The sequence below is a fragment of the Adiantum capillus-veneris genome, chromosome 3 (assembly GCF_014529385.1).
Source record: "Adiantum capillus-veneris isolate H3 chromosome 3, ASM1452938v2, whole genome shotgun sequence".
Lineage (NCBI taxonomy): Eukaryota > Viridiplantae > Streptophyta > Polypodiopsida > Polypodiales > Pteridaceae > Adiantum > Adiantum capillus-veneris.
This window is the reverse complement of record NC_140933.1, coordinates 177,623,294-177,767,472: the sequence shown is the minus strand read 5'-3', so window position 1 is coordinate 177,767,472 and position 144,179 is coordinate 177,623,294.

Here is a 144,179-nt window from a genome sequence, read left to right as displayed (position 1 = left end):
GAACAAACTAGAGGGGAGCCCTAGTCTATTCTGACTATCGAGGATGCAAGTGCATTTGTATTGAAGAGAGGCCAGCACAGAGATTGGAGATAATCCGAGTCTATGATGATGGAGATAGATTCTGAGACGAAAAGGGGAGCCACTATCTAATAGTTAGTAACCCTGAAGATTACAACAGATATGGAGATAATGTGGTGAAAGGGAAATTGGTTTCAAAAGCTCAAGAACCTCCACCAAACATTGATCGGCCCGGAGCTTTTTTTATGCATGATAAGAAAACAACTAGGGTTCCAACTTATAACGAGAACTTGGGAATCTACAAGCATGAGAGTGAGGGTATAGTCGCTTACTTTCGCAGCAAAGAACCATACGTAAACGAATTAAGCATAGACAAGGTTCTTTACTTATTCTCTTCTGAAACTGCTATGGGAAAGGGTATAGTTTTTGTTGATAGATACGGGCGAGAATACCAACGTATTCTCCCAGAGGAGGTGGAAAGGGCAACAGGTCTAGGAGCATCAGCATATGCCCCTGAAGAAGTGCCAAGAGCCACCTACACTTCAAGTAAGTCGACAAATCCCTTTTTTGATGAGTATGATGCTACCTCACATTCCACCCGACTGCAAGCATTCAACAACCAAAACCAACCAGCAAACCATCCATCATTGCAGACATGGCTTCGACAGAGTGCTACAATGGAACACGACCAAAATGGAGATGGTTATTAGGATGCACGAGGGCTAAGGGATTTTCAAGAACCACCACTCTATTCAAGGTATCAAGGAGAGAGTAAGCCAAAGACTCAAGGGTCAACAAAGCCTAGAGGGCCAACCATAGAACGAGTTTGAAGAGATGAACCATCTCTGGCGAGAACTGTTAGAAATTATGGCTTAGGAGCACCACTGGGAGAGGAACCAGCCTATTACAAAAGACCTGAGAAGGTATATCGATTAGGACATGGAGATCCAATGATGAGGTTTATAGACCATCGGAGAATTAGACCTTCTCAATTGCAAAAATGGATAAACAAGAAATACACAGGAAGCAGAGACCTAAGAGATCATGTAGCAGCCTTTGTGCGTGTAATTAGAGTCGAAGAGGTGTTAGACTTTCCTACCCAATTTGCAGGGTTTGGAATGACCCTAGAGGATGACGCTACTACTTGGTTTGACTCTGTAGAGCGTAGAGACTTTGAGTCTATGGAGGAAGTGTTTGAGGAGTTTATCGAGGAATTCTCACAAAGGGGGATAGCTCATAATACCGTCTCACAAATCTATAAATTCAAACAGAAAGATGGAGAATCTATACGGAAGGCAGCCCTAAGACTAAAAAGATATGTTAAGTTTTTTCTTGTTGAAGAACTGCCAACTCAGTCTAGACTTATGTTTATATTCATCCAAGGACTAAAGAATGCGGATCTCCAAAAAGACTTACATATGAAGAGGAGCACGACGTTGAATGAGTTGACCAAGGAGGCTCTTTATCTTGTGGACAATTGTGCGGTCTTCAAAGAGGGGGAGTTCAAGGACCTTGACGACGATTCATCTTCACAACAAAGTGGAAGCAAGTCTTCTAAGACAGCACCGAAAGGAGAAGTAGCTGTAAACCAAGAGCAGATTGTAGATGAAGTGCTAAAAAATATTGACTTGTACACCAAACCCCAGGTTAAACAGCCCAAGTGGTGTGCTATTGAACAAAAATGGACAAACCATGGGACCGAGGAATGTTATTATAACAAGGAATATGTGAGAGAGATACCTTACGCTCCCCAAGCTCTGGTAGCTTCTCCTCAAGTTCTACCGATGCCTAGGTATCAAGCAGGCAACCTACCAGGACCTGTAGGTGTAGAAAGACCACAACCGCTGTTGGGGCAACAACCACCCTTACCAGGATTACGACCAGTCAATATAAGGTACACACCAACCGTAACCGAATCAGAGGATAATGCTTTGGTACCTATGCATGCATATTATGAAGATCCCAATGGATATGCGGCAAACCCTGTCTATTATCCACCTGAAGAACCCTCAACAACAGAACCATGGCGCATGATAGGAAGTACAAGACCACCAACACCTGCACAGGCAGCGGGAGAAGGGAGATATAGCTTAGATGAACGAAAATTCTTGTTCATAGCCAACGGACGCATGGGCGGACAGAGACATGCATACCAACAAAGAGGAGCTCAAGGAGCACCTCAACAACCCAAGGGACCCTGCTACAAGTGTGGTGGAGACCATTGGCTAAGAGATTGTCCTCATGATGAAATCATTAGAGTCAACGCATATTGCACCGAGTGTGGAGTTACTCATTTGATTTCCGATTGCCCTAAAACCCCGAGCAAAGGAGCAAAAACCACCTTGAACATGCTGGAAATAGTACCTTCTAGTAGAGGGTCGGAAAATGAAACAATCATACCTATTCAGGCGGTAACACGAGCGCAAGCTCAAGGAATGACGAACCAACCCATAGTTGAAGAGCCAAAAATCGATGCCCAAAGTTCAGAAACGAAAAATCAGAGAACCACTTGGAAAGCTAGAAAGGTGCATATGAAAGCCAGGAAAGAACGATAACAAATAGCTCTATCCGAGGAGTTGAAACATACAAAGAATAGATTAGAGCGGTTAGAGGATCTAGTAGGCTTAAGTTCACACACCACAGCAACCATAGCACCCAAGGAAATAACAGAGCCCAAAAGTGCAGGATCAGGAGGATCTGTACTGGCAGACAAGGTAAACGAGCAGTTGGATGCTCTTCTAAAAGCTTATGAAGCTAGACTCAAAAAGAACCAAACCCAGGAGAAAAGGTGGATGACTTATCCATATGCGGAAATAGAAAAACAAAGGTTGGAAATGTGTAAAAGGATGATTGAAACAACTCAATCATTGATGGAAGACCCGTTGGGTAAACCTGCAAATTGGCATGAGGCACCAGCTCCAACCCCTATCCAACCAACTTTAGAGAAACATGTAGAAACAAAGGAAAGACTCACAAATGCCTATGAGTCCAGAGGAGAGCCTATCATAGTGCCAAACACAACAGATGAGGCAAGTGATAGGTTCCAACCTAAAATATTGGCAGAAATGGGTAAGGACTGTAATGGTCTAGACGATCTATGGAAGCAAATCCGTGAGGCCAACGAGGCTAATAGGATGAGTAATCACATGAATAGCACGAGAAAAGAAAAGAATGTAACCTTACCTCCTATTGAAGAATTTGAGGCAAGGTCACAAATGAACTTTGAGATACATTCACAAGGGGGAGACCAAGGATCAATTAGTTCGGGGCACAGCCAACCAGACTCGCTGAGAACTTTACCCTCTTACATAGGAGAGTATGAAGCCAAGTCGGAAGTGAGAGCAATCCCATCTCAAAGACTTTCTTCTAACAAAGTGATGGATTCACAAGGATTGATTGAGTTATTGTCCACCCCGGTGGCATGCACAATCATATTAGCATAACTCCTAAGGTTACGACCAAACATGTGGACCACAATAGGTAAATGCTTAGAAAAATTTGGAGTAAGAGACCCCACCATGAGGCTACAAGAAGGGATCAGAGAGTTAGGCAGGCCTCAACTAAACGCTAGGCTAGTACCATTAAACAAGGTTGGAGAGTATTGCGAGGGAGAAGATGGAAACACAACGCTACTAGTAGAATTCCAAGGAGTAGTTTCAAAAGATATTCTTGACAGTGGAGCAGGAGTTGCTATCACCACCAAGGAAATCTGGAAAAAATGGGGAAAACCAACTTTGAGAGCTACCAGAATGACATTGCAATTGGCAGATGGGTTCATGGAGAAGCCTCCAAGACTCTTAGAAAAAGTGATTGTCACTTCGTGCGGGATCGAGTATGAGCATACATTTGCAATAGTTGATTTTGACAAAAAGAACAATTATGAGATCATATTGGGAAGACCATTCATGCGACAATTGAAGATGGTCCAAGATTGGGGTTATGACCACATATACCTAAGACATGGCGAGACAACAACTAAAATACAACCGAAAGACCATAGTTACAAAGATGTAAACCAAACACCTGTGGAAGAGTTTGATTCAAGTACAGTAGCAGGATTGGAGCTCCCAGCATGGTTAGGGCAACAAAAAGAGCTATGGATGTGTGGAGCTTCACATTGTGGAAGCTTAAGAAGAGAGGAATGCGTCTTAGAGAGAGCAATTGAGGACAAGGAGTATATTCTGGAACCTTTCCTTGAAGATGCCTTGGAACCTCTAGAATGGGAACACATACTAGCAACATTGGATGTCTGTACCATTACACATAGTCCAACAACAAAATTTTGTGATAAGGATGGCTATGATGTGCTACCCTACTACATGGTAAACATTATACCAGGAGAAGATGAGAAGATAGAACCACCAGGACAAGAAGAGTTTTATAACTCCTCTGAACATCTGGAAGTAAATGATGATTCACATAATGAGTGTTCAGACACCTCAAGTGAGTGTGGAAGAGAACCCGAGAATATTAAGATTTATATTTTTTCTAATCAACACCTAGACGCCAGGAACGCTATAGGAGGAAACGAGCCGGAAACAAAGTGAGAGAGAACCTGATGCCCAGAATAAAAGGTTAAACTCACTATTTGATGCTTGTAAAAGCAGAGGATTGTGTAAAAGATCAAATATCAAGAATATTCTCAAAAGATCAAAGGGAAAGAGCGCGGGAGGAAATAAAACAGGAACGAAAAGCTAAAACAGAAAGAAAATCACAAAAATCTCAAAAATCAAAAAAAGAAACAACAAAAGACTAAGAGTGGACCAAATTGAGTGTAAACAGAAATACCAAGAACTGAAACGGTCTTTACGTGAGATATGGACTACTGAAGAAGGTAGTGATGGTAAAGGGGAGTCCGAAAAGGGAAACATGAATGTACCATCACACTATCGAAAATTTACCATCGAGGACAGAAAAATCATCATGACACCACCAGTCAGGGAAAGAACCAACCAAGAATCTTATGATGGGCCAGAACTAGGTGAAAAGCCTCAGCTGGTCTATATAGCAAACGATTTAGAGTCTGAAGAAGAAGAACGGCTAACATAACTTCTCAAGAAGTATAAAGATGTGTTTGCATGGTCCTATAAAGACCTCAAAGGAGTTGATCCATCGATATGCCAACATACAATTCCTTTGAAATCAGAGGCAACCAAACTAATTACGGACATATGAAGTCACCGGCCACAATGCACAGATCTAGGTTACCAAAAGCAAGGAAACAAGTATGGATACAGAAGGATAGAAATGACATGGTAGACAATAAAAAATGCAACAAAATAATTTCAACGAAGCAGATAGTTCAACCAAAAACCAAGGGCATATATAAAACATATATGGATCCCAAAGAAAATGCTCAGCAATAACCTAAATGTTACTCGCATTTGGATACCAAAACAAAAGCAAAAGGAACTCCCTTCAGTACAAGCAACAATGGAAAGCCAACAGATGCATTTGAAAAAGGACAACCGACTTATGTGTATGCCAATCAGCAACAAAACAGTGGCAACAAAGGAAGTAGAAAAACATCTACAAAAACCGGCAAAAACAAAATACCAGTGGAAAGCAAAGGAGATACGGTCCACGGCCATTCCGGCCAAGCCAATCCTCTCCATAGAAACAGCTACGGCTATATCAACAGAAGTGGCAAAGCGATTGCCTTTTGCAAAAACGACAATTAAACAAAGAGTAGTAGAGTTACAACTGTTACTTGCAAAGAAAACAGAAAACCTCGACGGCGAATGCGAATAAGCATCTTGCTTATTCCCTTCTCTTGCACAACATTAATTTTTTCATGCATTGGCCGAGTATGCATAAAAGAGGGCCACATTAATCGGCCAAGCATTAGCACATTTTGTTTTACCTATGCACGACACATACTCCGAGGTGAGACATTGTCGTCCGGGAGGACTCCGGCTAGGAGGGGGGGAGGCATTCTCAAATGCGGAACCAATAGCAGAAAGAGCAAAAAAGGGCATGCTTTTCGACTATTTTAAGGGTTGTTGTTTGATTGCAAATTTTTTTGGACTAACCCAAGTACATATGCCCTTATACAGCATGTATCTATAGGTATATGGGGCCAAAAGCCAAATCAAGCCCCTAGGTGTGTGTGTATATAAGTAGAAATAGCCATTTTTCGGGCAAAATATTGGTAAAACGGAGAAATCCGGCCATAAAAATTGCATGTGAGTGTATATAATGTTTTACGGTGATGATTGTGATTTATTATGGTTTTTCGGGATTTTTTGGGTTTGATTTGCTATTTTCCTTTTAATTTTGCTAATTTTTGGCAGAAAAACTTCAAAAATACAAAAAGCAGGTGAAAAACGATCGTAATGAAAAAAAAAAATATGGGGATGATCAATGATCAAAGGACAATCTATGGTACAGGGGGGGTGCAATTATGAGACTGGAGAAGAAAGCGTGTTTTGGCCAGGTTTTGACCGAAATGCCAATTTTCTGGGAAACAAAGCAAATGGAGTCCAAATAAAAAAAGAATTGAGCCTAAACCGCATCTTGCAAGAAGATAGGAGCACATGTCAAATTTCATGAGAAGTGGTTCGGGGATCTCCATTATAAGAAATTTTCACCTCATTTTTAGCTCATTTTCACTATTGACTTTGTGGAGAGAGTTTCTGCCACCTAGAGCGGACGGACCTTCCAGCAGCTTTTACGACGCACACGACTACCCGACGAGCTTCAGACATGAGAGGTAGGCTCACCACCTTGAGCTTTTCGCACATGTTTGTCATTATGTTGCGAAAACTAGAGTAGGGTTTACACACAAAGCGGGCGGTTGAGACCTACAAGTAGAGACGGCGACCTAATGGCTAACCCAAAAGCAACAAGACTTCATCAGCAACTTACCCTAGCATAGGAGACCAGTCCTGGATGTCCAAAGGCAGTAGAAAACCATGGGAAAAAACCCTAATTCCTAGAATCCCGCAAGAGGCCACCAAATGGTAAATCGGCGAAAAGGCGACCAAATGCTACCAAAATTCATGGCTAGGAGCATCTCGACATGCTCGACAAGTCTATGTGACCCACATGACCAAAAAGTGACCCGAAGCGGCACTAAACTTCAGAAACGGCATCAGACACACAAAGCGTCAAATTGCTCTTGCGGCCAAACCGCATGCCCGTTTGCCACCAAACTTCACGAGCGGCTTTACTAGACCATCAACAACCAAATCCTATGGTGTTAGACCACCACAAATCATCGAAGGTATGTAAACACAATCGTGCATGCTTCTAGAGTGACAAATTGCCAAATGAAGCTCCGATGAAACCAAAGTCGACAAAAACCATACGGCAAGGATCCCTAGGGGATCGGGAAGCTATGGAGACCAACATCAAGAAATTTCATCACCAAAAAGCACTCCAAAAGTCAGAAGACAGCTCAGGGGCTCTGAAGTCCACACAGGGAGTTATTCTCTATTCATTTGACTTTTTTGTTGAAATTAGGCTTCAAAGGGACTCAGGGGGGTCAAGGGTAGGCACTAGGGGCACAATCCATCAAAAAGTCATCAGGAGACATCCTACGCGTAGGATGTCTCAAGGGCATTTATGGGCACAGACTACAACATTTTTCATCATACACATGTTCTGAATGACCTTTACATGCTATCCACCAAGTCTCATCACAATTGGACCAAAATTGACCTCATATGCATGAAAAAACGCAAAGTTAGGGCATAGAGGCAATAATGGGCCATAGACCTACCAAATCTTGTCCAAATCACATGAAACTTGCAAAACACATTCACCAACACATCACCAACCAATCTGTGTGGTCAGAAGCAAAAATTGGTGAAGTAGACATCCTACGCGTAGGATGTCTATTTGACTTTTTTTTGGCCTGCAGAGGATGTTTGTTCATTCCAGATTCAATCACCTCATCATCAAGAGCTCATATATCAATTTTGAAGCCATTCTAATCATTTTTGACCCCCAACACCTTCAAGATACACTTTTGGAGCCCAAAAACACCACAAAGGCTCTTACAAGCATCAATCCTTGTCCAAATCCAAATCCAAGAGCATAGCTATGTTCCATAGGGCAAGGACTACCCACACAACAAATCTCATCTCATTTTGATGAAAAAGACATCCTATGCGTAGGATGTTTCCAACATAATTTAGGCCTTCTGTGCAAAGAGTGACATCATGGGAGCCAATACCATGGTGCAATGAGCCCATATACCAATTTTCAGCCCAGTTGGACATCAATTGCTACCTATGATGGACTTTCTACCCAATTTGTGACCTAAAGCCTGAGTCAGCCCAAAAATCCACTTTTTGATATCCAAATCCAAATCCAAGTATATAGCCATGCTCCATAAGCCATACACTACCAACATGTCAAGTATCAACCAATTCTGATGAAAATGACATCCTATGCGTAGGATGTCTAAATAGAAAATTTTGACCAGATTTGCACTGTGAGCACAAGCATAGTTTCACAAGTTTATTTTAAGCTTTATTTTCAATTTTCAAGTCATTTGGATAGTTAAAACTCAGTTTCTTAGCTAATATGGAAAAAACGCTAACTTCGGACTACTGAGTGCAACAGGATCTATGGTAGCCGCAAAGTCACCGGCAAAGAAGAAAAGAATGACCATTAAGGACTGCCTAGAAGAAGTGGAGCCCTTCGTCATACCAGAAGGAACACTAAAGCCCACCAGTACATGGATCCAAGAAGATCTGTTAGAGTCCAACGACCTTAAGATCTACCAAGGAGTGTTCAAAGACACTGAAGGCAATGTGATCGAGCTACCAATGCTGCCGCGAGAACTCAATGAGTTTGTAAGAAGCAAGATGGCCGGGTACTTGGAGAATATTGATCTCCATAACTACTTTGAAGCAGTACCGGTAGGGGTGGACATAAAGAGAGTCTGGGAGTTTGTGACAACCATCAAAGAAGATGGAGTGGCCAAAGTAATAGATTAACAAGGCAGGACAGAAACAAAAATAATCATCACTGAGCAGGTTGTAGCAGATGCACTAGACCTCTCCAACAAGGGGGATAGTGTAACTAAAAGAAGGGATGAGGTCAAGGTGTACAATGAGAAGAAAGGAAACTACACCTTTGAAGATATTGCCAACCCAAGAGTGGCAATCATGAGCCAATTGTACAACCAATACTTCCATATGTGCACGAAGCGGCCACAAAAGTACAGAATGCCGCCAGGTGCAATTGCCACGATATTCACTTGGGCAATGACGAAAGGCACCCCAAAGATAATCAATTTTGCTGCGTATATACATGACAACCTAGTAAAGATGTGTAACAAGAAGCCAACATATATTGTGCCAGGAGAACTAATCACTAAGGTGATTTATGGGGCATTGCATGCAAAAGGAAGATGGCCTGACCCCCCGTCTCAAAACGACTGGCTGAGGCTAAAATAAGACAAAGAAGACAAGCGCCAAATAGCACCAAGGGTTGCCACAAGACTGAAAAGACGGCTAGAGCCGGTCCTAGAAGAGCAGCCCAAGCAAAAGAAGGGGAAGAAGGAGTTTGCCCAAGTGCTGGTGAAAGAAAAAAGGTCACAAAAAGCGGCTAGACTACAGCGGCTGATGGAGAGCTTCTAAGCAGAAAGAGCTCTTAAAGGAGATTTAAGTGAACTCTGGAAGCCGTCTCTAGATGCAATGTCAGGATCATCCCGAAGAGTGCAAAGGGACAGATTCAAGGATTATATCAAGAATTTTGAGATTCTTGATGCTGCATCAAAGAATATACCGCATGTACCTTTCACAGAGGAGGAAGTGAAGCAAATACGACAGAAACTGATAGTTGAGCAAGAGAGCCAAGAGAGAAAAAGAAAAACTAAAGCAGACAGAGATTTAAAGGGAAAGCCTACATCTCTACCGGCCAGCCCTAAACCTAGCCCACCGCCCTCACCATCTCCTCACAGCCCTCCACAAGAAGATAAAGAGGCTGAAGACAAACCAGAAGAACGGGAAGAGGCTAGGCAAGAGCAGAGCCAGGAGCCAAAGCCAAAGGAAGAGGCTAAGCCTCGAACTGAGAAACAAGAGTCGGATGATTTGTATCACACATTTCTGGATCTGCCAGCTGTAGGGTACACAAAAGAAGAGGCTGCCACAGTCGCATTCGACTTAGCAAGCACGGGGTCTAAAGAACACATGCAAGGCATCCGGTAAAAAGAACTAAAAGAAATGGCCACAGATACAGTGGACCTGCACCCACCCTCCAACGACTGGGATGTGGTGATGACGAAGGCAAGGAAAAATCCAAAGGCAGAAAGAGAGAAAAGTTGAGCTACAGGCCAGCCTAGCAAGGGCGTTGCAAAGATGCCAAGCAACGGAGGAAGAAAATCAGGCAGCAACACAAAGAATGCAAGGAGTTGAAGAGGAATGTCAGCAACTCAGCAAATCACTGATAGATGCCAAGAGGGAAAGGGATAACCTAACCCTACAGCTGGCTGAGGAGTCTAAAGGAGTTGAAGCCATGAGAAACGCCAAAGAAAAGGTGGAGATAGATCAAGAAGCCAACCAGGATGAGGTCCTTGAGCTCAAGGACCAGCTCAAAGTGAAAGATCAGACCATCCAAAGGCTGCGAGCATCCCCTGCCAGAGTCAAAGCTACTAGCTCGACTCACATCACTACGGAGAGTCAATTTTATGAAGAACAGATGCAAGAATTCAGAAGGAACTGACTCTAGAGAAAAAGCAAAGATGATGATGGCAGAAGGGTCTATTGTCATGCAAACAAGAGTGGAAGAAGACCAAAAAGCCCTGCAAGAGGAAGTAGGAAGTATAAAAAGAAATCTCGAGGAGGCAGAGAGGATAAACGCCAAATTGAATGACCTCCTCGTGAATATGGGTGAAGAAGCTGAATCAGAAAAACAGAAACTCCTAAAGCAGATTGAGGAGCTGAGAGGATAGCAAGCAGGAGAGCAAGAGGGCACAGGGCCAGCAACCAATGAGGGCATCGATTTAGAAAATGTGGCAGATCCGGTGGACACGCCTATGCAAGAGGAAATCCTAGAAGGATCCTCTCAAGAGTCACAAGATCTAGCACAAGAAGAGGAGAAAAGTCGCGTAAAGCAATAGAGGTGGAGATCAGAGAGACAACAAAGGAAGCCTTGGAGTGGGAGCAGAGGGTTTTCAAGTCCATGACCATCCAGAAGATCGACGCCAACAACCTCAGGCGCGAATGGCTTCAACCCTCTCTCCCATATCCATTGCTGAAATATGAAGCAGCCACCATCAACAAGCGGATAAGAGAAGAGCCGACCGTATCACTCTACAACGCAGATACCTCCCAACCAGAAGGGGTCAGGCTAATTGTTGACTCTCAGCCAAAATGGAGGAAGGCCTGGCTCACAAAGTACCCACAATACCTAATCCACTTGGTAGAGGCACCGAAAAACATCAGAGACAATCTCATCTTTTGTCCTCTACCAAGGATCAAGACGTGGAAAGCCCAGGAGATCTTGCAAAGGAGCCAACCCACTTGGCTGAATTATCCTAAGCTTCCGGGGTTGAAGGCAGGTGAGAGAATAAGTGTCCAATACATGGTGAAAACCCTAACGGGCGCCATCAAATTGTTCACTGGCTCACCTGACCTTACGTGCATCATGATGAAGAAAATCAGCAAAACACTTTTAGCACTATTTGAAACTTTCAAGCCAGGCCAGGTGACAGACAATATCTTTTTCTTCCAAGATACTTACAGATGCGCTTATGATCTGTCTAGTCAGCCTTCCAAGGAGGTTACATGCCATGTATTAGAGGATAATGTTTCTACCATCCTATCACCTCCAGGCCTTTGAAGAAGCGTTCTACACCGGCTTCTTCACAATAAACACAGATATTTTTGGCCCAACAATGATGAACTTGCATGCAAGATACAAATCACTAATCAAGATGCGTGAAACTATACAATGAAGAAGCGGATCAGAGGCCATGTCGGGGACGACATGAGCAAGGAGGGGGGAAGTGTAAGAAGCTGGACACACCCCACAGAGACTAACTACTCGGAGGATTATCATTTTTTGTAATTATTCATTTATTGAGGAAACCTGATTTTTCACCTTGTAAATATTGGGACTTGCAGAAGTTTCCAGATTGTATCCCAGTTTTGATAGATAGATGGAGTAGTTGGTTGGTTTTGGAACTTTAGGTTTTGAGAATTGTAAGGTGTATATACCACTTTTTGACCTTAATGAAAAACCTTTTGTCATTTTGAAAATAAGTTTTAAAGTCTGTGAGCGAGCGTACTGTGTACGAGAGAGAGTGTGAGCTTCATCTTGACGCTACGTGTGCACCGGTGGTTGGAATCGAGTGTAGAGAAGTGCAGCGTGTTTTCCCCAATGAGAGCTACGTGCCGATACCTACATTGCGCGTGTACGATCCGGTTTTGCGAGCTCCTTCTATGAGCTTCATCTGGTGATTGGGTGAGCATACGTTGTCCGATTTTGCATTGCAGCATATCCACGCGTTCACGTTGAGTTGAACTACACATTAGGAACTTTAGATTTCATAAATGAAGACCTACAAATTTCGGCCAGACATCCTACGTGATTTTGCACCGGGTGTTTTGGGTTGGGGTTTTGGTTCATAGACCTTAGGGAGAGCGACCTATTGATATTATTAGGGTCTCCTTCAAGCTCTATGGTGGTTCGAGATTGTTTGATGGGTGTTTGGCTCTAGACAACGTTGTAGGAAGTTTCCTCTTATGCACTCTTGAAGGCTGTGACTTACACAATTGGTAGCGACCTCTGTAGGAATTAGTTAGGAGTCGGTCGAGTGTAGGCTGACATCTTATGCTTGCTTCCACGCGCCTGCGGGTAGAGATTCATCCTTAGCTGACATTATATGTTAGGTGAGTTCTCGTTGTGCTGACGTCCGTGGCGGCGTATCCGTCCAACAAAGACTCCATTATTAAGACCAAAGCTCCCGAGGTGTGCAGCATAACCCACATAGTGGGCTCAACAAAATTGATAATAGATCCCACTCGCACTTACCGTAATATAATTAAAAAAATCAACCATTAATAGGCTACTTTAGGACATCTCTTCTTGAGCAAGAAAAGAGAAACCAAATGCTCTGATACCAATGTAATGCAAATGGCCTATGAACTTTGAGAATAGCGGAATTAAGAGAATTAGAGTGAGCATTTTTGTGAGATTACCATGAGAACTTGGAGGTTTAACTTAATTGATGGTAGAAACATAAACATAGTACATAATTAACTTGGAATGAATAATATTTTGGCAAGAGAGAGATTATTAGAGAACATGACAATAGATGAGGACTGGATTTACTTGGAGCCAGTCCACCCTCCAGAAGACGTTTTTATTATAAATTCTCCCATCAAGAGAGACTTTTTAACAATACAATCTTCGTTTTCCTTGTGACCTTGGTGATGCTATGAAGATGGAAAGCTTCATGCATCATGATATTAACATAAACTTTGCAAAAAGCATTAACTATCCCAAGCCTCAGCCCCAAGGCCTCAAACACCTTCGAAGGTGGAGAGAGCTAGTGGGGAATGAGGGTAGGAAAGAGGAAGAAGAAACATTCCATACGAGAAAGAAATAGTCCCTAAATTATTATCACTCTTCTTGCTTAGCATAGTATAATAGCATAGTAATGAAGATGAAGAATATGGCAAGCTTAAGCATTGAAGCATGGCTCTTGGTTGGATCTGCATTCCATAGCCAAGAGTGTTGGTGTAGGCTCTCCACTTCTCAATGAACTTGGAGAAGGAGATGGAGCTCTTGCATTTTTCACTCCACACAATGAGAGAATGTGTGTGTGTGTGTGTGGGAGAGTATACCCCCCCTCTCATGCTTGGTCCACACCTCTCTCTCTCTCTCGTATTATTTTATTATTTCATTTGTATATGTGTCCTCTTTTTTCTCTTTAAGAAAAAGAACTTATTATTTATTTTTATGTATCTAAATTCTCATTGAACCCCTTTAAAACCTAGCCAATAGCATTCAAACACATCATGAGGGCCACATGTGGAGGATCATTTGAACTTGTGTCTTTTGTGCTTATTAATTCGTTTGGTTGAATGAAGTACTTCAAGGACTTAATCAATGAAGCAAGCATGTGTCTTTTATGCTTCTTAAGTCATTTGTTTTGAATGGAATACTTCAAGCCTTAGTCAATCAAGCATGGACGTTCATGCCTCTTGAGAATTTATCTTTGAATTTAACATTTCAAAAACCTTAGTCATATCACCTCAAGCTTTGGGCAAGTTTTCCATAACCACTTTAAGCATCTTATCACCTCATGCTTGGGTACGATTCCCACCTCGAGGTCAGCCCTAGCCTGCATAAGGTCAAAGGACTTTTTAACACTAACTTTTGAAGGTCTTTAATGAAGCTAACCCTAAGGTCTTTTAATCTCCATTAGATGCATGTTGCTCTTTAATAAACTACCTCCGTTTGGACCCCCTTTTGAGATGTAACTATCTCTCCTCTTGGTCCCTTGCTGAGGTAAATCTAGAACCACTTATTGCACATTGCTCTTTGGTAGGCCTTCTCCTTTTGGACCCCTATTGAGATGCAACCATTTCTCCTTTCGGTCCCCTGTTGAGATAGTTCTAGAAGCACATATACATATAATAACTCTTGTTCCCTTTTTATCTTCCCATATTAAGTGATCGGGTTAATATGAGAAAATTATTTGGTAAAGTTAGATATTATACTTTATGAAATTTATTGCTCCATATATAAATGGTGTGCGCTTCAATGTTTCTCATAAACATGATATTCCGTTGCTTTTTGTAGTGGTTTCCAATTCCGTTCTCCACTCGTGATTGTCACAAAAAAAGTAGGCGGTCCAAGTTGACGAATCATTGTGAATTTATTCTTTCTTGGCTGCTCATAATAAGCAAGAGAAATTTGTAATCATTGAAGATCTCTGTAGCCAATGTTTGACTGTAGTATATTTTCAAGGCTTCCTTTGCTTTTAATGTCTTTAACACGAAGTGTTTGATCATTCAATGTTGTTTTTTGAAGTCTTACCAATGCTAATGAATGAATTTGATGTATCATTATTTTTTTTTGCTTAAAAATATATCAGCTATATGGTTAGCAAATCGTCGATCTTTACTTCTAATTTTCCATTCACAAATACCTTGGTATATATATTGGTAGGGTCCAAGTCGTTTACAACGTATTTCTCCATGGAAAACGTGAAGTTTAATTCTTCACAGTCTTTATGAACAAATATACCTAATGGTTTTTTGTTTTGGTAAGGTGCAATAGTTAGAATATTTGAAGAAGCATCAAAGACTCATTTGAATCTAAAAAATTATGTACTAAGGTATATGTGTGTGGTTTAGCTACTTCGTCATATAGCTCAGTATCTTTGACGTTAAGGTCTTTGATATTTTTATTATTTAATGAATGAAATTCATGTATACTACGATCAGGTTCTAAAGCTTGTGCCTTAAAAATTTGCCAAATAAATTGTTTTTGAATTTATATTGCATACTCTGTATAATGGAGTGTGGACCAAGTCGAACAAAGCCTCAATTACATGCCGTGGTTGAATTTGATCGCTCTTTTAAATGGATTTTTATTCTAATTTTTGCTTTATAGCTACAAGTTGTCGTGCTGTGACACGTACATAGTGGGAACGCATGCTACAAGATCTATCTTGTATTTTTTTAGATACATAATTATATTTCCTATAGTGTACATATGCATATTTAAGTATAATAATAAGCCTTCTATCTCATCCTATTATTTTTCTCAAGGGTAACATATCCTTACTTTACCATCAGAAAATACTATGGGAAAAGCATCAATAGCTCCGCCTCTTTAACTTGGGGCAAAAAGCATTGATTCTTTATTTCTACTATTTCATTATCATCTCCCACCCTAGCTAGATCTTATATCTAGGGTAAACTCCAATATATATATATTCTATGTATTTTTTATACTTTTCTTATATTTCTTTTTAAATAGCTACTAGGAGAGAATCAAATCCTAGTGGGACACTAGGTGGCATGATTTCAAAGATACACTTATTTTAATGCATTATTGCAAGCATGATTACAAAACTTTGTCAAGGAGAAATGTCATGCTTTCATATGGCATGAGGTGTCCTTTGGAATTAAATGAAAGTCTAAGCTAAGGAGACCACATGAAGACTTTTGCTGCCATAAATGGACCCTATTTTGATGAGTTGTTTACACAAGGTTCCAATCCGAATTGAAAAATGATTTTAAAATACAAATCATAGCTAATGAACTGAAGTTTCTGCCCATATTTTTATTTTTTTATTTGGAGCCACAGTTGAGGAGATATGATCAAAATACTAGACCCTAGTCTGCCCACATCATGGAGGGACATCTCATTTCCAACTTTTCCAATTCCTGTTCACACTGGCTCCTCTCTTCTTGTGTAAACCCTTGTGGGTTCCCTTCACCTATAAAAGGAGACCTCTTCTTCCTTGGAAGGAACTCAAACATTCAAGCCATTGATGAGAGGAATTCTTGAGGGAGTGAGTAGTAATGCCTAATTGTACTTAGCCATTAACATAAGCCCAAGCCTACACTTTCTCCTAAAGAGAGACTAGCCATTCTTGCAACAAGCTAACCTTGGAAGATCAACTCTAATCAAAGAAGGTCTTGCACTTGGTGTATCAATCAAAGTGGAATTATCCACTCTTCTTCTCTCTCCATCAATAATGGTGCCAAAGGGTTTGTCAAGTAAGATGTGTTCTACATTGATGTTTTCTTGATTTGTTGTTGTTTTATTTTTCATCTCTAATCCAACATATATATATGTATCTAATCTCATCTCCTAAAGCAAACCTATCTCTCTCATTCTTAGTAATTCATCCTCTCTGCAAATTCTAGGTTCTCTTTTCTACAGGTACATCTCTCCCCACAGTATCCTTATTGCCTACGGGCAAGAATAGGGCTTGGGAGGGAAACTTCTCATCTCTTCACTTCTCTCATATCTACATTTCTCACATACTATCCTAGATAATAACCCACATGATGATCATTTCTATCGCTTTCACTCTGTACAATCTATTAGAAATAAGGTATGGATTAGCCGTAAAATACACTTTCAACAACGTATAGTGTTTCTCTTTGGCCCTGAAAGGCTCAATGAAATAATTCTATCACCGGATCCATCATACTACCTCTCATAGACTATAATTTTTCTTTTGATGTAAGCGTAGTTATCTTGCTATGAACCAAGAGGATTTGTACACACAATTAATCCCAATCACTAGACAAAATATCTATATTATGGTAAGCACAAAACTAAAATTCCAAAGAACAATTCGTAGCCTATTTGGTCAGCCAAGATTGAATGCCATTAACTCATCCATTAACCCTTTCATATTACCCATGATACGATATGACCATAGCCTTGATGTTTTCATCTTCGTATTGTTTTGACATTCTCTTTTGTGTTCTTTCTTTGTGTGTGTGTGAGTGCAAGAGAGAAAGAGCGAGTCTTCTTTGATTGCACTTCTTTCCAAACCCTAGGCTTCATGGCATCTATGGTTTAACTCCTTCATATAGTTTTTGTTGAGTTCTCTCACAAACTCTCACAGCCATAAGCCCGGTGCTTTCCTGGCATATTTATCAACATATTTTTGGTGAATCCGATGCGAATCTGCTAGGGTGAAAGTTTGTGGGTAACCATGGGTGATCATGTTGAGCAACAGGGTATGCATTTTGACCCAACAACAATGCAAATGTTTCAAGCATTTGCAATGTTCATGCAACAACAACATGCTACTGAAAGAAGGGAGATTTCAGCATTGAAGGCCATACAAGCGGTCGTCAACAGAATGGATCAGTTCAATGGCAAAGATGTAACCATGTAATTACGCGAGTATGTGAAGGAGATGGAGCTGCATCGCGTGTCAGAAGGTGAGATGATTCAAAGCTTTGAGCTAGTTGTTGCTCCATAAATTATGGAGCATGTAGGGCAATTAAAGATGGGCATGGGAGAAATTGGAAAGAACTCAAAGTAGCTTTAAAGGGGGAATATTTCATGGAGGACTCGGAGAGAGTGACCAAAAGGACATTCTTAGAATGGGTAGTCAAGCCAAACCAAGGACTATCAATAACAGAGCTACTTAGGGAATTTGAGCGGCGCTATGCACAACTCACTAGGACAGAAAGGGCCACACTAGATACAGAGAAGATAGATCTTTCTTACAAGCTGCAGGTAAAGAGTTTCAAGAAAATTTGGAGCTTCTTCTTGAAGATAAAGATGCTGAGCAAGGACTAAAGACCGACTGGAATCACTACAAGAGGTTGTGTGCTCTTGTGACGCTATTAGCGACGGAAATACACTGGGTTTTTATAACCCCCGGCGTCGCTAAAACCGTCGCTACGAGCGTCGCTATATGTGTCGCTATAGGCGTCGCTATATGCGTCGCTATATAGCGACGCATATAGCGACGTTTACACAGAAGACTATAGTGACGCTCATAGCGACGCTACAGAGCCATAAATAGCGACGCTTATAGCGACGCCCGAGAGAATTTTTTTTTGGTGGCAGGGCATTCACCCATCAACCATATTGTACTTGATTCACTTTTTTAAAAAAGTGCAAGGGTAGATAATAGACCCAAAATAGTCACCCACAAGACGCATTGTTTGCAAAATTGACAATTGTACACATCATAGGCAAAATGAATTGATTGGCAAATGTAATAATGACAATTGTACAACATCATAGGCATAAAGAATTGATTGGCAAAAGGAATTGCGGTGAAAAATGTAATAATATACATGGTTCAAAAAGACGTATAAAATCCGTCTCATGATACATAAGCTATGAGAAACCCTAAATTAATGCTATCTAGCTACGGCTAAACTGACATCGTCTAGTCAGACGTCTCATCGCGTCCAAGCGGCGTATCTGTCGGATTCTGCAGAAAAAGACAATAAGACAGCTTTCAGTAAGTATAAACATATAACGACATTTATAAAACAATACAAAAAATAAAAAAGAGTAAACCCTAATACTAACCATGCCGCCGCGAGAACTGAGAATGTCCATCAGGGCGTTTAAGCCCTTCCTGCCTGCGTACTCGCGCTCGTACGGTGTGGGATCACGTCCTGTCATCGACCACTGTCAAAACATACAAAGATTTCATTATGTTAGAACTAAAAAACTCATAAACCCTAAACTATCGAACATAAAGAGCAATGTGAAAACACTTACAAAATCGGCCTCAAATGATGCCCATCCACCGCTCCCCAAGTGGTGCGAGCTCCCTACCTCTACTCGCGCTCTGGCTGCATCCTTTTGTTGCTTCCACTTGTCGGGATTCTCGCGCGCTGCTTTCTTCGCATTCTTCCAATCTTCTTTGGCCAGCCAATCTGGCATGTTCCACCCATTCTTGATTGCTTTTTGCACTTCGAAACGCTTGTGTTTGCAGTATTTGCGCATTCGAATCTTCATCAGGTCTTCATTGAAGCGCTGATCCCGTGTTGGATTGGGAAACTCATCATGAAGTATGCTGATGACTCTGTTTTTTAAATCACTTGGTACTTCACTCCATTTGTTTAGTATGTAGTGTCTAAATAGCTGAGAGCAAAGACGCGTCGACGGAGTGAGGCAAGCCCTCTGGCCAGTGACGTGTGAACCAGGGTGTCCCGGCAGGGGTCTCTAGCGGCGTGTCGATGGGGGTACGGACGTCAAGTGTCTCCACCGGCGTCTGGGCCCCGAAGCGAGGAGTGTCGAGTGGGGTGGCTCCTGGCGGAGTAGGTAGAGGTGTGTAGCTTCTAGGAACAGTCAGCCGTGCAAAACCTGGCGTAGATGGCGATGCTGTGGCTGGTGTGGGGGCGGGCAAAGAAGGGGAGGGTAAAGAGCCTCGTCGAACACGAGGCGGTGTGGAGGCATCGGTGGCGGAATCCCCACAACAACCGCCACCGCCACCACTAGAGCGCCGGTGTCTAGACGAGTGTGAAGCTCGTCTCGTCGACGCCGAAGCTTCGAAGCGCGCCGAATGCTCCGAAAGAGAGGGAGATGCGGATGGAGTAGGAACGCGCGATGATGCGCTAGAGCGATGACGCTCCACGTACCACTGTCTCTGCTGCGGTGACAAAGAAGAAAGAAACTCCTCATCATCCATACCTGCATTAAACACACGAATATTTAAACTTAATATTGAATGAATAGAGTAGACAATGACGCAAAGACCATTAAATACAATGACGTAATGACGCATATAAATACAATGACGCAATGAATTGAGTGATAGAAGAGGCAAGTCGAAAACTCAGAATTTTCAATCAAAAGATGTGAGCGCGAGGAGAAAAGAGCGTTATACACCATGGAAGGTACTTAGAGAGCCAGAGCTTTTACAACACGGAGTAAAATTGTTCAAATACAATATTTGTGGCTTTAAGAGATCTCTCTCTCATCCTCGCATAACTCAGCATAAATTCCTATATCTATATAGAGCTCTCCGTTTAAACACATATCCTCGGTTTCATTTTGTAGCTCCTCTGCATGCACCCCATATAGAGTAGTAGTATCTTGATGCTCATCTAGCACCACCGCAGCGGCTTCTGATTGAGCATCTTCTCTGATCTCCTCCATTGATGTCGTTGTGATTGGCACATGGTAGCCTTCATACGTCCTTGCACTACGAGGGGCTACCTCTATGACGTACCACCAGTTTGATGTAGACTTTGTAGGATGAAATATTACCTGCCAGAGCCACATAACTTACATGAGAGCTTTCAAGCACATAACTTGTAAAAGGGGGATGTTAACTATTTACATACTTACTTGTTCACAATGCTCGGGTAGTACGAAAGTGTCTCTTAGGTCAGTCCATTTCTTAGTAGAATCCACCTCAAGAAAACCAGACTCTCCTCTACGCACAGTAGCGTTGCGACCCTCCATGATTATCTTGAACCATTGCACGTCGAACAAGTCGACAAAAAATCCTCTATAATCGATCCTCAAAATCTCTTGCAGTGTGCCGAAGTAAGTGAGTTCCGCCACCACAGGATCTGCATCAGAGGAACGTCGTCGACTAGACTGTTCAAATTTTGCCATGATTCCACAATCTTGAGTAAAACGCTTTTTGTCGATTCGTTCCACCCTAAAATGTCGACCTTTACACCATGCTGCTATGTATGACTTATACTACAACGAACAAAGATTATGAGTGGCCGTTCAAACGTTTATAAATAAAGTCACTTGGTAGTCATACATTGCAAACTTACCTTGCTCGCGCAACCCCGAGAGTACTCCCACTCTTCTTCAGTCACTTCGTCACCGCATTGTTGTGCGCTTTTCAATTGGTTGTGCAACCATCTTAAGCTCATGAAGGTTGGTAGGCTCTCCAGAACCGCTGGATAGTGCATCGGTGGTCGTCTTCCCCGTCTCCACTCGATTCGTGCCCTTTGTCGCTCTTGCTTTGCATCCTCATATTGTGAAATCCACTTTTGCATCACTGGATTGTGAAGCATGCAAAATCGGTTGATTTTAGCCTCTAGATCTTCCGTCATCTTCTTCTCAACACCGAGATCTAGAGTCGGCTCATATCCACCACCTCTATGCCAATTCACAATTTTTGTAGCTCTTCCAATAGTGGACGAAGATACACATCCATATTCCCCACTTTATATCTCCCTGGCACAATCAAGCTTAGCCATAGGTGCCCCTTCTTCGTAGTCAACCACGGGGGAATGTTGTAGTTGACGATGACAACGGGCCATACACTGTAAGATGTTGATCTTTGACCAAATGGATTTACGCCATCCATAGCCAGGCCTAAGCGCAAATTTCGAGCTTCCCTGGCAAAATCCGACCATGTTCCATCTATATGTTTCCACGCTACGCAATCTGCAGGAATTTGTAGCACACCATCCGAAGATTTATTCTCCTCATGCCATGATGCTAGGGCGGCCATGGCCTTACATTCAAAGAAATGCTTGATGCGAGGAAGCAGAGGGAAATGTCGCAAAACCTTTTGTGGAATTTTTGTCCCGTGGAGATCTACGCGATATCTTTCGGAATCACATTTCGGACTCTTCTCCATGTCTATGTATTCCCCTCTGAAAAGAATGCAGTCATTAGGACAAGCGTGGATAGAATTGTAATCCATCCCCAAGTTTCGCAAAATCTTTCTTGCTTCATCTCGGGAATCTGGCATCACATTGTCAGCTGGTAGTATGTGCTCTTTCAGCAATCTACACAACATAAAAATATGATACAGTCGTGTAAAAATCTATCAGATCATTATACATTTAGAGTTCTATTAAAGTAAACTAATTGTAATGGATCACCTGAAAAGCGCTGTGACGCTAGTGTCACTCCATCCAAACTTTTCCTGCATGTTGAGAAGAACCAGGAGTGCTTTCAATCTAGACATACGTGCTCCATTATACAATGGCGTATCGGCTTCACTTTTCATATCATCATAGATAAGCCTTTCTGAATCCATGATCGTCTCGATCATTTCATCAATCTCGGGCTCAAACATTGCCTCGTTGGGAATGTGCTCTGCATGATCATCCCCCGAGCTGTCAGAGGCTACATCTTGTGGCCTCACATATGCTGCTTGACCAAAGCGCCTGCGAACACGTCTATTGGGTTGCAAGATTGCTGCTTGTTGGCCAGCGTCAGAGTCCGACGAGTTATAATTGGCAACAACTCGATCTATAATAGATGGATTGAACTCGCCAAATTCGCGAACGTGCTGCAAAGAAACACGTCTTGTCCGTCGCACAGCATGCTTGCATTGATTACAAGGACATAAGACCCTCGTTGAGAGATAGGTGTTTCGGTTGGACAGTCCCACATCCTCGTCGCTACTCATAATGAGGATAAAAAACTTATAACCTAGACAACAAATTTAATATTCTATTGGCATTCTTCGTCTTATCTCTCTCTCTCTCTCTCTCTCTATCTCTCTCTCTCTCTCTCTCTCTCTCTCTCTCTCTCTCTCTCTCTCTCTCTCTCTCTCTCTCTTTACCTCACATTCTCTAGTCATGTCCAATCCCCGCACACCTCGGTCTAGAGGTGCACGGAGATCAGAACCACCGGGTTATAATCTCGTCTTTATTGGTCAATACCTATATTTGTGGGTACAAGAAATCTACACACCCACGTCTACATGATACTGCATGTAGTGGACAAAACCCCTTTGCCTCTTCTCTAGCTGTAGCACTTCACTTCATCTTAACATCTTTTCACAGTAGATCTTTTCACTGTTCGTCTAACTCTAAACCATAAACCGTAAGTAATTCTTGCGTGGACTCGATCTAACGTAAATAAGCGTAAATCTAACTAAAAATAAAGCTAAATCTAATTTAACGTAAGTCTAATGACTAGAGGTTGTCTAGATGGTCATTGTGTCGGGGATGTAGTGACTCTTGCCGCCCTGAAGATCCATCTTCTTCCCTATCTTCTGAAGACATTTCACCAGTACTTTTGGATCGAAGGAGCCCACCATGAGTGAAGGCAGCAATACCCTATATTCCATTGAGGGCTTTCTTCACCCGCTTCATGCAGGCATCACAGTCTATGGAGACCTAAATCTAATCTAATATAACGTAAATCTAAATCTAGCTTAAATAAACATAAATCTAGTTAAAAATAAACCTAAATCTAATTTAATGTAAGTCTACATATAACCTAATCTTTAACGTCTTTTAAGATAGTTTCCTACGACGTTATAACTCTCTTCTTCTTGTGTGTGTGCGCGTGTGTCGATGTGTGTGCCAATAAAAAGAGATAAATGGTATAACCTTTCTATCACCCATGCCAAGTATGATAGATTGATTATGCCATTTCCCTCTTGAATAATAGGTCTTGAGTTCAACTCCTCGTCGGCAAGATCTTTACGTCTTTTAATTTTAATTAGTTTCCTACGATGTTAAATTAGTTTCTCTCTCTTTCTCTCTCAATGTGTGTGCGTTTTTTTGGATCGTATGCATGTTTTCTCTCTCTTTTCCTCTCTCAATGTGTGCGTTTTTTGTTTATGCATGTTCTCTCTCTCTTTTCCTCTCTCAATGCGTGCGTTTTTTGTTTATGCATGCTCTCTCTCCCTTTTTCTCTCTCAATGTGTGTGTGCATTCTTTGTTTATGTATGTGTGTGTGCGTTTTTGTTTTTGTTTGTACTCTCTCTCTCTCTCTCTCTCAAAAACACTATGTGTGTGTGTGTGAGAGAGAGAGAGGGAGAGAGAAAGAGGGGAAGGGAACATGAGAATGAGGAGAGGGAAGGAGCATACCTGGCTCTCCTTCCTCTCCTCGTGTGTGTGTGTGTGTGTGTGTGTGTGGAGAAGAAAAAGAGAGAGAGAGAGAGAGAGAGAGAGAGTGAGGGAGAGCGTTACCTGCTCCTTGCTTGAGGGCGCCGAAAAACTCAGATCTGAGATCTGAGTTTTTGGGCGCGCTCGGTTATTTTTTTACCCCAGCCGGCGTCTCTATGAGCGTCGCTATGAGCGTCGCAAATTTACAAAGAAATTTGCGACGCTCATAGAGACGCTTATAGCGACGCCGGGACTTTTTTTTTTGAGCGTCGCTATGTGAGCGTCGCTAATATGAATAGCCTCTTGTAGTGAATGAGGTTGAAGGTGCTGTCTCACTGCTTGCCAAACGACAAAGAAGAAGGGACAAGATGGAAGTAAACACTACAAGTCCTTCCACCTCAACTTCTGACAAAATGGTAAAGCCTACTTTTATCGCTCCTAAGTTTGATGAGTCCATGCTAGATGAGCTTGTGAAGGGAATGCGTGACTTGAAGGTGAAGTTTGCAAAGCTTGAAGAAAAAGGCCAACCATCAGGGCCACTTCCTAGGCAAAGACAACATCCCAAAGAAGGGTTTGTTAATAGATGTATTTGGTGTGATAGTACAGACCATGTAAGAAGGGATTGTGATGATTTTAGTGATGCTTTGTCAAAAGATGTTGTCTTTTTTAAGGATGGTAAAATCCACTTAAGAGAGACAGGTCTACCCTTGAGAACTAACTTTGGGAAGGGGGGAATGCAAACCTTAGTTGAAGATATGGCAACCAAGCATGCCACCTCTTCAGTTGAGGCAGCTACTTATGGAGTAAAAATTGAACATTTTTGTGATGAAGAGGTGAGTGACCATCATGGTCAAATTTGGCCAAATGTCATGCAATTAGCTAAAAAGGGAAAGCTTACAAAAGATATTATACATGAAGCAGGTGATTGCATACGTCTAGAAACAGGATGGAATGATCCAGTGGACTCATTGTCAGTGCATGCCTACATTACAAAATGCCAACAAAATGAGGCAATTGTAGAAGAGAAGCGCAGACGTGAGAATGCTAATGAAGGACCATCAAAAAGAGCTTTTAGAAGTGGGGGAAGAAGTGACTCAATGCCTTCTCAAACACCCTCAAGACAAGGAGCATCTCCACCTGAAGTACTCATGGAGGAGTCTACAATAGGAAAGAAGAAAGAGCCAACAAAAGGTAAGACAAAAGGCCCAACTTATAAACTACAATCTGATATTGAGGTTGCTACATATTTAAAGAAAGTCTTGGAGGAAAGGATCTTGAATAGCAAGATTGAGTTTACTCTGGGAGAATTTCTTGGCATTGCAAAGCGTGAATTCCATGAGGAGATCATTGACATCATTAAGAGAAAGAGGCAAACCCTTGCTGAATTTTCTCATCCACAGGTTGAAGGGGAAACCTCAAAGACACAAGGGATGCAGCTGCAAAATAAGGAGAATGATGGAGCTGTGGTAGGATGCTACCAATCTAGTGGGAGAGTGAAGCAAGTGTATTTCTCAAATGATGATGAAGAAGTTGAAGATATTCCTAGGAGTTACTATTCACGAAGTCATTGGGCAAGGGCTACTACAGAAACTTTGGTCAAGGTAGGTGATCTTGAAGAGCCATTTGTTGCCTTGATTGACCATGGTTCAGAAATAAACATAATGTCAAAGAGTCTCTACAACAAGTGCAAATGGCCGATGGACACAGATCATGGCTGGATGGTGAAAGTGGCAAACAATTCATCCGGTGAATTGTATGCAGCATGTCCAGGTGTGAAGGTAACAATAGGTGATGTAAAGATTGACCAAAACTTCTTTGTACAGGATACATCTTCATATCATCTCATCCTTGGACAACCCTACATTGTGGGAGTTCGAATGGAAACAAAGGTAATGGACGATGGTTCAGCATATGCTAGGATACGTAGCAAAGATGGTAAACGTGCTGTCCAATTTCTCAGAGTTTGTGTAAACCATGAAAGAAATCGTGACAACCTCAGAGAACATCCTCTACCAAAGGTAAGCAAAGAGTTTCATGATCATAGAGAAATGATGGGTTTTTGCCAAGTACCATTGTAAAGCGGGATTGCAGTGGTACAGAAAGAAAAAGGGTCTCGCGTGATCCAAAAATAGGTGAAACTTTCTCAATGAGCTCTTTGGTAACAAGGAATGGATCAGTATGTTTTACAAAACTTGAAGATTTGAAGAGATATGAGAGGCAATATGTGCATAATGTACAAATAGGCATGAAAAAGAGTGGGCTGCTAAAGCCTACTGAAAGTGTTTTGGGTTTGTGTGAGCAAGTTTCTTTTGTAGATACTATGGGTGAGCTTGATGTTATAATGAGGTCTAGTTTGCATCTTGAAAATGAAGTTGTGGAAGTTTGCTCTATGGAAATGTATCAAGTAATAGAAGCCTTTAAAGAAAGCCAAACAGTTGGCCCAGAAGTCCATGTTGAAACTAAATACAAGAGTGTAGCAAAGAAGGTGAAACCAGTAGCTTCACCCTTACCACCCAACAACAAGGAAAAGATTGAACAGGCTTCTTTACAACCAAGTTTGCGGAATCCTAAAAAGATCGGGCATACCTTCACAAAGGAGTCCTTTCAAGAGTTGCAGATTGGTTGCGACGAGTTTCTAACACAGGAGGAGACAAAGTGCTTCAAAGAAATGCTTTCAAAGCATGGTAAGGCTTTTGCATTTGAGCCACATGAGATAGGATGTGTTGATCCTTATATTGTAGCTCCTATAGTAATTTTCACAATACCTCATGTGCCTTGGAATCTGCGGCCTATTCCGGTTCCAAAGGCTCATTTGCCAAAGTTAGTAGAGCTACTGAATGAAAAAATCAAAATGGGAATCTTGGAGCGTTCTTGTGCTCCATACTCAAACAGGTGGTTCACAGTTCCAAAGAAGAATGGTTCTCTACGCTTCATCCAAGATATGCAACCAATGAACAAGGTGACAATTAGAAATGTAGGTACAGGTCCAATTGTGGATGAGTTTGCAGAGGCATTTGCAGGGAGGGCAATCTACTCAATGGGGGATCTCTACTCAGGGTATGATCAATTTCAGCTTGTAATCGAAAGCAGAGACTTGACAACCATGAGGACACCTTTGGGTTTGGTAAGGATGTGTACCTTGCCACAGGGAGCAACCAACTCGGTTGCACATATGATGAATGGGATGAATAAGGTCTTACGTGACTTTATTCCGCAAATCACAATGCCTTTCATTGATGATTTGCCTATCAAAGGATGTGAAGAAAGTGACAAAGATGAAGCTTTGGATCTCAAGGGATGTCGCAGGTTTGTGGTAAATCACATAAATGATTGTGATAAAATTTTGTCTATGTTGGAAGAAGTGAATCTTACATTGTCAGGGAAAAAGTCTATGTTTGGTGTCAAAGAAGTGCTCATTGTGGGGCACATGTGCGGGCCATATAGTAGGAAACCTTGTCCATCAAAGGTAGATGCCATCCAAAGAATGAAAGAAACATGCACTAGCATCACTGAGGTTAGAAGGTTTCTAGGAGCATGTGTCTTCTATGTTATTTGGATTCCACATTATGCACATTTAGCTGATCCTCTTTATCAGCTGCTTAGAAAGAATCAAAAGTTTAAATGGACAGAAGCACATGTAAAATCCATGAAAAAGCTAAAGGAGTTACTCCAGTCAGTAACGACTTTGAGAAAGGTAGACTATGAGTGTCAAAGGCCAGTGATTGTGACAGTAGATACCAGTCCTACATGGATTGGATGGGCAATAGGGCAAGATGACAAAGAAGGACACAGGTATGTGGTAAGATTTGGAGCAAAGGTACTAAGTGCTCGCCAAAGAAACTATCCACAGATAAAGAGAGAGTTATGGGGTATGGTTACAGCCTTGAAAAGTGGGAAAGAGTACCTAATTTGTGCATGTGTGGTTGTAGAAACAGATTGTCTACCACTTCTTGGGATGATTACAAGCTGCTCAACACCAGACATTGCTATGTTGCGGTGGATTGCCTACATTAAGTCCTTAAATCCCGAGTTTAAGCACATTGCAGGTAAAGACAATACAGTGGCAGATATGCTATCAAGGGCAAGGTATGAAGATGAGTCACAAATGATTGATGAGGGAGATGATGTAGGCACAAAATTCTATTCTATCTCTCATGTCAAAGGTAACAATGTCTGCATGACTAATTCACTTGAATTGTTCTTGAAAGATCTTTATGAAGGTGATTGGCTTTCTATTGGAAGGTACTTGAGTACTCTAACAAAACAGGATGATTGGTCTGAACAAGAATTCAAGAGGATACGCAGGAAAGCATATGGGTACTTTTTAAGGGATGGTTAATTGTGGAAGCATCCTAAACAAAAGGGTGCTACACCACAACGGGTTATATGTAAAAAAGAGACTCAAGTAAATCTCATGCAAGAGTTTCATGAGAGTCTATGGGTTGGACACAGGGGTGTGTGGGCAACCTTCTCCAAGTTGAAAGAAAAATACTGGTGGAAGGGTATGTATAAAGATGTATCTCAGTTTGTAGAGTCATGTGTAACTTGTCAAATGTATTCAAATGTTCGACATCGTGATGGATTGCACCCTACATATCCACTAGCCATGCACTATAAATGGGTTGTGGATCTAGTCACGATGCCTTTAGGACTCTGGCAGATGAGATACTTGGTTCTTGCACGAGAGTACCTAACTAACACGGTTGAAGGAAGAGCATTAAGAGCTAAGACCACAGAAGCTGTGTGCAAATTCCTTCTTGATGAGGTGATTTGCCGTTTTGGTTGTGTGGGAAAAATCACTGCAGATCGAGGTGAACTGGATGCCGAAGAAGCAAGGGAGTTCTTTTCTAGATTAGGGATCAAGCTTTCTCTTACTACAGCTTACAACCCTGAAGGCAATGGAAAGAGTGAAAGAGGGCATCCTCCTATCATCAAAGCTTTGGCCAAGGCTTGCGAAGGAAGAGTTGGTGAGTGGCCAAAATTGTTACCATATGCTTTATGGGCTGATCGTACAACACATAGCTCAGTAACTGGCTACATGCCTGCGGAGCTAATGCATGGTCAAAAGCCATTGATGCCGATTGAGGATACAATTCCCACATGGAATGTACTACCTTGGCAAGAGGGGCTTAGTAGGGAAGATCTCCTTGCACTGCGTATAAGGCAGCTAGAGAGAAGACCTGGAGACATTGAAGCTGCAAAAGAACGACTCAAAAATGCAAGGTTGAAAAACAAGGACTATTTTGATAAGAGACATCGACTCAGGAGCAAAGCAATTGACAAAGGTGATTGGGTTTTAGTGTATGATAGTAGCCTTGATAACCAGCACACAGTCATGCGTAAGTTCTCAAAAAGATGGTTTGGACCGTATGTTGTAAAGCATAGGCATGAAAATGCTACTTACCGCTTGTCTGAACTAGATGGTACAGAAGTAAAGATTCCCATTGCAGGAAAAGGATTAAAATGTTTAAGAGAAAAGGAGATAATGATCTAGAAGATATTGATGAGGAGGAAGAGAAAAACACAGGTGAAGATCAAAGTGAACATGAAGCTCTAGAGTCATCGAGTGAAGAAGAATACAAGGAAGATGTACAAGAGGTATAATCTTACAAAGAGACAATGTGGCACATACCAGAGGATGTGCAGGTTTAGAGGGGGTGGATGTTGTGCTGTGACACGTACATAGTGGGAACGCATGCTACAAGATCTATCTTGTATTTTTTTAGATACATAATTATATTTCCTATAGTGTACATATGCATAATTAAGTATAATAATAAGCCTTCTATCTCATCCTATTATTTTTCTCAAGGGTAACATATCCTTACTTTACCATCAGAAAATACTATGGGAAAAGCATCAATAGCTCCGCCTCTTTCACTTGGGGCAAAAAGCATTGATTCTTTATTTCTACTATTTCATTATCATCTCACACCCTAGCTAGATCCTATATCTAGGGTAAACTCCAATATATATATATTCTATGTATTTTTTATACTTTTCTTATATTTCTTTTTAAATAGCTACTAGGAGAGAATCAAATCCTAGTGGGACACTAGGTGGCATGATTTCAAAGATACACTTATTTTAATGCATTATTGCAAGCATGGTTACAAAACTTTGTCAAGGAGCAATGTCATGCTTTCATATGGCATGAGGTGTCCTTTGGAATTAAATGAAAGTCTAGGCTAAGGAGACCACATGAAGACTTTTGCTGCCATAAATGGACCCTATTTTGATGAATTGTTTAAACAAGGTTCCAATTCGAATTGGAAAACGGTTTTAAAATGAAAATAGTAACTAATAAAGCTGAAGTTTCTACCCATATTTTTTCTTTTTTATTTGGAGCCACGGTTGAAGAGATATGATCAAAATATTGGAACCCAGTGTGCCCACATCATGGAGGGACATCTCATTTCCAACTTTTCCAATTCCTGTTCACACTGGCTCCTCTCTTCTTGTGTAAACCCTTGTGGGTTCCCTTCACCTATAAAAGGAGACCTCTTCTTCCTTGGAAGGAACTCAAACATTCAAGCCATTGATGAGAGGAATTCTTGAGGGAGTGAGTAGTAATGCCTAATTGTACTTAGCCATTAACATAAGCCCAAGCCTACACTTTCTCCTAAAGGGAGACTAGCCATTCTTGCAACAAGCTAACCTTGGAAGATCAACTCTAATCAAAGAAGGTCTTGCACTTGGTGTATCAATCAAAGTGGAATTATCCACTCTTCTTCTCTCTCCATCAATAATGGTGCCAAAGGGTTTGTCAAGTAAGATGTGTTCTTCATTGATGTTTTCTTGATTGTTGTTGTTTTCTTTTCCATCTCTAATCCAACATATATATATGTATCTAATCTCATCTCCTAAAGCAAACCTATCTCTCTCATTCTTAGTAATTCATCCTCTCTTCAAATTCTAGGTTCTCTTTTCTACAGGTACATCTCTCCCCGCAGTATCCTTATTGCCTACGGGCAAGAATAGGGCTTGGGAGGGAAACTTCTCATCTCTTCACTTCTCTCATATCTACATTTCTCACATACTATCCTAGATGAATAACCCACATGATGATCATTTCTATCGCTTTCACTCTGTACAATCTATTAGAATTAACGTATGGATTAGCCGTAAAATACACTTTCAACAACGTATAGTGTTTCTCTTTGGCCTTGTAAGGCTCAATGAAATACTTCTATCACCGGATCCCATCATACTACCTCTCATAGACTATAATTTTTCTTTTGATGTAAGCGTAGTTATCTTGCTATGAACCAAGAGGATTTGTACACACAATTAATCCCAATCACTAGACAAAATATCTATATTATGGTAAGCACAAAACTACAATTCCAAAGAACAATTCGTAGCCTATTTGGTCAGCCAAGATTGAATGCCATTAACTCATCCATTAACCCTTTCATATTACCCATGATACGATATGACCATAGCCTTGATGTTTTCATCTTTGTATTGTTTTGACATTCTCTTTTGCGTTCTTTCTTTGTGTGTGTGTGAGTGCAAGAGAGAAAGAGTGAGTCTTCTTTGATTGCACTTCTTTCCAAACCCTAGTCTTCATGGCATCTATGGTTTAACTCCTTCGTATAGTTTTTGTTGAGTTCTCTCACAAACTCTCACAGCCATAAGCCCGGTGCTTTCCTGGCAAGACTGCAAATTTATCGACAACGTATAGTCGTATTTTCAATGCTTATTTACAGCAATATTCTACAAATTATATTTATTGCTTTTGGAATATTATTTATATTTCCTTGCAATAAAAATTGACCTTATTGTTAATATTGATGGATTTGTCTGAACATGTTTCTTGGTGCAACTAAACGTTCTTTGAGCTCATTAAGAATGTTGACCAATGGAATAATTCTTCTCATTTGAATAAATGAAGGAGATGTAAATTTCAAGATCTTGTTTTTTTATAGTAATATACACAGTTGTTGCAAAGATGGTTTTTTAACGTATTATCATGGTTAAAAATGGATGAGGTTTCATGCTCAATTGTTCGTATTTTGTGTAAACAATCTGTGTTAAGTTGGTTGGAGAAGTACAACCGTTTACAATAGACACAAGGATTTGTGGTTGTATCTTGTAAAGTTTCATGGAATTCTCTCAGGGCATATTGAATTTCATCATCAACTTCATTGAATGTTGTGTTTTTTTTTGCAACTGGATGTTAATTATTTTTTTAATCAAGGAATCTACGTGCTTTCTTATTTTATTGAAATTGTTGTTGGTAAATTAATTTGTTGCAAAAATTTAGTGAAAATATATTTTTTGGATGCTAATGATTGTTGTTTATATTGATTGATTAATTTATCAATATTTATGTTTGAGGTCCATTTAAATGGGACACTGTATTCTATAGTTTTAGAAATTTCATTAGGATAGTTTTATTAAATTCTTCTAGGTTTGATGTCTACTATGCTCAACGTTGCTACAAAACCTTGGTTTTGTTTTAAAAGTATACTACATATTTTGTTTTTTGTCAAATGTTATTGTCAAAGGTTTCTAGTAGCTTTTACTCCAAATTTTTATTCCATTTTGTATATGTTTTTTTGTTTTTATTTGTTTGTTTTTTTATTTTGAGGAATAAAATTATGTTTTTTGTTGTTTTTTGTTTTTCTACAAATGCTATTTTTTTGTCTTGATATTTAGTATTTTGAGTTAGTTTTTTCTTGTTTTTATTTCTATTTATTAGAATAACAGTGTCGTAATGTTCGTCTTTTCCATACTCGTCGTGGAAAAGTAGATTTAGTGTTTCACTATTACTTACAAAATTTGTATTGAACAGTACTGAATGATAAGAAGAACCCCATACATTAATATTTAAATTAAAAGCTCATGCAACCCAGTATAATATGATTGCGTTTTCCCATAAACCACCTAGAGCTAATGGCAGTATCATTCGTTGAATGTATTCTTCTGTAGTATTAATATTATGAGTTTCTTGTAAGAAAGACTTTGTTAAATGAATCTGTAGAGTTTCAATAGTTGTAGAATTGTTCTCATGGAAGTTTTCAATTAGTGTATATAACACTTTTTTGTCTCAGTTCTTTACTTCTAGTAATTGTTTGTCCTTCTATATTTTGGTAGCAAAGAGAAATAAAATAGAGTCAAGCATACAATCACCAATATTAAAATTAAAACTTTTAATTGTTTGGAAGTCATGAAATTGTGGGAACTCTATTTTAGTTTCTTGTATTGTTATATTTGTGCAACTAGAAGTCGATATAGTTTGATATAGGATTAAGAGTTCAAAATGTCCAGTATATGCAGCCCGATCATCATACAGTATATGTAAAGTTTCATTAGACTTAGATGAGTAAGTAATATTTTTTCTTTTACTTTAGACCATAATATGATACTTTTCTTAAATAAATGAGCAAATCAATAAATGCAGAAGTGATCTCCCAATAAACCTCCAGTCAAAGCTGGTAGTCGATTTAAAGAGTGGACATTGTGTAAAGACAATAAATATCGAGCGCTAAAAAAGTCTTTAAACATGTAAGAGCCTTATATTCATGATTGTGTAAATAATAAATGAAGTTGTCGATGGTAATCTTATGAAACATACTAGAAGAAGTGGTTTTGTGCAATAAATAACTAACGGCGTTAAACAAACAATCACCATGTACATATATATAACTAGACATTGTAATCCTATTTCAAGATATGTGTAGTTTGTGCTTGACAAGTTGTTAGGAATATTTTATTTTGGTTTATAAAGCTACAGGAGGTCCCTACTGTTTTTAATAAGTATGTGTACAATGTGTACATATAAAACGGGTGTATACTAGAAGGAAGAACTAAGTTCATCTACAATTACAGCTTTCTAGGGAATTAGAATATTCAAAATTGTTTATATCAAGAGAATTGTCATTTTGCAACAAAAGCATTCAGAGTTTATATGATCGTGGAAGTAAGTACCTGAGTTTATATTTTCAGTGAGTGTGCGATAAACTCCTGCAGACGGGGACATTAAAAAAATGAGAAAAGTGAAAAGAAGCAAGTACATTTTTGTTGAATTTATTAATAATGATACGTACTTGTGACGATTCACCAATTTTAGCTTTCTTAAAAGAGCCTCCTTCATAATCAACAATGGCCCTGGATACGTGCGGTAATTACTTTTTTGTAGAAGTCTTTTTTATGATTCTGGAAGAATATGTGGATTGGTTCGTTTATTTCAATAATAGATACATTCATACAGATTTCATCACTTTGGATTGTTCTAGTTAAATACGGGATGAGTTTTACACGAATATTTCTTGTACATCGTGTACAATATAGTTCCACTCCGTCATTGGTAGATAAAGAGCAAGAACTATTATGAACTTGGAGCTGCGGCATTCACAACCTATGTAGAATGGTCGAGTTAGAGAAGAGAATATCAAACAGCCATTTAACCTATACAAATAAACATAATTTAAATTTCATATCTATGTACGTATATATGGAAGTGTAAGTAGGTATATTTTTTTTTGTTTACGAATATGAGAACCATATATAATACTCTATATTACCTCTTTAAGCATTTTCCAAAATTCCACAACGTTTTGTAAATGTTGATTACAGTCATCATCAGTGACAGGAACTACAACTGAAGAAGTTTGGAATAGTAAGGAGCGTCTGCCTCAAAATGAGCTGGAGAACAAGAAACATTGCGTACTGTTTGTTGTAGAAATCGTTCAAAATAAAATTCCGGTCTTCTTGGCATCCACTTATAAAAACAATCTTCACACATAAATATTTTAAAAATTGTTAGCGAGTATATAGAATCTTGTGCAAGTACTATGTAGGAAGTCCATTTGAATACTTACAGTATGCCGGTCATATTCATTTACACCATCTGCAAAAAATCATCTTATCTTTGCCTGTAAGTTTTGTGCCTCTGTCTTGAATCACTATAGTGGAAATTGTGTCCTCTTTTTCAGCGTAGTTTGGGAAATGAGTTAGCTCAATGATTTTTGCATTCGAGAAAAACATGATTTCTATGTTCTTCGTAGGAAGTCTGCGTATTATTGTATTCTTGTCAGGAACGTCAATGATCATTGGAGCGTCACCTTTATTGTATAAAGGTTTCTTTAGTTGGATTAAAAAGTGTTCTATTCTAACCCATGTCCTTTTTTGAATAATGATTTCAAACTTGCTTATCTAGGACTTACTCATTTGTAGTGTAATTGCTATAAATCCTTCTTCATCACTGAGAGCTGCTTGAAGGAACGGAGTCATGCTTGTAGCAAGAGCTTGGTTGTATGTTCCATACCTATTAAGAATGTATCCTTCAAAAAACTAATCCAGATCTCATTTGTTCAGTGAAATCTCCAACCTTCATTACAGGTGTACTACTAGGAACAATCTGGTTGTTAAAAAATTTAAAGAAATGAGGTCCGAGAAGAGGAAGGGAAAGAAATTTTTAATATTATTTCTTATTAGAGTTATTTACTTACATACATTGTCTAAGTATGTACTCTACACTCTATTTATATGTTTACTAGCCAAAGTAGTATATTTAAGCATGTAGTTTCTTTGCAACTGAATGTAATACAAGTATTTTTTTAGATCGTACTATTTATTTTGAATGTTGTGCTCGATTACAAAAGTAGGCCTAAAAAATCTAGTAATTTCACATACAATTTATTTTACAAAATAAATGGAGCTTGATTCAATCTAAGCTCTTACCTGTTCGATACTGGATGATTCCATTTCAAGTAGCTTTTTTCCCCCCTCAGAGTTCTGTGAAGAATTTAAAACAAATAAGAAAATGTAAGCAATAGACATTGGTTTTATGAAATATAGAAGTCAAGAATGGTCTATATAAATCAAGATGATGGATACTTAGAATACCAACTGAAGTTTAAATGTTACTTCACAGTTAATAGACCATGTGGACATAGTAGTTGCAATCAAAAACAGAGGCCAGGGCAAATGATTTGACTCAAGAAAGAGACACAACAAAATTCAAGTGGTCCGTTGTTTATTTTACAATAAGTATTTTTATGAAGGTAAATTAGAACCGAAGAGAGCGTAGACATTTATAAGCTAAAAAGTATAAGCGACCAGTGTACGGAACGATTACAAACAATATAAAAATCATTGTAAGTGTGGATTAAAAAGGTAGAATACATATGGGTATCATGTTATTAAAGCATATTTTGGAGCAGTGAAGATGGCATGAACAAGATTTTGCAGGAATACTAATTAGCTTATCAAGAAGATTTACTACCTTTTTCAAATTTAGTTCTCAGTGAAATTTTATAATTTGGTATATTTGCAGTTTGTTTTTTATAACTATCCTTTTTTATGTATTATTTATTTTGTCAAGTAGGTTCTATTTTTTTCGCCTTAAAAGATGAGTATGTTTTATTAAGTATAATGTGTGTAAACTAGAATAGGTTCTACATATATGGATATAATGCTCTTAAAGAATATTTTGGACTAGTGAAGATGGCATGAACAAGATATTGCAGGAATACCAACTAGCTTATTACTAAGATGTACTATATTTTTTAAATTTAAATCTCAATGAAATTTTCTAAGTTGGTATATTTTTAGTTTTTTTTTTACAATTATCTTTTTTTGGATATTATTTATTTTGTCAAGTAGGTTATATATTTTTTGCCTTTAAAAGACGAGTGTGTTTTATTAAGTATAATGTATGCAAACTAGAATAGGTTCTATGTATAAACTCATTTCAAATTGTATTGAATTAAAAATCACCCATAACAATGTACTATATAAGATGGAGAATAATATGACCGTCTAAATTATCGTATTATTATTACTCAATAAAACCTGTAACACTATAAAAATTGCACTTAGTAAATTTCTACTTTAAGATGTTTAGATGGTTAGTGGGGAAGCAATACAGAGTATGGAGTAGCTTCCCAATTTTTACATTTGGCTATAGGCTTTACATTCTGAAATTGTTGTGTAAAATCACTTAACCTACGCATATTCACCTCTCTATCGGTAAACCTGTCGTGCTCCTCATACCATTCTTTACTATTAGAAATATTAGAAGACAGTAGACGACAAATTTTATTGGCGTAAGCTTGTCTCTTAATAAGGTGATCCATAAAGAAGATATAGTCTAGATCCACCGCTCCTTTTGATACTCGAGTGTTATCCCATACACATCTTGGCTTATAATATTGATCAAACCTAAAGGATTTTCAGTGAAAATCTTTTCAAAATGTTCATTAAATAGTAATTGTGGTACGTAGCTAAAATTCAGACAGAGTTCATGCTGCATCCAAATCTTGAAAATCACAATAGGAGAGACGCCAAGTTTTCGATTCATCATTAAAGTTTTTTTTGCACATATAGTGTCTTTGGAAGGGTGTACCAGTAAATTGTAAGCATCAATATATAGCACGTCACGTGCTACTTTGATATTTCCTTCAGTTATCTGATTGTGTGCCCCCTCAATATTCCGGGGGGAAATGTTGACGGTTCAATAAACTCTAGTTGACCATCTACGAAAAACTCCCATGCAAGGAACGTGTTTGGCACCAAATATTGGATGGCCATTGTGTTTGTCAATTCTCGTATAACTTCAATTTCGCAACAACAAAATGCTGCAGTTGTATATTAAGAAAATATTTTCTTTGTACATTCAGGAAGCAATGCATGCAAATATGCCATTAACTCCATTTGCATTAGGGAAGAAAGTTCAATTTCAATGTATTTTAGCAGGAACTGGTTGCACAATTTTTAGTTTGATTCAATAAAACTGGCAATTTTCAAGTAGATTAACTGTTGTACCTAGTAATTACAATCATTTTGTAAAATAAAGGGGAAAAACAAGATATATTCAAAGAAAGTATTATTATATTTCCTATGTTTAATCCATGAAGTTATTCTAGGTCTATATAGTTGTATTAATTTATTTATTTTTACCAACTACAAAGTTGAACAAGATTTTTTGTATTGAAGGGTAAGATTTTGTTTTGAATATTTAGATAAGTTTTTAATTGATAGTCCTAAGACTCTATGTTAGTTTGAAGTATTTTTTTGAGTCTATTGATTGAATATGAATTAGTGTAATTAGTTTAACTATATTGAATATGTATTTTATAAATATACATCAATCATAGAAAGTGAAAGTCAACAATTTTGTATACCAAAAATAAAGGTTTATTTCTTTTTGTCTCGTGTAAATGTAAATTTTAAGCTCCAGGTATAATATACTAAAACATATTACACTTCAAACTATAATAAAGTAAAATCAAGCACAAGAAGAATATTAATATTGAATTAGAAATGCCAAATACATTGTACTAAATTCTAGTAGTACTAATTATATCATTGGAGATTATAGAAGCTATCTGAAAACGGCAATTACATTATCTGAAAGCAAATTTTCAAGTCTGCTATGTATTAAATTGGAAAGAAGCTATTGTGGAACATGTAATTGTATGTTTTAAAATTTACTTTTATCATTTGTACATTGATTTAAACATAAGTTTTGGAATACAAATTGTCTAAATTCAGGCTACAACAATATTTACTCTGCTTTTTTGAAATGGTTTCTAAGAACGGCAAGCTTGTCGATGATGTTCTCATCGCTATGTTCTATTGTTTTAAAGCCTGGAGGAAATTCCTAAACTGTTACCTTCTCTGGTTCATCTACATTGATGTGCTTCTCTGTACACTGTTTATTCCATCGAGCAGCCTCTGTATTTGCTGTTGAAAATAGTGAATTTTTTGTACATGTTTGTATAGAGTTACCGTCTTTCGCTGAAATAAATACTAGTGTAGAGTTGTTTGAACAAGTAATTGTGTTGCTTGGCTCCATTTAGTGGAGTTCGTCTTGAAAATATTTTTAAAAGCATCCTATACATGTTCGTTAAACATTTGGCATGAAAATATTTAAAGAACAAATCAACCAGTTCAGATACTTGCTTCTATGCAGATTCATAATTTTATTATAATAGATGTAAAATTGAGTTTTCAAGCCGTGGGGAAGAGAAGACAGAGAGGAAGAGAGGCAAACAAAGAGAGAGAAGTATATAGTACATAAACTTATAGAAAACATTTTACTAACTCAATGTAATTTAGTATACGAGGGTGTTTTTTTAAAGTTGTTACAAGATGAATAAGAAAAATTAAAATTCAGATATCGTATATTGATTCAAAAAACGTCAAACAATAAATAATTAACAGATTTTAAAGTTAATGTTAGTTGCTTTACCATTATAACAAATATCAAACTATAAAAATCCTCGTCAATATGCAAGTATTGGTCTTTTTCATATTCAATACAGTGGAACCAGCAGGAAATAGAAGAAATATCCGAAACTGTTTTATTCATCTCTTGGCCATAAGATCCGGCATCTGTATCTACATAGGCACCATACTAATCAACATTTCTTAATATAGTATATAGCTCATAGAGTGAAGGTCTCTCCATTGGATTTATACGAGTACAACCTTCTGTAAATGTATATAAAATTCTTACAAAGTCATTTCTTGGTTTGTTACCTTCAACCGGAAAGAACTGTAAAGGTTTAAAAAGAAAATTTTCCAAAGAATAAATTTCAGCTGCCAAGTTGTAAGCAAAAGGCTTAGAATTGAAAAATTCAGGAGCGAACCATGGGTACCAACTTCTATATTCTTTGAAGGTGTCTTTTTTAATTATCTGGAGATGGCTCATGTACTTTCTTTGTACCTTTCTCCCAATTTGTAATACCTACGTAAACATCTTTTGTTATCTTAAAGAAGTGTAGCTAAATATTATGTAGATGTAAGTCATTATGCAAGTACCCATTTGAATGTATGTAGCTTACAATCTGTTCCAATCCATTGATAATATAAAAAATATGTGTCTGGAAACGCTCTTTTGTACCAATCCTCTAAGAAACACTGACATAATGTTTAGTAGGTACAGTCGTACCTGTAGTGCTAGATAGCCATGTCCAATACGTAGGGGCAAGACGTTCTAGAAAGAGTATATTACAATAGGGTCTTCTTTGTTAGGGCAGAGTCCAAGCGGAGATATGATGTCGATGTGGCTTATGTACATGTTTGTAGCTTCATTGATTGCACGCAATTTTGGTGGAGCAAGAGTTTCTGTAGCATTGAAGATTTTCGAAGTGTATATACTCTCTGTAAATGTGTGTTCCAAAACTTTGCACATGCAAGAGTAGCTGCTGTACGCGTGATGGACTCATTGCGAGTCATCATTAAAATGGATTTATTGACACTGTAGTAAAACAATGTGCACATATTGGGAAGGACCTTCACCACGGTTGACTTTTTTATTATGCATACAATTAATTTTTTTCTATTTCCGTTTCCATTTCATTTCTTGAAACTTTTTGTACATTCGCTCTATTTTCTAAACTTTCAATATACTATTAGAATCTGCCTGTACGTTTTTCTCTAATTGTAAAAATGACTTCTAACTTCACCAAGAGCTTTAGATATTTCGTTGAGGAAATCTCTTGAAGAAAGAAAATTATTGCAATGTTCGAAGTAAGGCCATGTAGCTTTCAACCTAGCGATACTTGCCTCCTGTAACACCACAAAGAGCTCTTGCAAGTCCGTGAGAGTAGGCTCAAAAAAGTCTTCGATCTCTTGGTCACTGAAAGCCAAACATCTCGTGACAATTGCGGTTACCAAACAGTGATGCTCGTCTTTCTCTAAAGTTCTTTTCGCCCTTGAAAGTTCCATAATCTATATTGAAACAATAAAAATTATGTTAAACAAACGGAGGGGCAACAAGTTAAAAATAAGAAAAAAAAATCTTAATACCAATATAAAACTCCATAGAGTGGTTTGTTTTTGTAAATGTACGCAACTTAAATGTTTCTACTTCATATATTTTTGAAACTAATATCAGTAAGTACCCAACAAAAACATTAATATACAGTGAAATATTCTAAGAATAAATACATCTAATCAATATAAAAAGCGTAGTAAATAGGAGTACCGACTTTTCATATGCAAGTATGAAATTCTATAGAGTATTTAAAAACAATGTACAATGTTCCTGTTAAATAATTTTTTGAGGCAAACATATGCCAAACAATAATATCAACATGTATTCAAATCGTATGAAAATATGTTTTTTATTGTCTACAATCAAAACCACAATTGCAAAGCATATATTAATCTACCAGTCATAACATTCAAAGTTGTTACATATTTTTTCTTTGTTTAGTCTCAATGAACTATTACCAATATCAAATTGATTACATCACTATATGACAAAACCGTAAGTTTTCTACAAAGAACTTGAAATTCACAAATCAAAATCTAATTTAAGTTTGTATTCAGGTCACAATACATTACATGCATTCATTCATTGGAAACTGCTATTAACATATATACCATTTTCACATAGTTTAGATGAATATTCTTTCTATTTTTCCTCCCTCTCTCTCTCTCTCCCCCCCCCCCCCCCCCCCCCCCCGTAAATGTATAGAAACAAGTTTTGAAAAATGTTTAATTTTATTGTTTTTTAGGTTTATACTTAAACGGAAGACTTGAAGATGGTTCAATAGAATAGGCAAACCTTGGAAGTTTTGAACACATAGAATATCTACTAATTTAAATTCTATGGTACTAAAGCATGAAAGGAAGAATACGTATTGGAGTCCAATTCAAGTCTTTTATGCAAACAACTAACAAGGGTTAAGAGTGAACCAATCTATAGTGTGGGAATCAAATATTCACCATCTAGTCTTTAGTAGTACCTTCACTGGAGAGAAAGCAATATTGGATGCCTCCGATTGCACCAATCCAATTGAACTTGGACTATGTGGGAACTTGTGATTGGGAAGAAAGAGTAAATATGGTTCTATTACTCTGACTATTTTATGATTTTTAGGTAGCAGAAATCAAAGTCACCTAATTGCACAATGCTGCAGACATGGTCCATTCCATTAGCAAGAAGAAGGGTCAAGTTTGATATTTCATTCTATGATGTGCAGGTGGATGCAGACTTTGCCCCTGCCCCTGTTGGGCATCTAAGACCTCGCTTTGCATTTGCTGCAAACCCACAACATCCCAGCCGTATCCCTACTATCTTGGTGACACTTTAATATATAGAAACCAATTTACATTCATCATGGGAAAATGTGTATCATATGGTTAATGTGTCTTTCCATAGTGTCATTCATATGATTAAGGCTGGCTCATTAGCAACATATCCTCCACTATTGCCAAAGCGACAACATTCATGGACAAGTATGAGGCCAGGCAAATGGTTTAAGCACACTTAACCATGATATTGTAAGGGTATCACACTAGAAGAGTGGTGGAGGAATGAGAAGTTCTCGATAATCAAAGGCACCAGCGTTGACTTGAGGAATTGAAAACTAGCTTTAAAATACGTAGGTTTGGCACACAACACGCAACAAATTTATCATGTAAACCAGAGCTAAAAATGCAGCTTTCAATGAGGCTAATCATAGAAAACATTGGGAGTACTGCTTTCATGGTTAGCCCATCACTCTACCATGATTCAGGTCATGGGTTCAAATTCAGGGGGGGACGTGGACCTCATTTTTTTTGTTGGTCGTCGAGCATCCTTGAGATGCATGTGTGATCTGCTTGCCATCAATCCCATGATGGAGTCTTCATTGAAGATCCCATACTCTTTAGTCTCGTGGATGGCAATGGCATTGTAGAAAACCAGAAAAATATTGTTGATTGACATAAATACAAAACTGATTATGCTAATGAGACTTCCACTCTACTCTCCAATTGATATACACTTTTGACTCTTTGAGAACAAGGTTAATATCACTTCAACTAAAAATTTTCCTATCCCATAGATATTCCACATGTCTACTTCATTGTATCATCATATATTATTAGCTTCCGCTTCAATTAATGCTAGAAAATCATGGAGGAAGCACTTTGTAGGTATTACTAGAGCGGAGGGTGTGGTAGCCTGTCTTTTTTCACGAGCCTCGACTCACCAATGCAGATGATGGCATGCAACTGATGTCACTTCTACTGGACGTTGTCGCTTTACCCTTGTAAACTTGGGAAACCTTCACCTGGTCATTTGCAATGGTATTACCATTTCTCGGCATATAGATAGTTTACCTTGCTCGTGAGGCTTTGAGCGGCATGGCATTCACAATGGAAGATATTGGTGGAATAAGTATCAATGGTGGATGGCTACAAATATGGCTTGAAGTATTGAAGACTATAAGCTCCTTTTTTTTTACCTTCAATTGTACAACTTGAGCCGATGCCAATCCCTTTTGGGAGCAGCTGACTCCACTTTACCTGATTAAATGCTTCACCAGACTTGTTGTTAACCGCCATGTTGAACCATGCCACAAAGAAGTGCTGTTGAACAAGAGCATATAGGCCTAGAACAACGAGTGTACCGTATTTCCAGGATTCCCCTATAGATAAATCCCCCAAACTAAGAATCTGAGTCATCCTAACCTTGACCTCAATCTTTCCATTCTATCACCAAGCATCATCAACATTTACTAATGGTTTGTGAGATGTTCTTTGGTATTACTTGGTGCTTAGTGGCTTCCTATTATTGTACATGTAGTATTTCAAACATTTGTTTGTTAATACATTACACTAAGCTCTCAAGAGCCATTGCAAATTCAGGCTTTGAAAAAGAGGTTGGTTCCTACTTTCCTTCGTCTGCAAGCTGGGCATGATTCCATTAGCACTCTCTTTCCCGTCAACATGAGCCTTACGGCCTGGCTAAATATAACTAATGGTGTGCATGTGTTGTTGAAGGTTGAGGATGTGGAAGAGGATTGGGAAAAAGAGACCTAATGTTTGATCTTGAATCGGCCCAGAAGCGAGTGGAGTGGCTGCAAGATGCTGCTCAATAAAGTGGCCCCTCTTCCTCTTATACCCATCTCTTTCATATGTAGAGTAGGAAGCATGTTTGGAAGTGCTTCATTATAATTTTCTTGCAGTCAGTTGACCGGAACGAGTCTTCTTTCTTCATGACTTTGCCGATAGTAACAACACCTTGCGACAATACAATATCTTCGAATATATTCAAGCCAACAATAAAAACATTCAAGACCTGGTGATCTACATCAGTGATCAGTGGTTGTTAGGCCAAGTCAAAGACCTGCATTTGTGAAACCTTCACTTGGAGGGCGCTTACGTAACGCCTCAGGTTATGGACTCTATAGCAAGCCTAGAAAAAGGATCAATCACACATAGGCTTACTCTTCACCCTCTCCCTCGTGAGTTGGAATATTGGTTTTGTTTATGGCTACCTTCATTCAACAATTTCTTGGAATGGGCTCTTGAATACTTATTCCTAAGAGGGTTCTTTATGCAAATCACAGACGGGATAAAGTTCATGCAATCCATTCAAGCTTTGGATACCCAGAAACCCCTAGTCTTGCTTTCTTTGGGCAATCTTGAATCATTTAATTATTCACGCCTCTCTCTAGACATCCCTAGTCTCCGCTTATCTGATGCTTCATCACTAGATGAGGAGCAACATCGAATCCACTTACAAAGGGATAAAAATAAGCGCACTTCACCTCAGAGTCCAACACAGACACTCACTTGATCGCCCAGCCCTTTACATATCTCTTCATATAAATTCAGTATCCAAAGATCACGAACAGCTAGCCCTCGACACAGATCATCAACATCTAGTGAATCCCTATACCTAGAAGACAGTTTGTATGAGTTGATCACATTATCTCGATCTTTAGGGACCAGCATGGTACCCTTGTGAGTTTTCCAATCTCACTCAAGTATAGAAAGCATCCCAAACACAACTACATATTTTAAATCAAAGTAGCCTCGTGGACTACCCTGGTTGCAGGAGAGTCCTTGCCAGACAAGGCCAACGAGTCATGGTTCTTGATGCGCTCTATGATGCTAGAGCCCCCGAGAGGTAAGCGCACCCTTACTGCTTGGAGTAACCATAGCGAGGGTTGGTGCACCCCTGTTCCAATCTCTTCAGCTGATGCCAAATTGTCATGTTTCCTCGGTGGTTTGAGTTGGAAAAGCCTCTGTGCGGATTATGATTATCCCGGCTGCTTCCACATTATGGCCTCTGCTGGTGGTCTGATTTGCACCATTGTCAATTGTTGGCCTCTGTTGGTGGTCTGATTTGCTTCAATTGTCACATTATGGCCTCTGTTGGTGGTCTGATTTGCTTCAATTGCTGTCTTCAACTGCTTCACAGGCTCTGTGAGGCTGCTCCCCAATCCTCCCTTTGAGGTTTTTGATTCAAGAAATGGACCTAATTAGTATGACTGGGCTACCCCTAGCTTTCTTAGTTATGCAGGGAGACTCTTCATCGGGCGCTTGTTGGTGTTGAAGGGCCACCCCGTTGGATTTGAGGTATGGGAGCTGCAATTCAGCGCCTTGGGAACTGGCACCTTGGTTGAGGTGGCAAGAACCCCTGAGCATCTCTTTGAGCTTTAGGACCCTTAGAGTAGAGGGATCTGTTCTTTTTTGCAAACTCATGGTATGTAGTGCCTTGTGGGCCAATCGAAGAATGCATGGTGGTCTACAACCCGAGATCAAGTTTGCTTTGTTATGGTTGACTATAGCTGTCTTGGCTACTTGAAGAATGATCAAGTGGGAAGTATTCAAAGGTGGCGTTGTCTGCAAATTTTGTTTACATTGTAAGCATCTTGCATGTCTCTTACTGTGATACTGCATATTGTTAGCATCTCTTCTCTCTCTCTCTCTCTCTCATAAAGCATCGTGGGAAGAATAAATATGGCATGATATGCTTCTTTGTTACGTTCAAGGTTTGGAAGAAGAGAGCGCATGCAGATGTCAAGTGACAAGTGTATTTTTTCACACAGCTTCTCAATATGGTAAATGAACTTTGTAATGAGAAAACAAATAGAAAAGAGAACTTATAGTGGTATGACCAAATCTTGTCATAATTTAGTTCCCCATTCGTTTGAATATAGTGATCAAATGAAGAATGCTAAGGTTTGGTGATGATTCCAAATTACTTATCTTTATTTGCAAAAGTGTTTCTAAAGACGTACTAAAGATGATATCTTGGTAGATCAACCAAGGAGATCGATGAGAAGTCTGATTATCTTTAGGGAGAGGTGTCATATGTCAATAACAGATAATGGAAGAGTTACATAAATTGGAGAAATGGTCTACAAATCTAGGTAGATAGTAGATAGTGAGCTAGTATCAAAGCGGTAGTAAGGTCAAATTATAACTCAAATGAAAAACTAATCATGATGCTTGATTTAGACAATAGTTAGAATGATCTTATATTTGGTATAGAGTCGTAATATTGATAATCACAAGATAATCTACAAAAGGCTATCCAAGCTTAGGAAATGCACCAAAATATGATGATTAACGACCAACTATTCGGATATGCTAAAGTAGGGCTCTTGATACAAAGGTTTTTGATATCCAATTTTGGCATAAGAGCGAGCATCCTTCACTAAAAATTAACTATCTATGAAGTAGTAAAAACAATAGCAGATATGTCATAGAGGGGTAAGGAAATGAGGCAATATCAAGAAATATGCAATAACAACTTCACTATCGTATGGTGCAACACTAAAGATAATGGCAAAGGAGAAAAATGACAAATCACATTACGTTACGTTACTAGTAGTAAATATAATTGTACATTTTTGGGCCAATGGCTCGTGGAAAAGGCTAGGGACAAACTGATTAGATGGAAATTTTCTATTTTTCATTAGATAACTACGTGCATAGTTGCATCTGCATTCCAAGAACGAAGATAGAAATTGTCATACATACTAGGGAGAGGGTTCTATTCGACAACGAGACAAGCTTTAACTATAACATGGTTATCATGGGTTGTTTTAATTAGGCAATATTTTAGCTTGTAAACAAGAGTACTTGATTGACGTTATTATATGGGTGGATTTGACCTTTGGTCAAAGTGGATGGCTTATCGAATATGCCTTGCTACTACTCTGGCAGGCTATGCATAGTGAGTCCTACACCACAATACCCTGAGTGTTATGTCATTCCCACATACGGATTTAGATTGTTTTATTATAGTAGCCTTGTAAAGAGAACCATCAAGATTTGGCAGAGAGAGAGAGAGAGAGAGAGAGAGAGAGAGAGAGCCTTGTGCCTATCGGTGTCATCACTAAAAATATCTACATCAAATAGATGTATGCTTGCAACGATAGTTTTGTATGAGATTCCTTGGTTAATAATCATTGCCATATTCTTTGTCTCTGTCAAAGTCTCTTGCTGTTTCCTTTTTTTTTGGGAAAATGGTGATTATATCTACCATCAATTTCCATGATGAGCTCTTCTATGCCCTACCATTGTATTGATTATGTATTATACCTACATGGTTGACTAATTTGACAAAAAATGTGTTGTAATAAAGAAATGATAGTAATGAAGATGATACCATCATCTAATTGAGTTTGGTCAGGTCCTCTAGCGGGTGCTTGGTGTGCAATAGAATTGGATAAATGTAATGCTACAATGTATGCATTAATGAGCAACATTTTATGCAGCTATGTGCTAACAAGTAACATTTCATGCAGTTCCTTGCCAATAGGGTGCAACACAAAAGGGAAACAAGATTAAAAATTAATATCAAGGTTGTAGCTACTGGAATAGTTTGTTTTGGTTGGAGTGATGAGAAGCGAAAGAGAACTATACATTTGGTGTGGGTGGTGGTGGTTATGAGAAAAAGGTCTTGCTCTATTTGTGATAATTTGGTTAGCAGCTATTGTTGGCCTTGAAGGTGACCCCAAGCAGCAAGTGTGTAATGGAATTAGCTTATTCAACTTGAGAGTAGCAGAAATTAATGAGAATACTTTCGAGAAATAACTTTGTGAGCATAGCGGGTAGACATAATTGAAGATAGCAACATAATCATAGCAATTAGTTAACTTGGCATGAACAATACTTTTGCAAGAGAGAGAAATTAGAGAACATGACAACAGTTGAGGACCGGATTTAGGTGGAGCCGGTCCCCCCTCCAATAGGCATTTGTATTATGATTTCTCCCATTAAGAGAGACTTGTTACAATACAGTCTTTGTGTTCCTTGTGACCTAGGTGATGCAATGAAGATAGAAAGCTTCATGCATCACAAACATAACATAAACTTGAAGAAAACTTTAACTATCCCAAGCCTCAGTCCCAAGACCTCAAACACCTTCGAAGGTGGAGAGAGCTAGCAGGGAATGAGGGTAGGGAAGAGAAAGAAGAAACATTTCATAGGAGAAAGAACTAGTTCCTCACTTATCATACTCTTGTTGCTAGCATACATAATAGCATAGTAATGAAGAAGAAGGAGATGGCAAGCTTAAGCATTGAAGCATGGCTCTTGGTTGGATTTGCACTCCATAGCCAAGAGTGTTGGTGTAGGCTCTCAACCTCTACTTGCTTGGAGAAGGAGAGGGAGATCTTGCACTTTGCATAGCACACAATGAGAGTGTTTGTGAGTGTGTGTGGGTGAGTATACCCCCTAAGCATTCCCCTAGCTTGCTTGGGTCGACCCCCCCTTGTAGCTCATGCTTGAAGCTCATTGGACCCCTCCAGGCCTAGCCAATCATGAGCAGGAGGCATTACAAGCAGTAGGGGTAGCCTTGAGACAAGCGTCCCCCTTTCCCCTTTGAGGGAGAGGGCTAGATAAATGCTAAATCAATTAATTAAATCTCCTAAATTACTATTGGACCCCTTGGGTGGCCAACCAATAGGTTTCAGGCATCTCATGAAGGAAACATAGGTAGGGGCCTGACATGTGTCCTTGCTGCCTCTTCAAGCTTGGGCCTTCCTTGTGTGTGTGAGTGGGTGTTCTCTCTCTAGCCCCTAGGAAAAGGGCTCGCCCCCCCCTCTTGTAGGATTGCTTTTGAATTTAGGTGTTCAAGCACCTTACTCACAAAGCATGACAAAGCACTTGAACTAGGGGGTATTCCCACAAGCATCTCAGGCAAGCATGTCAAGGCACCTCAAGCACCTTAATCAAGCGACAAGTCAAGCACCTCAGGCATGGAGCAAGTCAAGCACCTCAAGCACCTTAATCAAGCACCTCAAGCAGGACAAGCACCTCAAGCTTGGGCCGGGTTCCCACGTCAAGCTCAGCCCTAGATTCCCTAAGGTCAAAGGACTTTTACACACATTATTGGAGGTCTTCAATGAAGCTAACCCTAAGGTCTTATGCTCCATTGGTTAGCCTTGCTCTTTGATAGACCATCTCCCATTTGGGCCCCTTTACCATTGGCCCCGTGTTGAGATAGATCTATAAGCACATATCTATATCTTTAACACTTGTTCCCGTTTATTCTCCCAGATTAAGTGTTCAATTTAATATGAGAAAATCATTTGGGTGGGTTAGATATTAGATTTTATGACATTACCTCTCTCTTGAAATCATAGTCGTCCTCAACTATGAGGTAGAAGTGATAAAGCCTTAGTCATTAGTCAATCGTACTTAGCGGGTAGAGGATCCCTTTTTACTCTACGACATATATCCAAGATGGACGACTAATCCATTTGGTCGTTGGGAGACATAGCTGCCGCAAGCATGTCTGTTCTTTAGTCCATTTCATTCTCCCAAACTAGAGTGACAAATTCTACTTGGTGTCTGAGAGACGTTGTCATCACAAACATGATTCTAAGCATGCATACTAGTTAAATTTGTGCACAATTAAAAAGAGGACTAGTCTTATAAGACAAAAACATTAGTCATTTAAAAGAAATTTGTACATTTGCTTACTCTAATGTAGCATTGTAAGCATTGACAAGGTTCATACTATCCTTAACCTGTACGCCTTGCATCCATCTAGCATCTTCAAAAGGATAATTTTTGAACTTAATAAGATACCGTTGGATAATCTTACCATGTCCTAGTACCTTGTCTTCATGCCGAAGGACAGCTTCGGGTTGTAGCACCTCTTCTTGGTCTTCAACTTCGGGAGGGTTTTTAATAATTGGTTCAGTTGGTGGCTCTCCTTTGTAGGGCTTAAGTAGGCTTACATGAAAGGCATTGTGTATAAGCCAATGGTTGGGCAACTTGAGTTGATAAGCCGTTTCATTGATGGGCACCGGATTAACATGAAGCCGGTTCCCCCTCCAATAGGGTTTTGTATTATAGATTCTCCCATCAAGAGAGACTTGGTACAATACAATCTTTGTGTTCCTTGTAACCTAGGTGATGCAATGAAGATGGAAAGACTCACGCATCACAAGCATAACATAAACTTTCTAAAATCATTAACCATCCCTGGCCTCAATCCCAAGGCCTCAACCACCTTCAACAATGGAGAGAGCTAGCAGGGAAGAGAAAGAAGAATCATTCATAGGAGAAAGAAATAGCTCCTCACTTATCATCCCTCTTCTTGATTAGCATAGCATAGTATCATAGTAATGAAGATGAAGAAGATGGAAATCTTAAGCATTGAAGTATGGCTCTTGGTTTCATTTGCATTCTAGAGCAAGAGTGTTGGTGTAGGCTCTCAACTTCTCAACACGCTTGAAGAAGGAGATGGAGCTCTTGCATTTTGGACCTCACACAACGAGAGTGTATATGTGTGTGTGTGTGACAGTATATCCCTCTCTCATGCTTGGTCCACCTCTCTCTCTCCCTCTATCTCTCTCTCTTGTATTATTTAAGTATACCATTTGGACAAGTGTCCTCTTTTTTCTCATTCAGAGAAAGAGCTTAGTTATTTAATTAAATGCATCTAAATTCTTATTGGACCCCTTTAAATCCTATCCAATAGGATTCAAACACATCATGAGGGGAAAATGGGGAGGATCTTGACATGTGTCTTTTATGCTTCTTAAGAGATCATGTTTGACTTCAAGTACCTTAATCATTTAGGCATGAAAAATGTTTATGCCTCTCGAGAGATCATGTTTGAATTGAACACTTTAAGCATATTATTCATTTAAGCATAACAAGAACCTCAAGCTTGGGCAAGGTTCCCAAACCCCTTGAGCTTAAGGTTGAGCCTCAGGACCTAGAGACTTAGTTTTCAAGCCTTCTAAGATAGAGATCACTACAAGTCTTACAAGTTTTTGTGACCTTCATGGCAAAAGAGAGAGTTGAATTTAGAGTAGAGGTGATGTTTGCAAGTTGAGAAATACCCTCTACTAGTGCAGAGTTCGTTGACATTGGTCCGTGCCTCATATTTTTTAACTTCAATTCTTATTGGGGGTGAAACAAGTTCAAGGTATGTTAGTGCAATTTTTCATCGTATATCATGGTAGACTAAAGTTCTGAGAAAGCATGCTGTGACCATAACCTAAGTTGTTGCTGCTAGGTTTTATGTAAACATCTTGTTGCAAATACCTCCATAATAATGTCTCCTCTCAAGATCTCTCTCTCTCTCTCTCTCTCTCTCTCTCTCTCTCTTTCCTTGTGCATCTCATGATAGGTTGGAAGCCTCATAAGCTACAAGCTTTTCTCCAAGAATTTGTAGCTTACAAGTCTTGAATCTATGTTCGAGCCTCATGATGTGGAGACTCAAATTTCAAGCTTAATGAGCTAAAAATTGTAGCAAGATTCTTTCTAGCAAAAAAAAAACATTTGAAAACATCTCTGGCCAGGCTTTATCTTAAGGTTCCAAGCCTCTTGAGACAAAGATTCTTTAAAAATGCATAAACTAAAATCCTCATAAGCGACAATCTTTGCTCCAAACATCTAGCTCATGACTCTCGAACTTAAGTTCGAACCTCATGACCTAGAGACTTTGTTTTCAAGCCTCAAAACACCTAGAGACTCAGTTTTCAAGCCTCCTGAGCTAGAGATCACTACAAGTCTTAGAAGTTTTTGTGACCTTCATGGCAAAAGAGCGAGTTCGATTCAGGATAGAGGCGACGTTTGCAAGTTGAGAAAGACCCTCTACTAGTGTAGAGTTGGTTGACATTGGTGCGTGCCTCATATTTATTAACTTCAATTATTATTGGGGGTGAAACAAGTTCAAGGTATGTTAGTGCAATTCTTCATCGTATATCATGGTAGACTAAAGTTCTGAGAAAGCATGCTGTGACCATAACCTAAGTTGTTGCTGCTAGGTTTTATGTAAACATCTTGTTGCAAATATCTCCATAATAATGTCTCCTCTCAAGATCTCTCTCTCTCTCTCTCTCTCTCTCTCTCTCTCTCTCTCTCTCTCTCTCTCTCTCTCTCTCTCTCTCTCTCTCTCTTTCCTTGTGCATCTCATGATAGGCTTGAAGCCTCATAAGCTACAATCTCTTCTCCTAGAATATCTAGCTTACAAGGCTCGAACTTACGTTCGAGCCTCATGATGTGGAGACTCAAATTTCAAGCTTAATGAGCTAAAAATTGTAGCAAGATTCTTTCTAGCAAAAAAATAATAATTAAAAACATCTCTGGCTCAATGGGCTATATCTTAAGGCTGGAAGACTCTTGAGACAAAGATTCTTGGAAAATGCATAAACCGAAAGCCTCATAAGCGACAATCTTTGCTGCAAACATCTAGCTCATGAGGCTCAAACTTACGTTCGAGCCTCATGAACTAGAGACTTAGTTTTCAAGCTTCACAACACTTAGAGACTAAATTTTCAAGCCTCCTGAGATAGAGATCACTACAAGTCTTAGAAGTTTTTGTGACCTTCATGGAAAAAGAGCGAGTTGAATTCAGGATAGGGGTGATGTTTGCAAGTTGAGAAATACCCTCTACTAATGCAGAGTTGGTTGACATTGGTCCGTGCCTCATAATTTTTAACTTCAATTCTTATTGGGGTTGAAACAAGTTCAAGGTATGTTAGTCCAATTCTTCATCGTATATCATGGTAGACTAATGTTCTGAGAAAGCATGATGTGACCATAACCTAAGTTGTTGCTACTAGGTTTTATGTACACATCTTGTTGCAAATACATCCATAATAATGTCTCCTCTCAAGATCTCTCTCTCTCTCTCTCTCTCTCTCTCTCTCTCTCTCTCTCTCTCTCTCTCTCTCTCTCTCTCTCTCTCTCTCTCTCTCTCTTTCCTTGTGCATCTCACGATGGGCTTGAAGAATCATAAGCTACAATCTCTTCTCCTAGAATCTCTAGCTTACAAGGCTCGTACTTATGTTTGAGCCTCACGTGGAGACTCAAAATTCAAGCTTAATGAGCTAAAAATTGTAGCAAGATTCTTTCTAGAAAAAAAAACATTTAAAAACACCTTTGGCTTAACAGGCTTTATCTTAAGGTTGGGAGCCTCTTGAGACAAAGATTCTTGAAAAATACATAAATTGAAAGCCTCATAAGCGACAATCTTTGCTCCAAACATTTATCTCATGAGGCTGGAACTTAAGTTCAAGACTCATAACACCTAGAGACGCAGTTTTCAAGCCTCCTGAGATAGAGATCACTACAAGTCTTAGAAGTTTTTGGGACCTTCATGGCAAAAGAGTGAGTTGAATTCAAGATAGAGGTGATGTTTGCAAGTTGAGAAATACCCTCTACTAGTGCAAAGTTGGTTGACATTGGTCCGTGCCTCATATTTTTTAACTTCAATTATTATTGGGGGTGAAATAAGGTCAAGGTAGTTAGTCCAATTCTTCATCATATATCATGGTAGACTAAAGTTTTGGGGAAGCATGATGTGACCATAACCAAAGTTGTTGCTGCTAGGTTTTATATAAACATCATGTGGCAAATACTTTCATAATAATGTCTCCTCTAAAGATCTCTCTCTCTCTCTCTCTCTCATCTATCTCTCTCTCTCCTTGTGCATCTCATGATAGGCTTGAAGCCTCATAAGCTACAATCTCTTCTCCTAGAATCTCTTGCTTACAAGGCTTTTACTTATGTTCGAGCCTCATGACATGGAGACTCAAATTTCAAGATTAATGAGCTAAAAATTGTAGCAAGGTTCTTTCTAGCAAAAAAAAAAACATTAAAAAACATGTTTGCCTCAACAGGCTTTAATTAAAGGTTGAGAGCCTCTTGAGGCAAAGACTCTTGAAAAACACATAAATTGAAAGCTGCATAAGCGACAATCTTTGCTCCCTACATCTAGCTCATGAGGTTTGAACTTAACTCATGACCTACAACCTAGAGACTCAGCTTTCAAGACTCTTGAGATAGAGATCATTACAAGTCTTAGAAGTTTCTGGAGTCGAAGGTGCAAATAAGCTACATGCATTCAATATTTAAGAGTTTGTCTTTTTTCCTATGGAAAATAAAATGAGCAGTCATGGCCGTTGTGATTCCAAGCCTCTTAAAGATTCTTGCAAAACTCAAAAACTTGAAATCTTGTAGTCTATAGTCTTTAATCCTATAGGAGCGGCTTCATTAGGCTCAAACTTAAGTTCAAGGCCTCATGGACTAGAGATTTAACTTTCAAGATTCATGAGCTAGAGATTTTATGACGATTCGTTCTACCTAGAAACCACTCTCTAGCTTGAGAGCATTTTGAGACAAACAGTCTTCACAAATTCTAAGATGCAATCTCTACTCCTAGACTCTTAGGTTCATGAGGCTCGAACTTAAGTTTGAGCCTCATGACCTAGAGATTCAATTTTCAAGTTTCATGAGTTAGATATCTTGGGAGGATTCTTTCTAGCTCGAAACTAGTTGCAAAAGTCTTTACCTTTAAAGGCTTAAGCGTAAGCTTGAGAGCCTTCTGAGACAAGGGCTCTTAAAAACTCATAAGGTTGAAGCCTCATCTATGCTCCTAGAGCTTGTAGCTCATGAGGCTCAAACCTCATAAACTTGAAGTCTCGTAAGCTACAAGTCCCAATCTCATAAGCCAAGAGCCTCATAAGCTAGAAATCTTTGCCTCATAACCTTAAATCCACATAAGCTACAACCTTTGCTCTTAGATTCTATCACTCGTGAGGCTAAAACTTAAGGTTGAGCATCATGACCTAGAGAATCAATTTTCATGTCTCATGATGTAGATATCCAAGCAAGATTCTTTCTAGCTCAAAACCATTTGTAGAATTCTCTAGCTTGAGAGCCTCTTCACACAAAGAGTCTTCAAACTCATAAGTTATAAACTCTACTCCTAGAGTCTGTGGTTCATAAAGCTTGAACTTAAGTTTGGGACTCATCACCTAGAGATTCAATTTTCAAGTCTCATGAGCTAGAGATTCTAAGACGATTCTTTCTAGCTATAAATCATTTGCAAAAATCTTTGGCTCATGAGGCTTGAGTGTAAACCTGATAGCCGCTTGAGACAAAGAATCTTGAAAAAGTCATAAGGCTGAAGCGTCGTAAGCTACAATCTGTACTCTTGAAGCCTCTAGCTCATGAGGCTCAATCCTTTTAAGCTTGAAGTGCCAACCTTGTAAACCTGAAGCCTCATAGGCTTGAAGTCTCTAGCTCATAATATTGAAGCCACATAGGCTACAACATGTCCTCCTAGAGTTTGCTCCTCATGAGGCTTGAATTAAAGGTCGAGCCTCATGACCTAGATAATAAATTTTCATGTCTCATGATCTAGAGATCATAGCAAGATTCTTTCCAAGTCAAAACCATTTTCATAACTCGTCAACTCATGAGCCTCTTGAGGCCCAAGAGACTTGAAATAATCATAAGCTATAATCTCTACTCCTAGAGTCTCTGGTTAGTGAGGCTCAAACTTAAGTTTGAGCCTCATAACCTAGACATTCAATTTTCAAGTCTCATAGGCTAGAGATTCTAGGAGGATGCTTTCTAGCTAGAATCCATTTGCAACAGTATTGACATCATGGGCTTGATCATAAGCTTGAGAACCTCCTCAGAAAAAGACTCTTGGAAAACTCATAATGTTGAAGTCTTACAAGCTACTATCTCTGCTTCTAGAGCCTCTAGCTCATGAGAAGTCTTAACCTCATAAACCTTAACCCTCACAAGCTATAAGTCTCTAGTTGATAACCTTGAATCCACGTAAGCTACAACTTGTGCTCTTGGGTTCTCTCTCTCATGAGGCTCAAACTTAAGGTCGAGCCTCATGACCTAGGGAATCAATTTTCATGTCTCATGATCTACAGACTCCGACAAGATTCTTTCTAGCTCAAAATCATTTGAAAATTTCTTAGATTGAGAGCCTCTTGAGACAAAGAGTCTTGAAAAACTCATAAGCTATAATCTTGACTCCAAGATTCTATGGTTCATGATGCTTAAACTTTAGTTTGAGCCTCATGACCTAGAGATTCAATATTCAAGTCTTATGAGTTAGAGATACTAGGAGGATTCTTTCTAGCTAGAACCATTTGCAAAAGTCCCTCATGAGGCTTGAGTGTAAGCCTAAGAGCCTCCTAATACAAAGATTATCTTGAAAACTCATAAGGTTGAAGCCTCTTAAGTTACATATCTGCTCCTCCTAGAGCCTGTAGCTCATGAGGCTCAAATCTCATAAGCTTGAAGTCTCATAAGCTAGAAGTCTCAAACTCAAATTGAAACCCCATAAGCTATAAATCTCTAGCTCATAATTTTGAAGCCACATAGGATACAGCTTGTGCTCCTGTAGTCTCTCCCATATGAGGATCAAACTTATGGTCAGGCCTTGTGAACTAGAGAATCAATTTCTCTATGTTTCATGATCTAAACATCCTAGCAAGATTCATTCTATCTCAAAACCATTTCAAAAGTCTATAGCTTGAGACCTCTTGAGACAAAGAGTCTTGAAAAAACCAGAAGCTATAATCCCTCTACTCCTAACGTCTCTGGTTCATGAGGCTCAAGCTTAAGTTGAGCCTTGTGACCTATAGATTCAATCTCAGTGAGCTAGAGATACTAGGAGAGATTATTTCTAGCTAGAAACCATTTGCAAAAGTCTTACCTCGTGAAGCTTGAGATCCTCTTAGGAAAAGACTCTTGAAAGACTCATAAGGTTGAAGCCTCATAAGATACAATCTCTACGCTCATGAGGTTGAGCTCAACTGAGCAAGTAGAGATTGTATCTTATGAGGCTTCAACCTTATGAGTCTTTCAAGAGTCTTTTCCTCAAGAGGATCTCAAGCTTCACGAGGTAAAGACTTTTGCAAATGGTTTCTAGCTAGAAATAATCCTCCTAGTATCTCTAGCTCACTGAAGATTGAATCTCTAGGTCACAAGGCTCAAACTTAAGCTTGAGCCTCATGAACCAGAGACGTTAGGAGTAGAGGGATTATAGCTTCTGGTTTTTTCAAGACTCTTTGTCTCAAGAGGCTCTCAAGCTATAGACTTTTGCAAATGGTTTTGAGATAGAATGAATCTTGCTAGGATGTTTAGATCATGAAACATAGAAATTGATTCTCTAGTTCACAAGGCCTGACCATAAGTTTGATCCTCATATGGGAGAGACTACAGGAGCACAAGCTGTATCCTATGTGGCTTCAAAATTATGAGCTAGAGATTTATAGCTTATGGGGTTTCAACTTTTTGAGTTTGAGACTTCTAGCTTATGAGACTTCAAGCTTATGAGATTTGAGCCTCATGAGCTACAGGCTCTAGGAGGAGCAGATATTGTAACTTAAGAGGCTTCAACCTTATGAGTTTTCAAGATAATCTTTGTATTAGGAGGCTCTTAGGCTTACACTCAAGCCTCATGAGGGACTTTTGCAAATGGTTCTAGCTAGAAAGAATCCTCCTAGTATCTCTAACTCATAAGACTTGAATATTGAATCTCTAGGTCATGAGGCTCAAACTAAAGTTTAAGCATCATGAACCATAGAATCTTGGAGTCAAGATTATAGCTTATGAGTTTTTCAAGACTCTTTGTCTCAAGAGGCTCTCAATCTAAGAAATTTTCAAATGATTTTGAGCTAGAAAGAATCTTGTCGGAGTCTGTAGATCATGAGACATGAAAATTGATTCCCTAGGTCATGAGGCTCGACCTTAAGTTTGAGCCTCATGAGAGAGAGAACCCAAGAGCACAAGTTGTAGCTTACGTGGATTCAAGGTTATCAACTAGAGACTTATAGCTTGTGAGGGTTAAGGTTTATGAGGTTAAGACTTCTCATGAGCTAGAGGCTCTAGAAGCAGAGATAGTAGCTTGTAAGACTTCAACATTATGAGTTTTCCAAGAGTCTTTTCTGAGGAGGTTCTCAAGCTTATGATCAAGCCCATGATGTCAATACTGTTGCAAATGGATTCTAGCTAGAAAGCATCCTCCTAGAATCTCTAGCCTATGAGACTTGAAAATTGAATGTCTAGGTTATGAGGCTCAAACTTAAGTTTGAGCCTCACTAACCAGAGACTCTAGGAGTAGAGATTATAGCTTATGATTATTTCAAGTCTCTTGGGCCTCAAGAGGCTCATGAGTTGACGAGTTATGAAAATGGTTTTGACTTGGAAAGAATCTTGCTATGATCTCTAGATCATGAGACATGAAAATTTATTATCTAGGTCATGAGGCTCGACCTTTAATTCAAGCCTCATGAGGAGCAAACTCTAGGAGGACATGTTGTAGCCTATGTGGCTTCAATATTATGAGCTAGAGACTTCAAGCCTATGAGGCTTCAGGTTTACAAGGTTGGCACTTCAAGCTTAAAAGGATTGAGCCTCATGAGCTAGAGGCTTCAAGAGTACAGATTGTAGCTTACGACGCTTCAGCCTTATGACTTTTTCAAGATTCTTTGTCTCAAGCGGCTATCAGGTTTACACTCAAGCCTCATGAGCAAAGATTTTTGCAAATGATTTATAGCTAGAAAGAATCGTCTTAGAATCTCTAGCTCATGAGACTTGAAAATTGAATCTCTAGGTGATGAGTCCCAAACTTAAGTTCAAGCTTTATGAACCACAGACTCTAGGAGTAGAGTTTATAACTTATGAGTTTGAAGACTCTTTGTGTGAAGAGGCTCTCAAGCTAGAGAATTCTACAAATGGTTTTGAGCTAGAAAGAATCTTGCTTGGATATCTACATCATGAGACATGAAAATTGATTCTCTAGGTCATGATGCTCAACCTTAAGTTTTAGCCTCACGAGTGATAGAATCTAAGAGCAAAGGTTGTAGCTTATGTGGATTTAAGGTTATGAGGCAAAGATTTCTAGCTTATGAGGCTCTTGGCTTATGAGATTGGGACTTGTAGCTTACGAGACTTCAAGTTTATGAGGTTTGAGCCTCATGAGCTACAAGCTCTAGGAGCATAGATGAGGCTTCAACCTTATGAGTTTTTAAGAGCCCTTGTCTCAGAAGGCTCTCAAGCTTACGCTTAAGCCTTTAAAGGTAAAGACTTTTGCAACTAGTTTCGAGCTAGAAAGAATCCTCCCAAGATATCTAACTCATGAAACTTGAAAATTGAATCTCTAGGTCATGAGGCTCAAACTTAAGTTCGAGCCTCATGAACCTAAGAGTCTAGGAGTAGAGATTGCATCTTAGAATTTGTGAAGACTGTTTGTCTCAAAATGCTCTCAAGCTAGAGAGTGGTTTCTAGGTAGAACGAATCGTCATAAAATCTCTAGCTCATGAATCTTGAAAGTTAAATCTCTAGTCCATGAGGCCTTGAACTTAAGTTTGAGCCTAATGAAGCCGCTCCTATAGGATTAAAGACTATAGACTACAAGATTTCAAGTTTTTGAGTTTTGCAAGAATCTTTAAGAGGCTTGGAATCACAACGGCCATGACTGCTCATTTTATTTTCCATAGGAAAAAAGACAAACTCTTAAATATTGAATGCATGTAGCTTATTTGCACCTTCGACTCCAGAAACTTCTAAGACTTGTAATGATCTCTATCTCAAGAGTCTTGAAAGCTGAGTCTCTAGGTTGTAGGTCATGAGTTAAGTTCAAACCTCATGAGCTAGATGTAGGGAGCAAAGATTGTCGCTTATGCAGCTTTCAATTTATGTGTTTTTCAAGAGTCTTTGCCTCAAGAGGCTCTCAACCTTTAATTAAAGCCTGTTGAGGCAAACATGTTTTTTAATGTTTTTTTTTTTTGCTAGAAAGAACCTTGCTACAATTTTTAGCTCATTAATCTTGAAATTTGAGTCTCCATGTCATGAGGCTCGAACATAAGTAAAAGCCTTGTAAGCAAGAGATTCTAGGAGAAGAGATTGTAGCTTATGAGGCTTCAAGCCTATCATGAGATGCACAAGGAGAGAGAGAGATAGATGAGAGAGAGAGAGAGAGAGAGATCTTTAGAGGAGACATTATTATGAAAGTATTTGCCACATGATGTTTATATAAAACCTAGCAGCAACAACTTTGGTTATGGTCACATCATGCTTCCCCAAAACTTTAGTCTACCATGATATATGATGAAGAATTGGACTAACTACCTTGACCTTATTTCACCCCCAATAATAATTGAAGTTAAAAAATATGAGGCACGGACCAATGTCAACCAACTTTGCACTAGTAGAGGGTATTTCTCAACTTGCAAACATCACCTCTATCTTGAATTCAACTCACTCTTTTGCCATGAAGGTCCCAAAAACTTCTAAGACTTGTAGTGATCTCTATCTCAGGAGGCTTGAAAACTGCGTCTCTAGGTGTTATGAGTCTTGAACTTAAGTTCCAGCCTCATGAGATAAATGTTTGGAGCAAAGATTGTCGCTTATGAGGCTTTCAATTTATGTATTTTTCAAGAATCTTTGTCTCTCAAAGGCTCCCAACCTTAAGATAAAGCCTGTTAAGCCAAAGGTGTTTTTAAATGTTTTTTTTTTCTAGAAAGAATCTTGCTACAATTTTTTAGCTCATTAAGCTTGAATTTTGAGTCTCCACGTGAGGCTCAAACATAAGTACGAGCCTTGTAAGCTAGAGATTCTAGGAGAAGAGATTGTAGCTTATGATTCTTCAAGCCCATCGTGAGATGCACAAGGAAAGAGAGAGAGAGAGAGAGAGAGAAGAGAGAGAGAGAGAGAGAGAGAGAGAGAGAGAGAGAGAGAGAGAGAGAGAGAGAGATCTTGAGAGGAGACATTATTATGGATGTATTTGCAACAAGATGTGTACATAAAACCTAGTAGCAACAACTTAGGTTATGGTCACATCATGCTTTCTCAGAACATTAGTCTACCATGATATACGATGAAGAATTGGACTAACATACCTTGAACTTGTTTCAACCCCAATAAGAATTGAAGTTAAAAATTATGAGGCACGGACCAATGTCAACCAACTCTGCATTAGTAGAGGGTATTTCTCAACTTGCAAACATCACCCTATCCTGAATTCAACTCGCTCTTTTTCCATGAAGGTCACAAAAACTTCTAAGACTTGTAGTGATCTCTATCTCAGGAGGCTTGAAAATTTAGTCTCTAAGTGTTGTGAAGCTTGAAAACTAAGTCTCTAGTTCATGAGGCTCGAACGTAAGTTTGAGCCTCATGAGCTAGATGTTTGCAGCAAAGATTGTCGCTTATGAGGCTTTCGGTTTATGCATTTTCCAAGAATCTTTGTCTCAAGAGTCTTCCAGCCTTAAGATATAGCCCATTGAGCCAGAGATGTTTTTAATTATTATTTTTTTGCTAGAAAGAATCTTGCTACAATTTTAGCTCATTAAGCTTGAAATTTGAGTCTCCACATCATGAGGCTCGAACGTAAGTTCGAGCCTTGTAAGCTAGATATTCTAGGAGAAGAGATTGTAGCTTATGAGGCTTCAAGCCTATCATGAGATGCACAAGGAAAGAGAGAGAGAGAGAGAGAGAGAGAGAGAGAGAGAGAGAGAGAGAGAGAGAGAGAGAGAGAGAGAGAGAGAGATCTTGAGAGGAGACATTATTATGGAGATATTGCAACAAGATGTTTACATAAAACCTAGAGCAACAACTTAGGTTATGGTCACAGCATGCTTTCTCAGAACTTTAGTCTACATGATACGGAAGAATTGACTAACATACTTCCCACTATTACAACATTGTTTTAAAAGGCTTCCCCTCCAAGGGGATAACTTGCCAAGAATCCTATTGCCGGACCCACTATTGCAAAAACATTTGAGAGGCTTTCACTCCAAGAAGCTTCCAATGATAAGTGCATTATGTTATAAAATATTTTAGCGTAAGTGTTTATGTAGTAAACAAAACAAACAAGCAAGGGCATGAGGAAAAGCCTTATCTAGCTAGTTGTAGACACATTGATTTCTCTTTTGGAGGGGCCCTTGGACTTGATTCCAATTGACATATGGTGGTAGATATTTAAGGGATACTCACAAAAAATGAATATTTAAATTCTTCCTTCCTTGAGGTGAAACAAAACAATTGAATGACAAAATTGTTGTGAGTGCTATTAACCCATTGAAGCTATATTGTGCTAGATAAGTTCCAAATACTCTAGCATCTTTTTGACATTTCTTGTTTGTTGGTGTGTTGTGATTCCATGCTTAAGCTAGGAGGGTCACACCACCCCATCATACAAAGTTTAAAATTATGGGAATCTATAAGGTAGGATATTACATAAAAAGAATACAAAATCAAAGCTTAAACTTTTCCATGTCCTATAAATATACATCTTTTTTCATAAGTATGATTTGATATTAAATCATATCATATTCCTCTTGTCCTTTGAGTCCATTCCATTGTATATGTATTCAATGTTTTTACTTTTTTGTTTTTTTCAGATCTACAATACACAATTAAAACTAGTGGCAGCTAGAGTGGCATGCCAATTTTTTTTTTATTATTGGGACTAAAAGTAAAGGTAGTCTTTGAACATATGCAAGGGATTCTCCAAAGTTTCTTTGCACCCAAAGCAACTATGTGTCCCAATCACTTTGGCAAGAATCTCATTGCTACTAGGAATATATAGCCCACCACAACATCTTCCAGTGATTATCTTCATTGAGCTTGGCCATTTTACCTCCCAAGTGTTGTTTATTTTTTTAGAGACTTCTCTTCTAGCTATTTCACCCTCCACAATTTGATGAGAAGAGTTAAATAATCTGTCTTATAAATTCCATAGAGATTCAAAGATCTCCTAAGCAATAGCCTTTCATTTAGGTTCAAAACATGTTGCACCACCATCTAGTACACATCCTTCTAATAGTAGTTGTCGTCATCCTAGAAATGTGCCAGCTTGGAGACTCCTTTGTTTCCAGTGTCCTCACCTAGTCAAATTTTTGTTTCTATGAGATGTGAACCTTTAGTGGTGTATTGAGGTGTCTGACCACTTTGCCTTTTAAAATATTCCCCCTCGACCATTTGGCGGAGTCAAACTAGTCATTTTCAATGAGTAAAATCAATCTTGGTTTTTTGTTGCTGCACTTAGGGATTGATGTAGTTGTAAGAGTTGGCTTCTATGAAGTGCAGAGGATTGTCAACAAACAAATTCATGAGCAATTGTTTATCCTAGATAATAATAGTCCCTGACTCTCCCTTTTGTAGCATTGCCATTGAGTGAAGACACAAGTGGATGTGACCGGCTAGCTGCAAACTATCGTGGGGCAAGAGAGCAACCTTGCTTGATTGCTCTCTTCACTTCATGCATTCCTACCGCATCTTGTGCAACACGACCAACAACTTAAACATGAAAGCAGGTACTAAGGAAATATTGAGTAAGTAAAAAAGAATCATTAATGCCAACTTGAAAGAAAATAATGTTATCAAACAAGTTAATCTTATATCTTTGTCCTCACAACCTACCTTTCTACCTTTCTAAAAGCCTATTGTTTATCATGTGCAAGTAATCTTGTTTGGTTCACTTGGGGTCTCTCTCTCTCTCTCTCTCTCTCTCTCTCTCTCTCTCACATCATCATCTTGTGTTAATTTTTATGGGATGCTTGGCATTTCCAACTCTCATGCCTCCTGGCATTGACAGGATCTTGAGCATCTAGTTGACTCGCATGCCTCCAATGCTTCCTACTTCCCCTAATTGCATGCCGGTGGTTCGAACTGTGCAAAGAACATAAAGCATTTTTTACTATCACTAGAAGAACATACTAGGGTAGCGATCACGTATATATGTCTGCCGGTGTGTGCATGGATGAAATTTTTTATTTGAACTTTGCATGAAAGTACTACGAGTATGCAAAAAGTGGACTTTATTTAATGAAAAAAAGGCATGTTGATAGATGAGCACGCAGCTTGTCTCCGTTGGGCAGACGGACTGCGTGCTCATCCTCCAATGTGCCTTTTTGTGTGCAGTTCATGTCACTCTAAAAGGAAGGTTGAAAGACGAGCACACAGTCCGTCCGCGCGCATGCAGACAAGCTACGTGCTCATCTGTCAACAACCTTTTTTCTTTAATAAAATCAAAAGGGTTTTTTGCAATTTTTAGCTGAAATCCAAGCTGAAATTTTCTTTTTCTCTATTTTTCAACCTGCTCAAGCCTAAGCCGAGAGCATTTTCCCCGCCCCATGTGAGTTTATTCCCACCTTATGACAAGATCTTTGCAATGCTTCCATTGTGTAGACGATCACAATTGCTCGTTGAAGGTTGGTAGCACATTGCGACTACTGATTTAGAATGTGGCCATTGCTAGTGAGGTCTCGTCACCGCATGCTACGGGAACATGTGCTTGCATTGTAGCTACTGCAAGAAGTTAGCTTGATGGGGCTTTAATGAATTTTTTTTTAAAGCATGAGCTCGCTGGCCGTCCCCGCGCGCGCATACGAGCAGTGTGCTCATGCCTTGTCATATGCCCCTACCTTGTCTTGCTAGCATGCAGCAGTGTGTGACAGGAACTACAAAGCACGGTAGGGCTTTGTCATAGAGCCTTGCTGCGGCCTCCCCTGAGTCGAGATCTGGCAAGAGTCACCGAGTGTAGGGGCGGGAGTTGTAAGCATCACAGAGCAGGTAGCGAGGTAGCACTAGCCTTATTCATCGAGGACGCTCCGCCAGTGCTGATCCTAGGTTTCTCAACCACTTCAATGGAAACCCGAATCATGGTGTGCCAGAGGCATCGGGGCATTGGCTACTACTTGTGGCAGCAAGTGGCGTAGAGGGGCTTGTCGGCCACACACATGGTTGCAGGTGCTAACGTAGGCTTGCCTTCTTGAAATCCAAGAAGAGGCAACCTTGAGAGAGAGAGTTCTCGGTCAGCTGGACAGGATGACGTGTGCTATGCTCATGGTGCCCTTGTAGGAAACTAAGTAGCTCTTGCCACCAACTTGGGCTACCTTCATGTGTCGCGTGCTACCAGTTCTTGGTTGTAGCACGAAGGCCGCTACACACACAGCTTTGCCCTCCCCTTGCTATCCCGCATTCCCTTGCGCGCCTCATAAAGTCATGATAACATCCACTGTAGTTCAACTTTAACCACCAACAATTGATCAATCACCACATAAAGAGATTTGCTTAAAAAGTGAACTAACCTATTGGATTTGAACTTCAATAGATGTTATGGCAACATGACCAATAATTAGTAGGATGGAGGTTTTTTATGCAGTAGTTCTCCTTGTCAGGTCTTTTATATGTGTGTGTGTGTGTGTGTGTGTGAGAGAGAGAGAGAGAGAGAGAGAGAGAGAGAGAGTAGGTGTGGGTCTGATAGGTGAGTTCTTAACCCTTATCACCCTCCAAATTCTGCTCTGTGTGTGTGTGTGTGTGTGTTTCAAACTCCCCACCAATCATGATTGCAGCAGGGCTTTGCTTTAGAAAGCATATGTCACACAGTCATTGCGCATAGGTAATTTGGAATCATCACCAAACCTTAGCATTCTTCATTTGATCACTATATTCAAACGAATGGGGAACTAAATTATGACAAGATTTGGTCATACCACTATAAGTTCTCTTTTCTATTTGTTTTCTCATTACAAAGTTCATTTACATATTGAGAAGCTGTGTGAAAAAATACACTTGTCACTTGACATCTGCATGCGCTCTCTTCTTCCAAACCTTGAACGTAACAAAGAAGCATATCATGCCATATTTATTCTTCCCACGATGCTTTATGAGAGAGAGAGAGAGAGGAAGAGATGCTAACAATATGCAGTATCACAGTAAGAGACATGCAAGATGCTTACAATGTAAACAAAATTTGCAGACAACGCCACCTTTGAATACTTCCCACTTGATCATTCTTCAAGTAGCCAAGACAGCTATAGTCAACCATAACAAAGCAAACTTGATCTCGGGTTGTAGACCACCATGCATTCTTCGATTGGCCCACAAGGCACTACATACCATGAGTTTGCAAAAAAGAACAGATCCCTCTACTCTAAGGGTCCTAAAGCTCAAAGAGATGCTCAGGGGTTCTTGCCACCTCAACCAAGGTGCCAGTTCCCAAGGCGCTGAATTGCAGCTCCCATACCTCAAATCCAACGGGGTGGCCCTTCAACACCAACAAGCGCCCGATGAAGAGTCTCCCTGCATAACTAAGAAAGCTAGGGGTAGACCAGTCATACTAATTAGGTCCATTTCTTGAATCAAAAACCTCAAAGGGAGGATTGGGGAGCAGCCTCACAGAGCCTGTGAAGCAGTTGAAGACAGCAATTGAAGCAAATCAGACCACCAACAGAGGCCATAATGTGACAATTGAAGCAAATCAGACCACCAACAGAGGCCAACAATTGACAATGGTGCAAATCAGACCACCAGCAGAGGCCATAATGTGGAAGCAGCCGGGATAATCATAATCCGCACAGAGGCTTTTCCAACTCAAACCACCGAGGAAACATGACAATTTGGCATCAGCTGAAGAGATTGGAACAGGGGTGCACCAACCCTCGCTATGGTTACTCCAAGCAGTAAGGGTGCGCTTACCTCTCGGGGGCTCTAGCATCATAGAGCGCATCAAGAACCATGACTCGTTGGCCTTGTCTGGCAAGGACTCTCCTGCAACCAGGGTAGTCCACGAGGCTACTTTGATTTAAAATATGTAGTTGTGTTTGGGATGCTTTCTATACTTGAGTGAGATTGGAAAACTCACAAGGGTACCATGCTGGTCCCTAAAGATCGAGATAATGTGATCAACTCATACAAACTGTCTTCTAGGTATAGGGATTCACTAGATGTTGATGATCTGTGTCGAGGGCTAGCTGTTCGTGATCTTTGGATACTGAATTTATATGAAGAGATATGTAAAGGGCTGGGCGATCAAGTGAGTGTCTGTGTTGGACTCTGAGGTGAAGTGCGCTTATTTTTATCCCTTTGTAAGTGGATTCGATGTTGCTCCTCATCTAGTGATGAAGCATCAGATAAGCGGAGACTAGGGATGTCTAGAGAGAGGCGTGAATAATTAAATGATTCAAGATTGCCCAAAGAAAGCAAGACTAGGGGTTTCTGGGTATCCAAAGCTTGAATGGATTGCATGAACTTTATCCCGTCTGTGATTTGCATAAAGAACCCTCTTAGGAATAAGTATTCAAGAGCCCATTCCAAGAAATTGTTGAATGAAGGTAGCCATAAACAAAACCAATATTCCAACTCACGAGGGAGAGGGTGAAGAGTAAGCCTATGTGTGATTGATCCTTTTTCTAGGCTTGCTATAGAGTCCATAACCTGAGGCGTTACGTAAGCGCCCTCCAAGTGAAGGTTTCACAAATGCAGGTCTTTGACTTGGCCTAACAACCACTGATCACTGATGTAGATCACCAGGTCTTGAATGTTTTTATTGTTGGCTTGAATATATTCGAAGATATTGTATTGTCGCAAGGTGTTGTTACTATCGGCAAAGTCATGAAGAAAGAAGACTCGTTCCGGTCAACTGACTGCAAGAAAATTATAATGAAGCACTTCCAAACATGCTTCCTACTCTACATATGAAAGAGATGGGTATAAGAGGAAGAGGGGCCACTTTATTGAGCAGCATCTTGCAGCCACTCCACTCGCTTCTGGGCCGATTCAAGATCAAACATTAGGTCTCTTTTTCCCAATCCTCTTCCACATCCTCAACCTTCAACAACACATGCACACCATTAGTTATATTTAGCCAGGCCGTAAGGCTCATGTTGACGGGAAAGAGAGTGCTAATGGAATCATGCCCAGCTTGCAGACGAAGGAAAGTAGGAACCAACCTCTTTTTCAAAGCCTGAATTTGCAATGGCTCTTGAGAGCTTAGTGTAATGTATTAACAAACAAATGTTTGAAATACTACATGTACAATAATAGGAAGCCACTAAGCACCAAGTAATACCAAAGAACATCTCACAAACCATTAGTAAATGTTGATGATGCTTGGTGATAGAATGGAAAGATTGAGGTCAAGGTTAGGATGACTCAGATTCTTAGTTTGGGGATTTATCTATAGGGGAATCCTGGAAATACGGTACACTCGTTGTTCTAGGCCTATATGCTCTTGTTCAACAGCACTTCTTTGTGGCATGGTTCAACATGGCGGTTAACAACAAGTCTGGTGAAGCATTTAATCAGGTAAAGTGGAGTCAGCTGCTCCCAAAAGGGATTGGCATCGGCTCAAGTTGTACAATTGAAGGTAAAAAAAAAGGAGCTTATAGTCTTCAATACTTCAAGCCATATTTGTAGCCATCCACCATTGATACTTATTCCACCAATATCTTCCATTGTGAATGCCATGCCGCTCAAAGCCTCACGAGCAAGGTAAACTATCTATATGCCGAGAAATGGTAATACCATTGCAAATGACCAGGTGAAGGTTTCCCAAGTTTACAAGGGGTAAAGCGACAACGTCCAGTAGAAGTGACATCAGTTGCATGCCATCATCTGCATTGGTGAGTCGAGGCTCGTGAAAAAAGACAGGCTACCACACCTCCGCTCTAGTAATACCTACAAAGTGCTTCCTCCATGATTTTCTAGCATTAATTGAAGCGGAAGCTAATAATATATGATGATACAATGAAGTAGACATGTGGAATATCTATGGGATAGGAAAATTTTTAGTTGAAGTGATATTAACCTTGTTCTCAAAGAGTCAAAAGTGTATATCAATTGGAGAGTAGAGTGGAAGTCTCATTAGCATAATCAGTTTTGTATTTATGTCAATCAACAATATTTTTCTGGTTTTCTACAATGCCATTGCCATCCACGAGACTAAAGAGTATGGGATCTTCAATGAAGACTCCATCATGGGATTGATGGCAAGCAGATCACACATGCATCTCAAGGATGCTCGACGACCAACAAAAAAAATGAGGTCCACGTCCCCCCTGAATTTGAAACCATGACCTGAATCATGGTAGAGTGATGGGCTAACCATGAAAGCAGTACTCCCAATGTTTTCTATGATTAGCCTCATTGAAAGCTGCATTTTTAGCTCTGGTTTACATGATAAATTTGTTGCGTGTTGTGTGCCAAACCTACGTATTTTAAAGCTAGTTTTCAATTCCTCAAGTCAACGCTGGTGCCTTTGATTATCGAGAACTTCTCATTCCTCCACCACTCTTCTAGTGTGATACCCTTACAATATCATGGTTAAGTGTGCTTAAACCATTTGCCTGGCCTCATACTTGTCATGAATGTTGTCGCTTTGGCAATAGTGGAGGATATGTTGCTAATGAGCCAGCCTTAATCATATGAATGACACTATGGAAAGACACATTAACCATATGATACACATTTTCCCATGATGAATGTAAATTGGTTTCTATATATTAAAGTGTCACCAAGATAGTAGGGATACGGCTGGGATGTTGTGGGTTTGCAGCAAATGCAAAGCGAGGTCTTAGATGCCCAACAGGGGCAGGGGCAAAGTCTGCATCCACCTGCACATCATAGAATGAAATATCAAACTTGACCCTTCTTCTTGCTAATGGAATGGACCATGTCTGCAGCATTGTGCAATTAGGTGACTTTGATTTCTGCTACCTAAAAATCATAAAATAGTCAGAGTAATAGAACCATATTTACTCTTTCTTCCCAATCACAAGTTCCCACATAGTCCAAGTTCAATTGGATTGGTGCAATCGGAGGCATCCAATATTGCTTTCTCTCCAGTGAAGGTACTACTAAAGACTAGATGGTGAATATTTGATTCCCACACTATAGATTGGTTCACTCTTAACCCTTGTTAGTTGTTTGCATAAAAGACTTGAATTGGACTCCAATACGTATTCTTCCTTTCATGCTTTAGTACCATAGAATTTAAATTAGTAGATATTCTATGTGTTCAAAACTTCCAAGGTTTGCCTATTCTATTGAACCATCTTCAAGTCTTCCGTTTTAGTATAAACCTAAAAAACAATAAAATTAAACATTTTTCAAAACTTGTTTCTATACATTTACGGGGGGGGGGGGGGGGGGGGGGGAGAGAGAGAGAGAGGGGGAAAAAATAGAAAGAATATTCATCTAAACTATGTGAAAATGGTATATATGTTAATAGCAGTTTCCAATGAATGAATGCATGTAATGTATTGTGACCTGAATACAAACTTAAATTAGATTTTGATTTGTGAATTTCAAGTTCTTTGTAGAAAACTTACGGTTTTGTCATATAGTGATGTAATCAATTTGATATTGGTAATAGTTCATTGAGACTAAACAAAGAAAAAATATGTAACAACTTTGAATGTTATGACTGGTAGATTAATATATGCTTTGCAATTGTGGTTTTGATTGTAGACAATAAAAAACATATTTTCATACGATTTGATTACATGTTGATATTATTGTTTGGCATATGTTTGCCTCAAAAAATTATTTAACAGGAACATTGTACATTGTTTTTAAATACTCTATAGAATTTCATACTTGCATATGAAAAGTCGGTACTCCTATTTACTACGCTTTTTATATTGATTAGATGTATTTATTCTTAGAATATTTCACTGTATATTAATGTTTTTGTTGGGTACTTACTGATATTAGTTTCAAAAATATATGAAGTAGAAACATTTAAGTTGCGTACATTTACAAAAACAAACCACTCTATGGAGTTTTATATTGGTATTAAGATTTTTTTTTCTTATTTTTAATTGTTGCCCCTCCGTTTGTTTAACATAATTTTTATTGTTTCAATATAGATTATGGAACTTTCAAGGGCGAAAAGAACTTTAGAGAAAGACGAGCATCACTGTTTGGTAACCGCAATTGTCACGAGATGTTTGGCTTTCAGTGACCAAGAGATCGAAGACTTTTTTGAGCCTACTCTCACGGACTTGCAAGAGCTCTTTGTGGTGTTACAGGAGGGCAAGTATCGCTAGGTTGAAAGCTACATGGCCTTACTTCGAACATTGCAATAATTTTCTTTCTTCAAGAGATTTCCTCAACGAAATATCTAAAGCTCTTGGTGAAGTTAGAAGTCATTTTTACAATTAGAGAAAAAAGTACAGGCAGATTCTAATAGTATATTGAAAGTTTAGAAAATAGAGCGAATGTACAAAAAGTTTCAAGAAATGAAATGGAAACGGAAATAGAAAAAAATTAATTGTATGCATAATAAAAAAGTCAACCGTGGTGAAGGTCCTTCCCAATATGTGCACATTGTTTTACTACAGTGTCAATAAATCCATTTTAATGATGACTCGCAATGAGTCCATCACGCGTACAGCAGCTACTCTTGCATGTGCAAAGTTTTGGAACACACATTTACAGAGAGTATATACACTTCGAAAATCTTCAATGCTACAGAAACTCTTGCTCCACCAAAATTGCGTGCAATCAATGAAGCTACAAACATGTACATAAGCCACATCGACATCATATCTCCGCTTGGACTCTGCCCTAACAAAGAAGACCCTATTGTAATATACTCTTTCTAGAACGTCTTGCCCTACGTATTGGACATGGCTATCTAGCACTACAGGTACGACTGTACCTACTAACATTATGTCAGTGTTTCTTAGAGGATTGGTACAAAAGAGCGTTTCCAGACACATATTTTTTATATTATCAATGGATTGGAACAGATTGTAAGCTACATACATTCAAATGGGTACTTGCATAATGACTTACATCTACATAATATTTAGCTACACTTCTTTAAGATAACAAAAGATGTTTACGTAGGTATTACAAATTGGGAGAAAGGTACAAAGAAAGTACATGAGCCATCTCCAGATAATTAAAAAAGACACCTTCAAAGAATATAGAAGTTGGTACCCATGGTTCGCTCCTGAATTTTTCAATTCTAAGCCTTTTGCTTACAACTTGGCAGCTGAAATTTATTCTTTGGAAAATTTTCTTTTTTAACCTTTACAGTTCTTTCCGGTTGAAGGTAACAAACCAAGAAATGACTTTGTAAGAATTTTATATACATTTACAGAAGGTTGTACTCGTATAAATCCAATGGAGAGACCTTCACTCTATGAGCTATATACTATATTAAGAAATGTTGATTAGTATGGTGCCTATGTAGATACAGATGCCGGATCTTATGGCCAAGAGATGAATAAAACAGTTTCGGATATTTCTTCTATTTCCTGCTGGTTCCACTGTATTGAATATGAAAAAGACCAATACTTGCATATTGACGAGGATTTTTATAGTTTGATATTTGTTATAATGGTAAAGCAACTAACATTAACTTTAAAATCTGTTAATTATTTATTGTTTGACGTTTTTTTGAATCAATATACGATATCTGAATTTTAATTTTTCTTATTCATCTTGTAACAACTTTAAAAAAACACCCTCGTATACTAAATTACATTGAGTTAGTAAAATGTTTTCTATAAGTTTATGTACTATATACTTCTCTCTCTTTGTTTGCCTCTTTCCTCTCTGTCTTCTCTTCCCCACGGCTTGAAAACTCAATTTTACATCTATTATAATAAAATTATGAATCTGCATAGAAGCAAGTATCTGAACTGGTTGATTTGTTCTTTAAATATTTTCATGCCAAATGTTTAACGAACATGTATAGGATGCTTTTAAAATATTTTCAAGACGAACTCACTAAATGGAGCCAAGCAACACAATTACTTGTTCAAACAACTCTACACTAGTATTTATTTCAGCGAAAGACGGTAACTCTATACAAACATGTACAAAAAATTCACTATTTTCAACAGCAAATACAGAGGCTGCTCGATGGAATAAACAGTGTACAGAGAAGCACATCAATGTAGATGAACCAGAGAAGGTAACAGTTTAGGAATTTCCTCCAGGCTTAAAAACAATAGAACATAGCGATGAGAACATCATCGACAAGCTTGCCGTTCTTAGAAACCATTTCAAAAAAGCAGAGTAAATATTGTTGTAGCTGAATTTAGACAATTTGTATTCCAAAACTTATGTTTAAATCAATGTACAAATGATAAAAGTAAATTTTAAAACATACAATTACATGTTCCACAATAGCTTCTTTCCAATTTAATACATAGCAGACTTGAAAATTTGCTTTCAGATAATGTAATTGCCGTTTTCAGATAGCTTCTATAATCTCAATGATATAATTAGTACTACTAGAATTTAGTACAATGTATTTGGCATTTCTAATTCAATATTAATATTCTTCTTGTGCTTGATTTTACTTTATTATAGTTTGAAGTGTAATATGTTTTAGTATATTATACCTGGAGCTTAAAATTTACATTTACACGAGACAAAAAGAAATAAACCTTTATTTTTGGTATACAAAATTGTTGACTTTCACTTTCTATGATTGATGTATATTTTTATAAAATACATATTCAATATAGTTAAACTAATTACACTAATTCATATTCAATCAATAGACTCAAAAAAATACTTCAAACTAACATAGAGTCTTAGGACTATCAATTAAAAACTTATCTAAATATTCAAAACAAAATCTTACCCTTCAATACAAAAAATCTTGTTCAACTTTGTAGTTGGTAAAAATAAATAAATTAATACAACTATATAGACCTAGAATAACTTCATGGATTAAACATAGGAAATATAATAATACTTTCTTTGAATATATCTTGTTTTTCCCTTTATTTTACAAAATGATTGTAATTACTAGGTACAACAGTTAATCTACTTGAAAATTGCCAGTTTTATTGAATCAAACTAAAAATTGTGCAACCAGTTCCTGCTAAAATACATTGAAATTGAACTTTTTCTTCCCTAATGCAAATGGAGTTAATGGCATATTTGCATGCATTGCTTCCTGAATGTACAAAGAAAATATTTTCTTAATATACAACTGCAGCATTTTGTTGTTGCGAAATTGAAGTTATACGAGAATTGACAAACACAATGGCCATCCAATATTTGGTGCCAAACACGTTCCTTGCATGGGAGTTTTTCGTAGATGGTCAACTAGAGTTTATTGAACCGTCAACATTTCCCCCGGAATATTGAGGGGGCACACAATCAGATAACTGAAGGAAATATCAAAGTAGCACGTGACGTGCTATATATTGATGCTTACAATTTACTGGTACACCCTTCCAAAGACACTATATGTGCAAAAAAAACTTTAATGATGAATCGAAAACTTGGCGTCTCTCCTATTGTGATTTTCAAGATTTGGATGCAGCATGAACTCTGTCTGAATTTTAGCTACGTACCACAATTACTATTTAATGAACATTTTGAAAAGATTTTCACTGAAAATCCTTTAGGTTTGATCAATATTATAAGCCAAGATGTGTATGGATAAACACTCGAGTATCAAAAGGAGCGGTGGATCTAGACTATATCTTCTTTATGGATCACCTTATTAAGAGACAAGCTTACGCCAATAAAATTTGTCGTCTACTGTCTTCTAATATTTCTAATAGTAAAGAATGGTATGAGGAGCACGACAGGTTTACCGATAGAGAGGTGAATATGCGTAGGTTAAGTGATTTTACACAACAATTTCAGAATGTAAAGCCTATAGCCAAATGTAAAAAATTGGGAAGCTACTCCATACTCTGTATTGCTTCCCCACTAACCATCTAAACATCTTAAAGTAGAAATTTACTAAGTGCAATTTTTATAGTGTTACAGGTTTTATTGAGTAATAATAATACGATAATTTAGACGGTCATATTATTCTCCATCTTATATAGTACATTGTTATGGGTGATTTTTAATTCAATACAATTTGAAATGAGTTTTATACATAGAACCTATTCTAGTTTGCATACATTATACTTAATAAAACACACTCGTCTTTTAAAGGCAAAAAATATATAACCTACTTGACAAAATAAATAATATCCAAAAAAAGATAATTGTAAAAAAAAAACTAAAAAATATACCAACTTAGAAAATTTCATTGAGATTTAAATTTAAAAAATATAGTACATCTTAGTAATAAGCTAGTTGGTATTCCTGCAATATCTTGTTCATGCCATCTTCACTAGTCCAAAATATTCTTTAAGAGCATTATATCCATATATGTAGAACCTATTCTAGTTTACACACATTATAATAATAAAACATACTCATCTTTTAAGGCGAAAAAAAAATAGAACCTACTTGACAAAATAAATAATACATAAAAAAGGATAGTTATAAAAAAAACAAACTGCAAATATACCAAATTATAAAATTTCACTGAGAACTAAATTTGAAAAAGGTAGTAAATCTTCTTGATAAGCTAATTAGTATTCCTGCAAAATCTTGTTCATGCCATCTTCACTGCTCCAAAATATGCTTTAATAATGATACCCATATGTATTCTACCTTTTTAATCCACACTTACAATGATTTTTATATTGTTTGTAATCGTTCCGTACACTGGTCGCTTATACTTTTTAGCTTATAAATGTCTACGCTCTCTTCGGTTCTAATTTACCTTCATAAAAATACTTATTGTAAAATAAACAACGGACACTTGAATTTTGTTGTGTCTCTTTCTTGAGTCAAATCATTTGCCCTGGCCTCTGTTTTTGATTGCAACTACTATGTCCACATGGTCTATTAACTGTGAAGTAACATTTAAATTCAGTTGGTATTCTAAGTATCCATCATCTTGATTTATATAGACCATTCTTGACTTCTTTATTTCATAAAACCAATGTCTATTGCTTACATTTTCTTATTTGTTTTAAATTCTTCACAGAACTCTGAGGGGAGGAAAAGCTACTTGAAATGGAATCATCCAGTATCGAACAGGTAAGAGCTTAGATTGAATCAAGATTTATTTTGTAAAATAAATTGTATGTGAAATTACTAGATTTTTTAGGCCTACTTTTGTAATCGAGCAAAACATTCAAAATAAATAGTACGATCTAAAAAAATACTTGTATTACATTCAGTTGCAAAGAAAACTACATGCTTAAAAATACTACTTTGGCTAGTACAAAAAGAATATCAAGTTTTATGATTTTGTTAATCAACACCCTAGACGCCAAGAATGCTATAGGAGGAATCGAGCAGGAAACAAAGCGAGAGAGAACTTGATGCCCAGGATAAAAGGTAAAACTCACTATTTGATGCTTGTAAAAGCAGAGGATTGTGTAAAAGATCAAATATCAGGAGGATTCTCAAAAAATCGAAAAGAAAGAAAACGAGAGGAAATAAAACAGGTACGAAAAGCTAAAACCGAAACAAAATCACAAAAATCTCAAAAATAAAAAAAAAGAAATAACAGAAGACCAAGAGTGGACCAAATTGGAGCGTAAACAGAAATACAAAGAACTGAAACGGTCTTTGAGAGAGATATGGACCACTGAAGAAGATAGCGATGGTAAAGGGGATTCAGAAAAGGGGAACATGAATGTACCATCACACTATCGGAAATTTACTATCCAGGATAGAAAAATGATCATGACACCACTAGTAAGGGAAAGAACCAACCAAGAATCTTACGATGGGCGTGAAAATGCAAAGAAGATAGACCTCGCAGAACCAGGTGAAAAGCCTCAGCCGGTCTATATAGCTAACGATTTAGAGTTTGAGGAGGAAGAACAACTAACACAACTTCTCAAGAATTATAAAGATGTGTTCGCTTGGTCCTATAAAGACCTCAAAGGAGTTGATCCGTTGATATGCCAACATAGGATTCCTTTGAAATTGGATGCAAAACCTAGCAAACAACATCCTTATACATATAATGACACATTTGCTAAACGAATCAAAGAAGAGAATTGATAGACTAATGGAAGTTGAATTCATCTATGAAATCGAACATACAGATTGGGTGTCACCCATTGTGGTAGTTCCCAAAAAGAATGGAAAACTGTGAGTGTGTGTAAACCTCAAGAAGGTGAATGCAGCAACCATAAGGGATAATTATCCCTTGCCAATCACAGAACATGTCCTTGAGCGAGTGGCCGGAAAACGGGCTTATTCCTTTCTGGATGGGTTTTTACGATACACCCAACTGGCATAGCAAGGGAGGATCAACACAAAACAGCGTTTGCCACAGAATGGGGAATTTATGCATATCGAGTTATGCCGTTTGGCTTAACTAATGCACCAGCCACTTTCCAAAGGTTAATGACTCACGCATGGATGACTTCTGTGTACACTCTCTTCTACGGAGGAACATATTGACCATGTGCAAAAGGTCTTTGAAAAGTGCAGGACATATCGAATCTGTCTTAACCCGGAAAAGTGTGTATTTATGGTGAAGCAAGGACGAATCTTAGGACACATTGTCTCAAGAAATGGCATAACCATAGACCTAGACAAAGTCAAAGTCATTGTAGACCTACCCAGTCCTACTAATGCGAAACAAGTGCAATCCTTCATGGGACACTACGGATATTATCGAAGATTCATATACATGTATGCGGTTATCGCACAACCTCTGTATCGTTTTCTAGTCAATTTCAAGTGGACCGAGGAGTGTGAAACTTCATTCCAAAAGCTGAAGGAAAACCTTATATTAGCACCTGTAGTAAAGGCACTAGATTGGGAAAAGCACTTAACAAACACAACTTGAATTATCCCCGTTCTCAGACCCAAGACCTCACATACCTTCGAAGATGGTGAGAGCTAGCAGAGTATTAGAGTAGATTGAGAGGAAGAAGGAGTATCTTACGAGAAAGATGTACATCTCCTCACATAATCACTCATATTAGCATAGCTTAGATTAGTAATTAGCTTGGTAGAGGATATGAGCATGCATTGAAGCTTGGCTCTTGGTTGGATATGCATCCACATGCCAAGAGAGTGTTGATGTAGGCTTCTATCTCACAAGCTTGGAGTAGGTGATGAGTTCTCCATTAAAGCTTGGGAAGAGATAGTTTTCTCTTTCTTCACACATGAGATTGTGTGAGTGTGTGTGTGATAATGCCTTGCAAAAATCAGCCTCCTCTCTCTCTTGGGCGAGCCCCCTTGCTATTTGCTTGCTACAGCCTCATTGGCTCTCCCCAAGTCAAGCCAATCACATTTAAGCAGCATAAGCGATAGCCTTTTGACATGTGTCCCCCTTTTGTGAGAGCTTTACGTAATTAAATAATTAAACTAAACTCACATTGGACCCCTTTGCCTCATGGCTATTAGGAATCAGGCAAGCCATTGGGCTCCTGAATGCTCATTGGACCCCTTGGGAGACTACCCAATAGTCTTCTACGAGACTTAATTCTCATTGGTTTCTTTTATTAAATGTTTTTAAATTAATTAAACTAGATTTAATCTAGTCTAAATCTCATTGGTGCACCTCCAAGGCCATCCAATAGGAATTGGGCACACCTTGTGGGCATTTGGCCTAGCGAGCTGACATGTGTCCCTAATTCCCTTTGTGTAAAGGGAGCCTGTGTGTGTGTGTGTGGCTTTCTCTCTCATCCCCTAAAAGAAGGGCTCGCCCCCTCCCATGTAGGGATGTGCAAAGACTTTTAGGGCACACACAAAGCATCCAATTTTCCCTTGGGTTGACCTTTGGAGACAACCTTTGAATTTTGGAACCTTAGCATTTTGGAAGTCTTAATGGGCTGAACCTTAGGGTCTTTTTAGCCCATTGTTGCACATGGCTCTTTTGTAGATGCCCCCCCCCTTTGGATCCCTATTTTCCCTACTGTGGCCGGTCTACTAACTTAACCAATATTCTAGCTTTTTCTCCCCCGGCACTTCCCCACATTAAATGATGAGTTTAATATGAGAAAATCATTTAGGAGAATTAGATATTGATTATTATGACATTGGAAGACCACCACAAATCATCAAAGGTATGTAAACGCAACCACGGGTGCTTCTAGAGAGACAAATTGCCAAATGGAGCTCCCGTGAAGCCAAAGTCGACAAAAACCATACGGCAAGGATCCCCAAGGGATCGGGAAGCTAGGGAGACCAACATCGAGAAATTTCATCGCCAAAAAGCACTCCAAAAGTCAAAAAACGGCTCGGAGGCTCTGAAGTCCACACAAGGAGCTATACTCTATCCATTTGACTTTTTTGTTGAAATTAAGCTCAAAAGGGACTTAGGGGGGCAAAGGGCAAGCACTGGGAGCACCAGCACTGAAAAAATCACAAGGAGACATCCTACGTGTAGGATGTCTCAAGGGTACTTTTTGGCACAAACTCCAACATTTCTCATTATGCACATGTTCTAAATGACATTTACAAGCTATACACCAAGTTTCATCACATTTGGACCAAATTTGACCTCATATGCATGGAAAAACGCAAAGTTACGGCATAGAGGCAATAATGGGCCAAAGACCTACCAAATCTTGTCCAAATCCCATGAAACTTGCACAACACATTCACCAACACATCAAGAAACAATCTATGTGGTCAGGGAGAAAAATTGATGAGATAGACATCCTACGCGTAGGATGTCTATTTGACCTTTTTGGCATGCAAGGATGTTTTATCATTCCAGATCCAATTACCTCATCATCAAGAGCCCATATATCAAGTTTGAAGCCATTCTAATCACTTTTGACCCCCAACACCCTCAAGATACACTTTTTGAGCCCAAAAACACCTCACAGAGCCTTACAAGCATCAAATCTTGTCCAAATTCAAATCCAAGAACATGGCCATGTTCCATAGGCCAAGGAAAACCCACAGAACAAAATTCATGTCATTTTGATGAAAAAGACATCCTACGCGTAAGATGTCTCCAGCATAAATTTAGCCTTCTATGCAAAGAATGACATCATGGGAGCCAATACCATGGTGCAATGAGCCCATATACCAATTTTCAACCCATTTGGACATCAATTGCTACCTATGATGGACATTCTACCCAAATTGTGACCTAAAGCCTGAATCAACCCAAAAATCCACTTTTTGATATCCAAATCCAAATCCAAATCCAAGCATATAGCCATGTTCCATGAGCCTTGCACTACCTGCATGTTTACGGGAGCAAAGCAAACCCCGAACCCCGACGGCCTCTAAAACACCGGGGACCGAATGGCGCGCCTCGAGCCTGTCATGGTAAAGCAAACAGGGGGCACCACATAGCTTCAGCAGCTAGGACGCAAACAACACACCACCATAACAAAGTTTTCATCCAAGAGAGATGGATGCTTGGGAGTAATGATGAAGAGGAAAGGGAATGAGATCAAGTGAGAGAGAGAGAGAGGGTGAGGGAGGGGGTATAGCGGCTTAGTCCTTAGGCACCACAAAAGGATGGAGAATCCGCACACCCTTCACACATACACAAGCTCACTCCAAACACAAGACTAGGTGGCGATTCCGCACACCTCACATGGGCAAAACATTGCAAGAAAACATACTCACAAAACCTCAAGCTTTATTTAGAGAATAAGGCGATGAAATGGAGAGCATAGGGTAGGGGAATGAGAAGGGAGAGCATTGTAGAGCACATGGCGGATAGGTGGGAGTTGATGGCGAAGACTCGCACGAGGGTTATGGCCATCATCCTTTATTTAGTCTCCCTTCATCTTCCATAGCCCAAAGGTGTAGAGGTCATGCTCAAGACGAGCATGGTGATTGCAGTGGTGGTGATGGTGTGGGTGTGTGTGTGTGCACTAGGCACACACAGTGCATAGTGTACTCTTTGGTGATGGTGTGTGTGTTTGTGTGATGGTGACCCCTCTTTATATAGGGGAGGAGGGGGGGAGGAATTCTAGAATTTAGAAATGAAGAAATCATTATTTACATAGGCCATGTGACTGTGGGCTCCACTTGTCTGGCTGTGTGTATATGTGCCAGAACAGCAGTCTCATGAGAGAGAGACTAAGAGAGAGAGATGGGTTGATGAAAAAAAGTGAGAGGTGACATGGAGAATAAAGTAATTACAAGAGGGGAGAGAGGGGAGTGTGTTCAGAGGTGAATCTGTGTGCACATGTGTGTGAACACAAGAAAAATTAGGTAACCACCGGGTGGGGATGGGTCTGTGAGCACCTTTTTTAGTGAAACTGAGTGTGTGTGAGTGTGGGAGAGGTTCTTTAGCTACAAGACAAGAGACATGGAGCCCTTTAGAGAGAGAGGGGGGTATTTGGATCATGGGATATGATAGGAGAGAGAAGGAGGGGATGGGGTATACTATTTTGGAAGATAGGGTAAGTTGCATGTGAGTTAGGGTGCATTATAGGTGAGTTATAATGCATTATTGGTGAGAGGTGGGGTAGCTTGAGGGGAGAGAGAAAGGAGAAAGGATAAGGGGAAGAGAGAGGGGGTTGAACTTTTGAGTGGAGGAGAGGAAAAGGGACACCCCGCGGGGCAACAGTGAAGAAAAAGGAGGCAAGGTGGGGATGGGCTACCCCGTAGGCATGAGGTGGCCTATTTTACCTTTCTTATATATTTACATAATCATACTTTATTTTTTTCTTACTTTTTCCAATGCCTTTTATCACTCCCTCCATAAGAGGGGGTTTTCATGGGGTGGGGACGAGAGAAGAGGGGTATGGGAGCTTGGCTTGTGAAAAGCCCCCATCATTAGCCCTCCCCTTTTGGCTAGAGGCATTCATGTCTCTAGCTCATCTGTTTGATCATTATCGTCGGAGGTGTAGGCTGATGGTGTGTCCTCATCTGGAATGTCAATTGGTGGAGCCTGGTCAAATCAAAGAAAATAAGGTTTAAGTCGCCAACCATTTACCCTGGTTTTATGAAGTTTTCCATCGGCCTACATAAGCTGGTAGCTTTCATTGGCATACTTTTTCCTGATGATAAAAGGGCCTTCCCATCGGAGCAGGAGTTTCTTATCCTTGTGCGTGTCGAAGCGATTGTTGTAGCGGAGCACCAACATTCCTTTCTTCAATTCTTTTTTTCGGAGATGCTCGTTAAAGCTAAGCCGTCTATGCTCTGCTTGTGCTGCATAATAATTTATTGCTTCTTCTCTGTCCAGCTGCAGTCTTTCCAAGTTGATGATGTGATCTCTCAAATGCATGTTGGGTTGTTGAAGTTGGCTTGCCATTACTCTGAGACTTTGTAGTTGCACTTCAATGGGCAAGATTGCTTCCTTACCAAATACTAGATGATACAGTGTGAATCCCAAGGATGTACGAAATGAAGTTCTGTAGGCCCATAAAGCTGGTAGTAGATACTTATCCCAGTCTCCAGGATGATTGTTTACCTGCTTGGTAATAATTTTAGAAACCATTCCATTAACCTTTTCAACTAGGCCATTACATTGAGGGTAATATGGTGAAGAGTGCCTCCTTGTAATGCCCAGTTTCTGCATTAATTCTCCTACCAAGTCTGCTCTGAAACCTGGCCCTCTATCAGAGATGATCTCTAAAGGTGTGCCAAACCTACAACATATGTGCTCATAGATAAATTTAGCTACCTCTACCGCTATGATTCTAGTGGTGGTTGTAGCCTCTGCCCATTTAGTCATGTAGTCGACCCCCATGATAATGTAGAATTTTCGTGAGTTGTCCCTAGGTAATGTCCCAATGACATCGATACCCCATTTTTCAAATGGGCCATATGAGAGAATAGGTGTCTGTGGTTCAGGTATAAGTGACCTAGTGCCGGCCTTTTGACACAACTTACACGTTTTGCACCAATGGTGTACATCACGGTTGAGGCTAGGCCATATGAAGCCTGCCTGCAAGATTTTCCTACTTGCTATGTTTAGGGCAAAGTGACCACCACAAACCCCGTCGTGACAGCTAGCAATTACTCCCGTGATTTCGTGAGAGAGAGGGACCTTCCTGAGTATTTGGTCCTTACCCTTACAGTACAAACCATCGTTGATGAGTCGATACCTTGTGGCCTTCCGCGTCAGCCATTGCTTCTGTCCCTTTGTTAAATCTGATGGCCATTCCCCTGTTTCCAAAAAATGCATGATGACAGGCAAGGCATCACTTCCTTGAAATAGAGGGAGCTTTAGTTTTATTGCTCCAACCACCACTTCCTGTAGTCTTTCACTTGCTAGGGCATCTGCTTCTTGGTTTTGAGCCCTTGGGATATGGTGTATTTGAACTTCTTCAAACTTACCCAACAAGGTTTTTACACCACTTAAGTGAGTCCTTAAACTAGGATTCTTGCATGTCCATGCTCCATTTACTTGCCTTACGAGAAGTAGAGAATCCACAAATACATTAAGGCGTTGTACACCTTGCGAGACGCACCATTGTAGACCCTTGGTTAGTGCTGCATACTCAGCTTCATTGTTAGAATGTGAATCTAACAATTGGCCCAACGAAAATACCTTTGTCCCTTTGTCATCAAAGACCACTATGCCTGCAGCTGCTTTGTCGGACGCTCGCTTGTAGGCTCCATCAAAGTAGAGAGAGTATGCTCCTTCTACCATCGGTGGTACTAGAGGTAATCGGACTTCTCCTTCCTTAGATTGCTTCTCCTTCCTTTCAAAGACTTGGTAGGTCATGAGTCCCCCCAAACTTGCCCTTGTCATGCTTTCTACCTGTACCGTGTAGTCAAACTCTTGCAGACGAACTAGCCATTTAGTAACTCTAGCAGACACATCCATGTGTTGTACAACATAGGGAAATATTTCATCCGTGGTTAGAATCACAAATTGCTTAGGCAGAAAATATGACCTAAACTTTGTAGTTGCAAATCTAAGAGCTAGGAATAAGTGTTCCACATGGGTGAAACCTTTCTCTCCTGCTGTCATCATTCGACTAGAGAAGTAGATTGGCATCATGAAAGATGTCGTCGTATCCTTTTGGAGTAGCAGAGCCCCCAATGAGTCATCACCAACACTTGAGGTGACATAGAATTTTTCATCCCACTTAGGTGGTGAGATAGTTGGCAGAGTGGCTAAGACCTCCTTTACCTTGTTGTAGTGATGTTCACTTTCCTCATCCCAAGTGAAAGTTGATCTTTGAGTGAGTTGTTGCAATGGTAGAACAAGTTGTGATAGTAGATGTATGAATCTACTTAAGTACCTCACCTTCTGTAGAAAAGAGACCAGTTGACGTGCGGTCCTTGGTGAAGGTAGGGCTATGAGTGCGGACACCTTACTTGGGTCGGCGTTGATACCTCTTGCTAAAATTTCATGGCCTAGTAGAATGACTTTACTCTCCCCAATGTGACATTTATCCACATAAAATTGCCCGCCTAGGCTCTGCAACCTGGCCAAACCTTCAGTTACCTTTTCTAAATGTGAAATATGGGAGCTATATATACAAAAATCATCAATGAACACTCTTATGGATGTTCCAAAGAACGGTTGAAAAACATATGTGACATATCTTTGGAATGTGGCAAGTGCATTTGTGAGACCAAATGGAATAACCCTGTATGCAAAACAACCCCATGGCGTGATAAATGTGGTTTTTAGCTGATCTTCCAAGGCTATGCGTATTTGAAAGTATCCAGAATAACCATCACAGACAGTATAGCATTCAAAACCCGCTACTTCATTGAGAATTTCATCCAAGAAAGGGAGAGGAAAGTGGTCTCTCTTTGTAGCTGCATTTAGTGGTTTGTAGTCAACACAGACCCTCCACTTACCATTCTTTTTAGGCGTCACCACTATGGGTGACACCCATTCTGAGTTTTCTACAGGATAGATGAATCCCGCCTCCAGCAATTTCCTTACCTGGGCCAAGAGTGTCTTTTCTTGTATGACCCCCAGTCGTCGTAGCTTTTGCACAACTGGTTTTACCCCTTCCTTCAGCTTAATATGATGTTCCACCACTGTAATGCCTGTGATTCTTTCATAGTTTTCAATGAACAGGTTAGGAAATCCCATCAACATTTGCAAAAAACTATCTTTCTCCTCAAGTGTTAATTCCGTAGACAACATACCCTTCAACCTACTTCCTCCTAGGCCAGGTGATTTTCTCTCCTCTTCATTGGGTTTCCCTTTTGGTGATGGATCACTAGTTGTGCTTACCCTTTGTGGATCCTTCATAATGATACCCATCACATCAATGGAACTGTCACTTTCGTAGGTGGATGTGGTCTCCTCCTCAGAACTGGAAGATTCTCTAGTGGTTTCATCTGCCGATGTTTCCAGATTCATTTCCTTCTGCTTGCCAATCCTCATGTCGTAGTAGATTGTCTCCCCTTTCTTACCGGTCATGCGTAGAAGGCTAGTACCCCAGTCCTGTTTTGCCTTCATGGCCATCAACCATGGCCTTCCCAAAATTAGTGGATAGCCCTCCCCCTTAGTAGGCATTACAAAAACATCTACCTCTACCTCAGTGTTGAAAGCTTTGATTTTCACGGCACTTACCACACCCACACAGTTTACTTTTGTGTTGTTTGCCATCTTTGCCTTGCATGGAGAAGGCCTGTCAACCTCGAGCCCTAATCGAAGCATCATAGCTTCACTCATTACATAGATTTGTGCATCTCCATCAATGTAGGTGTTTCCAACCCTCTTTCCTTTTATGTTTACATCGACAATTGGAAGGATGTCATCCATGCTGCATCCCGAAATTGCCCCGGCTACCTTTGTTTTGGAGCGTCTTGTATTTACCATTTTAGACCATCGTCGCCTTACTTTTGGTGCAAGATGTAGCAGCTGTGGCCATGTAATCTTCGGTCCTTGCTCTGCCACATCCAATGTTAGATCATAGGGCTTAGAACTTTCCCCTAGCTGGAAGTCGGTGATTCCCAATTTCCGTCGTGGCCTGGATGGCCTCTTGCTAGTTTCTCCTCTCATGCTTCTCTCATCATCTGATTGTGTAGCTTTCTCCCTCCTAGCTCTTTTCACAGTCATGGCTTCAAGTGGTTCTAAAAAGGTTACCTTCTCCTTATCCTTGTCCCTCTCCTTTGCTCTGGGTGGATCCACTACTATGGCTTTTCCTTTCTCTTCTAGCCTTATGATGTTTATAGGGCGATCAGGTGGTGGGGCTGGTGGAAGAAGTGGGATGGATGCTTGTAGTGGTGTCTGGGGTGGACGTAGAATTTGTGTTGGTGGGGGTGGTGCTTGGGGTGGGGGCGTTCTTTCTCTAGGGGGTGACAATTGGTTCCTCCTACCTCCTCTATTATAGTTTTGTCGTGGTTTGGGACAGTAGTACATACCGTGACCTTCTTCTCCGCAGTTGTAGCAATGATACTCCCTGTTTTGTCGTCGTGCTCTTCTAGGGTCTTGATCTCTTTCTTGACTCCTCCCTTGTTGTATTAAGTGGACAGACAAATTCTGCAGTTGGTCAGTAATATGGGCCAACATATCTTCTTGGTCATCTCTTACCCCAAGAGCCGGTGGTGGTGGTGGAATGGTGGTTGTCGTAGTTGTTGGTCGATGTGATGTTGTTGTTTCTGTTGACTCGGTTTCTTTGGCTTTCATTCGTAGCTTCTTGTCCTTAAGGCGAGAAATCTCAACGGCTAACTCGTACGTAGCTGGGAATCTACCTTTCACCTTCGCCTTGAGAAGCGGCCATAAGCCATGCGTGAACCGATCTTTTTTTAGGAAATCGGGTGCAGCTTCCCCCCTTGCCAGTGACTCAACCCACCGTTCCCACAAATCCACAAATTTGGACTCATAGGTGGCATATTCTAAAAGACCCTCCTGCTTCAAGTCTCTCAACTTGTCCCACAACTTTTCTGAAGTGGTACCTCCCCCAAAGAGCCTCTTAAAAGCGGTTTTTAAGGGTTCCCAGTCATCCTTGGTTGCTTGTGGAAGTGCATTGTACCATGATCTAGCTTCTAGCTTCATGAGATGCTTAAAGATTCTAACCCGGGATTCATCCGTATCTTTGTTGCTCACTACACATGCTACTTCAAAGTCATCTAGGAAGTCTGTTACCAAATCCTCCCCCTTCTTTCCTTTAAATGTTGGAAATGCTACACTTGCCATGATTACTGAGAGAGAGCTAGAAAGACACACTGCTTAACTTGCAAAAGTTTTTTTCTTCTTTACAAGGAGGCGTGTATACCCTCTTATACTAGGACATAGATTAAAACTTCAAACGGTACATTGCCTTGTACCAAAGGTAGGACAAATGGTTAATTTGATGCCAGAACCTCAAAAAATCGCTCCCCACCCAGCATGGTGTCAATGACGTGCTGGTAGTGAGCCTTCAAATCCAGTATTACCTTGATTGAGCGTACACGTGTTGGTATGTGTGATCTGTCTTGAGGTAGGTTGTACTGATTCATGTGAAGCTTAGAGGTGCTTAGTCACTATCCAAGCTTGTGGGAGAGGGTGGTGTTCTTTCCTGAAACAAACTTAGTAGATCCCTAGTTTCTCTAGTGAGAGTGTGAGCCAATGATTCCGTTATCTGTGCTGCAGTAGTAGGTGCGACTTGAAAACTGACTGTGATAATTACCTCGGTGACTTGAGTTACCCGGTTCTCAAAGTAGAATAGTGTTGATTCTCTATTGTGTAGAGCTCCTTCCATTTTGTTGTTGTGGATTGGTTGTAGGTTGCGGACATGTTTTCGACCTTCTCCTTCTTCTTCTTGGCACTTGGCCTATGTATATCCACTGGGTTTGGCGTGTTGGTTGACTCTCCCACTGCAAATCGATTACCGTTACGCCTGGCACTTGAGCTTCGATGGAGATGCGGAGTTCGTCTAGTTGTGCTTGGAGATCTTCTTCTTCTGTCGTCCAATTAGCAAATCTTGCTAGCCATTCATCCATTCACAATAGTTTAGGGGTTTCAGTCTTGTAAACTGAAGGGTTTCATGAAAAGATCCTCAGTGGGGGCACCAAATGACGGGAGCAAAGCGAACCCCGAACCCCGACGGCCTCTAAAACACCGGGGACCGAATGGCGCGCCTCGAGCCTGTCATGGTAAAGCAAACAGGGGGCACCACCTAGCTTCAACGGCTAGGACGCAAACAACACACCACCATAACAAAGTTTCCATCCAAGAGAGATGGATGCTTGGGAGTAATGATGAAGAGGAAAGGGAATGATATCAAGTGAGAGAGAGAGAGAGAGAGAGGGTGAGGGAGGGGGTATAGCGGTTTAGTACTTATGCACCACAAAAGGATGGCGAATCCGCACACCCTTCACACATACACAAGCTCACTCCAAACACAAGACTAGGTGGTGATTCCGCACACCTCACATGGGCAAAACATTGCAAGAAAACATACTCACAAAACCTCAAGCTTTATTTAGAGAATAAGGTGATGAAATGGAGAGCATAGGGTAGGGGAATGAGAAGGGAGAGCGTGGTAGAGCACATGGCGGATAGGTGGGAGTTGATGGCGAAGACTCGCACGAGGGTTATGGCCATCATCCTTCATTTAGTTTCCCTTCATCTTCCATAGCCCAAGGGTGTAGAGGTCATGCTCAAGACGAGCATGGTGATTGCGGTGATGGTGATGGTGTGTGTGTGTGTGTGTGTGCACTAGGCACACACAGTGCATAGTGTACTCTTTGGTGATGGTGTGTGTGTTTGTGTGATGGTGACCCCTCTTTATATAGGGGAGGAGGGAGGGAGGAATTCTAGAATTTAGAAATGAAGAAATCATTATCTACATAGGCCATGTGACTGTGGGCTCCACTTGTTTGGCTGTGTGTATATGTGCCAGAACAGCAGTCTCATGAGAGAGAGACTAAGAGAGAGAGATGGGTTGATGAAAAAAAGTGAGAGGTGACATGGAGAATAAATTAATTACAAGAGGGGAGAGAGGGGAGTGTGTTCAGAGGTGAATCTGTGTGCAGATGTGTTTAAACACAAGGAAATTAATCAGGTAACCACCGGGTGGGGATGGGTCTGTGGGCACCTTTTTCAGTGAAACTAAGTGTGTGTGAGTGTGGGGGAGGTTATTTAGCTACAAGACAAGAGACATGGCGCCCTTTAGAGAGAGAGGGGGGTATTTGGATCATGGGATATGATAGGAGAGAGAAAGAGGGGGTGGGGTATACTATTTTGGAAGATAGGGTAAGTTGCATGTGAGTTAGGGTGCATTATTGGTGAGTTATAATGCATTATTGGTGAGAGGTGGGGTAGCTTGAGGGGAGAGAGAAAGGAGAAAGGACAAGGGGAAGAGAGAGGGGGTTGACCTTTTGAGTGGAGGAGAGGAAAAGGGACACCCCGCGGGGCAACAGTGAAGAAAAAGGAGGCAAGGTGGGGATGGGCTACCCCGCAGGCATGAGGTGGCCTATTTTACCTTTCTTATATATTTACATAATCATACTTTATTTTTTTCTTACTTTTTCCAATGCCTTTTATCACTCCCTCCATAAGAGGGGGTTTTCATGGGGTGGGGACGAGAGAAGAGGGGTATGGGAGCTTGGCTTGTGAAAAGCCCCCATCAATGTCAAGTATGAACCAATTTTGATGAAAAAGACATCCTATGCGTAGGATGTCTAGATGGAAATTTTTGGCCAGATTTGCATTGTGAGTACATGCACAGCTTCAAATGTTCCTTTTAAGATTTACTTTCAATTTCAAGTCATTTGGATAAGTAAAACTCAGTTTCGCAGCTAATATGGAAAAAACGCTAACTTCGGACTACTAAGTGCAACAGGATCTATGGCGGCCTCGAAGTCTCCGGCAAAAAAGAAAAGAATGACCATGAAAGATTAATAGGACGAAGTGGAACCCTTTGTCATTCCAGAAGGAACACTGAAGCCCACCAACACCTGGAAACAAGAGGATTTGTTAGAGTCCAACGACCTAAAGATCTACCAGGGAGTGTTCAAAGACAATGAAGGCAATGTCATAGAGCTACCAATGCTGCCGAGAGAACTCAACGAGTTTGTACGAAGCAAGATGGCCGGCTACTTGGAGAAAATTGATGTCCACAACTAATTCGAAGCAATACCGGCAGGGGTGGACATCAAAAGAGTCTGGGGGTTTGTAACAAGCATCAAAGAGGATGGAGTGGCCAAGGTAACAGATTTACAAGGCAGACCAGATATAGAGATAATAATCACTGAGCGGGTTATAGCCCATGCACTAGACCTCTCCAATGAGGGAGACAGTGTAACAAAAAGAAGGGATGAAGTCAAGGTGTACAAAGAGAAAAAGGCAAATTACACCTTTGAAGACATTTCCAACCCAAAGGTGGCAATCATGAGACAGTTATACAACCAGTACTTCCACATGTGCACAAAGAGGCCATAGAAATACAGGATGCCGCCAGGTGCAATTGCCACAACGTTCACTTGGGCAATGACAAAAGGCACCCCAAAGATAATCAACTATCTGGCATACATACATGACAGCTTAGTAAAGATGGGCAACAAAAATCCAACCTTTATAGTTCTAGGAGAACTGATCACCAAGGTGGTTTATGGGGCACTACACGCTAAAGGAAGGTGGCCTGACCCCCCATCTCAGAATGATTGGCTGAGAGTAAAAGAAGACAAGGAAGAGATGAGCCGCAAAGGGCACCAAGGGTGGCTACGAGGTTGAAAAGACGGATAGAGCCAGTTGAAGAGGAGCAACCCGAGCAGAAGAAAGGAAAGAAAGAGTTTGCTCAAGTGCCGGCCAAAGAGACAAGATCACAAAAAGCGGCAAGACTAGAGAGGCTGATGGAGAGTTTTCCAGCAGAGAGAGCCCTCAAGGGTGATTTAAAGGAACTCTGGAAGCCATATCTTGAATCTTTGTCCGGATCATCCAAAAGAGTGCAAAGGGACCGTTTTGAAGATTATGTCAAGAATTTTGAGATTCTTGATGTTGCAGCAGAAAACATTCCCCATGTCCCTTTCACAGAGGAGGAAGTAGAGCAGATAAGGCAGAAACTGCTAGATGAACAAGAAAGCCAAGAAAGAGAAAGAAAAACAAATCAGAGAGGGACTTAAAGGGCAAAGTTACAGCTTTACCAGATAGCCCTAAACCTAGCCCACAGCCATCACCACCGCCCTCACCACCTCCTAGCAGCCCTCCACAAGAAGATAAGGAGGCTGAGGACAAACAAGAAGATCAGGAGGTTGAGGAAAAAAAAGAAGAAAGGCAAGTAGAGGAGCAAGAGCAAAGACTGGAATCTGAGCCAAAAGAAGAGGCCAAGCCTGAATGTGAGCAAAAAGGATTAGATGATGCTTACTATGCATTTTTGGACCTGCTAGCTGCAGGCTATTCGAAGGAAGAAGCTGCCACAGTCGCATTTGACCTGGTGAGGACAGGGCCCAAAGAACAAATGCAAGGCATCAGGCTAGTGGAGCTAAAAGAAATTGCTACCGACACGGTAGACCAGCACCCGCCCTCCAATGACTGGGACGTGGTGATGACAAAGCTAGCTGGATTGAGAGCACAATCCATGGCTTCAGAGAAAGAAGTGACAACTCTCAGAGCCACTGAGGGAAAGATCAAAATGGAAATAAATTCTTTGTAGGCACAAAGCCAAGGGAAAAAGGAGACAGAAGCTGACTTCCAGGCTAGCTTGGCAAGGGCTCTACAAAACTGCCAAGCAATGGAAGACGCAAATGAGGCAGCAACAAAAAGAATACAAGCAGCTGAAGAAGAGTGTCAGCATCTCAGCAAGTCATTGCGAGATGCCGAAAAAGAACGAGATAATCTGACGCTACAACTGGCAGAAGAAACGAAAGAAGTAGAGGCTATGAGGAATTCCAAGGAGAGAGCAGAGATAGAACAAGAAGCAAGCCTGGATGAAGTCCTTGAGCTCAAGGACCAACTAAAAGTCAAAGATCAAACCATCTAGAGGCTGCGAGCATCACCTGCTAGAGTCAGAGCTATGAGCTCGACTCAAATCATTTCCGAGAGTCAACTATATGAAGAGCAAATGCAGGAACTTCAGAAGGAGCTGACTCTCGAGAAAAAGCAGAGATTGATGATGGCTGAAGGTTCTATAGTAATGCAAACAAGAATGGAGAAGGGCCAAAAAGCCCTGCAAGAAGAAGTGGAAAGCATAAAGATAAAGCTCGAGGAGGCGGAAAGAGTAAATGCTGAACTTAATGACCTCCTTATGAATATGGGCGGAGAAGCTGAAGCGAAAAAGCAAACACTCCTCAGGCAAATTGAGGAGTTGAAAGGCCAACAAGGAGGAGAGGCAGAAAGCTGAGGGCTAGCCGCCAATGAGGGTATCGACCCCGAAAATATGACAGATCTTGTGGACACACCTATGCAAGAGGAAATCATAGCAGGATCCTCTCAAGAGCCATAGGATCTAACACAAGAAGAGGAGGAGAAATTGCGTAAGGCAATAGAGGAAGAACTCAGAAAAACCACGAAGGAAGCCTTGGAGTGGGAGCAGAGGGTCTTCAAATCTATGACCATTCAGAAGATCGATGCCAACAATCTCAGGTGCGAGTGGCTTCAACCCTCTCTCCCATATCCATTGCTGAAATATAAGGAAGCTACAATAAACAAGCGGATCAAAGAAGAGCTAGCTGTACCTCTCTACAATGCAGACACCTCAAAGCCAGAAGGAGTTAAACTTATTGTGGATTCTCAGCCAAAGTGGAGGAAGGCTTGGCTTACAAATTAGTACCCACAATACCTAATCCACTTGGTAGAGGCACCTAAACATATCAGAGACAACCTAAGATTCTATCCTCTACCAAGGGTTAGGACGTGGAAGGCACATGAAATTTTGCAAAGAAGCCAACCCACTTGGCTGAACTACCCAAAGCTGCCGGGCGTGAAGGCAGGTGAGAGAATAAGTGTCCAATACATGGTGAAAACCCTAACGGGCACCATAAAGTTGTTCATTGGCTCACCTCACCTTACATGTATTATGATGAGGAAAATCTGCAGAACCATTTTAGCAGTGTTCAAGATCTTCAAGCCAGGCCAGGTGACCGACAACATTAGATGTGCTTATTATCTGTCACGTCAGTCTTCCAAGGAGGTGATACATGCGCTGTATCAAAGAATCATGTTTCTACCATCCTATCACCTCCAGGATTTTGAAGAAGCATTCTATACAGGGTTCTTCACCATGAATACAGACATCTTTGGCCCAACAATGCTGAACCTACATGCCAGGTACGAATCACTGCTAAAGATGCGGAAAACGATAAGATGAAGCAGCCGATCAAGGCCATGTCGGGGACGACATGAGCAAGGAGAGGGAGAGTGTTAGAAGCTGGACACACCCCACGGCAATAACTACTTGGAGGACTATTATTTTTTGTAATTATTCATTCATTGAGGGAAACCTGATTTTTCACCTTGTAATTATTGGGACTTATAGAAGTTTCCAGATTGTATCCTAGTTTTGATAGTTAGATTGAGTAGATGGTTGATTATGGAACTTTAGGGTTTGAGAAATTGTAAGGTATATATACCACTTTTTGACCTTAATGAGAAAACCTTTTTTCATTTTAAAACAAGTTTGAAGTCTGTGAGTGAGCGTACTGTGTACGAGAGAGAGAGTGTGAGCTTCATCTTGACGATACATGTGCTCCGCTGGTTGGAATCTAGTGCGAAGAAGTGCAGCGTGTTGCCCCCAACGAGAGCTACCCGCCGATACCTACATTAGGCGCGTATGGTCCGGTTTTGCGAGCTCCTTCTATGAGCTTTATCGGGTGTTTGGGTAAATATACGTTGTCCGATTCTGCATTGCATCATATCCACGCATTCACATTGAGTAGAACTACACGTTAGGCACTTTAGATTTCAAAAACGAAGACCTGCGGATTTCGGTCAGACATCGTACGTGTTTCTGCACCAGGTGTTTTGGGTCAGGATTTTGGTTCATAGACCTTAGGGAGAGTGACCCATTGGAATTAGTAGGGTCTCCTTCAAGTTCTATGGTGTTTCGAGATTGTTTGATTGGTGTTCGGCTCTAGAAAGCGTTGTAGGAAGTTTCCTCTTATGCACTTTTGAAGGCTGTGACATAGACAATTGGTGGAGACCTCTGTAGGAGTTGATTAGGAGTCGATTGAGTGTAGGTTGACACCTTATGCTTGCTTCCACGCACTTGCGGTTTGAGCTTCTTCCTTAGCTGACATTACATGCATGTTAGGTGAGTTCTCGCTCTGCTGACGTCCATCGCGGCGTATCCGTCCAACAATCATCGACACGTTAATTGGTTTGTTAGGGAAACGTGGTATTTCTAGCTTAGCTCTAAAGTGTTTTCTTCTTGAAGCGAGAGTATCTAATGTAAGCTGAATCCTCTTCCACCTTGTGCAAAACTTTTAAGTCAAATCTCAGGTACTTTTTGCCTTTGACTATTGATCAAAATTTATTGAGCCTCCACTATACTAGATGAGCGTGTCTTAGTTAAAAGTTCAAACACTTGTGTTTCTAGCTATGGTGAGGCTCAAAATTGTTTTTATCTGGATTCCAAGCTTGGTATTTTTTCTTCATATTAGTCTGTGGTTGACAAGTTTGATATATGACCATATGGTAACATTAAGCAATGCTTTTCATGGGTGGAAAGCAATGATATATGATACTATTTGAAGATAAAATTATCATGTCTCCTCCGTAGTTTTAGTATCTCTTTTTGAAGAGACTCAAATTTTTCATCCTCTTATTTGTAGGTCTATTCTTGTAGATTTAGGCTATTCTATAGAGGGATTAGTTTTCAAGGAAGATGTCTTGAGTAGCTGTAAACACTAACACTTTGATGAAGACTTTTTGGAATCAAAATACGTGAAGCATGCTACGATCAATTTTTCCTCAAGGACTCCAAGGTGGTGTTGAGTGGGAAAGGTATTATTTGAACTTGTGAAAAGTCATATTTTTTTTTGTTTATTTGTTATCCCAGTGTTTCTTAACACTGTAATCCTTGATGATGCTTGACAATGTAATCCTTGACGATGCTTTCAGCTCTAGTAGCACTTTTTAAAAATGCCTCAAATTTAACGGCATTATATTTTTTAATCAGCAGGATTTCTGATGGAAGAGCTATTTATAAAGAAGTAGCTCTTCCATATCAACAATGTTAAGCCGTGCTTCCAAAATTGTCATTGTATATATAGAAACACAACAATATAGCTATGTCTTGAGCCTATGTCTATGTGTTAAGGCTAAGTTTATGATACTAGGCTCATAAGTACTTTCATGTGAGTAGCAAGTGAGGCTCAAGATTGTATTATGTCTCCAATGGAGTGTCCTAATTAGGAACAAAATCTAAGGATTGAGCATAAGTTTGATCATCCCATCCATGTGACATTGTCTTATTTCTATATGACAGGAAATAAGACTTGAATCTGCAATGTGCATTTGGAAATAAGTATGAAATTCATACGTATTCCATGAGAGGCACATGAGGTATCCTAAGAAGCACCACCAACAAGTGAGGGAAAAACTTAAATTTGAGACTCACATGTAGGTGTCAGTGGCTCATTTTCAAAGGGCACTAATAAAAACTAGTATGTGTGCCTTGAACTAAGTTTGAGCTACATGCCCACTTGCTATTAGGTGAGGCATGTGAGGCACTTAGGATCAACCTTATCTTAGTATCCTACATAGAAACAACAAGTTGATCTTTAACTTACATTTGAGCCACATATTCCATGTACTAGTGACTTGAACTAAGTTTGTGCATGTCCACTTGCTAGTTTAAGTGAGGCATGTTAAAATCAAGGTTAACTTCACTCCTCTTCTTAACACTAGGCTGGTAACCTAACAAAACATAAAAGTGTCCTTTCAGGGTTTTGGAAAAAAATTCCAAAATCATAGTAGATCCACTCATTTTGAAAAATCCTTTCATGAACTTATTGGTCAAGGACTACTATATATAGAAAAATTGAGAAACTTGTAAGATTTCTCATCCCTTGGTCTCTACAAGCCTCCAAAGTTTATGGACCAGTGCATTTTTCCCAAAACACTGATTTGTTATGGTTGATTACATATAAATAAGAGTGGGGATTTTTGTAGGACATGAGATAAAATCCCTGTTAACTTCAATGGGTTGGTGATCAAAAAACATGCTTGTCTTTAGCTCACTAATATTTTTTTGGCAAAAAAAAAAAGGTATAAAAAAGTTGCATTTTTGCCATTATGCGGACCTATCATCAATGTTTTTATAGTCACACTCAATACAGATACTATATACATGTTATCTTAGTTCCCTTTGGGACTTTGGATTCAAAAGGAGCCATGGAGCATGTCAAAAGGATAATGGATCTCTTACGAAGTGGAGCCTTGGGGGCAATGATAAAGTGCTAAATACAACAAACATGAAAAAACTAGGTTTAGCATTAGGACCTCTAGAAACCCATAGAAACTACTCAATATCTAGCCAAGTTTGTAGTTTATGATTAGGTATAGTTACTACCTACAAAATACACACAATTGGCCTAAGAAACTAGCAATATTGAGAAAGTTATAATTGCTACTGTAAAATGTCTCGTATCCTTCAGCAATAAAATTACTCAACCATCATTATATACTATGCTATATAGCGTATTAGGTCCCCCAAAAATCAACAAATATTAGCTTTATTTTATACATTACACTTACACAATCAAAAGAGTGAATTTGGATATCAAGAAAGCCACCAAAAAAAATCATAAAAGTGCTAATTTTGGCCAAAAACAAGATTATGCAATTCTTGTAAGTTGGTCATAACTTTCAATTTTAACACTTAGCTCTCCCCACAAGCATTAAAACATGTTTAGAACTATAAAGGCTTATCATATAGCAATCTAAACCTCACAAACATGAAGTTTAGAGTGGTATAGTTGCAAAAAATTAAAAAAAGGCCAAAAACAGGACTTGTTTTTTCACACAGTTTAGGTTCAAAAATGTTGTACACGAGTAAGGATAATGGTTAAATCGATAATCCAAAACAGATGTCAAGTTTTTTTCAGCTCATAAGGCAAGTTTGTGGATATATAGCACCTAGAAATTTATTTTCATACTCTTCAAATAATTCAAGCAAAATGATCACTTTACAGGACATAAAAGTGTCCAAGGACATAAAAGTGTCATGTTACCATTCTAGTGTTAATATCCCACACAAGAAAAAAAGTGAGGCTCAAAATTACTTTTGAGCCTTCTATTCATGGAATAGTGCTTCATTTTTATATGGCATAAAGGGTCTCCCCAGAAATCATAAGGCCAAACTTAAGAAAAATACTATAATTTTAAGTATCATCTAAAAAATGGGACTTGAATAATTACCAAAACTCCTAAATATGTCTTTTGATCTTTCTTTTGTTGGTGGAGCTTTTCCCTCAATGCCTGGGCCTCTTCCATTGTCCTCCTGGCATGAGTAATTGGGATAGCTTCTGCCAAATGTGCAGCCTTTTTATTTAATCAGGTATATCCCAGGGCGTATGGGCTATCTTGCTCCTCCTCTAGAGATTGGTACTAGAAGGAGTATCTCTTGGGTGGGACCCCTCTTCCTGGCTACTCCGAGCATCTGACTCGGTTTTCTCATTGTCAGAATCCCTTAGAGGTGAACTTTTCCTTGTCTGTTTGACTCCTGGGTTCGGCCTTGTAGAAAGTCCTGCCAGTGGACTTACATCTCTTTTGGATCTGTGGATTAGATCTATCTGCACTTCGACAGGTGGTAGATCGTCGATCATTCCCAGTGCTTGATAAGATATCCATGTGAGCATTGGTCCCCCGTTCATGTAAGCTTTATTTCTTTGACTACCCTTTAGGTTTACTTCAACAATCGTGTCAAGAAGGTAGTTGCCAAATTCGCAACTGACCACCCTGCCTTCAGCCAAGCCCATCGCCATTACCACTGCCATATGCAACAAAGATTCTGTATATCTAGGTGGCTTTTGCACCTTGAAATGTTGTGATATAAGACGCAATGGCAATTCCATTTCTGAGTAGATCAAGTCTGGATACGTCAGCTTGTGGCCTCGTTGCTTCAAAAAGGCTTTATCATTGTCTATTGCCTTCGTTTTTTGCAATAGATTGTGCGTCGCCTGCAGCGGGAGGTGGAGGGATTCATTGATAATTCTCATTGTAATTTTGACCTTAAAGACTACCCCATCCTCGTCTCTCAGAGTTGCTTCCCCATTGTATTGAATTGAACTTATAAGCTCGTGAGCTAGTCTGAAGTCTGTTCCCCAAGGAGGCAGTCGTAAGAAGTTGTCGAGTTGTAGGCACCTGACCCCTTCTTGCACTTCTGGTTTTTGCTACAAAGTCCACATTTCTTGTGGAAAGATGGTGGTCTATACAATTTCTTCGTCTGCTGCTTGAAACCTTCCAATGAAGATGTTTGATGGAATTGCTTCAAGTACTTGTTCGGTGAGGTGAACTTTCTCATTTGATGGGATATCGGTTATCTCATAGCGTGCCACATTCCACTCCCTCTGTGCTTTCCTTCGAGGCATCCTGTTGCCAATTTTTGCAAAAGAGATCAGGTTTTAGCCATTGATCAAAATTGTAAGAAAGTGTCAACTTGACCATAAAATGAAAAAGTTAGCTTAACTTTGTCAAAACTACTCCAAATTTGACCAAAATTTCACCAGTACACCTAGGATTACTATAGGCACAAGACTGTAATGTAACAGATGGATTTTGGAAAAAAAGAACATGGATCGCAGTCCATGTTGGGGAGCATTTGAAAATTCTAACTTTAGGAACTTGCTCCTGGGCATAAGGGGATGCTATTGAGCCATTTTCTCTGAATTTAGGGCTGAAGGTACATGGATCCCGATCCATGTTAGGCAATATTTTGGAAATCTGATGATACCATCTGGTAGGGATCATCTTGATTATGACCTGGTCCAAAAAAATTGGCATTTGGATCAATGGTTTGACACTTGGGCTGAATTTGGAAATCATGTACAAATTTAGAAATTTTGGCTTTTTGAAATGGATTTTGGGATTCAAATGGCTTGAAAATCCATGGCTTGGCTTTCTTGATCATATTAAATCAGATGCCATGGGTTTTACTTATATCGGGCAAAAAGGTACATGGATCACGATCCATGTTGAGAAGAATTTTGATACAATTCTTGTGCACATTTGTTCCTATAGGTTTTGCTAGTACACTGGTGAAATTTTTTCAACTTTGGACATGTTTTTCCATAGTTTTCCCTATTTTTTAGTTTATGGCCATATTTTTTCCGTTTTGACCAAATCTATTTCTGGCAACCACTTTTGGAGTCATGTTTTGCCTGAGATCTCTCCTTGCTTTGATTTTTGATAATTTAGGTCTTTAGCCCATAACTTTGCTTGGTTCCTTGGCAATTGCCCCTAGACATTGAATTCTTCTGAGAAGGCAAACTGAATCCTGCAAGTTTCACCATTTTGCAAGTAAACTTTTGCTTAGTTTTGATCCCATCACTATTCTTAGGTTACATTTGCTTATTGATAGGCTTTGAGGAGAGCGTGAAGTTTCCCAAATTACTTTAGCAGTAATTTTGACCAAAAGACCATTTGCAAGCTAAAAGTAGCAATCCAGGTGGGTTTGATGATCTTTAGAGCACTTTTTGTGATCATTTTGCAACACCAATACTATTTGCACATTGTCCATCTAGTGAGCCACTTTTATCCTGATTTTTTGCAAAAAGAAACATGGATTACGATCCATGTTAGGATGCTTTTTGAGAAACCAGTCATAGGAGTTTGTTCCTGACCCTCTATTGTTGCAAGTGTAGAAGTTTCCATGATTTTAGGGTTTGGGGAACATGGATAGCGATCCATGTTCCAATACTTTTTCCTATTGTTTTTAGCTTGGCTGGTTCTATCAGTTAGTTGGGGTCTACTGATGAACTTTTTCTTATTTTTGATGGGTTTCTGAATTCCTCATTGGCCCTGTTAGTTTGCCTATTTTGTGACCTTGTACTGCTTTGATTTGTTGTTTTGGTATTGTTGATGCAGTATGGGTCACACATACATGCTCTTGCAAGGTTAATGATCATACTTGTCAAATCTGGTGTAGTGAGATCCACCGAGTGGTCGCAGTGGGCAGAAGAAACTCCAAAAACTATATGCTCCCACTACAAGAGGTTGTGTGCTCTTGTGACGTTGTTAGCGACGGAAATACACTGGGTTTTTATAACCCCCGGCGTCGCTAAAACCGTCGCTAATAGCGTCGCTATAGGCGTCGCTATATCCGTCGCTATAGGCGTCGCTATATTCGTCGCTATAAGCGTCGCTATATAGAGATGCTCATAGGGACAGTCATAGCGACGGTTACACAGAAGTCTATAGCGACGCTCATAGTGACGCTCTAGAGCCATAAATAGCGATGGTTATAGCGACGCCCGAGAGATTTTTTTTTTGGTGATAGGGCATTGAATGCCCTGCCACCCATCAACCATATTGTACTTGATTCACTTTTTAAAAAAAGTGCAAGGGTAGATAATAGACCCAAAATAGTCACCCACAAGACGCATTGTTTGCAAAATTGACAATTGTACACATCATAGGCAAAATGAATTGATTGACAAATGTAATAATGACAATTGTACAACATCATAGGCATAAAGAATTGATTGGCAAAATGAACTGCGGTGACAAATGTAATAATATACATGGTTCAAAAAGACGTATAAAATCCGTCTCATGATACATAAGCTATGAGAAACCCTAAACTAATGCTCTAAACTGACGTCGTCTAGTCAGACGTCTCATCGCGTCCAAGCGGCGTATCTGTCGGATTCTGCAAAAAAAGACAATAAGACAGCTTTCAGTAAGTATAAACATATAACGACATTTATAAAACAATACAAAAAATAGAAAAGAGTAAACCCTAATACTAACCATGCCGCCGCGAGAACTGAGAATGTCCATCAGGACATTTAAGCCCTTCCTGCCTGCGTACTCGCCCTCGTACGGTGTGGGATCACGTCCTGTCATCGACCACTGTCAAAACATACAAAGAATTCATTATGTTAGAATTAAAAAACTCATAAACCCTAAACTATCGAACATAAAGAGCAATGCGAAAACACTTACAAAATCGGCCTCAAATGATGCCCATCCACCGCTCCACAAGTGGTGCGAGCTCCCTGCCTCTACTTGCGCTCTGGTTGCATCCTTTTGTTGCTTCCACTTGTCGGGATTCTCGCGCGCTGCTTTCTTCGCATTCTTCCAATCTTCTTTGGCCAGCCAATCTGGCCTGTTCCACCCATGCTTGATTGCTTTTTGCACTTCGGAACGCTTGTGTTTGCAGTATTCGCGCATTCGAATCTTCATCAGGTCTTCATTGAAGCGCTGATCCCGTGCTGGAACAGGAAACTCATCATGAAGTATGCTGATGACTCTGTTTTTTAAATCACTTGGTACTTCACTCCATTTGTTTAGTATGTAGTGTCTAAACAGCTGAGAGCAAAGACCACGCATGCGCGAGATCACCTTCTTGCCGTCATCATCCATGATGATGCCACCGCTGAAGTCGACGGACTAAGGCAAGCCCTCTAGCCGGTGACGCGTGAACCTGGGTGTCCCGACAAGGGTCTCTAGCGGCCTGTCGATGGGGGTACGGACGTCAGGTGTCTCCACCGATGTCTGGGCCCCGAAGTGAGGAGTGTCGAGTGGGGTGGCTCCTGGCGGAGTAGGTAGAGGTGTGTAGCTGCTAGGAACAGTCAGCCGTGGAAAACCTGGCGTAGATGGCGATGCTGTGGCTGGTGTGGGGGCGGGCAAAGAAGGGGAGGGTAAAGAGCCTCGTCGAACACGAGGCGGTGTGGAGGCATCGGTGGCGGAATCCCCACAACAACCGCCACCGCCACCACTAGAGCGCCGGTGTCTAGACGAGTGTGAAGCTCGTCTCGTCGACGCCGAAGCTTCGGAGAGCGCCAAATGATCCGAAAGAGAGGGAGATGCGGATGGAGTAGGAACGCGCGATGATGCGCCTGAGCGATGACTCTCCACGTACCACTGTCTCTGCTGCGGTGACAAAGAAGAAAGAAACTCCTCATCATCCATACCTGCATTAAACACACGAATATTTAAACTTAATATTGAATGAATAGAGTAGACAATGACGCAAAGACCATTAAATACAATGACGTAATGACGCATATAAATACAATGACGCAATGAATTGAGTGATAGAAGAGGCAAGTCGAAAACTCAGAATTTTCAATCAAAAGATGTGAGCGCGGGTAGAAAAGAGCGTTATACACCATGGAAGGTACTTAGAGAGCCAGAGCTTTTACAACACAGAGCAAAATTGTTCAAATACAATATTTGTGGCTTTAAAAGATCTCTCTCTCATCCTCGCATAACTCAGCATAACTTCCTATATCTATATAGAGCTCTCCGTTTAAACACATATCCTCTGTTTCATTTTGTAGCTCCTCTGCATGCACCCCATATAGAGTAGTAGCATCTTGATGCTCGTCTGGCACCACCGCAGTGGCTTCTGATTGAGCATCTTCTCTAATCTCCTCCATTGATGCCGTTGTGATTGGCACATTGTAGCCTTCATACGTCCTTGCACTACGAGGGGCTACTGCATTGTGTTAACCCGGGATAGTCATGCATGGTCCACATTAGAATGCCTTTGATCAAAGCATTCCTTCGTCCCGTGTGTCGGCTCATATCCACCACCTCTATGCCAATCCACAATTGTTGTAGCTCTTCCAATAGTGGACGAAGATACACATCCATATTCCCCACTTTATATTGCCCTGGCACAATCAAGCTTAGCCATAGGTGCCCCTTCTTCATAGTCAACCATGGGGGAATGTTGTAGTTGACGATGACAACGGGCCATACACTGTAAGATGTTGATCTTTGACCAAATGGATTTATGCCATCCATAGCCATGCCTAAGCGCAAATTTCGAGCTTCCCTAGCAAAATCCGACCATGTTCCATCTATATGTTTCCAGGCTGCGCAATCTGCACGAATTCGTAGCACACCATCCGAAGATTTATTCTCCTCATGCCATGATGCTAGGGCGGCCATGGACTTACATTCGAAGAAATGCTTGATGCGAGGAAGCAGAGGAAAATGTCGCAAAACCTTTTGTGGAATTTTTGTCCCGTGGAGATGTACTCGATATCTTTCGGAATCACATTTCGGACACTTCTCCATGTCGTTGTATTCCCCTCTGAAAAGAATGCAGTCATTAGGACAAGCGTGGATAGAATTGTAATCCATCCCCAAGTTTTGCAAAATCTTTCTTGCTTCATCTCGGGAATCTGGCATCACATTGTCAGCTGGTAGTATGTGCTCTTTAAGCAATCTACACAACATAAAAATACGATACAGTCGTGTAAAAATCTATCAGATCATTATACATTTAGAGTTTTATTAAAGTAAACTAATTGTAATAGATCACCTGAAAAGCGTTGTGACGCTAGTGTCACTCCATCCAAACTTTGCCTGCATGTTGAGAAGAACCAGGAGTGCTTTCAATCTAGACATACGTGCTCCATTATACAATGGCGTATCGGCTTCACTTCTCATATCATCATAGATAAGCCTTTCTGAATCCATGATCGTCTCGATCATTTCATCAATCTCGGGCTCAAACATTGCCTCGTTGGGAATGTGCTCCGCATGATCATCCCCCGAGCTGTCAGAGGCTACATCTTGTGGCCTCACATATGCTGCTTGACCAAAGCGCCTGGGAACACGTCTATTGGGTTGCAAGATTGTTGCTTGTTGGCGAGTGTCAGAGTCCGATGAGTTATAATTGGCAACAACTCGATCTATAATAGATGGATCGAACCTCGCCAAATTCGCGAACGTGCTGCAAAGAAACACGTCTTGTCCGTCGCATAGCATGCTTGCATTGATTACAAGGACATAAGACCCTCGTTGAGAGATAGGTGTTTCGGTTGGACGGTCCCACATCCTCGTCACTACTCATAATGAGGATAAAAATCTTATAACCTGGACAACAAATTTAATATTCTATTGGCATTCTTCGTCTTATCGCTCTCTCTCTCTCTCTCTCTCTCTCTCTCTCTCTCTCTCTCTCTCTCTCTCTCTCTCTCTCTCTCTCTCTCTTTACCTCACATTCTCTAGTCATGTCCAATCCCCGCACACCTTGGTCTAGAGGTGCACGGAGATCAGAACCACCGGGTTATAATCTCGTCTTTATTGGTCAATACCTATATTTGTGGGTACAAGAAATCTACAGACCCATGTCTACATGATACTGCATGTAGTGGACAAAACCCCTTTGCCTCTTCTCTAGCTGTAGCACTTCACAGTAGATCTTTTCACTGTTCATCTAACTCTAAACCCTAAACCGTAAGTAATTCTTGCGTGGACTCGACCTAACGTAAATAAGCGTAAATCTAAATAAACGTAAATTTAACTAAAAATAAACCTAAATCTAATTTAACGTAAGTCTACATCTAACCTAATCTTTAACGTCTTTTGGGATAGTTTCCTACGACGTTAAAACTCTCTTCTTCTTGTGTGTGTGTGTGGGTAAACCTAAATAAACCTAAGTCTAATCTAATATAGCATAAATCTAAATCTAACGTAAATTATGTTATATTAAAAACAAAGAACTAAACTAACAGGGATTATAAGAACCTTAAAACTGATTTAACACATAATTTTTCACATAACTCGGCAAGAGTTGGCATTCTCATCACCAAAGATGTGAGAGTTAACTTCCGGCGGTGACGCTGCCTCATCTCCATCCACATCTGACGATAGCAACTGGCCCTTTAGACCGTTCTTGCTCTTGTTACTAACTTTGAAGTTGCTGTTGAATGACTAGAGGTTGTCTAGATGGTCATTGTGCCGGGGATGTAGTGACTCTTGCCGCCCTGAATATCCACCTTCTTCCCTATCTTCTGAAGACATTTCACCAGTACTTTTGGATCGACGGAGCCCAACATGAGTGAAGGCAGCAATACCCTATATTCCATTGAGGGCTTTCTTCACCCGCTTCATGCAGGCATCGCAGTCTATGGAGACCTAAATCTAATATAATATAACGTAAATCTAAATCTAGCGTAAATAAATGTAAATCTAATTAAAAATAAACCTAAATCTAATCCAATTTAACTTAAATAAACCTAAATCTAATTTAACATAAGTCTACATCTAACCTAATCTTTAACGTCTTTTAGGATAGTTTCCTACGACATTATAACTCTCTTCTTCTTGTGTGTGTGCGCGTGTGTGGATGTGTCTGCCAATAAAAAGAGATAAATGGTATAACCTTTCTATCACCCATGCCAAGTATGATAAATTGGTTATGCCATTTCCCTCTTGAATAATAGGTCTTGAGTTCAACTCCTCGTCGGCTAGATCTTTAGGTCTTTTAATTTTAATTAGTTTCCTACGACGTTAAATTAGTTTCTCTCTCTTTCTCTCTCAATGTGTGTGCATTTTTTTGTTTATGCATGTTTTCTCTCTCTTTTCCTCTCTCAATGTGTGCGTTTTTTGTTTATGCATGTTCTCTCTCTCTTTTCCTCTCTCAATGTGTGCGTTTTTGTTTATGCATGCTCTCTCTCTCTTTTCCTCTCTCAATGTGTGTGTGCATTCTTTGTTTATGTATGTGTGTGTGCGTTTTTGTTTATATTTGTACTCTTTCTCTCTCTCTCTCTCTCTCTCAAAAACACTATGTGTGTGTGTGTGTGAGAGAGAGAGAGAGAGAGAGAGGGAGAGAGAAAGAGGGGAAGGGAACATGAGAGTGAGGAGAGGGAAGGAGCATACCTGGCTCTCCTTCCTCTCCTTGTGTGTGTGGGTGTGTGTGTGTGTGTGTGTGTGTGTGTGTGTGTGGAGAAGAAAGAGAGAGAGAGAGAGAGAGAGAGGGAGAGCGTTACCTGCTCTTGCTTGAGGGCGCCGAAAAACTCAGATCTGAGATCTGAGTTTTTGGGCGCTCTCTGTTATTTTTTTAGCCCAGCCGGCGTCGCTATAAGCGTCGCAAATTTACTTGTAAATTTGCGACGCTTATAGCGACACTCATAGCGACGCGGGGAATTTTTTTTTTGAGCGTCGCTGTGTGAGCGTCGCTAATATGAATAGCCTCTTGTAGTGTCCTCTCTCTCTCTCTCTCTCTCTCTCTGTGTGAATGTAAATGAGCTTTTGTTGCCCCTTTTTATATATGATCCCAGTCTACCAGGAATGCCCCATTTATACTTACCTTCATTGCTCGTATCTTGTTGCTCATATCACCTACGGTTTGAACCGTTCGTCATTCTGACACTCGGTTTACAAATGGCGTTCAATTTGCAGTTTTGATCCTTCAGAAGTTGGCTCAAAATTCATCTTGTGTTGAATTTTCCCATATTTTCCATGTTTGAAGTCCTCGCTTTGAAGTTTCGGTGTTTGCTTTCAAAAGTCGATGATAACTTTTTTGGCTCGACTTATCAAATTTTTGTTGATTACCTATCATTTTTTGCTTTTTTGTAAAAGATAATTATTTACAATGATTATTAGTCGGCCAAAAATTAGCCAAAATTAGTGTCGCCTCCCTTATATACATACTCTTATTTTGGTATTAGATGGTGATGCCAACTAAGAGTCTATCAGGCTCTGAAAAACTTGTGTTTTTTAAAGAAAAGGAAAGGAAAGGAAACAAAAAGAAAAGAAAAGAAGTAAGATGATAATAATGGTATATACAAATGATAATCCAGCCGCATTTCCTCCCTTCCTAGAGTGAGTCGTCCGCAACAAACATTTGTCAGAGTGCTTGGAAATAAAGCACGTGTCTATGCATAGCCGTATACTGTGGCTCTATGATGCTGGGGGAGGATATGCATGGAAAAACAAAATGCTGTGCAAGAGATATGTGCTGAACAATATGTTCAGTGGCTATTGGTGGCGAGGTTCCTTGGAAGCTACATGGTCTGAACAATAGTAATTGTTGAAGATGCGCTTTGTGTTTGACTGTGACCTGCAAACGTTTTGATGCTGTCGGTGGGGTTGCTTTTTGGTATTTTTTGGGTTTCCATCAAAATTGCTTAGGTATGGATCCGCTAGAAGAGGCATCGTGAAGGTGAGGTTGTTTTGGTTTCCATACCCACTTGAGTATGGCTGGATGTTGAAGAGAGTGGTCCATTGGGTTAGGCCGTTTGACAACAACCGTGGGCAAATTGTGGTGGTTTAATTTATGTGTAGGCAATGTAGGTTTATGTGTATTGGTTTGCCGTTTTTCTATCCACAATTGCCTAAGCTTGGTTTCTATGATTGATTTCTTAGCCCATATTTTTGTGACCATGGTTGGGGATGATCGCTGAGCTACTGCATGTGGCGATGATAGAGGTTCCCATACATGGTCCGTTTGTACAAATGGTGTGGCTAAATATTGGCCCTCGTGTTTGGTGAGTAAAGTGTTGTCTTGCCACTTTGGTGTGGCTTGCTAAGTGCGCATCCATGGCACTCCCAGAATAACTTCTTCGTTAAGATGTTGATCTTCAACCACATGAAATTGTTGTGGATAAGCTGTCCCATCAATGGTGACTGGAAAATTTATGTGGCCTAAACTGTCCATTGTACCTTTGTTTGCGACATTGAACCCCATAGTGTTGGGCATTAGAGGTTCTTGTGTGAATTTTCTGAAAGTGGAGTAGTTAACCATATTAGCTCTGGCCCCTGTGTTCACTAACGCTCTTTCGGTGGTGCTATCGGCAAGTTGTAATTGAATGCGTAGATCCACTTCTCCTAACCATGTAGCCACCATTTGTATGGATGCTATCGGAGAATTCTTAATAGCGACATCCTGTTGTTCTTTCCTCTGGAAGTTTTCTTGTTCCCTGCGTTTTAATATTTTGAGTTTGGCTTACTGCTGTGCTTGTTCCTTAACGTCCTGGGCTTGACATCTGCGCTGAGCTGTTGCATGGAGTGTTGCGAGTTCTTCTGGTGTGAGCCGAAGAAGATGTTTCTTTAACCTGCAACCACTCGTCCAATTAGGAATCTCCTCTCCTGCGAATGTTGCAAGTTTGATGGCGCCACTTTGCAATATATCATGGATTACAAAAGGCCCCATTCCTCGCTTTTTGAGTTTTTTGGAGTGTTGTTTTTTGGATATACATGAGAACGTAATCCCCTTTTTGGTCCTTACCAATCAGGTGTTGATCATGGAAAGATTTCATTTGCTTTTTCTGAGCATATATCCCAGCTATCGCTTTAAGTCTGGTTTCATCTAATTGTTCTAGGGTGTCTAGTCTCTTTGATAGCTCATGGCCCATCCATCCTAATTGTGTTGCCACTCTGAGGGAATTGATTAGGAATTCCAATGGTAGTATCGTATTAATCCTGAATACCAGGTTAAAGGGAGTCATTCCAATGGAAGTTTTAAAAGCTGCACAGTAAGCCCATAAGGTGGTGTATAGCTTTTGATCCCAAGCATTTCTTGAGTCACTGACTATCTTGGTGAGCATTGTGCATAGGATTTTGTTGGTACTCTCTACCTATCCATTGGCTTGTGGATGATAGGGTGCTAACTTGTGATGGACCACCATGAATTCTTCAAGGAGGCTCTCAATGATGTTGTTCACAAAGTGTGTTCCTCTATCGCTCACTATTTCAATTGGTAGTTCATACCACTAAAGACGTTTTCGGAAAGGATTTAAGCTGTAGTTCTTGCATCATTTTTTTGGGTTGCTTTTGCTTCCGCCCATTTTGTCACGTAGTCTGTCTCTACGATGATGTATTGTGCATGAGTCCTGTATCCTAGAGGTATGATGGGACCAATGAAGTCCATGCCCCATTTGGAAAAATCACGTACACCCATCATTGGTCTCAATGGCATTTCATCTCTCCTTTGGGGTGGTTTTGTGCATTGACATTCATCACATCGTTTGACATATGCCGCTGCATCCAGAACATGGTTGGACACCATATGACTGAGTGTAGCACTAGATTTTCCGTTTTATAAGCAAAGAAGTGTCCCCCAGGTTTTCCTGAGTGTAATTGATCTAGGATGACGTAACATTCACTTTCTGTAGCACACAACCGTAACTGTTTAGTTGGCAATGAGTAGATAGTGTTTGGCCTCTTCTTCGACAGTTTTCATTCTTGCTTTGCTCCATTCCATTGGATTTTTTTTTTTTTAAAGTAATCAACTATGTGAGCACTCCATTTAGGTGCTTGTACTACAAAAAACATTGTGGCATGTTCCATTGGGGGCTGTATTATACAACTATCACACGATTTTACTTATTTATGGACACTATGTTCCATGTTTGGCCAGTAGAAGCCCAGTCTTTGTAACCGTTGGCATGTCTGTGTTTCACCAGTGTGAAATCCCGTATTTTGTATATGAGCTTGTTTGAGGTAGTAGGTGGTATCTACGGGCTGTACACATAGTCTCAGTATCCCATCCTTCTCGTGGTTGTATAGCCGTCCTACTAAAGTTGGAGATTTTGTGTTTGATGGATATTTGATGGTTGTCTTTCTATTTGCAATGAGCCGATTGTGAGTAGAGGAATGACCTCTTCGCTCCATCTCGGCACCATTTCTATGTTAAACAGACATGTATCAGGAAGTTCATCATCAACACCCTTAGGTGCTTCCCCATGAAATAGTCGTGACAGATGATCTACTCTTCGGTGTGTGGTCCCCTTTTTTACGACCACCATGAAGTCAAACTGAAGCAACAGTATATAAACCAGCGAACAATTCTTCTAGTGTTGCAAGGTTTGTTTACTAGATACAACAGTGATTGATGATCCATGAAGAAGACAAAATTGTTTGCTAGAAGGTAGTGTCTAAATTTCTTGACATCATAGATCATTCTCAGACCTTCTCTTTTCATAGTGGTATAATTCCTCTTTGCGTTGTTTAGTTACCGACTAGAGTAGCAAATGGGAAAATCCATTTTCTTCTCTCCTCGCTGGGCTAATATGCTCCCGATTGCATAGGCTGATGCATCCACATGGACATGAAAGATTTTTCTCCAGTCAGGGGCTTTCAAAATTGGAGCTGAAATTAAATGTTGTTTCAGTTTTTGGAAATCCTTCTCACACTCTTCCGTCCATTCGAGCTTAGTTATGAGGGCGTACAATGGCTTAGGTATTACAACATACATATATATGAAATGCATGTGGTATCCGCAATGCCCCATAAATGCTTGTGCTTCTTTTATCTTCGTTGGTCTCGGTAGTGCATCAATTGTCTGCACCTTTTCTTGATCAGTTGAAATGCTGTTTTTGGACACAATGTGGCCCAAAATTCTACCATGTCTTACCATGAAGACACATTTTTCCGGTTTTAAGAAAATACGATACGTTTTCCATTTCTCAAATACTTTTCTCAGATGAGTGATGTGGTCACTTTGTCAATGGGAATGAACACAAACATCATCCATGTAGATCTCGAGAAATTGTCTGAGATATTCTTTGAATGCGTGGCTCATTAGTCTTTGAATGTGTCCGAGGCATTGGTCAAGCCAAAAGGAATTACCCTATATGCAAATATACCCCACTTTGTTGCAAAAACTGTCTTATGTTGATCTTCCGCTTTAATCCTCAACTGGTTGTAGCTTGAGAACCCATTTAAGAAACTTGAGGCCTCTTTCCCTGCTACCCTCTCAATAACATGATCGGTTATTGGCAGTGGGTAGTTATCCCTGATGGTGGATGCATTTACTTACTTGAGGTTTACACAGACATGCAGTTTTCCATTCTTTTTGGTTACCATGTGACAATTGGGGACACCCACTCGGTGTGCTCAATCTCGTAGATAAACTCAACGTCCTTAAGTTTGTTAATTTTCCTCCTTGATTTTCTTTGCAAAAGTCTCATTGTATGTGTAAGGACGTTGTCTGCGTGATCAAGCATCACTCTTAAGGGAAATCGTGTGCTGACATATCTTAGGATCTATCCCCTTTAGATCTTTGTATGACCATGCAAAGACATCTTTATATTGCATGAGCGTATCGACTAGAAGTTGCTCTTCCTCTTTAGTAAGGTCCGTGGCAATATATGCCGGTTTAGGCTCCTCATCTGGTTTTTCTAAGTTGATGCTTTTCGTGTATTCAGGCCCATCATATGAAATTCCTGGTTCTTTGGGATCTTGTTTAGGTTTTTGCACCACTATCTTCATATCCTGAATGGGATACTTCTTATATTCAGAAGGTGCATCAAATTTATCATCATTTGATTCCTCGTCCATTTCCATTTCTGTTGTCCAAACTTCCCTCAAATCTCGTTTCAAATGATTGTATTTGACTTTGCGCTCCATCTTGGACAACTGAAATGATTTTTTGATATTTTTTTATCCTTTTTGGTTTTTGTTTTGATGATGTTTTGGTTGAGTCGGGTTTCTTATATCGCTTTGATATCCTGTCCTTGAGGCAGTCAGTCACTTCGACTAATCTCAAGTACTACATTTTGTCAGTTAATAGAGGTACTGAGTCCTCATTGTGCTTGTTGTGGTTGTTTTTGCGCTTGTCTCGATACATGCATTGTCTTCGAGGGTTTTGGTTTGGGAAATCATAGTAGACCACTCGTCAATCCTTCCATTTGATGCTCTAACTCGAGCTACTAGACAACTCATCATCCGCGTTATCCTCTAGCGTCTTATCGGTCGAGTCTTGAAAATCTTCTTCTTCATCAGTTTGGACAAGGTCTCTTACATAGATTTTGTCCACTACGCATCGGCACTCGGCCACCCCTTCCTTGTCAGGTACGTCTTCCTCTGTATTCGGAGTTAGGTGGACATTCATCATCTGGAATGGAATGATATCATACCCTTCCTCATCACAGAATTTGGTGAGGGTCCCTTCGTTTACACAAACATCAAGAGTAGCTAGTACTTGTTGCCATCCAAACGGTTCAAACATCTCTTTTGGAAAAGGCTCTAGTATGTATGCTTCATCTTGTGCAGTCCTATCAAGAGTACAGTCTTCCTTTTAAGACTTCCACAATCTGAAGCTTCTCCTGTCCATTGGTGAGCTTTGTTTTGGAGCCAAGCCAGTATTCCTACTTCCTGGTCAGTTGTGGAATGCAAGTCTTCTCCTGGGGTTCTTTCTACGTCTCTATAGCTGTGATCTATGACACTAATTTTCGTAGTGACATCATTGTTCTTGAGATAGATATAGTTGTAGCCCCAATCTTGCACCATTTTGAGATGACGCATGAATGGTCTGGCCAGTATGATGTCAAAATTAATGCTCTCATCAAAAGTCATAATAGCGAAGGTGTGTTCATATGTAATTCCACAAGAGGTTACTACAACTTGCTCCAAGATGCCAATAGGTCTCTCCAGGACCCATCCACTAGTTGAAGTTTCATTCTAGTTTTCCTTAGAGCAAGTTTTTTCCATTTTTTCCACATTGCTTTGGTGGCTATGGCAATTCTGACGCCATTATCCAATATTGCTACCAATTTTATGTCCTTGTACTCTATCGGTAGGGTAGTATTTCCTTCTTCACCTTCACAATAGTCCCCTACCTTGTTACTGACACTGGCTCATGTTTAGTTTGCTTCAAGGGTTGTGTTAGTGTGTTTTGTGAAGCCTCGGTTGAAGGAATTACAAGCCATATTTTTTCCAAATTTTTCGTGACCTCGCCCCAAAGATGCGGTCTAATATCCAGTAACGTTGATAGAGTCAGTGTACAACGGATAAGGGATGACATCATCTCGTGAAGAGTTTTAGTATCCATCATCTTAGGATTGGCTTTCCATTGAGATGGGACTTTCCTTACCTCAGATCTAGTTTCAGGGATACCAATAAATGAAGGTAAAGTCTTCAACGACTGTGGTTTACTGTCTTCTGATATCGATAGGCTTGCATCGCCAAACAATGATTGGATGTCATTTGGATAGCGCTCATACTCCAGGTGGATTTTTGGGATAGGAGCTGACACAAGTGTGGCATTTCCATCCTTTCTATTCCTAATCTGTTCCCATAGCTCTTGAGGCCATTGGTCTTCTACCTCCGGAATTGGTAGTGGTACTTGAGAATGAGTTCCATCTGTTGTATTGGCTACCACCCTCATATCCAAAGGTGTTTCGTCTACAAGATTGGGTAGGTTATTCTCTTCAATCCCAGTCCCCTCTAACTCCTGAATCTTTTCTTGTATGAACACCTCGGATTTTGGAGTCATAGGAATTGATGGTTCCATAAGCGCTTGAGCGTGAATGAGCTCTTTGCACATCTTTAGCCTCTCTTCCTCATAGCCTGGATGAGGGTACGTTAACCACCTATCCTCTTGGGTTTGGTTAGGCTTTAGCCTTGCCTCATAATCTTTTAGAATTGTGTCCAAAGGTTCGAACACCTTGTCTACTAAGACTGACCCTCCTGATGTCAGTTCCGACGGTTTCTTTATCTCGTGTTTGCCCTTAAGGTCTCTTTCCCTTTGAATTTGTTCCTTTGTTTTTAGCAATTTGGTTACCAATGCCGTTTTTTCCTTTTCTCTTTTGGCTTTCATCTTGTTTCATTTCGCCTTCCAATATTTTCTAGGGGTTTGGACAGACAAGTTGTCTATCTTTTTTTGGCTGGCTGGGGTGTTCCTTGCTACCTCATGTGCTTGAGCTCTAGTAATCGTATTTATCGGAATGTACGATTCTGTTTTTGATCCACTTGAGCTTGTCACAATCCCTATTTTGTTCATGGTTGCTTTTCCTTTGTTTTCGGGTTTTTTTGGACAGTGTGGAATAAGATGGTCGGTCGTGCATCCGTTACAAAATCCAAAAAATTTCACCCACTCTCCTTTGTTTGGACAAAATCTAACCGAGTTATCACCGCCACATTCATGGCATGGTCCTACAGGTGGTGGAGAAGCTTGTGGAGCTCCCATCGATTGTCATGTTTAAGGGTAGCCTCTAGGTTTGTAGCCCTGATTTTCCATAAACCTGAGCATATTCTCATCGACCAAGTAATGATTTTTGGTTGGTTGTGCTATGTATGAGGGATCGGGCATTTTTTCCGGAATTATCCATGGATTATGTCCTCTGGAGCATATGGATTCCTATTGACGAAGGAAATTTGGAATGGCGGCCTCTACACCAAAACAAACTCCATTGCGCCACAAGGGAAATGAGATAAGGGCACCACCTCGTGTTGGAAGCGTGGGCTAGGACCGTTACACAAAGAGAGAGCGTTACACAAAGAGAGAGAGAGAGAGAGAGAGATCACTATGAATGAAGCATTAACCTTAGTGTGTGTACAAGGAATGGATGACTTCAAACACTCCCAACACAAATAGCATGTAGATTACCAAACAACCATTCAAGGATTAGCCAAGATCACATCAAGCACTCTCACCCATATATAAAAGATTTCTCTTAATTAACATAAGTAAGAGAAGGAGAGGTTACTAGCATGAAACAATTTGCACTCTAGAATGTGCCAGAATAGAGTGAATGAATGAGCTTATGGGCTCATGGTGAGTGATACAAAGACTCAATGGGGCTGAGGGAGGCTTGAAATTACAAAGGGGAAGGCCTCTTTATATAGGAAAGAGAGTGATTAGGAGTGAGGTTAAGATCCAAGTGTAATTTGCACAAATGAAGCTTGATTAGGGACATTCAACCAATGAAGAAGCTCCTTCCAAGTGATTTGTTGACCAATTAGCTCCATCATCACTTGTGTTGTCTTCACGCCTTCCTCCATAGCTTGAGTCCAAGAGCTTCCTTATTTTAAAATGTAAATAATCTACATAAAATCAATACATATCTAGTAATAATAAAAAGGGGTTGAATGAGAACTTATGAATTACAACAAGATTAAGCATGACTTGAGAGGTGATTAGAAGAGGAATTTAGATGGGTTTTTGAGCTTGAGAGAGAGGAGGAAGGAGAGGAGGGTGAGAAGACTAATGGCTGATTTTTAGAGAAGGTCTCAATGTGGAAAAGGAAGGGTGTGTGTGTGTAAAGGTAGAGGGGGTGGTCTCCACCACAGTTGAAAAAACTGGCGTCCGCCATTTTGGCCATATCTCCTAAATCGTAGATGCAAAAATTATAAAAAAACTATGGCCAGAATCTCCAGCTCATCAGCTACAACTTTGATGAAGACAACATTTCTTGGATCGGAGTGGAAGTATTTTTTCAAAATTCAGCAAAATCATGTGTCTGGTTCCTTCCTTTACCAAGTCTTCCACTTGGGTCCCATTTGTTTGAATCATCATATGGCTCCAAAGCCATGATGATATGAGCCACTTATGACCCTTGAATCATGGGTGCATGGCTCCACAACCACATCATATCTTTTCTTTTCACATTTACATATTTTCCCTTCCCTTTACCACTAGGTTCTCCCTCTACCTTTCACCTCCGGTGAACTAGTCAAGAAAAAATTCCTATCAAATCATTTTTTTAAAAAAAATTTCCAAGAGGTTGTTCTCACTCTTTATTTTATTGTAAACCTCTAGAAGCAAGGAAAACCAAAAAAATATAATAAACAAAAATTTGTGATAGGCTTGGATCATAGCCCCCCCAAACCTGGCTAGGGGTATTTATGCCTCTAGCCTACTTTCTTTGATCTTGAGCTGACCTTATCCTGATGTGATAAGGCTTTAGACGCCATCCATTTGTCCTGGTCTTGTGCACTTTACCATCAATGTCTTGAAGTCTGTAAGAGCCATTTTTGAACTTTTTGGTGACCAAGAACGGGCCTTCCCATCGGAAAAGAAACTTTCCATCCTTACGAGTGTCGAAGCGATTGTCGTCTCGAAGCACCAGAGATCCCTTTTTGATGTCTTTGGATGCTAGCTTTTTGTTGAACTTTTCTGTGCGCTTCTTGAGAATAGTGGTTGATGGCTTCTTCATGATCCAATGGCAGCCTCTTTAGATCCATGATCCTTTGATGTACTTTCTCCTTTTGAGAGCCTACCTAGCTACCCAATATTCGAAGACTTGTTAACTTCACTTCAATGGGCAAAAGCGCCTCTTTTCCATAAACCAAATGAAAGGGTGTGTACCCTAATGTGGTTTTGAAGGAGTTTCTATAGGCCCATAGAGCTCCATTCAGGTGTTTGTCCCAATCTTGGCGCCTGGCATGTACCTGTTTGGTGAGAATTTTGCAAATGATTCCATTTACCTTTTCTACCAAACCATTGCACTGAGGGTAGTAAGGAGTAGAGTGTTGATGCTGAATATTTAGCTTCTTCATGAGTTCTCCTACCAAGTCTGCTCTAAACCCTGGTCCTCTATCAGATAGTATTTCAAGAGGGGTGCCAAACCGGCAACAGATGTGGTCAAAGATGAACTGACTCACATCCTTAGCAGTAATTCTATTGGTCGGCATAGCCTCAACCCATCTAGTCATGTAGTCTACTCCCATGATGATGTACTCTTTACCTGACTGAGTGCGTGGTAGAGGCCCTATGGCATCAATTCCCCACTTCTCAAAGGGCCCATATACCTTTATTGGGTTCTGAGGTTCAGATATGAGCCGTCGTGTTCCTGCTTTTTGACATTCATCACATGTTTGACACCAGTATTTGACATCACGATGAAGACTTGGCCAAGTAAACCCAACTCGTAGAACCTTTCTGCTAGTGACGTCGTGTGCAAAGTGTCCTCCGCACATATCATCGTGACAAGCTTTTAAAATCTCTTCAATTTCACTCTTCAAAGGCACTCTCCTAATCACACCATCCTTACCAAGACAATACAAGTCATCATTTACTATGCGATACCTGGTAGCCTTCCTAGCTAACCATCGCCTTTCCCCTGCATTCAAGTGTTTAGGAGCCTCTCCTTGCTCCAGAATGTGCATAATATCTTCCAAGTCCTCCTTGCCTTGCTGAAGTGGAAGTTTGATGGCCACTGCTCCCACTATTGACTCATTTAACTTTGATGATGCTAGGTGGTCTGCATACTTGTTCTGGTCTCTTGGCACATGATGTACTTGTGCCTCCCTAAATCTCCTCATAAGAGCTTTGGCTTCTCTCATTTTAGTAGAGAGACGGGAATTTTTGCAAGACCATGTACCTTGCATTTGCCTTACCAAAAGCATGGAGTCACCAAAAGCGTTTAATCTCTTAATTGAATTATCAAGGCACCAACAAAGGCCATGAATTAGAGCATGATATTCTGCTTCATTGTTGGAGTGGACATCTTCTAGAGTGATCCCTTCACCATGGATCCTCTCTCCCAATGGAGATAATACCACGATGCCTGCAGTTGCCTTATCCTTGGTTCTCTTGTATGCTCCATCAAAGTAGAGGCTATAAGCATTGACCAAAGCCTCTGGAGCTGGAGGTGGTGGAAGCTCCTTTCTCTTCAAATGGAAAACTTTTTCATAGCACTTGTTTGTTAAAATGTCGGCTAAGCATGCTCGAGTTGTTCTTTCAACCTGTATTGTATAATCAAACTCTTGAAGTCGCACCACCCACTTTGCTATTTTGTCAGACATTTCCATATGTTGTAGTGCATAGGGAAACATATCCTCCACAGTGATAATTACAAACCTCTTCGGCAGCAAGTATGGCCGAAATTTGGTTACCGCAAACATGAGAGCTAACACTAGCTGTTCCATCAGGGTGTAGGCCTTCTCTGTGTTTTCCATGAGGCGGCTAGCAAAATACACAGGCCTCATAAAGGATGTTTTTGGATCTTTTTGTAGGAGGGCAGCACCAATGGCCTCTTCTCCCACACTAGGGTTTACAAAGAATGTTTCTTCCCAACAAGGTTGGAGGATTACAAGGAGTGCCCCTAACATTTTTTTTAATCTCTCTAAAATGCCCATCACTTTCTTCACTCCAAACAAGCGTCTCTTGACGAGTCAGCTGTTGTAGAGGAAATATCACTTGGGAGAGTAAGTGTATGAATCTACTCAAATATCTTAGCTTTTGCAAGAAAGAGATTAATTGTTTGATGGAAGTTGGGGAAGGTAGATTTAGCAATGTTTCTATCTTTTCAGGATCTACCTTGATTCCATCAATGGACACAACATGCCCTAATAGTGTAACCTTGCTTTCCCCAATGTGACATTTGTCCTTGTTTAGTTGTCCACCCAGCTTAGCTAAACGAGTAAATCCTTCATCAATCTTGCCAAGATGCATACTTTTGGAGCTGTAAATACAAAAGTCATCTATGAAAACCCTTATGGACTTACCAAAGTAAGGTTGGAAGACCATGTTCATGAATCGTTGAAAGGTGGTTGGAGCGTTGGTGAGACCAAAAGGCATGACTCGAAATGCAAAACATCCCCATGGTGTGATGAAAGTAGTCTTTTTCTGGTCCTCCTCTGCAATGCGTATTTGAAAGTAGCCAGAGTAGCCATCACACACTGTGTATCTCTCATGGCCTGCTACTTCATTTAGAATCTCATCTTGAAATGGGAGAGGGAAGTGGTCCCTCTTTGTTGCAGCATTTAGTGGCTTGTAATCCACGCACACTCGCCATTTACCATTCTTCTTTGGCCTCACCACTACTGGGGAGACCCATTCTGAATCTTCTACTGGGTATATGAATCCTGCTTCTAAGAGTCTCTTCACCTCAGACAACAGTGCATTTTGTTGCACAACTCCTAATCTTCTTAGTTTTTGTACTACTGGCTTGCTCCCTTCTTTTAGATGGATATGATGCTTCACTGCAGTGACACCTGTAATGTGAGTGTAATCAGAAATAAACAATGATGCATGCTTCTTGAGAACATTTACATAACCCTCCTTTTCTTCTTCCTTTATATCCTTGGATAACATCTCCTCTAGGCTGGCATCCCACACATTCTCCATTTGGATCCTTGGGTTGTCTTCTGATGAGGTAGTTTCCTTTATGGTGATGCCCATGACTTCGAGAGTGCTATCACTCTCTTCACTTGAACTCTCTTCCTCGTCCATGGATGAGGAGCATCAACTTGAGCTCCACTCATCAGCTGACATCTCTAGTTCAAGGTTCTCTTGTCGCCCATTCTTTAGGTTATAAACCACCTTCCGACTATGGCCACCCATGCGAGGCCTCAACTCCAAGTCTCCTGTTGCCCAATCTTGCCTAGCTCCTATACCCATGAGCCAAGGTCGTCCTAAAATAAGGGGGTATCCTTCTCCCTTTACTGGTATCACATAAGCATCAACCTCTGGAGTGATTCCAAAAACAGAAACTCTCAAAGCTTTCACTACACCCACACAAGTGACATAGACATTATTGGCCATTTTTGCCCTAAAGTTTGATGATTCCATTACCTCTAAGCCCAATTGATGCATTAGCTTTTCCGTCATGACACAAACCTCTGCTTCACTGTCAATGTAAGTTTTTGGAATCCGTTGTCCCTTGATTTGAGCCTCCACCAAAGGCAATATATCCTTGAGACCACATGCTTTGATTACACTTACTAGCTTACTTCGCTTTGCCCTCGTGCTCACCATTTTTGACCATTGTCGTCGAATCTTTGGGGAGATATGAAGTAGTTGTGGCCAAGTAATCTTTGGTCCTTGAGAACTCACATCATCTGTCAAGTCATAAGGTTGTGTCCGAGATCCCATAGGGAAATCAGAGATGTCAATTTGAGACCTAGTACGGGTCTTTCTCTTCTTGGCTTCATCTTTAGTTTCCCGAGATGTACTTGCTTCATTGCTTGCATCCTTGCTTGTTTCTTTACCTACTTCATCTTGGACACGCACACATTTGATAGGCATTGTAGCCACTTCATCTATCTTCATCTTCCCTTTAGCTATTTCTTCCTGGTTGCTTCTGCCCTTGAGGACCTCCTCCATCCTTATGATGCTCACATTTGGTTGAGTAGTAGGGGCTTGAGCTTGAGCACAAGGTGGCTGCAAAATTTCAGGTTGCAGTTGCTCTTGTGCTTGAGCTCGGACAAATTCTTGATCTTGAATGTAAACTCCCCATGTACAAAATAACGTGGGTTTAAGGTATTTCGATGGAAGCTAGCATCTTGGAGATATGGTGCAGCTTGCTTATCTTCATGTTTCAATGGAGTCTATCTTGGACAAATGGTGGAGCATCCTTCTCTCCATGTTTCAATAGACCCTAGCTTAGACAAGTGGTGGACCTTTGCTTCTCTCTATGTTTCAATAGAGTTAGCTTGGACAAGTGGTGGACCTTGGAACCAAACCCCCATGTAAAACCCTTCATGGTCACTCCAAGTGGTCAGAAAGAATAACCATTAAGATATAGTCTTATAGGTTGGACAAGTGGTGGACCTTAATACCCAAATATTCTTAATATAATGACACAGAGTGAAAAAGTGGTGAATCTTGAGACCAAACCCCTCATGCTACTAGCGTTAATAGGTTGGACAACTGGTGGACCTTGAATGTAAACCTTCCATGTTTCAATAGAGTTAGCTTCCACAAATGGTGGAGCATCCTTCTCTCCATGTTTCAATGGAGCCTAGCTTGGACAAGTGGTGGACCTTTTGCTTCTCTCTATGAGAAGAATAAAGTTATCTTGGATAAGTGGTGGACCTTGGAACTAAACCCCTATGTAAAACATATCATGGACATTTCAAGTGGTGAGAAAGAATACCCTTTAAGATATACCCTTATAGGTTGGACAAGTGGTCGACCTTAACACCTAGATCTTCTTTATATAATGACATAGAGTGGAAAAGTGGTGAATCTTGAGACCAAACCACTCATGCTACTAGGGATAATAGCTTGTAAAAGTGACTGACCTTGACGTTAAACCCCACATGTAAACAATATCGTGGGTTTAAGGTATTTCAATGGATCCTAGAATCTTGGAGACATGGTGCAACTTGCTTCTTTTCATGTTTCAATGAAGCCTATCTTCCACCAATGGGGGATCATCCTTCTCTAAATGTCTCAGTGGAGCCTAGCATGGACAAGTGGTAGACCTTTGCTTCTCTCTATGTTTCCATAGAGTTAGCTTGGACAAGTGGTGGACCTTGAAACCAAACCCCCATGTAAAACATATCATGGTCATTCCAAGTGGTGAGAAATAATACCCTTTAAGATCTAGCCTGATAGGTTGGACAAGTGGTCGACCTTAAAACCTAGATCTTCAAAATATAACGACATAGAGTGGAAAAGTGGTAAATCTTGAGACCAAACCACTCATGCTACTAGGGATAATAGCTTGGAAAAGTGACTGACCTTGACGTTAAACCCCACATGTAAACAATATCGTGGGTTTAAGGTATTTCAATGGATCCTAGAATCTTGGATACATGGTGTAGATTGCTTCCCTTCATGTTTCAATCGAGCCTATCTTGGACAAATGGTGGAGCATCCTTCTCTCCATGTTTCAATGGAGCCTAGCTTGGACAAGTGGTGGACCTTTGCTTCTCTCTATGTTTAAATAGAGTTAGCTTGGACAAGTGGTGGGCCTTGGAACCAAACTCCCATGTAAAACCTATCTTGGTAACTCCAAGTGGTGAGAAAGAATAAAGTTTAAGATATAGCCTTATAGGTTGGACAAGTGGTGGACCTTAGCACCCAGATATTCTTAATAGAATGACATGGAGTGGAAAAATGGTGAATCTTGAGACCAAACCACTCATGCTACTAGAGATAATAGGTTTGACAAGTGGTGGAACTTGAATGTAAACCCCCCATGTACAAAATATCATGGGTTTGAGGTATTTCAATGGAGCCTAGCATCTTGGAGACATGGTGTAGCTTGCTTCTCTTCATGTTTCAATGGAGCGCATCTTGGACAAATGGTGGAGCATCCTTCTCTCCATGTTTCAATGGACCCTAGCTTGGACAAGTGGTGGACCTTTGATTCTCTCTATGTTTCAATAGAGTGAGCTTGGACAAGTGGTGGACCTTGAAACAAAACCCCCATGTAAAACCTATGCTGGTCACTCCAAGTGGTGAGAAAGAATAACCCTTAAGATATAGCCTTATAGGTTGGACAAGTGGTGGACCTTAACACCCAAATATTCTAAATATAATGACATAGAGTAAAAAAGTGGTGAATCTTGAGACCAAACCACTCATGCTACTAGCGTTAATAGGTTGGACAAGTGGTGGACCTTGAATGTAAACCCCCCATGTTTCAATAGAGTTAGCTTCGACAAATGGTAGAGGATCCTTCTCTCCATGTTTCAATGGAGCCTAGCTTGGACAAGTGGTGGACCTTTGTTTCTCTCTATGTTTCAATAGAGTTAGCTTGGACAAGTGGTGGACCTTGGAGACAAACCCCCATGTAAAACATATCATGGACATTTCAAGTGGTGAGAAAGAATACCCTTTAAGATATACCCTTATAGGTTGGACAAGTGGTCGACCTTAACACCCAGATCTTCTTAACGTAATGACATAGAGTGGAAAAGTGGTGAATCTTGAGACCAAACCACTCATGCTACTAGAGATAATAGGTTGGACAAGTGGTGGACCTTGAATGTAAACTCCCCATGTACAAAATATCATGGGTTTAAGGTATTTCAATGGATCTTAGCATCTTGGAGACATGGTGCAGCTTGCGTCTCTTCATGTTTCAATGGAGCCTATCTTGGACAAATGGTGGAGCATCCTTCTCTCCATGTTTCAATGGACCCTAGATTCGACAAGTGGTGGACCTTTGCTTCTCTCTATGTTTCAATAGAGTTAGCTTGGACAAGTGGTGGAACTTGGAACCAAACCCCCATGTAAAACCTATCATGGTCATTCCAAGTGGTGAGAAAGAATACCCTTTAAGATATAGCCTTATAGGTTGGACAAGTGGTGGACCTTAACACCCAAATCTTCTTAATATAATGACATAGAGTAGAAAAGTGGTGAATCTTGACATCAAACCACTCATGCTACTAGTGATAATAGGTTGGACAAGTGGTGGACCTTGAATGTAAACCCCCCATGTACGAAATATCATGGGTTTAAGATATTTCAATGGAGCTTAGCATTTTGGAGACATGGTGCAGCTTGCTTCTCTTCATGTTTCAATCAAACCTGGCTTGGACAAATGGTGGAGCATCCTTCTCTCCATTCTTTATGGGCCGTTGGTGGCTCTTGACGATTGTACATATGAGTAGTCGTTTTGGGCCAGGGGGATTATCTTGTACGTAGGCGTCTAGAGTGAGTCTATTCACAGAGCACATCTTCACCATCCCTGCACATCTGAGCCTCGACACCCCATTGTACCTGTGAGTCCTGGGCTGGAGCTAAGTGTGCTGCCACGCTAGAGTCTGTATCAGTCTTTGAGATACTCGAGTCATATGTTCTGGTCTGCTGTTGTGACTTTATGAGCTCTGTTGATGTCTATTGTTTCCTTTCTGTTCAGTCTGTTTGAGTGAGATTGTCACGCACATTGCATTGAGGACCACCCACTATAGAGAGCACGACACATTATCCGCGCTACAAGTGCTCTTATTTTGGCGATCACGGTGGGACCCAAACCCACAATCTCACTCCTTCCCTTTGCTTTCTTCTTCTCTTTGCTTGTGAGTGCCTTGAAAATACCATTAACCCCTCACCTAACCTAACCCTGATGAATTGTTGCCGTAACGGTTTTTCTATAACCACGTGGGGAAGATTGGCTATGCCATTTCCTTTTCCTCTTCAATCGCACCCTCTTCAATAGCAGGTCTTGCGTTCAACTCCCCGGCTTGATCTTTATGATCTCTGAATAGTTTCCTGCATGTTAAAACTCTCTTCTTCTTCCTCTACCACCCTCTGTTTTCACCCCTAGCCACTCCCCTTTCCCTCGCCCTAACTTATCCCCTATTCCCTCGCCATTCGCCCTCTCCCATTCCCTCGCCCCTAGCCCTAGCCCTCCCCTTCCCCTCGCCCTCGCCCTCACCCCCCTTATCCCCTATAGCCCTCGCTACCCTTATCCCCTATACCCTCGCCCTTTCCCATTCCCTCGCCTCTCGCCCTTTTTCCCCCTCGCCCTCTCCTCTAGCCCCCTAGCCTCTCGCCTTGTCCCTTCCCTCGCCCTCGCCCTAGCCCACCCTTCCCCCTCGCCCTCGCGCTAGCCCTCCCCTTCCCCTCGCCCTCGACCCTCCACCTCGCCCTCACCTAACCCCTCGCCCTCGCCCCTAAAGCCCCTCAAGTCCCTCGCCGTCCTCAACCCTCGCCCTCCCAGCACCCTCGCCTCCTGGCTGCTGCGCCAAAGGCACAAAAAAAAAAAAAGCAAAGACTAGAAAAGCACATTTAAAAAAAGAAAACATCTAGAAAGCGAAAGCTTACTTACCTGGCTTTAGCTTCAATTTGAACGTAAATCAGCCTCCAACTTCTTCATATCAAAATCGCCAAGCGTACTCCTGACTCCAACCTCTTCCCATAGCCAGGGTGCCTCCCAAGCTCCGTCACCCTGCTACCCAAGTTTCTCAGTGGAAGTTTTCCAAAGTTGAATGGTACTACACTTATAGTGGAGGATATCGGACAGGCTATGGGAATATTGACTGTGTTGGCACCTCTGCCCGCAACCAAAACCTTCTCCAATCTCTGCCCAGAGGAAACTGCAAATGCTTGTCAGGAACTTTTGCTGGACTCACATCCAGACTATCACAGGAGTCAGCAGTTGTATTCAGTGTTACAGTATTATTTTTTACTGCGCGCACCGGAAAGAATAGGGGTTCCATCTTCTCCAAGTTCTCCAGCAATATGCGAAGCTTTTTTTTGTCTCTGCTACTGCCTGCCGTATCCATTTCACCATCTGCTGTTTAAAGCGCTACAGGACAGGGCAAAGCGTTTTCGAACTTAGCGTAAAGGGAAAGCGAAAAGGTTCAAATGCTATGCAGCCCCTATTATGTATTGGGTAGTGCAGATTATGCAGCAAAAGGCAAATGCAACAGTTGTGCTCACCCTTCAAGATGATCCAAAAGAACAAGACCGTTCCAAAATGGCCAAAGGGAAAGGCATCTTGCGCAAGAGGGCAAAGGTACAAAAAGATTCGTCTGAGCAGCTAGCAACACTACCCTTCTCCGAATCACAGGTCAAAATCTCTGACGTCCATACTACAACACCAACAGTGCGTATGTCTACTTCTGTGGCCACCTCAACTTTCACACCACCTCTTGTGAGTAGTGTTGCAGTCACTACAACACAACCTCCAGTGGTGTTGCCAGCACCACGTACTACTCTTAGTGCAGGGGCACCTGGGGGTACTGCAGGGGCATCTAGCTCTGGAACACCTACATCTGAAAAACATGACTTATATGAGAATTTTGCACCTCAGGCCGACAGACTTTTAGATGCGGACAGAAGAGCCATTGTGACGATTATGAATGTAGCCCTCTCATTGCAAGGTACCAACGGTCTGCATCAGGCTTGCTATGACGGTATGCAAAGGGAAGTGCAAGCTCATTGTCAACGAGCGATGGATCGGGACAATTTCATTGCTGCGGCTCAAGATCGCATAAAAATCTTAATTCAACAGGTAGTGGACCTCAAACATATTGTCCACACTTAGCAAAAACAGTTAAAAGAGGCAAATGATATGGCCGCAGCAGTTCAGGACCTCTCGCCTGTGGTACATACATTGTGTCCCTCATGTGCAAAATACCAAGCTGTGGCCATTTCACAGACAGTTCCAGCTACAGCTACAGCTACAACTACAACTACAACTACAACCCCGGTTTCCACACAAATTTCTGCTATGGCAACACAGATACAGATGGACGTTTCCAAAGCCCATTCAGGGGATTCTCAAACAACAGAGAAAGCAAATCCCACCAATATGGAGTCTAAACCAGCAGGATCGGTCTCATCACAATTTCATGGAGCCTCTATGGCCTCCCCCTCCTAGTCCCCATCCTTTCCTCAGCACTTCTACGGCTTCCCTGGATTCCAACAACCTGTTCCACCCTCTCAGCCTACTCAGTCTTTTCCTGGATTTCCACCAGCTCCACCTTCTCACCCTACGTAGCCTGCTGTTGCTCATGGGGTGGCTACTCCATATCCACACAACCCTTGCTGAGACACACACACACACAACCCTTGCTGACGTGGCAGCAACAACCGAAAAACGCGCCGCAATTCTCGTCAGAAAATGGGCTGACAGGTTGATGTGGTAGGCAGTATGGACCTCCGCAATTTGTGCTGGTTTGCTGACATGGCATTCTGTACGGATTTTTGTAAATTGCGCTGGCTGAATTTGCTGGCAGCTTTTGGAACAATTGCTTTTGAGTTAAATGCTTTTGGGCTCTGCTTTTGGGCATCCCTTGTACTTAATAAATAAGCGGCAGGGCCTCACTTCATAGAGCATCTGGACGCAGAGTTTGAGAGTGAGCACCTACCTACTCTCTTGTACTTTGAACACAGATTAATACAAAAATAAATACCGATAGGGGCCCCAGTCTTTGGGGCCAATACCTCTAGGCACGGAACTACGTCGGGCCGTGTCAATTTTGTGAACTATTTTGAAGTGAATCACTGTAGTGTCGCGATAGAATCTTGACTTGGGGTGTCCAAGTTTGTTATAGTGGTATCAGAGCACAGAAAGATTCTTCTTCTACGTAGGATCCGATCCTTTTTGCAGAGCACACAGCTTTTGGGAAAGAATCTTCGTGTCCCGACCCCGGACTTACTAGCCATTCCCACCCTTCATACATCGCGCATCGGGTGCGCTCCCATCTTCATCGCTCTGTCTTACAGGGCATAAAGCCATAAAGAATCCCAGGTTACACATGGGTTCTCGTGAAGAATTTGATAGGGGACACCTCTCAATGAGAAGACGAAGATTTGTGCAAATTTTTCTTTGGACAAGTTTGCTTGAAAGAAGTACAAACGTCAACTGCAGATCGGCATATGTGTGAACAGTTTGATTAAGTACTCCAGGGACCCGAGATTGGCGAAACACCTGACGAATTATCCAATTGATAAGATTTACTCGAGATGGCGTGTGGTCATTGCTTCTCCTCTCAGGTAGTGAGGAAAGCCGAAAAGACAGACAAGTGCAAAAAAGCGGAACCTGTATTAAATTTGAATCCTTTTTGGGTTTCGAGATGCTCCGAGGTCTTTTGCATATGTGTGAACAGATTGATTAAGTACTCTAGGGACCCGAGATTGGCGAAACACTTGAAGAATTACCCGTTTGATAAGATTTACTCGAGATGGCATGTGGCCATTGCTTCTCCTCTCAAGTAGGGAGGAAAGCCGAAAAGACAGACAAGTGCAGAAAAGCGGAACCCGTATTAAATTTGAATCCTTTTTGGGTTCCGAGATACTTCGAGGTCTTTTGCATATGTGTGAACAGATTGATTAAGTACTCCAGGGACCTGAGATTGGCGAAATACCTGAAGAATTACCGGATTGATAAGATTTACTCGAGATGGCGTGTGGCCATTGCTTCTCCTCTCAAGTAGGGAGGAAAGCCGAAAAGACAGACGAGTGCAGAAAAGTGGAACCTGTACTCGCAGAAAGACATGGACAAGCACTCTTGAAAAGAAGCACTTCTACAGAGCCAACCAATATGACTTCCTTGAAGACAAGAAAACAAAAGAGTTTAAAGAAGGTGGAAAGTCAATTAAATTTGAATCCTATTCTGGGTTCCGAGATGCTCCGAGGGCTTTGGCTTTCATTTCGTAGTTTGACATAGCCTTCTCTGGATGGTACTACTCAGAGCACTCCAAGATTAGGATGGCTGCATCTTTCTTCAAAGGAAATGCTCGAACATGGTGTGGAAGTCCACTCTTCTTCTGAGGAAGGAAGCTCTAGTTAAATGGTTGAAGGCTCTTTATTTCTTCTTGGCTGACTTGGGAGTACAAATGAGATATACATGCCACTTGGAATCATCTTCGGATGACCAAGGGAGATTCTTTGGACGCTTATGCGAGCCAAATCAGGCAATTCTCAGCCTGTTTTGCAGCCATCATTGGGCCACATCAGGAGCCATTCCCTGCTCCAATTCCAGTCCAGATCTCAGCTAGGTTTGCCTCTTCAATCGGTGAGGCCAATTCAGCCCGGCAATTCCCGGTGCATTCCTGGCCTCTCCATCGAGTCGCAACATCAACAATTCACATCAGCCCCGGAGGTATTCCATTTCGGAGAGTTATTGGTGCCATCTTCCCCATTCTCAGAGTCTAGAGTCTTGTATACAAGTAACATTTGTGTACATTCCATCATTGCAATCAAAAGCAAATACCACATCGGCAACGGTGTGGAGGCCCTTGAGAGGGTTGGTTGGGACCCCATCTGGTGTAAAGGATTTGTGAAGAGCATAAAGCTAGATCTTGTCAGCTATTTCTATCTACTTCGCATGACATTTACGACAAGGATTTGTTCGCAATCGTCTCGGCTTTCAAACGTTGTAAGCACTTTATTTATGGTAGAGAGCTCACAGTTAAAACAGACCATCAAGCCCTCAAATGGCTTTAGAACATGCCTAGTGTTGATTGGAGCGATTGTCAAGGCACATCTTTCAACGGTTCGGTGGCATGATAGAGTATGTGCTTGGCAAGCACAACCCAGTTGTAGATGCTCTTAGCTGGAAGTCTAACATAGTAGAGGCCATCCGGTCAGCCACAATCTTGGAGATTTAGGGCATGGACTTGGATATCATGAAAGCGGAGTATCGTGACTCCGTTGAGTTTAGCACTCTCTACAATTTGGCCTTGGCAAGAGAACCAAGTTATTACACTCTTCAGGACGGTTGGCTCTTATACAGGGGCTGCCTTTGCATCACAACAAAACAAAGAGCGGCTCTCCTTCATGGTGCTCTTGATTCACTTGTTGGGGGTCATCGAGGTATCAACAGTACTTTGGAGAAGCTTTGAGAGGTCATTCTTTCAGCCTAAATTAAGGAAGGATGTATATGACTATGTCCACAAGTGCCCAATTTGTCAAAAGTTGAAGAGTTCACCCACAGATTGTCCCTCGAAATGTCCCTCGGAAATTTTTGAGCTAACTTGAGTTGTTCTGCAAATTTGCTCTGTAATCGCGGACGATTACTTTCTTTCAAGAAGGGGGGATGTCACAAACTCCTGACGTGTCAATGTTAGGTGCAGCGGAATGATTGTTTGCGCTTTGCTCAAGATGAGTGCTTCGAACTGTGCTCAAGGTTCCTTTTAGTTCTTATGGAAGGGAGAGCCTTCCGTTCTTAATGGAAAGTGCTATGATCACAAACAAAGTGAATGGACACTGTGCGTGCAAGTGAATGAGACTGAGAGATAGAGAGAGAAGAGAGATAGACACCAGAGACGTTGTAAAACCCTCCTCCGAAGGCCCCACTCTCGTCGGCGAGAGTGGTCTACTATTGATTGCACAAAGTGGTACAATGACGATGCAATGGACTGATGCAACCTGGGACTATGTCGGTGACGACGACGGGGATGATGACGACGACTTTAGGGCTGAAATCTGTGGTCTTCTATCTGCTGAATTTTGGGGCTGATTTGGACTGCTAAAAAACACTGGTTTGCTGCGTTTTTGGGATGCTGAAAATGGGGGTACCTGCAGGTGCTTAGGGCTGAATTTGCTGCTGCACTCATTCTTGCCAATCGAAGAAAAGCCTAAAAAGAAATAGAGAAATAATTAAACTATTGAGCAAGATTTGTTAATTAAACACTATCAAAAAGACAAAGAAAATAACTTACATCCCATCCGGCACGAGATGCATGTCCCTCTGCAATTCCACTTGTTGTCTTTGGTGGTCGTCCTGAGAAGATCCATTGACTCCGTAAATGTCTCAATATTTGGCTGTAAGGTTGCTTGACATACAATGCCTGAGCCTCCTCATTTGCAATGGCAGATATAGCAGTTGCAACAAATGGAGGAGCATTCACAACAATGCGAGCCTTTCTAAATTTATACACGCTAATCAGTCTTTCAAAGATCTCTTTGTTGTTTTGTTCATTGTGAAGCAAAACTTTTGCAGCATAGATTGAATGTTGCCCATCAAGAATCCAATAATGATAATCTTTAATTTTTTGCTCCTCTACCTCTTCTACTGCCAAAGGAGTCCCCTTCTTTGATTTTGCATTTCGAACAGGCATCAAATATGCACATGCTGCAGGCTTGGTCGTACTCCGTGAAAATCCAAATAACACACTTTCAGCGTGTTTTTTATCCATAATACGTGCATTATAGTGATCAAGAGCAAGCCAACAATTTTAAATAGGGATATCAAATTCCCTATATTGGAAAGGAAAATAATTTATGTACTTATTCATTCCACCTGTATCTTTTTCTTGTCCTTTCATGGCCTTAGCTTCTAAAACATCTGGATCCACAATTCTCATCTTTGACATTGAGCCTCTATTGATGAGGATGCCAAAGATGCCTTGTCTACATCCAAAATGGAACTAGTTCTCTTAGCTTCTACTTTCTGCACTTTTGCTTGCTTCTTTGTGGATGGTGTTCGTGAAGCTTTCACCTTTTTTCGTTGTAGTGTGGCAATGATGGAGCTTTGAAGTTGATCTGCTGTGATATTTGGATTTGATTCTGCAAACTTCCATCCTCGAGAAAACATTGTCTCTTCTTTGTTTCTAGACGTGCGCTCCAATGCATATGCTCCTGGAGATAGTTGAAATTCTAGATTCATTGGAACTAGAATGTCAATGCATTCCACCTCTGGATGACTATCAACTACAGAGACAGATGCTTCCACAACTTGTCCAACATCTTCAAACAAGCTGTCATTCTCCTTTTTGGCAATAAATAGATGCACCTTATGAAATTGTGCACCCTCTATACCATGTATGTCCAAATACCATTTCCTAAGATCATTGCAAGTATAGTCAACTGAGACAGCAACCCTTGCAACCTATTTTTTTGGAGCCATCTTTCCTGAAACAAAAAAAACCAAATGTTATTTTAACATATACTTTTTTGTACTGGATTAAGTTTGTGTGAATACAAGTTCCACCACTTGTTCAAGCTAGATCTAAGCACGTATACATAGTGATCATTTAAGCTAGTAAACTAAGGGAAGGGAGAAGTAAGGTCCACCACTTTTCCAAGCTCAGCTCTAGACAACATGGAGAGATTCGAGGTCTACTAATTGTCTAATATAGGCTAACTATATTGAAACATAGAGAGAAGCAAATGTCCACCACTTGTCCAATCTAGGGTCCATTGAAACATGGAGAGAAGGATGCTCCACCATTTGTCCAAAATAGGCTCCATTGAAACATGAAGAGAAGCAAGATGCACCATGTCTTTGAGATGCTAGGCTCCATTGAAATACCTTAAACCCATGATATTTTGTATATGTGGGGTTTAAATTCAAGGTCCACCACTTGTCCAACCTATTATCCCTAGTAGCATGAGTGGTTTGGTCTCAAGATTCACCACTTTTCCACTCTATGTCATTATATTAAGAAGATCTGGGTGTTAAGGTCCACCACTTGTCCAACCTATAAGGCTATATCTTAAATGGTATTATTTACCACCACTTGGAATGCACATGATGGGTTTTACATAGGGGTATGGTTCCAAGGTCCACCACTTGTCCAAGCTAACTCTATTGAAACATAGAGAGAATCAAAGGTCCACCACTTGTCCAAGCTAGGCTCCATTGAAAATGCGAGGAATGGATCAGATCTAGTTTGACGCGTGGAACAAAGAAAATGGCTTTTCCAGATGGAGCAATAAAATACATGCAATGGGCAATTCACCTTCAAAAGGAGAAAAATGAGCCTAGAGATTTGCCATGGTCAATCTATGTGGTGAGCCTACAAATGGGAAGGCAATCTCTACTTGATGCGCCACTTCAATAATAAAGTGCCTATTGGCTTATGTGTTTTAGATATGACAAAAAACGTTGGAGGCAATTTGAAGTGGAGTGAGGAGACATTTAACAATGCTTTGGATGGGATCTTGGCTATTGCTGGAGGGACAACAGATCCTGGATTTGTCTTTCTTGCATTTGTGGATTTCACTAACTTCACAAAATTGCAATGTGCCTTTCACGCCATGGGAGATAATCTGAGCTACCATTGTTGTGGTGCATTGCATCACTTTCCATCAGCTCCTTGCAAAGGAGAAATTCAATTCCTAACAGTTATTGCCTTCTTGGGACAAGGCAATGCATTTGAAGACCTGAGAAGAAGATCAAAGGAACATCCCATGCCAATTGATTGTTCTCTTCTTCAAGTAGCAGATAACGATATGTCAGATTTGCAATATTTGGAGGCCAAAAAAAGAGCTTTGGTCAAGCACTACATTCGTACATATTGTTTTGAAGACCGCAAGCTTGTTGATGTTTTTGGTGATGGCTCCTTGGTTGCACAAGAAGGAATACAACAGAAAAAAGAAGTTATCTGCTTAATTGATAGTGTGGAGGAGGCAAAAAGCATGGAGACCATGCTGCTAGACTTTGTTAAGTCTCATGAAGATATAGAAAAATGGGCTGGACTTCAACAATCCACTTCGCAATCAGGCGACATTGTGCCTGTTACAGAGGAGTGCTCTCCAAAAAGAGAAGAAGAAGAACAACAACACCATCCTCTGTCAATGGAGGACTTTTTGGAAATGGAGACACGTATGTTTTGAGTTTCTTGTGCATGTTAGTGTTTCTTGTTACTGATTTGATACTCTTAATGTTAGATTTTGCTTTATATAGTATTGATTGAGTTTGTATTTTTTATCTCAAGCATTCAAGGTTTGAATGTAAATAGTAACTTACTTGAGTTTTTGAATGGTGGATTTGTAGACTAAAACTATAACATTTAATACTCACAAAGACTTAATTACTTAAGAGCTTGAACTCAATAAGTTTTGGACCTTTTATCAATACCCCCTTGATATGATACATTAGATCGTAGCATGGTTAAATGGTGATGCTTCATAAATTGAACCTAGCTTAGAAAGGTGTTGGAGCCTAAATTTAAACTAACCTTGCTAGAAGGGAGCTTATGTTTGGACTTTGAGAACTAGCATAAGTAATCAATTAGAGAATAGATTATACATGTGGTGGTGGCCGGCCTTAGAGACCAAAATCTTAATGAGCTTGGAAAGGTATTTGAGTACTGCAATTTACTTAGTTTTAGTACTCATTAAATGCATAGCTTGACAAAACGTGGACCTTACATGGATCCTAATTTCAAGAGGTGTGGTAGACCTTCAAAACAAGCTCATATAGCTTGGACATGTGGTAGACCTTGCATGAAGACTAGTTTAGACAAGAGTGGTACACCTTGTAACCAACACCCATTTGTTATATTAGCTTGGACAAGTGGTGGACCTTGCTTTTATGTTTCAATGGAGCATATTTTGGACAGGTGGTAGACCTTGTTTCTCTCCATGCTTCAATGGAGAGAAACTTTAGCTTGGACAAGTGGTGGACCTTGTTTTTATGTTTTAAAGGAGAATATTTCGGACAAGTGGTAGACATAGTTTCTCTCCATGGTTCAATGGAACCCACCTTAGACAAGTGAAGTACCTTGAAACCAAACCCCCATAATACAACCTACTAAATAGGTTGGAAAATTGGTGGGATATGAAACCATCCATGAAAGAGCATAGTATAGGTGAAAACGTACTGGTCCTTATATCAATTACCCATGCATAGCTTGGACAAGTGGTGGACCTTGATTCTCTCTATGTTTCAATGGATCATATCTTGGACTAGAGATATATCTTACTTAGTTCCATGCTTCAATGGATTGTAGCTTGCATAAGGAGTGGAACTTAAAACAAAACTCCACAGCATAGCATATATTAACAATTCATGGGTTTTATAGAGATTGTCTTGCCTATTTTGGAGAGTTGGTACACCTTTATTCTCCATTCTTCAATGGATCTGAAGTTGGACAAGCAGAGCTGGAGAAGTGGTAAACCTTAAAATGAAACCTCCCATGCTACAACCCATCATAGATCGTATATGTAGTGGACCTTGAAACTCTTTTATGTCCCTAGCTTAGAGAAGCATTGCACTCTTGATTATCTCCATACATGAAGGCAAGGTTGGACAAGTGGTGGACCTTCAAACCAGATTCTCTATGCAATAATAGGCAAGTGGTGGAGCTTGTTTTCTCCATGTTCCAATGGAGCCTAGCTTAGACAAACAATGGAGCTTGCTTCTCTCCATGTTTCAATGGATCCTATCTTAGAAAAGTCGTGGAGCTTTGCTTCTCTCCATGTTCCAATGGACCATAGCTTAGACAAGTGGTAGACCTTGAAAAACACCCCCCGTATACAACATATTATGGGGTTTTCATGTTTCAATGGCTCCTAGCTTGGACAAATGGTAGAGCTTGCTTCTCTTTATGTTTCAATGGATCCAATCTTAGCCAAGGGGTGGACCTTGAAACAAGAATCCCCCCCCCCCCCCATGTACAACGTATTATGGGTTTTGAAAGCACTAGGAGAAAATAATAGCTTTGATAAGTGGTGGACCTTGCTTCTCTCCATGCTTCAATGGAGCTGAGGTTGGACACATGTTGGAGAGAAGATGGTTGCCCATGAAATAAGACCATGCATGCTATAATCAATCATATGTTGTACACATGGTGGACCTTGCAATTGTTTTATATGCCTAACTTGGACAAGTGGAGGACCCTTGATTACCTCCAGATATCAACAACAAGCCAAGTTTGGACAAGTGTAGTACCACCAAACCAGAATCTATATGCTACAATAGAGTATAGGTAGGACACGCGATGAACCTTGATATCAAACCATCCATGCTACTAGAGATGATAGGTTTCACATGTGGTGGAACCTTGTATCAATGTTCTATGTATAGTTTTTGACTAGTGATAGACCTTGAAACTAATCCCTCTAGGCTACAAGAAAAAAGAGATGGATGAGGAGGCTAGACTACTTTTGTTGCATGAATGCATCCCATGTTACCACATATACTATAGGGTTCTTGGATAAGTGTTGGATCTTGTGTCAATGCTCCATGTCTAGCTTGGACAAGTGGTGGACCTTGGTTCTCTCTATGCTTCAAATGGGCAATAGATTGGAGACACAGTGGCCTTTTTTTTCCAATGATTTTATTTTTTGGAAACCTTGGAGGCACCATGTAAGAGTCACTCTAAGTCTTCCATACAATGGACCTATTGGACTATAAAATAATGATATCTTTCTTTGATATTGTCATTATTTTATGCATAATATTTTCTTCTTTTTGCAGACACAAAGGAGTTAAGTGATATAAAAACTAGATGTATTTCACACTATGATTGGCATGAAGATCCTTTTGGGACACCAACTTTTCCTATTCCCAAAGATGTAATTTTCCATATTAACGGTGTGGATTTTGAAGTGCGACTTTCATGTATTGAAGGAGCTGGTTATGGGCTATTTGTGCATACTACCCTGGAAAGTGGTTTGACTATTCTAAACTATGGAGGGCATAAGTATAGATTTCAAGACTCGAAAAAGATATGCAAAATATTTCCAAGAGCTTATAAATATTCTCTTCTAGAGGATCCAAACATAGAAGAAGAGGAAGATCAATCATACATTATTGGTTGTGTAGAAGAAGGAAACGTGTCGGGCTATATAAATAGTTCTCACAGTACAAATGTCTGTCCCAACGTACGCTATACATTTGATCCAAATTTTCCACCTTGGCATAAATGCACCTCTTCACACATCAAGTCAGAAGAATATGGCCATGTATGCATTGAGACTATTTGTCAAGTTGAAGCAGGAGAAGAGTTGTTTGCTGACTATAACTTTACTTGACATTGTAAAGTATTGTACATGGATGGAAATCTCAAGTACATGCATCATTTTCATTTTTCATGGATGAAATCTCAAGTGAATATAACATTTGATTATTGTTTAGTTTATGCTCAACAAGAATCTAGAGTGCTCTTATGCTTTGTGTGTTGTCTAACATATTTGACTACCTTGGCCATAGAATCTTGATTCTACTCTAGATTTGTGATAAATCTTACCAAAATTTAATCAATGTCTAGGTTGGACAAGTGGTGGGGCTTCAAACATTACTGTCTTAAACAAGTGGAGTTATCTTACTTGAATAAGTGGTGGCCTTTGAATCCAAATCTAAGCCAAATCTCTAATTATTTTCTTGTAGTCTAGGTTGGACATTTGGTGGACCTTGTATCCATGTTTCCTCAACAAGGGTGGCTTTTAGTTTTCACTTTAAGTACTCATCTTTAATAAAGTGTAGGATGGAAAATGTTGAGTTAGTAGATTGTATTTTAGACAAGTGGTGTTTGGTGTACGAATGCTGAAAATGGTTGCAAGGATTCTAACAACGACTTTACCTTAAATAAATTTCTTACTAGGAGTTCTACATATAAATATGGTGAATAAAATTCTAGTGGTTTTGAGATACCATTTGTGTGTGTGTTTTCTTAGATTCACAAACTGGGATGGATAATGCTCCTATGGTTCAGTCAACAACTATAGAATCCATAGATTCTATGGTTTCTAAAGTGCCCAAGATGGATGATATTTCTATACTAGAGTCTAGTGTTGTGCAACTTGAGCAAGCTTCCAATAATGAGAACCAAGAAATCGATGCTTCAAAAATGCAACATACATCAAAAGAGACTGAAAAGTCCACTCACGAGCTATTGCCAATTGGTACTACGTCATGTAGCGTAGATGTTGAGAAATCCATGCTTACAATTATATTGGATTTAAATGGTCTATTGTTGAAACGTTCCCCTCAACCATCCTCACACCACAACTCAGTGCAAATGGATTCAAAAAGATATATTATACTCAGGCCAGGTTGCATCCAATTCTTGAAGACTATTTTACAAAGGTTTAATGTTGCAATTTGGTCGACAGCTACTAGGAATAATGTGTATCAAATCCTTGCAGCACTAAACAACTTAGCTGAGGATACATTGCCTTTCTTTGCAATTTGGTCGCAAGATGTTTGCTACACCGCTCAAACTCAAAAATTGTTTAGACCCGACAATCCAAACGTTGAGGCAATGTTCAAGCCTCTAGCCAAAATTGCCATGGGGTTTGAATGTGATCCACAAAGAACAGTGCTTATTGATGACTCTCCTTACAAGGGATGTATTTCACCAGCAAACAATTGCATTTTTCCACCACAATTTGATGCTGAGAAGATGGTTGACAATATGCTCTTGGAGGAGCTACTGCCATACTTGATTCAGCTTGATGAGAGAAGGGATGTGCGTGATTTAATTGCTTCTAATCGTTATGGACAACCTATAGTGACAAATGATAGTGAATACAAACAAATCATGGAGTATTGGAAGCAGAAAAATGATGTTTGGTCAGCTAAGGTGTTCTTTACAAGAAGAATACCACCTGCAAAAGGTGACAGAGATGAAACTATCATTGAAGATGCAAGTGACACAAGCCACCGCAATGAAATGAGAAGAGCCCAAATACAAGAGATCTTGGCAAAGGAGCGTACACCCATTGAAAGCATGAAGGCGTCACAATTGACCACTTTAGCTAGGCAATTGGGTTGTAACACAAAAGGAGTTTTGAAGGCAACCACAGCAAAGGCTTATATAAATAAGGTGAAAGCTGAGAACAATCTTCTAAGGCTGGATAGAAAGCAACCCTAAGGTACTAGTGACATGTCATATATTCTTGATACACATGCTTGAACACTCATGTGCATGGTATCTAACAAATCTTTCTTTTTATTCCTTCTTGCAGGATCTTACAAAGGATACTACTAGATGGAGCTCAATCAATAGAGATTTTGATATTTTTGCTCAAAATAATGAAGCAGTCACCTACATTTTTTGTTTATCAATTTCTTGAGAGACTTTATTTTAGTTTGTAATCATCAAATGAAATGAAAAGTATCCTTCTTATTAAGATTGTTGATCTTTTTCTTGTTCAAACCTTTCAATTGTGATTTATAGTTTTGTTAGCATGAGATTGTGCTTTTTTAGTTTGAAAAAAACTGTCAAAGATCCAAGTCTTTTTGGCTTTACTTAAGTTATTAATTGTGAAAGATCCAAGTCTTTTTGCTTTACTTAAGTTATTGATTGCCTATGTAATAGTCCTTAAAACAATATCGGATGGCTTTCTTGCTCCCATGTCTCACATTGGTCTTTAGGTAAGACAAGTGGTGACCTTGAAAGTATGGTCTCATATCTCGATCAAGTGAAGAGACATGAAGCTTAAATATCACTACTATGTATCTAGTGTTAAACTCCATCGAGACAAAGACTAGATAGCCAAATTGCAGTCGAGTTTAAGTGAAAAATCCATTTGAGCTAAGGTAAAACTTATAGTGCCTCATTTTTCTAGGATTCTACCCCATCAAGGAAGTTATAATCTAGCACAAACCAATTAAGACTCTTTTGGAGCCTAGATAGGACAATTCGTGGAACTTATGAAACTTATTATTGAGTTAGAGTCTAGTTTAGATAAGCAAAAGATCTTCAAACCAGCACTTGACTTTCTTACTATTCAATATTCAAAGTCCCTTGAGGCTAACAAATTACATACCCACTTGTAACCTAACTAATGAGTAATTATATAGATCTAAGCAAGTATATATAATGAGTCTTCAAACTAATAATCCAAGGGAAGAGAGTAGCAAGGTCCACTACTTGTCCAAGCTCAGCTCTAGACAACATAGAAAGATGCTAGTTCTACTAATTGTCTAATTATAGGCATGGAGAAATGATAGAAGGTTGACCACTTGTCCAACCTATCATCTCTAGTAAGATGGGAGGTTTGGCCTTAAGATTCACCATGTAACCAACCTATACATCATTGTATTATGAAGAGTAAAAAAGCAAAGCTCCACCACTTGTCCAAGCTAGTTCTAAAATCCACATGGAGATAAGCAAGCTCCACCATTTGTCGAATCTCTCTTCCATTAAAACATGAAAAAACTCATCTATGTTGTACAGGGGGACTTTTTTCCAAGGTCCACCACTTGTCCAAGCTAGGATCCCTAGTAGCACGAGTGGTTTGGTCTCAAGATACACCACTTGTACACTCTATGTCATTATATTAAGAAGAACTATGTATTAAGGTCCACCACTTGTCCAACCTATAAGGTTATATCTTAAATGGTATCCTTTCTCACCACTTGAAATGCCCATGATATGTTTTACACGGGGGTTTCATTCCAAGGTCCACCACTTGTCCAAGCTAACTCTATTCAAACATAGAGAGAAGCAAAGGTCCACCACTTGTCCAAGCTAACTCTATTCAAACATAGAGAGAAGCAAAGGTTCACCACTTGTCAAAGCTAGGCTCCGTTGAAGTATGGAGAGAAGTAACCTCCATCATTTTTCCAAGATAGGTGCCATTCAAACATGGAAAGAATCAAGATCTACCATGTCTCCGAGATTCTAGGCTCCATTGAAACACCCTAAAACCATGATATTTTGTACATGGGGTGTTTACATTCAAGGTCTACCACTTCTCTAACGTATTATACCTAGTAGCATGAGTGATTTGGTCTTAAGATTCACCACTTATCCACTCTATGTCATTATATTAAGAATAACGGGGTGTTAAGGTCCACCACTTGTCCAACCTATAAGGGTATATCTTAAATGGTATCCTTCACCACTTGTCAAGGTCCATCACCACTTTTCCAACCTATAAGGTTATATCTTGAATGATATTTTTCCTCATCACTAGTAATGTCCATGCTATGTTTTACAAAGGGGTTTTGTTCCAAGACCCACCACTTGTCCAAGCTAACTCCATTAAAACATAGAGAGAAGCAAAGTTCCACCACTTGTCCAAGATAGGCTCCATTGAAACATGGAGAGAGGGATGATCCACCATTTCTCCAAGATAGGTTCCATTGAAACATTGAGAGAAGCAATCTCCACCATGTCTCCAAGCTAGGCTCCATTGAAATACCCTAAACCCATAATTTTGTACATGAGGGGTTTACATTCAAGGTCCACCACTTGTCCAACCTATTATCCCTAGTAGCAAGAGTGGTTTGGTCTCAAGATTCACCACTTGTACACTCTATGTCATTATATTAAGAAGAAATATGTGTTAAAGTCCACCACTTGTCCAGCCTATAAGGTTATATTTTAAATAGTATCCTTTCTCACCACTTGAAATGCCCATGATATGTTTTACATGGGGGTTTCATTCCAAGGTCCACCACTTGTCCAAGCTAACTCTATTAAAACATATAGAGAAAGAAAGGTCCACCACTTGTCCAAGCTAGGATCATTGAAACATAGAGAGAAGGAACCTCCACTGTTTCTCCTAGATAGGCTCCATTGAAACATGGAGAGAAATAAGCTCCACCATGTCTCCAAGTTGCTAGGCTCCATTGAAATACCCAATACCCATAATTTTTTGTACATGGGGGGTTTACATTCAAGGTTCACCACTTGTCCAACCTATTATCCCTAGTAGGTTTGGTCTCATGATTCACCACTTGTCCACTCTATGTCATTATATTAAGAGGAATTAGGTGTTAAGGTCCACCACTTGTCCAACCTATAATGTTATAGCTTGAATGGTATTTTTTCTCACCACTTGTAATGCCCATGACATGATTTACATGGGGGTTTTGTTCCAAGGTACACCACTTGTCCAAGATAAATCTATTGAAACATAGAGAGAAACAAAGGTCCACCACTTTTCCAAGCTAAGCTGCATTGAAACATGGACCTTAATACCAAATTATTTCTAGTAGCATGAGTGATATTTTGTACATGGGGCGTTTACATTCAAGGTCCACCACTTGTCCAACCTATTTCCCTAGTAGGTTTGGTCCCAATTTCACCACTTATCCACTCTATGTCATTATATTAAGAATAATTGGGTGTTAAGGTCCACCACTTGTCCAACCTATAAGGTTATATATTGAATGGTATTTTTTCTCACAACTTGTAATGCCCATGATATGTTTTACATAGGGTTTTTGTTCCAAGGTCCACCACTTTTCCAAGATAACTCTATTCAAACATAGAGAGAAACAAAGGTCCACCACTTGTCCAAGCTAGGCTCCATTGAAACATGGAGAGAATGATGCTGCACCATTTATCCAAGATAGGCTGCATTGAAACATGCAGAGAAGCAAGCTTTACCATGTTTCCAAGCTAGGCTCCATTGAAACACTCTAGGGGGTTTTATTTCAAGGCCCACCACTTGTTTAACCTATTATCCCTAGTATCATGAGTGGTTTGGTTTCAAGATTCACCACTTGTACACTCTATGTCATAATATTGTGTTAAGGTCCACCACTTGTCCAACCTATAAGGTTATATCTTAAATGGTATCCTTTCTCGCCACTTGAAATGCCCATGAGATGTTTTACACGGGGGTTTCATTCCAAGGTCCACCACTTGTCCAAGCTAACTCTATTCAAACATAGAGAGAAGCAAAGGTCCACCACTTGTCCAAGCTAACTCTATTCAAACATAGAGAGAAGCAAAGGTCCACGACTTGTCCAAGCTAGGCTCCATTGAAACATGGAGAGAAGGAACCTCCACCATTTCTCCTAGATAGGCTCCATTAAAACATGGAGAGAAGTAAGTTCCACCATGTCTCCAAGATGCTAGGCTCCATTGAAATACGCAAAACCCATGATATTTTGTACATGGGTGATTTACGTTCAAAGTCAACCATTTCTCCAACCTATTATCCCTAGTAGGTTTGGTCTCACAATTCACCACTTTTCCACTATATGTCATTATAATAAGAGGAATTGGGTGCTAAGGTCCACCACTTGTCCAGCGTATAAGGTTATACCTTGAATGGTATTTTTTCTCACCACTTGTAATGCACATGACATGCTTTACATGGGGGTTTTGTTCCAAGGTTCACCACTTGTCCAAGCAAATTCTATTGAAACATAGAGAGAAACAAAGGTCCACCACTTTTCCAAGCTAGGCTCCATTGAAACATGGACCTTAATACCAAATTATTCCTAGTAGCATGAGTAATATTTTGTACATGGGGGGTTTGCATTCAAGGTCCACCACTTGTCCAACGTACTTTTCCTAGTAGGTTTGGTCACAAGATTCACCACTTGTTCACTCTATGTCATTATATTAATAATAATTGGGTGTTAAGGTCCACCACTTTTCCAACCTATAAGGTTATATATTGAATGGTATGTTTTCTCACCACTTGTAATGTCCATGATATGTTTTACATGGGGATTTTGTTCCAAGGTCCACCACTTGTCCAAGCTAAATCTGTTCAAACATAGAGAGAAACAAACGTGCACCACTTGTCCAAGGTAGGATCCATTGAAACATGGAGAGAATGATGCTCCACCATTTATCCAAGATAGACTCCATTGAAACATGGAGAGAAGTAAGCTCCACCATGTTTCCAAGATGCTAGAGTCCGTTGAAATACCCAAAACCCCTGATACTTTGTACATGGGGGGGTTTACATTCAAGGTCCACCACTTGTCCAACCTATTATCCCTAGTAGCATGAGTGGCTTGGTCTCAGGATTCACCACTTGTCCACTCTATATCATTATATTAAGAAAAATTGGGTTTCCATATCTAAATGGATCTTTGCTTGGATAAGTGGTAGACCTTGAGACCTAAATACCCATTCTACACTAGAGCATTGGTTAAGCCTTATACACTTCAAGCATACCTTTAACAACAAGTAGTAGTTATTAGTTGACTTAAGTCTAGTTGAACTCCATGGTATTGAGACTAAGAGAGAGTGTAGCATAAAAAAGAGTCAGGATTTTAATTTGACTTTCTTTCTATTAATGAGTAGATCTTAGATGGATTTTGGTATCTAATAAAACCTTAGGTAGACAATGTAAAACTCATGTCTATTGTTGTGTTTGCATTAAGTGTTCTTGTTCTTTAATTTCAGAACCATTACAGAAAAATGGATTGGCTATATGCTGGCATAAATTGAAGAAAACTATTGAATTACCCATCCAACCTCCTCCAAGACCTTGTTCAAGGAATGAATCACCTCCTTATCACCTACCACTTGCTTTCAAGGACATCAAAAGAGTACTTATCTTGGATCTAGAGGGGTTACTTCTCAAGACAGTTGAAATGAAACATGGAGATTCTATGCCATCTTGGGCTCAACACATGCGACTTGTGGAGGACAAAGATGAAGTTTATCATGTGGTGCGACCAAACGCACAAAGTTTTTTGGATTTTTGTGCTGAATACTTTGAGCTATGGATATGGAGTTGCTATAACTTAACAAGGGTGCAACGCATCACACAAAAGTGTTTTCCTGAGCAGTATACCAAGTTCAAGGTGTTTATGAGTAACAAAAATTGCCAAAATCCAAATATCATGTTAGGATTTACAAGGGTTTATCACAAAAATCTGAGTGATATTTGGAAGATATTTGAGGATTTGGATGCAAACAATACCTTAATTTTTGATGACACTCCATATAGGGTGATGTGGAACATGCCACGGACATATCTTATATTTCCAAAGATGTGGAGGCAAACTTCCGAGCAACTTCAAAACTTCTTGCAGAGAACCATAATTCCATGGTTGGTAGGATGGTTGTATGCAAGAGATAAGAGAGTCTATACATACAACACAATTGTAAATCAGTATAGTGATTCTGAGACAAATTATGTCCTTGGTGTGTACTTGTCAACACGAAAGCATTGAATAAATATGGCTATAAGATGCTTTTTTTATTCTAGTGTGTATCTTTCAACATTTGTATAATTTGATATAGTCTTTTTTTTTTTTTTTAAGGTGTGTCAATTTTATGAACACTTGAATGGAGTGCACCCTACTCTAAGGGGACTTCGATGTACTATTGGAGTGCATCCTATTGTAAGGGGACTCTGATGTATTGCTAGAGTGCACCCAAATTTTTGGGGACTCATTTTTTATTTGATTGGGGCCTATGTTGGGTCATATAGTAAAAGAAATTCATTTTTTGTCAATTCATATCGAGGTTGCATTTATTTGGAACTATGAAAGAATTGATGTTTGATGTCAAAATAAAACTTGTAAGTGTGGATCAGAGAATTCATGGACTTTAAATATGTGAGAGGGATCTTTTTCTTGGGCACAAATGTTTGCTTCAAGAATTTTGTCATTACATACTTTATGTGAAAGAGTTTTAGAACCTAAAAGACTTTGAAAACAAAACTATGGAATCTAAGTGCATGTATTCTTGAATGGCTTGAAAGTTGATGTATACATGCATGTCGCCTTGATGAAGATTTAGATCTGACAAGATGGAAAGATATAATTCTTGGACGTTACCTTTGTCAATTTGGTAATAACATATTTAAGTTTCTTTTAATATGGGTGGAAAATATATTATTATGTGCATTTGGAACCTAATTGCTTGACCTTCAAACCAAGATTCCTATGTTATTTTTTCATATACTTTTTTGTACTGAATTAAGATTGTGGATGCAAGGTCCACCACTTGTTCAAGCTAGATCTAAGAAAGTATATATACTGAGTCTTCAAACTAGTAAACCAAGGGAAGAGAGAAGCAGGGTCCATCACTTGTCCAAGCTCATCTCTAGACAACATAGAGAGATGTTATGTCTACTAATTGTCCAATATAGTCATGGAGAAATGATAGAAGGTTGATCCACTTGTCCAACCTATCATCTCTAGTAAAATGGGAGGTTTGGCCTTAAGATTCACCATGTAACCAACATATACTTCATTGTATTATGAAGAGTAGAAAAGAAAAGCTCAACCACTTGTCTAAGGTAGTTCCAAAATCAACATGGAGAGAAGAAAGCTTCACCATTTGTCCAAGATAGGTTCCATTAAAACATGGAAAACCTCATATATGTTGTTCATGGAAGCTTTTTTCCAAGGTCCACCACTTGTCCAAGCTAGGATCCATTAAAACATGGATAGAAA